This window comes from Pteronotus mesoamericanus, unplaced genomic scaffold (assembly GCF_021234165.1).
Source record: "Pteronotus mesoamericanus isolate MK-2021 breed Mesoamerican mustached bat unplaced genomic scaffold, CSHL_Meso_final contig_33, whole genome shotgun sequence".
Lineage (NCBI taxonomy): Eukaryota > Metazoa > Chordata > Mammalia > Chiroptera > Mormoopidae > Pteronotus > Pteronotus mesoamericanus.
In genome coordinates this window covers 9,484,011-9,628,189 of record NW_026555135.1, presented here as the reverse complement: position 1 = coordinate 9,628,189, position 144,179 = coordinate 9,484,011, and the positions used below count along the sequence as shown (strand labels likewise).

General features: G+C 40.2%; 1 protein-coding gene and 1 pseudogene across 2 annotated transcripts; both read left to right on the top strand.

Moving 5' to 3' along the window:
* Positions 1-20,227: 20,227 nt before the first annotated feature.
* Positions 20,228-21,843, top strand: LOC129072702 (ornithine decarboxylase-like; annotated as a pseudogene).
* Positions 21,844-36,542: 14,699 nt separating this feature from the next.
* PRCP (prolylcarboxypeptidase) lies at positions 36,543-112,967 on the top strand. 2 transcript variants are annotated; one of them, XM_054576342.1, is made up of 10 exons: positions 36,543-36,621; positions 37,771-37,950; positions 82,232-82,372; positions 85,397-85,498; positions 88,144-88,325; positions 88,565-88,722; positions 89,457-89,629; positions 102,467-102,631; positions 104,327-104,514; positions 112,229-112,967. In XM_054576342.1, exons 2-10 carry the CDS (start codon positions 37,783-37,785, stop codon positions 112,443-112,445), a joined length of 1,494 nt encoding a protein of 497 aa, XP_054432317.1. In that variant the 5' UTR covers positions 36,543-36,621; positions 37,771-37,782; the 3' UTR covers positions 112,446-112,967. The 2 variants fall into 2 exon arrangements, with proteins under 2 accessions (XP_054432317.1, XP_054432318.1); XM_054576343.1 differs by lacking the exon at positions 36,543-36,621 and adding an exon at positions 36,668-36,735.
* Positions 112,968-144,179: the final 31,212 nt, after the last annotated feature.

Here is a 144,179-nt window from a genome sequence, read left to right as displayed (position 1 = left end):
AGGACAAATGAAAGGGAAAAATCTTGTCTTCTGTACAATCAATAATATTATTTTATATATGGTAAAAATATAAACAATTATGTCAAACATTTTTTCAGGATCATGTGATCTGGGAAAATGTTTGATGTTAAACTTGATTTAAGTTTGGTTAATATCTTTTAAAGTTATTAACATAAATACTAAAACATTAGAAGCAAGAACATAAATTTAATGTTGTTAATCAATTTCTTATTCTTTATTAGAAGTCATAAAATAGATGTGCTGATCTAAAAAACGCTAATTGCCCTGCCCGGTGTGGCTCAGTGGATTGAGCGCGGGCCTGCGAACCAAAGGGTCACCAGTTTGATTCCCGGTCAGGGCGCATGCCTGGGTTGCTGGCCGGGTCCCCGGTAAGGGGCATGCAAGATGCAACCACACATTGGTGTTTCTCTGCCCATTTCTCCCTCCCTTCCCCTCTGTCTAAAAGTAAATAAAATCTTTAAAAATTAAAAATAAAATGCTAATTGATCACTTTTAATTGCCATTGAAAATGAAGGTTTTTAAAAATTAAGAATTCTAATAAAGTTAGAAAATTGTACGGTGTGGTAATGGAAGGTATGAAGTACAAAAACACTTGTTGAAGAAATAGAAGAAAATAGTTTGTTCTAAAATTGGTTGTTTCTGAATGAGTTAAAAAGAAACATGCTAAAAGGGACTGCACAAGTTGCAGAGGGTTTGTGTATGTTGCAGAGAGTCTATGCAAATTGAAGTTTTGTGAAGCAAAATCTTAAGAGGAAATTAAATACAGGAGCTGAATAATAAATTTAATTAGGTAAGTGAATCTAAATGTCCAAAGTAAACTAATACAGAATTTGGTTCAATATGATGAATGGAAAAAAGTTTCCCTGTATCTGACTAAAAAGCAAGGATTCTGTTTTATTAAAATAATTATATGTCACCCCCGCTGGTGTGGTTCAGCGGATTGAGTGCCGGGTTGTGAACCAAAGGGCTGCCAGTCGATTCCCACTCAGGACACAGGCCTGGGTTGTGGGCTGGGCCCCAGCGGGAGGGGGCGCACTAGAGGCAACCACGCACTGATGTTTCTCTCAGTCTCTTTCTCCCTCCCTCCCCACTCTCTACAAATTAATAAATAAAATCTTAAAAAAATAATTATGTCATGTTGTGTTAATCAAATACTTGGTTAACTTTCAAAAAAGTCATCTCTCTTAATCCTAACAACTGAAGTTTTGTCAGCTTATGTTAATGTTTGATACCTTTAATTATCATCTGAAATAATCAAATAGTCATAATATAGTAATCCTTAGGTTGAATATATTTGAGAAGCTTTCCAGGGTTTAAATTTTAGACTTTTTCTTAACCTAGAAATGACTTTGGGGTATTTAATGGGCTCCTGAAGTATCTCAAGGGTTTATTCTTACTGCTTACAAAAGAGAAATTTTGGACTAATTGGGCTTGTCTAATATCCTTAAAATATATGGTAAGCTTTAGCAAGTAAAAAAATAATAACTATATTCTATTTGTACACACATTTTTATTATTAAAATGGATGTTCAAGAAATTATATAAAAATGTCCAAAAGGCTACCAAGTTCTAATATATTTTAATTTATAATTCTAATGGTTATTTTAAAATGTTGTGTCTTACAGAATGGTTTCCTATCAATTATATTTTAATCAGATCTGTGATTGGGTCATTTTGTTTTTAAAAAAATTTGTGGTCATTTAAAGATAGTTGCTGTTTTGTTCTAGTACATTTACAAACACGTTTCATCTTAAAAATCTGTAGGAAGAACTCTGAGCTATTCTAAGTTACAAATTTCTAAAAGTAAATTTTCATATCATACCTTTAACAGGTACTGGAAATCTCATAATGGGTTGTCAGCTGTACTGACCACGTGAAACAGAGACAAAATGGGCAACACAAAAAACATTCCCTGAAATCCGCACCCTCCCTCCCCTTCTCCTTAACAACCAGTCCACCTTTAAGGGCAACTTTGAAAAGAGAAAATGTCTCATTTTCCTTTGCAATGTTGCCTGGACTCAATACAAACTAGGAGTTGGGGAGGTCTGGCCTATAAATGGGTCTTTGAATTATAACACTGTTTTCCAGTTAGATTTGTTTCGCAGAAATGAAGGCAAATAGAGTAAGATACCTTATATTCAGATGCTCACGGCCTTTTACGGAAATAAGAATTTAAGGAAAACTTCTAGAGTGTGTGTTGTGTCAGGTGAGTTAGGGGATAGCTTCCTCCCAGCTCCAGCAAGATGCTGGCCTATCTCTAGAGGATAAAACAAAACCCACCCCAAGGGCGGAACAGCCTGCTTCCCGGTGCACTCCCCTGCTGCCTCCCAAACAGCAGCTGCCACTGTTGAATCCCTCATCCGCCCAAAATTGCTGGCACTAGACACCCCTGCTTGTAGACCAGCCACCAGCAGAAGCAGAACGCTAACGTCACCCCTGAGGGAAGTAGCAAGTAGCGAGCCTGGTGAAGGAATTATTTGGGTCCATGTTCTCTTCCCTATATCTGGCCTGACCCTTTGCAAAGAAAAACTCGATGGGTTTTCAGAAATCCTAGCAAGCCCTGTCTAGTGTGGCTCAGTGGATTGAGCACTGGCCTGCGAACCAAAGGGTCACTGGTTCGATTCCCAGTCAGGGCACGTACCTGGGTTGTGGGCCAGGTCTTCAGTGAGGGGCATGTGAGAGGCAACCATATGTGGATGCTTCTTTCCCTCTCTCTAAAAATAAATAAATAAAATCTTAAATAAAAAGCAGCATGTAATAGGGGATGCTAGGGCTTATGCTAATGAGTTAGCCAGTTATGCTCAACATCACATATATCAGCCAGGGGGAGATGCGATCCCCGATCAGGGCCCTAACTGGGTCTGTGAAACTGGGACAAAGGAAGGACCAGAGGGAAGGAATCGCTGGGCACATATGATTGAGAACTTGTCTCATGGAGGGGATGCAAAAATGCCATAAGCCTGTTAATTATGACAAAATAAAAGAGGTTACTCAGGAAAAGGATAAAAATCCTGCCCTTGTTCGGGGACAATTACCCGAGCCTTTATAAAAGTACAGAAACATTGACCCTGAGTCTGCTGAGGGACAAGCACTTCTAGGGGTGCATTTTACCCAACAGGCAACCCAGACAACAGGAGAAAGTTACAAAAGTTAGCCTTGGAAGGGACCTGACCTCCACTGAGCAACTAGTGAAGATTAGTTTCCAGTGTTTTTAACAATGGAGAGAGGGCAGGGAAGAGCAAAAAGCTGCCCAATGGAAACTTGTTAGCAACAGCTTTAAGTCCTAGGCCACCTTAAGGCCACCCAGCCCCGGGACTACAACGAACAACAAAGGGGCAATGCTATTGTAGCGGACAAAGAGGACATTGGAAAAGGGAGTGTCCACAGCAAGATCAGGCCCAAATACCTCCAGGCCCATGCCTCCTCTGCTATAGGAAAGGCCATTGGAAAAATGAGTGTCCTAGGATTTGAAGCGAATCTGGTGCCTCCACATCGATGATGATCAAGACACCTGAGAACTGAGGGGGCCCGAAGCCTCCCATTGATCATCTAATTATCACACCAGAGGACCCTTGGGTGATCCTTGACGTCACAGGTAAGCCGATTACATTTTATTAGATACAGGGACTGCCTACCTGCTCTATTCCGACCCACTCACCGAGGTTCTTTCTTCCAAAACCTGTTAAATCACGGGAGTAAATGGGCATCTTCAATGCTACCATTTCATTCAACCCCTTGGCTGCAGCCTTGGAAATCTCACTTTTAACTCTGCAGAAGTAGTGGTAAAAAAAAAATACAGTGTAGGACATGTGTATCTGAGAGATATATTCATTACTGGCATGTGCTGAAATGCAACAACAACCAAAAAAAACCCAAATTAAAAACACTGCAAATTTGCATTTATTATGTTTAAAAATATTTATTTATGTTTACTTACAATCTAGAAATTATGAAACAAAGAAACATTAAAACATAAAGAATACAAATTTTCCTTTTCAAATAATGGAAACACATATCTTTAGAAAATACAACCAAAAAAAGTCTCTAAATGCAGGCAACATTTCGTCTACTGTTACATTCTTTCTGTCCCACAAAGTAACATAACTTACAATTTTCTATAAATGCTGAGGAAATGTCTCTCAAAGATACTAATTTGCCCACTTTTGAGCATTTTAAGTAGGTAAGTTTGTCAACAAACCTGATACGCTATGAATAAATCTAAATCTCCGTAAAGATATCATGTTCAATCCCACTACCATCTGTAGCCCCAAAGTCCTGCAAATTGAGCAGATTGCTGCAATATAAATCAGCAAAATGAGGCCTAAAAATGCGTTTAATTCGGCTTTGTCTATTTGTTTAGCCTTCTTTCTCATGAAAACTGGCACATGATAGAATTGACGTATTTATTTGCATATAATATGATTAGATCTAAAATATCATTTGTGATAAAGCAGTTCCAAGTTTCAAGTTCTGTCTTGGCATTTTTTTGCGTTTGGCCAAACTAACAGAAGTTAGCACAAAAATATTCTGCAACTGTTTTCTAATTTGTCTCTTATTGGGTTTTTCATCCATTTTGATTCTCTATCCTTTCCAAAAAAAGCCAAAACAAAACAGAACTCTTCATTCATGCCTAATTCACCTTCACTAGAAACATCTTGCTCAGTAACTGAATCTTTTGAATAAACTTCCACATAACCTGCATCTTCTAAATCACCTTCATTTTCACATTTGATTCTATCATTCTCATCATTGCACTCTAGCATTCGCTGAAGTTCTTCAACATATCTCTTCAATTATCAAATTGATATATTTTTCCAGACATCGCTGAAGTTCTTCAACATATCTCTTCAATTATCAAATTGATATATTTTTCCAGACATTTTCAGTGGTAAATGGAAAACAACCCCACAACACTGACTTCGAAGTTCATGGAAAAAAAGAATGAACATACATACACGACACCACCAACACCGACTTTGGAGTTCGGAGTTCGAAATTGTATCTCTTTGATACGTTTTACTATAGATTATCATCCACCCTTTCAAAATATGTATGATAATCAAATGGACTTAAACGTTATATCTTAACAATAGTCATGAACAAATGTACAGCTAGTCATGACCTTGAACCTTGCAGCCGATATACGTAACAATATTTAAGTCTATAACTCTCAGGTCAGCCGTGACCTCAGCAGGGTTAATCATACCTTTCTCATAGGTCAGAGGCGCCCCATTCCCTTATTAGAAAGGGACATCCTGTCTAACCTAGAAACTACCATACCTCCCAGAGTCACCTTCCTCCTTCTCTTGTCACCAATATGACACCAAGACACCTACTCTGGGGAAGACTGGCAAATTAATTTCACTCAATGTTCCCTAAAGCTGGAATTAAATATCTGCTAATATTTACAGACACTTTCATTGGATGAGTTGAACCCTTTCCTGCCAGAACAGAGAAGGCCACTGAGGTAGCCAAGTACGTACTAAACGAAACCTTACCTCGGTTTAGACTTACATCAACTCTTCAAGCCAAATAGAGGAAGACATAGAAAAAAAAAAAAATCTGTGACCAGGCAGCCAGGCTCCATAACTACTGCCAGTTCAATCTGGAACACTGTAAAGCCTGCTTTCCCTTCCATCACCTCATTTTCACCCCTCTTGGACCCTTAAGTTTTAGTTCTTCTCCTCATCTTTGGACCACGTCTTTTTAAAGTTCTCGTCAAATTTGTCACTTCTAGAATACAACAATTCCATATCAAGATGTTGATGGCTTCAGGGATTCTGTCCCATCTCCACTCTGGAAAAATCAGCCAACGGCCTCTCTGTTCCAGTCTCAAATCCCATTCCCTTGTCTACTTAGAGCAGGCAGGGAGAGATGGCCATACCCTACGCAGGAAGGGACCGTGACCCTAAATGCCCATGACCATGTTTGTGAGCCTAAAGCAATTACTGAAGATGAATGGTCCTCCCTCATCAACCCTAAAAAACTTAAGGGATGGAAGTCTTGGAGAGGGGAATAAGGCAGGATAGTAAGAAGCTAGGAAAATTCCTGGTGAAGTGGAATGGGGAAACTGAGACCAGAAAAGAAAACTAGACCAAGCAATTTGAGCAACTTATAGCCAGCTGGCGAACTGCAAGAACTTACTTCCCCAAACCAAGAACACTTGAATGTGAATGGCTTATACCTGTCTTACCTAAACAAAGAATACAGAGTTTAAATCTCTGGCCTGGGAAAGAGAGACCAGAGACCCAATTAATGTCATTTGTGCCAGCTAACCCCAAGGACAGATGAAGTGAGGGGAACAAGTAACTAAAACCCCATTAAAAGCCAGACAGATCTAAGTTAAAAGTAAAACATAACGAACCAAAGAATATTCCCCCAACCCCCTACGTGCTCATTTTGACACATCAGTGTATTTTTTAAAAATGCACTTGGGAAAACAGTGAATATTTTGCTAAAACCTTCCTCTAAAATTCTCCCAGATAGCCCAGAAATCCCACATGGTGCGATGACATTGGCAGACACTCCACGCAAGAGGGGCCTCAGTAGCCTGACTCCGCCTGGTAGAATAGGGGTTACTCTTGCGCCTACACTGCACTATCCTGGGTCACTAGCTGACCCAGGAGCCCCGGTGGTCACCGAACCTTAGCAATGTGCAGGGTTGTATATCTGCCGGGGCAGGCAGAAGATCTGCAAGTTCCACCTCCTCCTGAGAGTCGAGTCGTGCTTGCACAAGAGTCGATTGTGGACCTCGGTAGTAACGTAGGCGGCGCCAGCAGAGCCCCGGGGCCCTGCACCTAGGGAGGCTGCGTCGCAGGAGTGAGAGTGGCAGAGTTGTGGGCCTCTGAGTCGTAAGCATTCGTTGACCCGGAGTCCGCGGTAAGGCACGTGTCCACAGTGGCGGCGTCCGAGGGGTAGGGGTCCTCCGAAGAGGTTGGTGGAGGCTTCACCCAGGACGGTGTCATGGGTGTCTGCCATCACAGCGGCTGTGTTGGCACTTCTATCGGTCACAATGGAGTCCAGGTCATCCGCTGCCGGATCAGAGTTGGGGGCGGGAACGTATGCGGGTTGGATGGCCTGGCTGGTGCGATGGCAGGGGCTGGGGTGAGATTTGCTCCTTTTATAACAAGAGAAAATAAGTTTGCTCTTTGTCCAGAAAAGAATTTCTCAAGTCGGTTCACTGAAAATACAACGTCGATCAATGATCTAAGGAAAGAGATTTCAGGACATCGCATTTTTGGTGTACTTACCAACAATGTACCAGACAGAGCTGGGACTAGTGTAGGCAAGTGAGGCATTAGGATGCAAAATTTCAGGAGGCATTTACTCTCTGTGTCACGCAAGAACAGGGGCAGCACTTTTGTAAAGCTGAGAGTTGGTGCCTCCCTAAATTTTGTCTTACTTCACCCTAGTCCTGGGACTAGTGCCTGGATACCCGGGATACAGATTGTCTCTCAAAGCACAAGTATCTAAGGGCAGAGATGACCTTTAATAATGTCATAGAAGTCAAAGGAAAAATTTCATCTTTAGAAAGAGAACTGTAGACATACTTTCACCTATAATGAAGTAACTGGTACTAGATGTGCCCTCCTGGAATAAATAATAATAAAATCATACAAAATATATTTCAAAAAAATGTTTTAGGGATTAAATAATAGCCAGAACAGGGTTGTGATCCCGCAACAAAAAACAACAATACAATTTTCCAACCTACTGTGTTGACACTATTTCTAGATTGCATAGCAGAGAGGAGAATCCTATGGGCAGAGCTGCATTATTAACGAGGAGTCAGCGATCAGAGTTCAGGGAGGTTGAACTCTGACCTCTGTCTCTTCAGAGTGCAGAGAAAAGAGGCCAGGCAAAGAGAGAGCACCAGAAATCGACGTAGGGATCCTCTTGAACTGGTTGAGGTCCCACAAAGTACTGATGGGAGCTATAAGCTGGACAGTTCTTAGAGCTCACACAGAACTGAAAAGCACTAGAGTTCTACCTAGTGAGAGTGGAGACTTGTTTTTTTAATAGAGAGCCCAGAAAGATTATGACAGTAATAGGGCTAAACTAGCATTAACAGTAAAGGCTACCTGGACTTGCTCTATACCTGGTGGAAAGAGCCTTAAAAAAAAAAGGTAAAACAAAACATGACAGTCTTCTTTGACAAACAAAATCCAAGACAATGTTACCAGCAGACATGCACAACAGGAAATGTTAGTTTCTTCAGGTACAAGGGCAGTGGCACCAGATAGAAATATGGATCTACACAAAGGAATAAAGAGTACTAGAAAATCACAGTGTGGGTACTTTTTAAAAAGCTATTTATTTTTTACTTTTAAAATGTCTTTAAAAGATAATTGGCTGTTTAAAGGAAAGATAATGACTATATATCAATATACCAGATAGAACTAAGTGTATTATAAAAATAGTACACAAAATGGGAATTGAAGCATCTCATTTGTAATGTTCTCATGTTAGTCATAAAGTATTGCAATATTGGTTGTCTCCAGGTAGAATGGGACAAATTAGAGATGCATATTGTAAATCCCAGAGCAACCACTAAAGGAAGGAAACAGAAAGGTGTAATCAACATGTTAATATTAAAGATAAAATAACAAAAATATGCAAATTAAGCCAAAAGAAGTCAGGCAAAGGAGAAAGCAAGAAACAAATAACTAATTCTCAATAAATAGCACAATGATAAATGTAAAACCTAACCATATCAGTGGCCTAAATGTGTGGTGTCCAATATAGTGGCTACTGGCCACATGTGGCTTTGAGTTTCTGAAATGTGGTTAGTACAACTGAGGAACTAAATTTTAAAATTTTATTTATTTTAATTAATTTAAATGTCAAAACTGATACCCTAATTATTGGAAATCTTTCAAGTATGCTTAAAACAACTTGGGTATGTGAATCTACTCTTTCAACTATAAATTTTATGGAATCTAAATACAAGTCAATTATTTCTGAAAAATATTTAGTTCTAAATTGAGACGTGCTGTAAGTATAAATGCATCCTGGATTTTGAAAACTTGATCTAAAAATGATGTAAATTATATTGTTAATAAATTTTAAAATAATATATTGTACAGAAACACATTGTTAATATTAATTTCCAATGCTTATTTTATTTTTGAATGTAGATACTATATAGGTTAAAATTATGTACATACCTTACATTCTATTTCAATTGGGAAATGCTGACCCAAACAAGCTAGTTAAAAGGCAGAAATCACTTGACTAGATAAACATAAAATTTCTAAATATGCATATGCTTTACAACAGAAAACAAAATAAATAGAGCACAAGGACAAAACAGAAAAGGAGAAATAGACAAACACACAATTTATATTTTAAAAACCCAACACTCCTTTCTTAGTAATTACTGAAAGAAGTAGACAGGAAAATTGGAAAGGATCCGGAAGGCTTCCATAATACAATCAACCAATTTGACCTAACAGATGGTACAGAACATTCCACCCAACAACGTAATACAGATTAAAAAAAAAAAATTATTGATTTTGTTGGGGTGTTGAGGGAGAGGGAGAGAGGGAGACATGTTGAATTTGTTATTCCACTTAGTTGTGCATTCATTGGTTGTGCTTCTTGTATGTGCCCTGACTGGGAATTGAACCAGCAACCTTGGCATGTCAGGATGATGCTCTAACCAACGGAGCTACCCACCAAGGCACAAATGCTTTAAAAGTGCACACGATACATTTACTAAGATAGACCAGATGCTGGGCAAGAAAACAAGTCTCAGTAGACTTAAAAGAAATAAAAGAACAGAAAATTTGGTTTTTTGACCACAGTGGGATTAAACTAGAAATATCCTAAATATTTCAAAATATCTGGATATTAATTAATACATTTATAAATAACCCATGGATCCAAGAAGAAATAACAAGGAATATTAGAAAATATTTGAAGTGAATAATAAAATTACCATATATTACAATTTATTAAATACAGCTAAAGCAGTCTCTAGAGGAAATTCTATTTTTATATTTTTTCACTTTATTTTGAATTGGGTTCAAAGACTTTTAGATGAGACTAAAAAATACAAATAGTGTATTTTATTCACTTTATTTTGAGTTGAATTAGAAGGTTTTTTTAATGATAGATTAAAATCTTTTAAAAAAATTTGATTTGAGAGGGTGGGGTTGTGGGGGGAGATGGAGACTGATTTGTTGTCCCACTTATTTGTGCATTAAGTGGTTGGTGCTTGTATGTACCCCGATCAGGGATCGAACCTGCAACCTTGGTATATTGGGACAGTGCTCAGTTGGTTAAATTGAGCTAGCTACCTGGCTAGGGCTTCATGAAATTTTTAAATGATAATTGTGGATATTGGAGAGAATTGGTCAGCTACTGTGGAATAGTCTAATTTGTTCATGAACTTATCCAATATGGAAGGTTGTGATAACCCCAATGTTAAAGTATTTTTTTAACATTCAATATTATTTTATGTTAGTTTCAGGTGTACAGCATAGTGAGTGGTTAGACATTTATATAAGTTACGAAGTGATCAGCCCGATAAATCTAATATTCATCTCACACCTAAATAGTTATTATAATTTCATTGACTATATTCCCTATGCTGTACTTTACATTCCTGTGACTATTTTGTAACTACCAATTTGTATTTTTAAATCCCTTTATCTTTTTCACTCATCCATCTAACTGCCCCCCGGCCTTCCCATCTGGTAAACATCAGTTTGTTCTCTATATCTATGGGTCTGTTTCTGTTTTACTAGTTCGGTTATTTTGTTCTTTAGATTTCACATATAAGTAAAATCATATGGTATTTGTGTTTCTCTATCTGACTTATTTCACTTAGTATAATACCCTTCTAGAGAGAAATTTAGAGTATTAAATGTTCAAATGCTTATATTACAAAAGAAGTCAAAGACCAACCACTTAAGAAGCCTCTACCTCAAGAAACTAGCAAAAGAAGAGCAAATTAAACACAAAGGAAGAAGGATATAATTAAAATTAAGAGCAAAGTCAATGAAAAATGATTAGCAAACAAGAAAAAATTATGTGAAATCAAAAGATATTTCCTTGAAAGGATTAATAACATTGATAATTTTCTAGGTGGATTGATCAAGTAAGAAATATAAAACAGCCCTGGCTCGTGTGGCTCAGTGGATTGAGCACTGGCCTGTGAACTGAAGGGCTGCCAGTTCGATTTCCAGTCAGGGCACATGCCTGGGTTGCCGGTTGGGTCCCCAGTAGAGGGCGTGCGAGAGGCAACCGCACATTGATGTTTCCCTCTTTTTCTCCCTCCTTTTCCCCCTCTCTAAAAATAAATAAATAAAATCTTAAAAAAAAAAAAAAGATAAACACACAAAATTCCTATATCTGGAGAGGGCATTACTACAGATCCTTTAGACATTAAGAGTAATAAGAAAATTTTTTAAACAATTCTATGCCAAATTAAGAAGTTCAAAATACAGGGTTTATTTTTAAGATATAGCAAGAAGCGAAGGGCAAGAAACGATTCAGATGAACACACTTAGGAGAGTTTGCAAGCATACTATGTAAATCCTGCATTAAGCAGTGTTCATATGTCCTGTTTGTCTCTGCCTCATCAGTGTTTTTTGCTGATTGTGTGGTTTTAAAGACTAAAGTGATCTTGGGCAGGGCGGCTCAGCAATGTGTGACCTGGACGAACACGGCTACCTGCAGGGCAAGGATACCTAGCATAGTTGTAGCTCTTTGCTGGCCTAATGATCAGCTATACATGTTACCCCTATTTCTTGGGCAAAATGTGTATTACCCACGAGTGTTCAATTTAAGGCCTCATAAGCAAGTGCTTCATATGCCTCAGGCATAATCAGTGTGTATCATAAATATTTGGTCCTTCTACTACTTTTCCATCCTTTTCTATCTTCCTCCTCCTTCTGCTGTAACATTAATAATAAGAACAACCTTTTACTGAATGCCTTTGTGTTGGTGCAAGGCAAGAATGCCTTATATAAATTATTTCTTTTATTCCACACAGAAGTACTATAAATAAAGTATTATTTTTCATATTTTATGGTTGAGGTATTTGAATCTCACTGATGTGACTTTGCCTGAGCAGACCCGACCATTTATTGATTTTGATCTTTTTCCTAAGCAGAAAGGTGAAGGACTGATACCTCTGAGAAGGGATATTTGTGTATTAAAAAAAAGAATACCTTTACCTGTTTTTGTACCATTTTACGCATAACCCAGCGAGAACAGCAATGAGAAAGAGCATCCCGCTATAACTGTGATGAGTGATGTACTGATGAACTCAGCACCTGAAATACAGATATGCCCCAGTCAGTTCCCCTGAAAAGAGTTGTTCCCACACATTCACTTCTTGTTCAGTGAACCCCCAATCATATTCCCTCTAAGAGTAATGCATTGTGGATCCTCCCTTTATCTCCATTTCCCTTTCAAACTATGCTTAATTAGTAAGTTCAAGCCTCCATTCATATATTACCTTAATTAACTTGCTCAGAAAATAAATTTAAGCAAGTCAATTCATTTCTTTCATGGAAGAATGGCAACGTAACAGTATGTAACAGAATTGAGAGTACTGACAAAGAGTAGGTCATGTCAGGGAATCAACCATGGATTTCAGACAGGGCTGAAGCTGGTAGCCTGGGATGGTATGAAAAAAATAAGGGGATCAGAGGTCTCTATGAAGCTGAAAAGCCTGTATAAAAAGAGATAAAGTATAAAGTTGGAAGAATTGGAGAGGATAATCAGACTTAATGTTTTTGAATGTAAACTTTTTCACTTTTGGATCAAGCCCAAGGTCTGACAACAGGAGCAGGTGACTGAAGTGAAGTGGAGCACTTCCCTGTCCCTGGAGCATTGATTGCCTTTCCCTTTGCCATTTTTACTGGCCGACTTCTACTCAGTCTTCAGTCCCAGGTGCACTGTTATCTCAAGGAAGCCTCTCTTGGGAAAAGGGCCTAAAATAACAAATAAGGCAAAAACGAATTCTGTATCTTTTCAATGTCATGCAAAAACATCTAATAAATTTATCTAAGGACCATCTGACTAAGGATCAATGGCTGGGTCATTGAAGCAATACTAGAGGCAGGTACAGCCTTACATTGTATCAGGCAGTTCCCAGGGACAATAAGTCCTGGAAAAGGAATGCATTAAATCCTATGAAACTTAACTTTGCTAAGAATGCCTTCGAGTTAATGAGTACTGATGTTTGGGGTCCAAGCATAGAATGTGATCAGTTTCCCAGGTTTCAGGGCCGAATGGGTGCCACCCTGCCTACCACACCCTGACCTGAGGCAAATCTCTGTGTTCCTTCAATATAGCCTTGGACATTGATAGATTAGCTTTGCACACACACTGTATAGCCCTGTGCATATTGTTCTCATTAAAGCCACTTCAAGAGAAGGGCTTGGGGCATTCTCCAAAAGAGGGAATTGCCACCCCTTTTTCATGGCTGACAGAGAAGTGTCTGGAATGATTTATTTTATTTTCCTCCTACTGTTGCAACCCGGGGGGGACTCTGTGGGAACAGGGTACCCCCATCACTACCTGTTGCGACAACATGGATGGAACTGGAGAATATTATGCTAAGTGAAATAAGCCAGTTGGTGAAAGACAAACACCATATGATCTCACCTATAATCTAATCAACATAATAAATTAATGAACAAAATAAACCACAGGCGTGGAAACATGGAGCAGACTGAAAGTGACTAGGGGGGAAGGGCAAGGAAGGCAATGATGGAAAGAGGAGGAAGGGGCTAGACAAAGAGCATGTATGAATGACCCATGGGCATGGACAACAGAGTGGGAACTGACTGTGGGAGAGCGGGGTGGGGTGGGATGGGTGGAGGAGGGCAAATGGGGAAAAACTGAGACAACTGTAATAGAATAAACATGATTAAAAAAATAAAAAATAAAACAGAAAAAAAATAGAATGGGAGGGCAGAGAAAGTGCTCCCCAGATAAGGTCAAGTTTATCATCACCAAGCTCTTATTATATGACATGTTGAAGGGACTTATCTGAGAAAAAGAACAAAACTATGAACAGTAAAATGACAACAAACTCAAAACCATCAAAAACTGAACCTAAATAAAACAAAAACTAACCAACAACTAGAACAAGAACAGGATCACAGAAATGAAGATCAGAGGGGAGGGGCAGAGGGGAGAATTGGGGAAAAGGTACAGGTAATAGGAAACATAAATAGAAGGTACAAAATAGACAGGGGGAGGTTAAGAATAGTATAGGAAATAGAGAAGCCAAAGAACTTGTATGTACGACCCATAGACATCAACTAAGGGGGGAAACGCTGGTGGGAGGAGGGGTGCAGGGTAGAGGGGAATAAAGGGAAGAAAAAAAATGGGACAACTAAAATAGCATAATCAATAAAAATATATATATTAAAAAGTAAAAATATGCAAAAAATAAAATATATGAGAGTATTGTCCTGGAAGACACATAGTTTTCCTTGCAATTCTATTTTAACCTCTAAGGACTACAATTACTAAAGGAAAGGCCTTTAGTTTAGTAGAGGCTTTGAAGGGTCTGGATAGGCAAATTTGGCAGTAGGAGTCAAAGATAGTTAAGTTTTCCTTTACAATAGAAGTAAATCAGCGCGTGTGTTTGTGTGGTGTGTGGAAGTCCAGGGAAGAAGGGATGGAGCAATGAAGAGTGAATATGGAAAGAGGGAGACTGGGGCTAAGGATATATCAGGATTTTGGTGTGGCCCCTCCTTATCACTCTCTTACATTGTAAATAAATCCTACTAAGAAGAAAGCCAGAATAAAGTGGTCCAGCCAGAGTAGGCAGCAAGTGCCGAAGGCCCAATGTAAGAAAAAGCTTGGTGCCTTTGAAGAAATAACTGGTCAAAGGCAGTGTGCCCAGAGCTTGGTGAGAGAGAGAAAGGTAGACTGGGATAAACTTTGGGAACTAGAGAAGGAAAATTTCATAGATCTTCACTTTGACTCCACTTTTCTCCACTTGCTCTCATGGCCACTTCTGCACTTGTCATCACCCACAACTGCTCACATCTGACTTAAATTCAAACTTTAAGATTTCCTATATGAATACGTTAGGAACCATCCCGCCTGGTTTCAGGGACTGTAGCCTCACCAACAGGCGAGAGCGCCACAACACTGGAGCTGAGCAAGGAGGCGTTGGGAAAATAGGCCACTGAGGAGATAAAACCTGTCCCCCTTGGCTCCACCACATCACCCTGCTTGGCCCCAGAGGATGGCTGGTTAGTCAATGATGGGTAAGACCCCTCAATGGCAGGGGCAACCTAAGGCAGGCACAGTTGCATAGGGACCATCAGGGAAGGACTTGGGAGACACGGAGAAGGGATAAAAGACCCTTACCCCTTGGCTTTGATATGGCCAGGGTCCTCATTCTATCTCAAAGAAGTCTCTTTATCTCTTGGCTGCTCTGCTCCCCCCATCTGACTCAGGTTTGAAACAATACTAGAGGCAGTTTCAGCCCTAAATTGGATCAGGTGGTTCCTGGGGGGCAATTAGGCCTGGAAAAGGAATGCATTAAATCCTATGAAACCTACTTTGCTAAGAATGCCATCAAGAGTTAAGGAGACATGGTGTTTGGGGTCCGAGCATAGGATGAGATTATTTTCCTGGGTTTCAGGGCGGAATGGGCATCACTCTGTTTACCTGACCTTGACTCAAAGACTCTTGTAATCCCTTTACTGTTACCCTTGAACCGTATCTCCTTCCTTTAATCAGTACTCTTTCACATTGATTGATGAGCTTTATGCACATACTCTGCATCCCTGTAGGAGTTAAATTCCGTAAAAGCCACTTCAAGAGAAGTGCTTGGGGCATGCTCCACTGGAGGGAATCGCTACCCCGTTACTGACAGGCAAATCATGTCTGATACAGTTTCTTCCTTCATCTGTGGCAACTGGGGAGACTCTGCAGGACAGAGCCTCCCTCAGATATAGCTGCGTAAGTTAGTGTGTTCATTTTCTTTTCTTGGAAATAAAATACCAGCAAAAAAAAAAAAAAGAACAAAATAAAAAAAACTGTAAACACATGACTTGAAGTGTAAAGGCTGCTAAAAGCAGCTATGACCACATAGAAACCATGTGGAAGAAAGTGAGGTGTGAAGAGAGGTGAAAAGATCAGGCAATGGCAAATATCAGAAAGCACTAGCAAAAATATACTTAATTGAAGATGAGGACATACCTTGATGAACAAAAGCTATGTGCTTGTTTGTAACAAATGGTTCAGGAACTGAGGTGTACATCCTAGACCTACATTTGTTTAGTGAGGTAGAGGGTGTGGGATATTCAAACATACACACACACGAGCCATATTTATAGGAAGAAGCCCGTCTCTGTGTCAGCAGTTCGGGTGCGAGGATCAGCTATTCTGGAAGTCTATGCTAGGCTCACTGCCTTATAAGAAACTTGTGGAAATAACTGGCCCAAAGAAAATTCAATGCATGTAATGAGTAAGATAACACACTGGCATAGCAACTATACAAAGATTATATATGGAAAATGGGGAAGATAATCAATATTTACTATAAAAATACTGTCATGTGATAGATGAATACTATAGTCAGACATTTAACTATGAATTTAAAAACTATTAATGAATAATAGACTAGAGGAATGAATTCCACAAAGCAGAAATACAATAATTTAAGAAAGCCGTAGCTGGTGTGGGTCAGTGGATTGAATGCCAGCCTGTGAACTAAAGTGTTGTTGGTTTGATTCCCAGTCAGGGCACATGCCTGGGTTGTGGGCCAGGCAGCCAGTGGGAGGTGGGAGAGAGAAAATCATACATCGATGTTTCTCTCTCTCTCCTTCTCCCTCCCTTCATCTCTCTAAAAATAAAGTTTTTAAAAAAAATTAAGAAAAATGTTGCAACATGACCTGTCAGATTTTATATATATATGTCATAACTGCATGTCAACAGGAAATTGATCTGCATTTAGGCTCAGAATATTTTGGCAACAGGACATCTAAGTAGAGGGAGAATCCAGCAACAACAACAACAACAACAAAAGGAAAGGAATAAAGGCTGAGGAGAAACACTGTAATATAAGGAGACATTGGCTCATTGAAAAGCTAGTAAGGAGAAAGTCTGAAAGTGGTGTTTGGTGAAGAGTGCTATGGTTTGAACATTTGTGTCCCCTCAAAATTCATGTGTTGAAATCCCAGGGCTCAACATGAAGTCCTAAGCTTATGAATGGAATTACTGTCCTTCTGAGAGACCACGCCTCTCCCGCCTTGAGCTTCCTAGCCCCTTCTACCAGCAACCTGGAAGAGGGCTTCTTCCAGAACCTGACTGTGGGGGCACCTTGACTTGAACTTCCAGCCTCCAGAACTGTGAGAAATAAATTTCTGTTTCTTATAAGCCATCTAGTCTGTGGTACTTTGTCATACCAGCTTGAATGGACTAAGACAAGAAGATGTAATTCCATTGAGAGGTGAAGACTGGAAAATTTGGTCAGGAAAGGATGGCAGAAGGTAGAAAGAACAGAAGGGAAGCTGGGTCCTGGCAGCAAGACTGGTGAAGGTATGAGGAACAGAACCGACCAAGTGTACATGTTAGAGCTGCCACCACCAAGGAGTGTGAGCGTCAAAACCCATTTTGTGAGGCACAGTAAGGGGAGCAAGAAAACCGACCCGTTGTGGAGAACTGTCTTTTCTTTTTCTGATTCAGTACTGGGTCCCAGAGAGAACATGTCAGATTATTCTTTGAAGGTTCTCTGAGTAACAGTGATATTCTTACATGGAACAAGCCACTTTTCTCCTGGGTGTGAGTCTCAGACTGGAATTTCTCCTCCCTCAGAGTCTATCCACCGGGTCCTTGCCTGAGGAAACCAGCCCTCTGACTTGCACTCTAATCGTATTTGTCCATCCTCCATGACTTCTTGTGGAAATCAGGATTTGAGCCAAGGGGTAGGAAGAGGAAGAGGGAGAAGTCAGGCCCTAAGCTCATTTTCCTTCTCACATATCCCTCCCCAACTTGTGAAGTTTTTCCTGCTGACTAGACTTCAATGTACAGAACAGGAAACTGAGGCTTTGAAGAAGTCTTGGCAAAAAAGGACTGGGACCTAGACTCCTGAGCTATAGAGGAGTCCAACACAATCTAAAACAAGTGGCCCCTGCCTATTTCTTGAATCCCACCATGAGTTATTTATTATATTTTATGTAGCCCCCAGCAGGGAATGGGGTGAGTAGAAGTAATGGCCATCTTCCCATCTTCCTTTCTCCTATGGCTTCTTTGTATTTCCTGAGAAAATTGGATCAGAAAAAAGAGCCTGTCCCAGAATAAACTCATGCCTGTCGGGAGTTAAGGGGATAAATGTCGGTCATTACCTGACACTGTCATCTCGATCACTGTATGACTGTAGAAGGAGCCGTTTTGGAATGCAAAGCAATACTGCCCATTGTCAGAGGGTCGGACATTGAAGATTTTCAGGGTCACAATTCCAGCATGCATGTTATTTCTCACAAGCTCTGTCCTCCCTGAATAGTCCTCCATGGCTTTCTCAGGCTTGTCCTTCCCATCCTCGTACAGGTGTACCACCTGGGAGGGTAGGTATCTGGTCACCCTTATTTGCATATTTTCAACATTTTGAGAAGGCGAGAAGGAGTAGGACAGCTCAGCTGTATCACCTCGCTTGACCTCCAAAGGTTTCTGGGACCGCTGGACTGGGGATGCTCCTAAAAAAGAGAACAGAGATGGAGTCAGGTGGGCTGGGGGCAGGATTTGGGCAGATAAAGGGGGATTGATTACACACAGGTTTGGTTATTTCCATCCTAACAAAGTTCTGGGACAAGGCCTGGAAATAGTTGCTGGATCTTTGGGGTGGTGGGTTGGGTCTCTTTTCTGACCTGATTATACGCACAGAACTAAAAGGAAGTTGGAGATGGTGGAAGTAAGAAGCGTAGGCCCCACTAAGGTGAGGCAAGCAAAGGACTTGGGGGATGAATTTTAAGGAGGCACTCACTTTTGTGATACAGGTGCAGGGTTGACAAGAGCCAGTGCCTCTTTAAAATTTGGGCCCTGGGCCCCTCACTTAACTCACCCTGTGGGGAGGGACCTGAGGAGTGGGCTGCAGAAGATAAAAAAATAGACCTGTTGACTTTTCAGGTCAGGTGCTGTCCCTCTCCTTAGGAGGGAGGTGTTGATTGGGAACTCAGATGGCTCTGGAATGGACACCTGAAGAACTGTGTTGGAAAAGAATCTGAAGCATCTCTGTGGTAAAGATGTTTGAAAATCATAAATACTGTTTGCCATAGCATGGGATGAGAAAATGGGGGCATGCAAGCTATTTCGTTTTGCAAATTTTATTTTACATTATCTTAAGGTTCTAAGAAAGTATGTTTCTTTATTACCATTTAGGCTCTTTCGCTGTCTGTCAATCTGTTTCCCACCTCATACACACTTGTACTCAGGTACACACGTGTGTGCATGCGTGCACCCATCCCCCCCCAAGCAGTGTGGTTGAGATGAGTAAAAATGCCTAGTACAGTCACAGCCTGGGACTAAGTAAGCAGAATAAAGTTAAAATTCTTTACTTTCCTAGAATTTCATAGCATTTGTATTTTGTCAAACTTTTTCTTCCAGCTTCTCTCCCTTTTACATTTCCCTTCCTCCTACATATCAGGGAATCAGAGGTTCATATAAGGATTTCTACCTGCAATCTGGAGGCAGAGGTAGAGTAAGATGATCCTGCCATAAATTGTAATGACTCGCTGTCTTCTCCGGAGACTGAAGCAGGGTGATCCCAAGGCTTTGTGCTGATGACACATTGGAAAAGGAGGAAAATGCTGTAATGAGGAGAGAGAGAAAAAGAAACTGAGACTTAAGTCAAGGGGCAGAGAAAGAAAGAAATGCAGGAACCTCATTCCTGGGCATATCTTATCTATGGGACTAAGGTGAAGGGCAGAGTAAGGTTCTTGCTCCCTTTTCTACATGTTTTGAAACTTTTAATCTTCAGGACTACTCAGGACACTCATGAGTCCAGCTACCTTCTATATACTGATGACTCACTCACTCCCAAATGTACATCTTCTGTACATATTGTCTGGTGATGCTGTGGCAGGACCCTGCTTCTCAAGGGACCAGGAGCACACAGGCCCCTCTGTCTTAGACCAATATAAAGAGCAGGTGGCTTCTATCATTTCCTGTCTTACCCTCTTTCCCTCTGGCAGCACTCTGGTGCCACTTAGGCTGGCCTTCCTCCATGGGAGGGAATGACTTGGTGGCCAGGAAGGAGGCTCAAGTGGGTGCCCGGAGGTCCTGTGGGCTCCCAAAGGCTGAGGCATGTCTGTGTGGTTGGCTTTAGGTGCCCCTGTGCTCTGAGGACATTTCCACGGCAGTACCAAGAGAACATCCATCTTCTGTGGGACCTAAAATTCCTGGAGAACTGCCTTTGTTAAAAGCTGGCAATAATGTCTTTAAATTCCATCTTAGTTTTCCTTTTTGTTGAATTTCAGACAAACATCCAGAACCATGAATCGCTTTAGTGATAGAGTTTGGCTGCCATTTACCCAATGAAGGCTTTAGTCCCAAGGACATTCTGGATGGAAAAATTAATGAAGTTTCTTCTTCCAATGACAAGGATGTCTTTTATGTTGCAGACCTGGGAGATATTCAAAGAAACATCTGAAATGGTTAAAAGCTCTTCCTTGGGTCACTCTTTTATGCAGTTAAATGCAATGACTGCAGAGCCATAGTGAAGACCCACGTGGCCACTAGGACTGGAATTGACTGTGCCAGCAAGACTGAAATGCAATTGGTGCAGAGTCTTGGGGTACCTCCAGAGAGGATTATCTAGGCAAATCCTTGTAAACAAGCGTCTCAGATTAAATATGCTGCCAATAATAGTCCAGATGATGATTTTCGATAGTAAAGTCGAACTGATGAAAGTTGCCAGGGCACATCCAAAGGCAAAGTTGGTTTTGCGGATCGCCACAGATGATTCCAAAGCAGTCTGCTATCTAAGTGTTAAATTTGGTGCCACTCTCAAAACCAGTAGGCTTCTTTTGGAATGAAAGAAATGCTAAATATCGACGTCAGTGCTGTCAGTTCCACCTGGGAAGTGGCTGTACTGATCCTGAGACCTTTGTGTAAGCCATCTCCGATGCCTGCTGTGTCTCTGACATGTGAGCTGAGGTTGGTTTCAACATGTATCTGCTTGATATTGGTGATGGCTCTCCTGGATCTGAGGATATGAAGCTTAAATTTGAAGAGATCGCCTGTGTCATCCAACTTGGGAGTGACACTCAGAGTGGAGCCAGGCAGATACTATGCGGCACTTGTTTTCACAACTGGCAGTTAATATCACTGTCAAAGAACTCAGATTAAAGAAACAGAGAGGCTCTGATGAAGATGTGTCGAGTGAAAAAACCTTTATGTATTATGTGAATGATGGAGTATACGGATCATTTAATTGCATACTCTGTGGTCACGTGCACGAGAAGCCCCTTCAGCAGAAGGAGCCAAACCAAGTGAGAAGTATTACTCATCCAGTATATGGGGACCAGCATGTAATGGCCTCGATCATACTGCAGAGTGCTTTGGATTGCCCAAGGTGCATGCGGGGGACTGGATGCTCTTTGAGAAAACGGTTCTTACACCTACTTTCTGCTGCTTCTATTCGCAATGGATTCCAGGGCGCTAACCATTTACTGTGTGATGTCAGGCCCAACAAGTCATCTCTGGCAGCAAATCCAGAACCAGGGCTTTCCACCTCAAGTGGAAGAGCAGGACGTCAGCACTCTGCCTGTGTCCTGTGCCTGGGACAATGGGATGAAGAGCCACCCAGCAGCCCGTGATTCAGCTCATACTAAGGAGTAGATGTCTCTGTTGTAGCTGTTACTGTTAGGACAGTGTGAATTAAGGGATTGGAGGGGACCACTTAGCTTCATTGTTGCTAGTTTTGAAATGTCTTTGTAAGTAGGGCTGGCAGAGATGGAACAGTATGAAAGACTAGGAGATGGGGTCACACTTATCTGCGTTCCTATGGATACTATTTGAATATTTGTTTATATGAATTTTTACTCAATTTTCTAACACTACTAAAAGGTACCTAAACAAACATTTGTAGCTTATACATTGGCAGAATGGGCCAGAAGCTTAGTGTTGTGACCTGTTTTAAAAATATAGTACCTTGAAAATGAAAAAAAAGCCCAATTGAATTTTTCTCATCCAATGTTTCGAAGTAAGGAATGTTACTTTTCAGAATGTGCATGCAATGTTAAGGTAATCACTTTGCAGTTAGTTTGCATATAACAACTGCAAACTGACAAAGTATACCTGATGTGAGGACGCAGTTGGAGTGCTGCTGCTTCGAGCTCCACCAGGAATCCCCACCTGGCTTCTCTGTTCCTCCAATCCACTCCAGGTGGGGCCACATTTGGGCTCCTTGAGCACCTGCATTTTGAACTGTTCCTGTTGCTCTATGGTAACCTTTTCCTGAAGGGCAGCAGCATCCAGTGCAGTTGGCTGAAGACTAAATCTAGGTAGTTGATCAAGCAGATCTGTGGTTGCTGTCACGAAAGAGAGGTTGTCAGAAGTTGCTGTTTTCATTTGTTGCTCACCTTGCAAAGCCATCTGAAGGACCCAACTGGTGGGGAAAAAACTGTAAGATGTGTTTAGGGGTGGAACATTAAGTTCTACTGGTATCTGTACTAGAATATCAAATCTTTAACTAAGTGGAGGTTCTTTTCCAAATCTCTTGAAAGCATAGGAAATGACAGGTTAGGGACAAATTTTATGGCAACTATCTCACTTACACAAGAGAAACTTAGCTGGTTTCCTCCCACTCATCCACGGGACAGAACCAGCTCCCCACCAATGGCAGGGAGGGGACACTGTGGAAACAATGCAGGGACCTAAGAAGCTGTTGAGAAGGCTGACAGAGAAAAGTGTAAAGGATCCTAGCAACGAGTTTGAGGCTAGTAGTACCAAGCTCTTCAAATAGCCAAGTGTTGACCAAAATGCCTTTATAGAAACTCACTGCAAAATTAAAATGCTCAATATAATTTCTCCAATAGTTCCTTTGTACTTCTTCCATACCACACATGACATATTTAGGTGGAACCCAAAGAAAATGGTTTTGAAAAAAGAAAAGCAGGAGTAAGACTTATTAGGATAATGTGGTAGATTGGGTGGGGTGCTCTCAGGCAACTCTCAAGTAGCAGCACACAAGTTCTAGTTTGACGTCTTACTTTCTAAGAGGAGGGATTTAGACACTTTCCAGCTGTCAGTCATACTTTGCTGGATCAGACTGATGTTCTTGGTAAATTCCCTTAGGGAATTCACTTGGTCCACCATGGCTCATTCCTCAGCCTATGCTGAAATCACCAACTAGAGGTTTCATTTTAGTCTCTCCTGCTGCCTTTTCAGTATTTGCAAGTTTCTTTTCAGAAAGTGAGAATCCTGGCTCTTGATCCTTAATATATTTATTTTTGATCAATCCTCTGTATGAAGCCAATTTCTCACCTCTGTTTCAACCCCTTCTCCTACATGAACATCCTGCTCAATCCTCTCCAACACCATGCTGGGCATTCCTTCCACATGGAGCCTCCTTACCTTGTTGGGCTCTGGCAGGACCTAACCCATTCCTCATGTGCTCTGGCTCTGATACTCATCAGAGAGCTCCCGCCCCGCAGGGGCTTTCACCTCCCCTATGCCCGGCTGCCTCCATGGGCTGGTATCCCTTCACTGCTTGGGCTCTGACCCCTTGCTGTGGGCCACCTCAGTTCCCCTTCTACTCCCTGTCCTACTGCACTGCCAGCACAGACGTTGACTTTGCTCTGCCTTACCCGAACGCTTTAAAACTGGTTGCTTCAGGAAGGGAAAGAATGGGAAGGAAAAACAAATAATGGGTAAGGAGGGAAAGTCTATCCCTTGCTTTTTAAAATAAAGGCATTTGTGAGAGACGGCATGGGAAATGAGCCTCTCCAACCAATTTAAGAAAAAGTACATATGGGGTTTGAGGGTAGGAATATTCACCTTGTTAACATTACCTGAGCACTCTTGAAGAGTCTTTTCACACCCTGAGGTGTATACACACACTATTTAGAAGACCACTGATCTAGGTGTTAAAGTAAGAGAACACTGGCAAATAGGCTCCCAAGTCTTTTAATTACCGTAACTATTGTACCCTAACCTCTACAGTTCTAGCCCCACCTTCCCTCCTTCTGTTCTCTTTCATCCCACTTTCCTGTCAAGAAGCACAGCTCTCCATCCACTCCTCCTCTTTGCAGTAGAACCTTCCACAGAACACTAATTTGGTCCTTTATTCAAACTGCCTCCTCCAATGTTAGGACTGACTCCTGTCACAGGCGGGATCTCCAGAATTACCTTTGCCTCTGCTGTGTGGTGGGTATTAATAATCTGTGGTAGCTCTTTGCTTCTGTTTTCACCCTTATGGGGAATACAAGGGAGTATTACAGCTTTGGATCATTTAATCTACCAACGTGGTGATATAGTATTGACTAGAATGTGGCAGACATCCTGGGATTTTTAATTCCAGTTTTCTACAACACAATACCACTAAAAAACTATAGTGACCAAAACAGTGTGGTACTGGCATAAAAACCGACCTATAGGTCAACAGAAGAGAATGGAGAACCCAAAAAATGAACCTGCATAAGTGGTGCTGAGAACGCTGGAGAGCCAAAGGCAAAATGACACTAAAAGCAATCGAAAAACCAAACAATTTTTCACACCAAATACTTCCTCCTCTGTGCCCTTGAAGGATCAGTGTGACCCTGCCCCCACAGTCATAAGTCTTCGCAGACAGGAAACTTCTGCTCACCTTTTCCTCTGTTGGCAGTACCTCTGGGGGCTAATATGAGGTCAGGTGGGCTCAGATGTGGTCCCAGAGTTTCTCCAAAGCCGCAGCAGTATTATGATGAACGAAGTTTCTTCAAAAACAGAGGCGACAATGTGTCCTGAAGCGGAAACAAGGACCGGAACTGGAACTGGTGCACTCGTGAACCCGCTCCCCAGCTTGTGTTCATGAAAAGTGGTCCCACAAAAAGTGCTCATTAGTCCCCCAAAAAAGGGTCCCCAGCAAACTTCTTTGAAAGAAATAAACACAAAAATTGTTTCTACCAAAAGCTCATTTAAATCGGGAAATTAGGAAGTTAGCCGTGGAAACTGGTGTACAGGAAATGTTCAGGAGAACAGAGTGTTCACAGCACACCAACTGGCTGAATTGCACCCCAAACCCTGAGGCCCCCTCTGCTCCTCAAACACTAGCTAAAGCTGGAAGAGAGAATTTGCATCCAGGTTTCTCCAGAACCCTCAACAGAGGACCAGCCCCACCCACATACAACAGTGCAAAGGCATGTGCAAAACAACACTAAACATTAACTGAAAAACCGATCATTTTCCCCACCAAGTCCTTCCATTGTTGGCCTCTGGAGACTGAAAACCACTCAGCAGTCATTGCACACAGGAAATATCCTTTCACCTTTTCCTCCCTTGGTGGTGCATTCCAGGAACTTGCTGAGGAAAAACAAGTTCTCTCAGACCAGAAGCCAACAAATGTCTGCAAGTGGCAGCAGAATGACTCACGTGCTTCTCTTGCTCTGCACTCAGGAAAACTGGGAATGTAAGTAGTATGCTCCCAACTCTGGTCCGGAGGCAGTGCCCACAAAAAAGGTGGTACCATAGGAAGTACTCAATTTAGGCCAGAAGGATGTGTCCTCGAAAAACCACTCCTAAAACTGTGCTCACAAAAAGTGGACACACTGAAGTTCTCACTTAAATTTTGGCCAAAAAAATCTTTCCTCTTCATGAGGACGTATTCAAGAAATGTTGTCCAAGCAGAAATGCTCCCTTGAATTGGGCTGGGAGGACATTTCCCAGAGGAAACTGGTCCAGAGAAAATTGCTCACTTGAGCTCTGGATAGTATGGCTCAGTGGATTGAGTGCCGGCCTGTGAACCAAAGGGTCCTGGCAGATTCCTAGTCAGGGCACATGCCTGCATTGAGGGCCAGGTCCCCAGTTGGAGATGCATGAAAGGCAACAACATACTGATGTTTCTCTCTCTTTCTCTTTCCCTCTCTCTAAAAATAAATAAAATCTTAAAAAAAAAAAAAAGATACATTAAAAAAAAAATGCTCACTTGAAAACACAGTGGAGAAAGTGCTCACAGAACTCCAGCTGGCTGAAGTGCACCGCTTACTCCAGGCATCGCCTCTGATCCTCAAACACAGGCTGGACACAGGCTGGAGACCGGGTGGAGAAAGCACCTCCAAGCTGTACCTTGCTTATTACCCAAGACACCCCCACTACCTCTCACAAGCTGGCTGCACTGGATGGAGAACTTGCATTTAGGTCTCTCATCACCATTTCCCCCTAGCAGCCCGGCTCCACTGTCCATCACTGGCAAGGCTAAATCTGAGATGAAGAATATGTCTCCAGCTCTCTCCTCAACCCTGACTCCAGGATGCCCCCTGCCCATCACATACTTGGCGGAGCCAGGAGGAAAAAAAAACACTAGGCCTCTAAATAATCAGCTCTAGGCCTCTCTTCACCTGTTTCTCCACACACCCCTCAGGATGAACTATTCATCTTCAGGTCTTGCCCCTTTCACCTGGCAACTCCTTTGGCTCACACAAGCTGGCTATAGCCGAGGTGCAGAATTCAGCTCAAGGCCTCTCTGGGCCCAATGACCCCAAGACACCTCTGCTTTTCACACCCTGGCTGGAGGCAGGAGAGAACTTGCCTCCAGGTGTCTCCTTGTCTGCCTACCCAGAACTCCCTCAGCCCCCTACAAGCTGTATGGAGAGGGGATAAATAATTCACCTCTGGTTCTCTCCTCATCCCTTACCTGACCACCCACTCTGCCCTCACACATTTGACTGGAACCAGACGGTGATCCTCCCCCAGGTCTCTACTACCTCCTTATCCACATACGCCCTCAGCCACTAACGTTGACAGGAGCGTAGGTGGAGCAGTATCGTAGCATCCAGGTCTGCCCTAGCCCTGTCCCCCAGGCACCCACTCTGTCGCCCACACAATGGACTTGAACCAGGATGGAGATTTTGTTGCCTGGTCTCTACTACCTCATTCGCCAGGCATGTCTTCTGCTCCTCAATACTGGTTGGGGCTCCCATAAACCCTTACCCCAGGTAGGACACCGTGTGCAATTCACATACTAGATAACAGATATGTGGATCATTAAAAAAAAAAAAAAAAAAAAAAAAAGATACCTACAAATAAAGGCTCCTGGTGGATATCTAGGGTCAAATTTTTAAAAACAGCCCTGGCTGGGTGGCTCACTTGGGTGGAACATAGTCCCATACACCAGAGACTTGCAGGTTTGATTCCCAGTCAGGGCACATGCCTAGGTTGTGGGTTTGATTCCTGGTTCAGGCATGTACAGGAGGCAAGTGATCAATGTTTCTCTTTCTCGTTTCCTCTCTCTCTAAAATTCAGTAACAAATATATTCTCAGATAAGGATTAAAACAATTCCCCCCCACTCCTTAAAACAGAGTCTAATAGCCATTTCTACATGGGCTTCTCACACAAACAGCACTTTCGGGAGTAGCCTGCACTGATCCGCATACTTCTTCCTGCTTTGAACTGACCGATAAAGACATCTAGACGGAACTGAGTAAAGAAGAAATGACAAAACCAGAGCAGAGCTTGTGGAGCAGAGCAGAGCACAGCTGAGGTGTCTCCCAGGACTGCCTCATCCCCGGGGCTTCCTCACAGCCATGATGCTTCACTACTGAGAAATAGCACTACTGCGCTGTTCTACAGCCGTGCTGCTTCATAATTCTCCTATAATGATATTGAGCTTTTCAGCAGTTGTGCTGTTCTCATAGCCATGCTGAATCACAGTTGAACTATCTGCATGAAATACAGTCTCCTTGTTCACTGCATCCCAATTTGGAAACTCCTATTGGTGTTGAATTGGAGACAATGACTGCTGGTTGACAGATACCAGACTTCAGAGACAGGCTGGACCCTGGACACAGACCCTGGATTGCGAAGCCTGGACAGTGGACCCTGAACCAAAACCTGGACCCCAAACTCAAAGGCAGGCAATGGACCCCGAATGCCGGACACCAGATTCCATACACCAGATCCTAGAGCCAGAGCTGCACACGGACCCGACGCATGAACCCAGGACAGAAAGCAACACCCAAAGAGACCCCAGACTCCAGGCACACAGCTGAATACAGACTTCACACCAGACCACAGAGCCTGGAGACAGAACTGAGATCTGTCACCACGACCCCACAGCCAGACTCTGAAGCTGGAGCCAACACTGGACCCCAGTTGCCAGATGCAGAAGCTGAACCAGATTCTCACAATGTAAACTGACCCATGACTCAGTAAAGAAAACTCGTGACTCTCTACGTCCAAGCAGCTAGCTTCACAAATATTTTTTCATGACAATGTAAATGTAGAAGAGAGGAAAATAACTCACAGCACTTCTAAATTCCATCAAATGCTGCAAAAATAGACCAGGAAGGTGCAGAGAGTGAACAAAAATAATGTTCACCTTTGCTGGCAGATGTGTATGATAATAGTTTCTAGAAGTTAGAAGTTAGCAGTGTCCTAGCCATTAATTTCATATGGTGGGCTCATCAAAACTATGGGGATATAAAAATTAATTATTTTCCTCACACCTTGTAAGTTCTAACAGCTGGGCTAGTAATCAAATAATGTAATTAGATTAACAGATGAAATTCAAAGTTTAATATATGTGAAGGTGAATTTACATACAAATGACCAGAAAGACAATGAGGTAACACTGGGTATATGTAACATTTTGGAAAATGGGAGAAATGAATCTTAGACTTTAGAGGTGAAATGGGTGTCATGCAGGTAATTATTTTTCATCCTCTTCCAAGGACATATTTTTATTGCTTTTAGAGAGGAAGGGAGAGATTGAAACAGCAAAATGAGAGAGAAGCATCGACTGGTTGCCTCCTGTACATCCCCGGATCAGGGATGGCATGAGTCCTTATCGGGAAATGAACACGGAACCTTTCAGTTACGGGACGGCGTTCCAACCAACTGTGCCATACCGGCCAGGGCACATCACAGGTTACTTTTTGTTAGGCAACCCCTAAAACAATAGGATACTGGAATGAGGGTATGAGTAAGGTGAGTGGGTCAGCAAAGTCCTGCTTGGAGTCTGAATTTCTAAAGCTAAGGTAATTATGCTAAAGTTTTCTTCCAGGGTTCTCCAACTAAATAACTTAGGAAGGTATGGTTTGAGAATTATAGGTTCTTTCTCCGTCTTTTGTTTCTTAGCAATCAGCATAAAATCAACTGCTAAGTGCAAGACTTGGACCCTCTCCATTCCCACCTTTGAAACTTTAAATAAATAAAGGTTTCATAACCCTGGCTGGTGTGGCTCACTGGATTGAGTGGCAGCCTGCAAATGAAAAGGTCACCAGTTCGATTACTATTCAGGACACATGCCTGGGCTGTGGGTCAGGTCCATAGTTGGGGATGTGCGTGAGGCAACGAACCAGTGAATCTCTCATACATCAATGTTTCTCTCCCTCTCTTTCTCCGTCCCTTCTCCTCTCTAAAAATAAATGTTAAAAAATAGTTTTATATCTACAAGCTAATTAGCAGGTTGTTCCATATATCATTGGCATAATCACTCAGTTCTGAGAATAAGTTAGTTTAAATTGTTAATTCTTTATTTCAGGAAATGGTGACATTGATGTACGCCCCAAATTCACCTCCTATTAAATGTCTGATTACTTGCTTAGGTGGGGAAAAAAATAAACTTCTCTCTAACTCAAGGTTCTATTGCCTGTTCTAATCATTATAGAGATATGGGAAAGATTAGCAATAGAAAATAACCAAATTGAAGACATACTTATGCATGGGAACGACATATATGAGAGTCAGAGACACCATATGCAGGAGAGAATCAAAGACAGAAAGGAAGCACAGGTATATAGGACATTCTGGAGGGATGTTGCAGTATCCAATAGGAAAGTGCCTGCTGCAGGCAAGTTAGAAAGTGCGAAATGCAGTCTGTGGATTGCTGGAGTATTGTGGTGTGTGCATATTTTATTTTTTTAGCCGGTGTTTTGAATAAGAGGTGTCCAAGCTCAGAGGCTGAAGGCAAGATGGCCAAGTGCAAGATGGTCAAACTCGTGGCCCCTGCATTATGTCGGCCACCGGCACAAAGTTAGCAGCACAGAGCCACAACACAGATGGACTCAGGGGTGTTAGAGGCTGGCTTTAGGGCATGGCCAGTCTATACACTTTCCTGAGAACTAAATTGGTGCCTTCCCCTCATGGGAGAGCCTAGGAATGTCCTCCTGGTTTCCAGTAGACCCCAATTCTGGGCTATGGAGGTCCCACCCACTATCCTGCTAGAAGATTCACCTTGCCGAGTTCAGGGAAGACTCAGATGTGTAGTGTGGGGACAACAGAACACACCCTCTATCTCTCCTGAAGTCTGAATGAGATCTCTCACAGGAGATCCAGGGGGTCCCACCCTCCCGATTACACCAGAAGCCCTCTCAGAAACTGATGGGTCGGCGGCAAGACTAAGACTAAAGGTGGAACCACACGCAGAGGCAGGTGGAGGCGGTTCCTGCAGTGCCTTCAGTCTTTAGTTGACCCACCCTGGACCCTGTCCTGATAAAAGGACAGATTCACAGTGCAGCAATGCCCATCCCGGATGCAGCAAAGTCCAAAGGAATCAGCCACAAACTGGATTGCTTGTAGCTTTGAACAGGGTGCCTAGAGCTACGCGTGGACAGCATTTGACATTGGCTTGCACCAGCTTCAGACATCAGAGTTTTATTCACAGGGAGAACCCAGCAGGCAAGCACTAAACTCTGCTTAGAAGATTTCCACATCGTTGTGTTTCATTATTTTTACTTTTGTATAGCTTTTTATAATTTTTCCTTTTCCTGCAATTTTTTCCTCTATTTTTTAAAATCAAACCTCATTTTTTACTCTTCCCTTTTCTTACTCCATTTTACCTTCTTTCTTTCCATTCTTGTTTTTTAAAATTTTATTTTTTTTCATTCTTTGTACTGTTGTGATGATTCCCTGTTTCTATTCCTTTCTCTTATGGGTTCTCCTACCTCTGTCCTCTCATAATAATTTTCTTTCCTTTGGTCTTATCATATTCTTGTTTGTCTTATAGTATTCTACTTCTCTTTCCACTTCTATTATTCTATGCTCTCTTATAGCTGGTTTTGCTGTTGTTGTTGGGTTTCTTTCTTTATTTGCTCATGTTGTTGTTGGGTTTCTTTCTTTATTTGCGTGGGTTTTGTTTTCTGTGTTGTTTTGCTTTGTTCTGTCAGCACCGTTACAATAGTGTACAAGATGTGCCTCTCCACATCTTGTCAATCAGCTCCAGGGGAGAACCCACCAATGAACAGGTCAACAACAATCAAGACCCAGATAAAACGAGAGCTTACATAAATGGCACAAGGGGCATTCCTAGAGCACCAGCTCAGGAGATCAAGGAGACTGCACCACTGAGTCCCACAGGACTCCTACCACATACGGCCACCTCATGGAGACATGTAGTCAAACCAGACCTAACTAATAAGTAGAAACAAATAAAAAGAACAACTAAAATGAGGAGATAAAGAAACAACTCCAAAAATGAAAGAAAAGGAAGAATCACAGAAAAAGAGCTAACTGAAACTGAGGCAAGCAATTTATCAGAGATAGAGTTCAAAGAAATGGTTACAAGGATTCTAAAGGAACTTAGGCGGAACTTATATCAGCATGAAAAAGGATGTAGAAACAATGAATGAAAACCAGTTGGAAATGAAAAATAGTAGAAAATAAAAGCTGGGTAGACGAAGCAGAGGATTGAATTAGCAATCTGGAACACAAGGTAGGGAAAAAAACAACCCAATCAGAGCAAGAAAAGGAAAAAAGACTTAAAAAGAATGAGGATGGTTTAAGGGAACTTTGGAACAATATGAAATGTAACAATATCCGCATATTAGGGATACCAGGAGGAGAAGAAAGTGAGCAAGGGATAGAGAACTTGTTTGAAGAAATAATGACAGAAAACTTCCATAACTTGGTGAAGAAAAAAAGTCACACAAGTTCAGGAAACACTGAGAGTCCCAATCAAGCAGAACCCCAAAAGACCCATACCAAAACACATAATAATTAAAATGGCAAAGTTTAAAAGACAAAGAGAGAACCTTAAAGGCAGCAAAGAAGAAACAGTTACCTATAAGGGAGCTCAGAAAAGACTGTCAGCATCAGGCCAGAAGGGATTGGCATGAAATATTCAAGGTAATGAAAACTAAGGATCTGCAACCAAGACTACTCTATCCAACAAGACTATCATTTAAAATTGAAGGTGAAATAAAGAGATTTACAGACAAAAAAGGTAAAGGAACCAAGCACCAAACATCATTAACACCAAACCAGCACTGCGAGAGGTATTAAAGGGGCTACTTTAAGAAGTAATAGCCTTGGCTGGTGTGGCTCAGTGGATTGAGTGCTGGCCTGCGAACCAAGGAGTCACTGGTTGTTTCTGGGTCAAGGCACGTGCCTTGGTTGCAGGAAGGGTCTCCAGTTGGGGACGTGTGGGAGGCAACCTGTCGATGTATCTCTCACATGTTGATGTTTCTCTTTCTTTCTCCTCCCTTCCCCAACTCTCTAAAAATGGATAGGTAAAATCTTTAAAAAAAAAAAAAAAAAAAAAGTGAGAGGGAGAGAGGAAGAGAGAAACACAGGTGAGTGCTGGCCTGTGAACCAAAGGGTCCAATCCCCAGTCTAGGGCACAATGCCTGGGTTGCAGGCCAGGTACCCAGCAAGAGGTGCAGGAGACACAAAAACATACATTACTGTTTCTCTCCCTCTTTCTTCTTCCCTTTCCCTCTCTAAATAAGAAAATAAAATCTTAAAAAATTAAAAATGACCCATGTATGCTATCCATAAGAGGGCCACCTCAGAACAAAAGATTTACACAGGCTAAAAGTGAAGTGATTGGAAAAAAAAAAATCCAAATAGAGACCAAAAAAAAAAAAAAAAAAAGCAAAGCTAGGTAGCTACACTTATATCTGATAAAATACACTTCAAAACAAAGGCAATAAAGAGAGAAAAACAAGGCCACTACATAATACTAAAGGGAACAATCCAACAAGAGGATATAACCCTTATAAATATATACACACCCACCCAATACAGGAGCACCTAAATATATAAAGAAAATCCTGGTGGACTTTAAGAAAGAAATTGATAGCAATACGGTCATTGTAGAGAATTAAAAAAATTTTTTTTTTTTATTTTTAGAGAAGGGGGAAAGTAGTAAGGCAGGGAGAGAAACATCAATGTGTGACTGCCTTTCACGTGTCCCCCACTGGGGACGCGGTCCACAACCCTAGGCATGTGTCCTGACTGGGAATTGAACCGGTGACACCTTGGTTTGCAGGCCGGCACTCAATTGACTGAACCACAAAAGCCAGGGCAATTCACCATTTTTGCTGTTTTTTTTTTTTTTTTAAATGCATGCTGCTATGACAGCTGTCACTGTACAGTCTTAACAAAATTGTTGAGTGAAATTAAAGACAACTAAATGCTACTAGAGCTATTGTACAGAAAAAACTAAACCAACCTTCTGGCCAATCCAATAAGAATCCAATAGAATAAGAGGCACAGAAACAAGGAACAGACTTGTAGCTGTAAGAGGGGAGGGGGTACGTTGGATTGCTTGAAAGAAGGTGAGGGCACTAAACAAGGAATACATATGCATCACTCATGGACAAGAACAATGGTGTGAAGATTGTGGGATGAGGGAAGCTGGGGGGTGAGGGGCAAAGGACGAAAAGTGGGGATGACCGTAATAGCATAAGTAATAAGAAAATTTTTTAAAATTAAAAAGACATTCTGAGTTAGGAGTGATGCAAGCAAGGTGCCTTCAAAGTGTTCTTGCAAAATGGTAGCAGCAGATGCTTAGTAAATAGGTGCTACTCCCCAGAAGTACACTAGATGGCAGCAGAACATTTCCTGGCAGTGTGCATCTTAGTGTATGGCGGTCTCCTGCTTTGAGAGTGTAGAGGGTCGGCCACATCAGCTCTGGATTCTGAGCGTTGGGAGGGGTCCCACCTGAGTTAGAAGTTCTGTCATGTCAGCTCTGAGTCCTACGAGTGTGGGGTGAGGTCCATCAAGAAAGAGTTGGAGATCCTTACACATCATCTCTGTGTTTATTTAGTGTGGGATGTGAATTTATTTGAGAGAATAGGCGGTGTCCTTTGACATCATATCTGGATTTTGTGAATGTGGGGATGAGTTTTGCCTGAGAAAATAGGGGATCCTGTGACATTAACCTTGAGTCCTGTGAGTGTAAAGAGTCATACATGATAGTGGGGTGTCCAGTCACTACAGCTCTTGATCCTGTTGAGTGTTGCAGGCAGCCTCGCCCTGTAAGAGTAGGGTGTCCAATCACATCAACTATTCTCTATGAGTGTGAGGAAAGGTCTGGCCTTGAGAGATTTGGGGGTCTTATCACCTCTGGTTCTTGTGAGTGAGGGGAGGGGTCCCTCCATGAAATAGCAGGGGGGTCCGGTCATATCAGTTTTAAGTTCTGTGAGTATGGAAAGTGTTCCCTTCCTGAGTAGGGGGTCCTGTCACATCAGCTTTGTGTCCTGTGAGTGTGGATATCAGCCCTTTCCTGAAAGAGTTGGGGGTTGTGTTACATCAGCTCTGGGAGAGTAATAAGTCCAGTAGTTTCACAAATAATGATTTACAACTATTTTCAAAGGTGATCAGGAGAGAAATTACATAAAAAGTGTTTTATATAATAAATACCTAACCTATGGAATACAAACAGGAACTGAAGTGTTATGTAGTGGTCTTCTTCAAGGGCACATACTTTGTCTAATTTTCCTAAAGGCAAATTAGGAATCACTTTTCTGAGAAGTGATTTACTAACATTATGTGAAAATTCTATAAAGGGAAGAGAGTGGCAGGCAGAAGACAGAAAATTAAATAACGAAAAACCAAAGAGACAAAACTTTTGTCTGGAGAATTATTGGTGAAAAATATTTTTGAAACATTACCCAGGAAAATCTTAGTGAATACAACACACAGTTTGTCCACTGCATTTATGATAGGTAAAGTACTATTCTAGGGATGCAGAAGGTGACAGGGTTACAGGCAGAAAAAACATGCTCTTTTGTTCAAGGAATTCATAATCTATTGGCTAAGGCAATGCATAATTGTCAATGAAGCGGCACAAGGTACAAGCTCCTGACTTCCATATCTCAACTGGTTACCTGAGAGCCAACTGTATTTGGATGTATCACAGAAATCGCAAGGTTTAATAGGTAAAACCCTGAATTTTTAGTTTCCTCTCAAACCTCTTTCCTTGTACTTTTCTCCATTTCAGTAAATGGCACTACTCTCCATCAGTTACTCAGGCCAGATACCTAGGAATCATCCTTCATTCCTGTTTTCTTCAAGTCCCACATTACACCCTTTGGTAAATGGTTGAGTCTATTTTCATAACTAAAAACCATCATTCACCCTCCAACCCATATTCTGCTACCATCTTAACGTAAACCATCACTATGTCCTGCTTATGTTGCTGCTTGAGCCTCCTAAGTGGTTTGGTCCCTTCCAATCTCTCCAGATTTCATCTCATACAATTGTACTTTCTGAATATATTTCAGAAACACTGGTCTTTGCTTAGGTTCTTGAACATGAAGGTAACTCCAGGCCTTTGCACAACCCATTCACTCTGGAATGTTTTTCCTCTCTCCTGTTGAATGGCTGGATCACTCTCATCTCTTAGGCCTCAATATAAGTGTTGGCTTTTCATATAGGCCTTCCCAGACCAATCTAATTCAAACAGGTTCCCCTTTTCGCTCATATAAGTCCATCTCTAAAAGGTTTAAGTCCTATTAGGACAGGAATCTATCTTGTTAACTATTGTAATCCCAGTACCTAGTGATAGGACAAAGCCTGTGCCATTTGCTATTGTGGCACCATTTGCCTAGCAGTCCTAGGACCTTGTGAAACATGGCTGCCATTTTACTCTTCTGGGTTTACGTCCTGGGGACTGGAAATTCCCCGAAGGGGGAACACAAAGTGAGCCAGCTGAAAATTTATCTGTGAGCACCTAAAAAACTGGAGTATTACCTTTCCCTTTTCTGCATTCCAGTTCCTGACTCATCCCTGTGCAGCTCGAGTACAGTAAATGATCAATAAACCCTGGCTGAGCGATTACAACAGGACCGTCTAAAATCAAAACGCTTGTCTTAGTCTCAACTTTCGCTTATCAGCGCCGTCTTATAGAAAAGCTAACTCCTGAAAAAAAACAAAGATGCTCTGAGTCTCATTCATAATGACGCTAAGGTCTTCGTGAGGAGGCTCCGGCCCTCCCCGAGAACATCTTTCTGTAGGTACTCACCGGAGCCGGAGGTCTGGGAACCTACTCTTAGAACGCTCAGTAACTCCGGCGGGCAGGCAGGAGTCAGAGCTTTCCAATCGAATCTCCCGCGTCCTTTTCCGCCAGAAGTGACGCTTAGGCCGTGGTTTGTCAGAGCCAATCAGAAGAAGGCACCGCCAAGGGCGGAGATTAACCTGGCTTTCCCGTGAACACTTGAGAACAACCATTTTCGTCAAACTGGCTTTAGAGGCAGGTTAGACGGAAGTTGCAGGTTTGACGGAAGTTTCTCACGATCGGTGCAGTAGTCTGTAAAACTGGTTTTGGAACGGCACCGGGCCAGCTGGGCGCAGGGATTCCGCGGGAAGGGGTGGGAGCGCAGTTCCTACTGAGGTTGGGCGGGGTGACTGAAGGAGAATGAAAGCCCGCAGAAAAGGGTTGGCGGAGCCGTGAAGACGGAAGGGGGTTCTCTGCTTGAGAGGAGATGGCACTGCCCGGGGACGGGGGGACCAAGTGGGTGGTCTCGGGCGGAGAACAGGAAGGAGAGAGAAGGAGCCTGAAGCGGGCTACGTGTAAGACGGAGGGGGCGTAATCAGAAGAAGGGACAAGGACCAAGCGGGATTCGGAGGCTACGTGGGCCGCGGGCGACCTCCCTTAAGTATAGGTTGCGTGGGCAACACGGAAGTTCGGGTTGACCCTCGGACAGAGTACCGTAGGAGGTGGTTAGACTTAATAGAGGTGCAGTCCAGGAGCTAGACGGAGCATTCTGAGAAGCTGTGCTCCGCTTATCCGATCTGAGTGACCCAGTGCAAGCCCCGCCCCTGAGTTTACTCTTCTGCAAATGGGAATAACAATCATACGCAGGCACAAGATTTCTGAGACGGTTGAGTTAGAGGAGATGATAGGTGTGCCATTACGCCCAGTGTTACAGTGACATGTAGTGGACAATCAATAAATTGTCCCAGTAACTATTATTACCATTACATGGGATTTATGGAGAGCAAGAGATGTGGCAATGAGAGTAAGACAGGGTAGGGTTCGGAGGTGACGATGAAGGTGTGAATATAGGGTGACCACGCGGAAAGGGGGCGGTTTAGTTAAGGATTTGACTTGGCGGTCAGGTAGTATGGGGCCCAAGGATGATGAGTGCAGATTTGGCGTGTGACCAGAATGAGGGTGAACTCAAGTAGGGACAGTACCGGAGGGAAATGAAATGTGGTGGCGTCCTCTGGGACAGGGGTGGGAGCGGTGTGGTTTGGGTGACCTGGGTTTAGGCAAAGTTGCTAAGGTACCGGGTGACTTTGGGTTTCCCGCGGGAGGAGCCTGTTTGAGTCGGGCGGAGCTGCGGGCTGGGCGCGGCTCTGGCTGCGCGCAGCTGCGGGTCCACCTCTCTTTCTCACTGCAGCCAGCCTGAGCCATGGGGCGCCCGGTCCTCCTGCCTCTATTCTTGGCTTTCCTGATGCCGGTGGTTGCCATCCCCGTACCGCCAGCCCTAAGGTCTCTCAGCAACCTGCATTTGTCAACCAGCCTGAAGTCCCGCCCCGCTGTAGTCATGAAGTACTCGATTCACTACATAGAACAGAAGGTAAGGCAGGATGGGGTTTGGGAGGAAAAGATTGAGGCTTCGTAGTTTCCCGCCCAACCTACAGGACCTCAGGCACCATAAGCCACCCGGAATTTCAGTGCTAGTGCCTAGAACTTGTCCGACTTCGGATCACATCTTCCAGAGGGCAGCCCTACGTCCTAGTTCTTTTTACAATCTCTTGCCCCGTTACCAATAAGTTACTATCAATCCTGGCTTCACACTTTTCTGTAATTGGCCACAACAATCACTTCAAGTTCTTCTGTTCTCAGAGGATGCTCTAATTCAAATTCCCTTGACCTCCCTGCCAATGCAAATTATTTAACACCAACTCTGGCCTCTACTCTGCGTTAACAGTCACTCTTTGTCCCAAAGCTGCCCTTAAATAAAAGTTTCCACTATTATTAGGTGATATTTAATATTCTGCTCAAACGCCAGCTTGTCATCTCATGCTCAACTTGGTTTTGTAGCCCTTTTATTAAGAATGTTTAACCTTGCCTATTCTCCTAAGACTGAACATTTATGCAACCTCAGCCTGTAAAGGAATTTGAAGCATGTCAAGCTTTGGGAATGAGGTGAGGGTGAGGGTTAGCATCTCTGTGGTTCTGAAGCTTGAATTTGGAAATTAAGGGAGGCTTGATGACTTTGTGCTTGGCTGAAGCATGAGGTATCATTCTCCAACTAGCCTGGATGGAAATATACATCCCTTGGGAAATGATGGGGTCCTGTACAGCTCTGGATTTCTGGGTGCCTGTGTAAAGACAGACAAGATTTGGGGAAGGCTGGGATTAGAAAGAATGCAAGAATCTGAAGTTTGGCTTTTAGAGTCATAGAGACTAGGTTTCTACTCTGCTAACTCTGTGACTTTGGGAAAGTTACAGGTACTTCCCTTTTTGAGCCCAATTTATTGATCTTCTGGGTATTTGGCAATGGTTGAATGAGAGCAGATGACACGTCCCTAGCAGAGTATCTGTCCTCTAGTAGGCACTTATTAAATTCATGATTACCTATGTAAGTTTTGAATAGGAATTTTGGGTAGAAGGGTGGCATGAACTTGTAGGATAGTTTAAAAGAAATGTTTTTTAACCCAGAAATTTAGAGTTTATGAGGAAGAGAAAGCATTTTAATTTTAGCACAGATGCCAGAAAAGAGCAGTCTTTTTCTCAGGCAAGTCAAATTAATTATCTAGACTGGAGTTTCCTCATTTTTAAATTTAGAGTTTTGGAGAAGGACCAAGCTGTTTCACATTTCACTGAGGAAAGATAAGGGCTCTATGGGGAGGTATCTCAGAGGGTCGGTGGGTGAAGACCCAAGTGGAGGCTGAGTTAAGGTGCCACAGTACTTCCTTTCACCCTGACCTCTTTCAACCTGAGCTTTACGCTTTCATCTGTTTTATATACTGATTTTGTATGACTATTTGTAGCACTCTATTGCTAAAGTAAAATTGAAGGGCAACTGTTGGAGTTAAGGATCTCTAGAATCCTTTTAGGAATGATGAAAAAGAACCATCAGCAGAAAAGGAGAATGAAAGGGTAGAAAAGACCGAGTGATCTGTTAGCTTCTAGTTAATATTTCTATAGAGTAGATTCCTTTATTGACCACTTCATTCTTTAGAAATTAATTTAAGGTTAGTTATTTTTCCATTTTGGTAATCTGGAAAATCTGTTTAGCTTTACTCAGCCACCCCTTTCCCTCTGGCCCAAATATAAAATTTAGTTCATATTTTAGGACACAGATTCCACACATATCTTTTTTATCATAGTAATAATTTTCTTTGCATCAACTCCAATTGAATTTTATTTAATTTTTTTTTGAGAAAAACTTCCACATGTGTATTTACTGCATAATAGTTATGGTAGATGCCAGTTTCTGGACCATAGATTTTTAGTTGTGGCTAACTATATCCATGCAAAATCAACCTTATTGTTTTTTTAGTTAGAGCACAAGAAATACTTCTATGCCTTTTAATAATAAACATTATTGTTATAACTATAAGGCTCAGTTTTTAGTCAATTTTAATTTTTACCAAACTTTCTAATGATTTTCTTTATCTGTGCCCATATCTGACCAAGCTATTTCCCCGCTGTCCTTATATGCATACGAGCTCCATGAATGGTTTCAGTAAAAAGGCCAGCCCATGATGACCCTGTCCCACTCCTGCTTAAAAATCCTTCATAACTCTGATTGTTTGCAAGGTAAAGGTCAAACTCCTTGGCGTTGTTCCTCACCATATAAGCAACCCCAGCTGGCCTTTCTAGTTTCATATCCTACCATAAGCCTCTGTACCCCCCAACACACACATATAGTTTTAGCAACATAGAACATAGATTCAATGGAATTTTACTGTGTCGGAAATTCTGTCTGGAATACCATCCCTCTTCTCCACTTAAACTTATACTTCTGTCTGAGCTGAAATGTCATCTATTTTGTGAAACCTTCTTTGCTTTAGGGCAACTTTAGTTGGTCTGTTTTTCACTCTGCACACTTAGTATTTTGTATGTGTCCTCGTCCACCCCATAGGTAGCACTCTATAGTATCCAGAAGGGCTCTTAAAAAAAAAAAAGTACAAAATAAATATTTGTTGAGGGAGTGAGTGAATGACTAACCAAAGAAAGCCTAAACAAAGCAAAGTGACACAAATAATTTTTAATTTTCTTTCTTTATCTTTTACTTCCATTTTTTTGTGCATGTGTGTGTTATATGCTGCTGAGTTGGCTCTGAATTCTGGAAACTCTGAATGAGTGATGTCCAGAATGTCCTGTCCTCACCAGCGCTGCTTAGCTCCTGAAGACTTGTGCTCATGGCTTCTTTTATGGGATCAATCTATCACATATTTGGTCCTCCTCTTTTCCTGCTGCCTTCTATTTTTCTCAGCATAATTGTCTTTCCTCTGCCCTCTCACGATGTGAGGAAGTAGGACAGCTTCAGTTTTGTCATTTTTTCCTCCAGTGATATTTTAGGTTTAATTTGCTCTAGGATCTACTTATTTGTCTCTCTGGCAGTTCAGGGTATTTATAGCTCCTCCAATACTATATTTCAAGTGAATCAAATTTTTCCTATCTGTGTATTTTCTTCACTGTCCAACTTTTGGCATCTGTACATATAATTGGGAATATGAGATGTGGATGACCTTAACTTCAGTCTCTAAGGACACATCTTTGCAATTGGCAATCTTTCGTAATTCTCCCATTGCTGGTGCCCTTTTGAGTCTTATCCTTCTCTTGATTTTTTGGCTGCAGTCTCCATTTGAATTGATGATTGAACCAAGTTCAGCAAAATCTTTACTAATCACTTTTCCTTTCAAAGACTTCAAATGTTATTTATTTGGTAGGAATATTTTATTTCTTTTATCCAAAATAACTGAATCAGGACTTCTGACCAAGATGGAGGCGTAGGTAGATATACTTTGCCTCCTTGCACAACCAAAAGAAGGGCAAATTTAAAAACAAAAAACAACCAGAACTGCCAGAAAATCAAACTATATGGAAGTCTGATGACTAAGGAGTTAAAGAAGAAACATTCATCCAGACCTGTAGGAGGGGCAGAAATGGATAGCTGGGCAGGAAAGGACATGAGGTGAGGAAGCGGCTGGTGGACTGGGAAGAACATAAACCAGGAAGAACATCTGGGGAACGAGACAGACCACATAATCCAGGGAGGAAATAGAAAGCCTCCAAACCTTTGGATATAAAACCCTGTGGGCATTGTGGCAGCAGGAGAAACTCCTAGCCTACAGGAGAGTTTGTTGGAGAGATCCATGGAGTCCTAGAACATACAAAAACCCACCCACCTGGGAATCATCACTAGAAGGGCCCAATTTTCTTGTGGATAGCAAGGGAAGTGACTGAAAGCCAGTGGAGAGCCAAGCAAGCAACATTGTTCCCTCTCAGACCCCTCCCCCACATACAGCATTACAACACAACTACCTGGGTTGCCCCGCCCTGGCAAATACATAAGGCTCCACCTCTCCAAACGTAGCAGGCATGCTGAGACAAAGAAATATGGCCCAAATGAAAGAAAAGATCAAAGCTCCGAAAATAGAACTAAGCAATGAAGTGATAGCGAACCTCTCAAATACACCGTTCAAAACACTGGTCATCTGGATGTTCGCTGAATTGGTTGAGTATGGTCACAAAATGGAGGAAAACATGAAGGCTATGCAAAGTGAAATAAAGAAAACTATACAGGGAACCAACAGTAAAGGGAAGGAAACTGGAACTCAAACCAACATTAGGAGCAGAAGGAAGAGATAAACATTTAACTAGAACAGAATGAAGAAACAAGAATTCAAAAAAATGAGGAGAGGCTTAGGAACCTCTGGGACAACTTTTAAATGATCCAACATCTGAATCATAGTGGTGCCAGAAGTAGAAGAGGAAGAGCAAGAAATTGAAAACTTATTTGAAAAAATAATGAAGAGAACTTCTCCAATCTGGCGAAGGAAGAAGACTTTTAGGAGGTCCAGGAAGTTCAGAGAGTTCCAAAGAAGTTGGACCCAAGGAAGGGCACACTAAGGCACATCATAATTGCATTACCCAAGATTAAAGATAAGGAGAGAACCTTAAAAGCAGCAAGAGAAAAGGAGATAGTTACCTACAAAGGAGTTCCTGTAAGACTATCAGTTGATTTTTCAAAAGAAACCTTGCAGGCAAGAAGGGGCTAGCAAGGACCTCCATCCCAGATTACTCTATCCAGCAAAGCTATCATTTAGAATGGAAAGTGCTTCCCAGATTAGGTCAAGTTAAAGGAGTTCACCATCACCAAGCCCTTACCATATGAAATATTAAAGGGACTTATCTAAGAAATAGAAGAAGATCAAATCTATGAACAGTAAAATGGCAAAAAAAAAAAAACCCCTCACAACTATCAACAACTGAACCTAAAACAAAAACAAACATAAAAACAACCTAGGGAAACAACTAGAACAGGAACAGAATCACAAAAATGGAAATCACAGGGGAGGAGGAGGAGGGAGAATGGGCGAAAAGGTACAGGGGATAAGAAGCGTAAATAGTAGGTAGAAAACAGACAGGAGGAGATTAAGAATAGTATAGGAAATGGAGAAGGCAAAGAACTTATATGTATGGCCCAGGGACATGAACTAAGTGGGGGAGAAATCTGGTAGGAGGGGAGTGCAGTGTGGAGGGGAATAAAAGGGAGAAAAAAAATATGGAACAACAGTAATAGTATAATCAATAAAGTATATATTAAAATGAGAAAGACCCCAAAATAGCTGAATCAAGAAACCAGACAAAGGATAGTACATCACTTGGGCATATTTAGGCTCTGGGTACATGTGTGATCCTAGTGTTGTAAAGGACTCCTTGGGATGTATGGCTTGTGATTACAAGGTTTCCCTGTTTCTTACTACCCTTCACCTCTGACGCTAGCCCTGTGGGGAAAGAGAATGGCTTCTTTCAGGCTGTCATTTTTCTGAAACAGCAATATCTACAGTATTAGGGTTCTCTAGAGAAACAGAACCAATTTGTGCGTGTGTGTGTGTGTGTGAGTGCGCACGTGAGCATATGTATATCTCGACAAAGACAGATTAATTTATTTTAAGAAATTGGCTCATATGATTGTTGAGGCTTGGCAAGTCTAAAGTGTGCAGGATAGGCAGACAGTCTGGAGACCAGGGAAGAGTTAGAGTTTGAGTCCAAAGTCAGTAAGCTTGTAGAGTTCCTTTTTGCTCAGTACAGGTCAGTCTTTTGTGATATTTAGATTTTTATCTGATTGGATGAGTCCCACCTGCATCATGGAGGATAACTCTGCTTTACTTAAAGTCCACTGATTGAAATATTAATCCTCTCCAGAAAACACCTTCACAGAAACATCCAGAATAATGTTTGACCAAATACCTGGACACCGTGGCCTAACCAAATTGATGCATAAAATTAACCATTACATTTACCAGTGTTGTGAGGGTTAAGTATGGTAGGACATGAAAGCACATGCACAGTGCCTGGGACATGGTATGAACTTACAGAACTTAATAGAGAAGTGCTGGTTCCTTCCCTTTCTGTCGTAAAAGAACACTCCATAGTATTAATATGTTTCAGATTGATTCAGATGCATGACCGTTGTGAGTTGTGGAAATGCTTCTAGAAACCTAGTGGTCAGTCATCTATACTCAACTATTCCTATTTAACTACCAATGAGTGTTGATGTTAGAACTCTACATGGTGCCCCAGCATTGAGCTGATGGCCACTGACTGCTGCAGGCCTCTCAACAGCTCCTTCCTCATCTGTGAGGTGGGATCAGTGGGCTAAGCTATTTCTATTTATCTACATTCCTTACAGTTCTACTTTCAATTCCTATTTTTGGTTCCCCTTTCTCACTCCTGTCACAGTGGCCCTGATGGCTAGTAAAATGTATCTATGTCTGGCCCCTTGGACCTTGAGAAGACCCTATTGCTCTTTCCCTCTTCTTAATTTTTCCTCTCTTTTCCTCTTATTGGTTTGTCTATTGATGGCCTCTCCTTGTACCTGGAGTATTCTGTCACATATGTTAATTCTGAACTGATTTCTGTTTTTGCTCACAGAATCATTGTTAGAAGGAGTCTTAGAGATTTTGTGGTGTACCCCTTAGAAATGATGAATTGACCTTGATTTAAATTACAGAGGGTCAGGAATTTGATAGAGCTTGAATACCATATAGGTTTGAGAGCAAATTCTATTTTTACCTCACTAACTGAGTTCCTCCCTCCCTCCCTCCTTCCCTCTCTCCCTCCCTCCCTCTGTCTCTTCCTTCCTTCCTGTTCTCACTTGAGGATATGTTGTTTATTGATTTCAGAAAAAGGAAGCAGGGGGAGAGGGAGAGGGAGAGGGAGGGAGGGGGGGAGAGAGAGAGAGAGAGAGAGAGAGAGAGAGAGATTTGACAGAGAAACAGATTGGTTGTCTTTCATATGCTCCCTGAATGGGGATCAAACCTGCAACCTTTTGGTGTATGGGACAATGCTCCAATCAACTGAACCACCTGGCCAGGGCTACCTGAGTAACTTCAGACAAATTACTCCGAGCTTCCATTTTTATAATCAGCAAAATGGAGATAATTATACTACCCATTCTACCCATTTGTTTTGAAATGAGCTTCTATGTATAAAGTGCTTATTTAGCACAGTTTATATTAGTAAACACAATGACTGTTAAATATTATTTTATTTTATCTTGTAACCTTATTTTTTATTTTAGAGAGAGGGAGAGAGAAACATCGATTTGTTGTTCCAGTTATTTATGCATTTATTGGTTGATTCTTGTATGTGCCCTGACCAGGGATCAAACCCACAACCTTGGCATATCAGGATGACATTCTAACCAACTAGCTACCAGTTAAGAAACTACAAGAAGCTATCTTATAGTTTCTTAATGTACATGGCTTTAATGTATGTGGCTCCCTGTCTACTCAGAATAAAATATTTAAATAATTCCTTATCATTACCTAAAATAGTTATTCTGAAAATCTGTATGAACTCTTTTCTGTCACAAATACAGTACTTATGTGTCTTTTTTTATCAGTAGGATATAATTTAATACATTTGTAAATAAGGCATAGAAATTGACTTTTTCCTTTGCTTCAAATCATTTTCTTCACACGACTTAAACCATAAAAGAAAGGTATATGAAAATATTTCTATTTTTTTCTTTGCTATTTTGAGTTTGGCAAATTGTGGGGTAGAAAATAATGTATCCTTTTAGGTTTTTGCAGGTACGTTCTCAATTATACTAAATCTAACACTGTCTCTCTTGATATCTGATTTTTGAATAATTTACCGGTTAATGATAAAATGCAATTTCAGTAAAAATTAATTTTAGGTTTTGCATTGTCACTTTTGTATCCCTCTGTCAGCATATGGCAAGGACTTTGTGCCTTAGGCACTTAAAGCATTTTCAAAGTGATACTAATCAGCTCATGTTATGACCTTGGACAAGTTGCTTAACTCTAGATCTCATGTTACTAATATATAAGGTAAGAGGATTGGATTTGGCAATCTCTGATGTAATTCTATTCACCAGAGTGCCTCTCATCTATAGAGCACTGTATTAGGAGCAGTGGGGATGTAGGCTTAAGTCTATTTCTTGCCCTATCATTAGTTCCCTTTGGTAAATCAGACCAAAAGAATTTTGCCATCTCAATTTTGAATAAAACATGTTAAGTGTTTTTTTAAATCAAATATCAGCTCTGTCATTGACACAATATTTATAACATGGAATGTAGTAGTTATGTTTATGATTTTAAAAGTTTCCTAGTTATGAGTGGATTAGAGAAGAAAGAAAAATTATAGGTAAGAAGAATTGATGATGTGTCTTCTCTTTTGTCTTCGTTCCTAATGCCTTACATGGTGCTCTCTACACAGGAGTTCTTAAACATTTTTTTGAATGGAAACTATTGGTTATAAATTAAAATGAAAAAAGGATAAGAAATAGGAGAATAAAGTGAAATATATAATGCATATGTGTCTCATGCATGGTTATTAATAATCTGCCACCATTTATTGAAAGCTTTATATGCCCTAAGTACTCTGCTAAGTACTTAATAGACATTCACTTCTTTAATCGCTATAGCTCTTTTATGAGGTAGATACGATTATTGTCTTACTTTATATGTGAGAGAACTACAGTCAAACCTCAGTTCTCAAACAATTCGGTTCTCAACCAAGTTCACGGGAAAAATGCCTTGATGTCTCGGTAACAGAACAAAATTTCAGTTCTTGACCTGACAGCCCTTTCATGCTGATACCTGTGTGATCAGTCACACTTCTCTCAGGCGACAAATAAAGGGAATTCTGTTTTCAAACAAATTGCTTCTTCAACAGCCTTCTGGAATGAATTAAGTTCCAGAACCAAGATTCCACTGTATCACATAGGGAGATTAATTTACATGTTCAAGATAAATTGGTAAACTACCATTTTGTTTTTCTGAGAATAAACTTGGACAACTTTCTAGTTCTAAAATGTCACTGCCTTTTTTGATGTGTAAGTCAGGCTAGGCTAGGTTATGTTGCTGTAACAAAATTCCAAAAATTGTTATGATTTAACCCAACAAAAATTTATGATGCATTTTATATTTCCATTGGGATGAGCATTCTTTTGGAGACTGAGGTACTGATGGAAGCTTTTTCTCAATATATGCTCTCATAATCATTGTACCAGTGGAAAAAGAGTCTGGAAGGATTGTGCCAGCAAGTCCTGAAAATGACACATCTCCTCTTTTCATAATTCATTGGCCAGACAGGTTTTATCGCTGCATTTAACCACAGGGTGGGGAGACAAAAAGAAGTGACTTTGGAGTGGCAAGAAGGAGCTGACATACTCAAGTAGTAATTTACCCACGCACCTGTCCACCTACACAGAATTCATCCAATTCCTTTTATATGTTAGGTAGTGGAGTAGGTCTTAGGGAGGCGGAGATAATTATATCCTGGAAGACCTTATTTTGTATATATTGATCACTCCAGTAGCACATACTCAAACCTGTATTTGAAAAATGTGGAAAAACACTGATAAATTGGCATGTATATGGTAGGAACTCCAAGATTGCTTCAAAGAATGTTAATGTTTGCTCTTATAATCATAGTTCACTGACCTGATGTATGTGTACATTGAAACACATGATAATAAAGGAATTTATTCATACTGTTCATTCAGTAATTAAGGATAATTGTTTTGCTTGTCTTTTTTTCCTTCTCTTTTTCTCCCTCTCTCTCTCGAATCAATAAAAGAAAAATAAATAAATAAAAATAAAATTGTCAGCAAGAAAGTCAAGAGCTGTCTTTTTTTTTTAATCCTTAGGCAAGGATATATTTATTGATTTTAGAGAGAGGCAGAGAGAAACATTGATGTGAGAGAGAAACATTGATGTGAGAGAGAAACATTGATCAGTTGCCTCTTGTATGCTCCTGGGCTGGGGATCGAACCCGCAACCTAGGTATGTGCCCTGACTGGGAATGGAACATCCCTTTTGGTGTATGGGGTGATGCTCCAACCAAATGAGCCACTTGGCAAGGGCTTGCCTTTCTTATTTATAAAAAAAGATACAAAATTGATACAGACTTTTATAAAAAACCTTAAGTATGCGTTGTAAGTATTGGTTAATTGTTCATCAAAAAGGCAAATTCTGCATTGGCAATCTATATATGATTGGGGGATTTATAAAAATTTTTCTTCTTGTGGTTCACAATTTAAAGAAAGTCCTAGCCCTGGCTGGGGTGGTTCAGTGGGTTGGGTGTCGTTCCATGAACTGGAAGGTCTCCAGTTTGATTCCCTGTCAGGGCGCATGCCTGGGTTGTGGGCCAGGTCCACAGTTGGGGGTGTGCCAGAGGCAGCTGATCTGTGTTTCTATCACATATTGATGTTTTTCTCCCCCTTTTTCCCTCCTTCCCCCCTCTCTAAAAATAAGTAGAATACTTAAAGGAAAAAAAGAAAAGAAAAATCCCTGTAGTTTAGAAGCAGTGAATGAATGAACATTTATTGGTTTTCTAATCTGGGCCAGTTATTATGCTAAGCCCTTTACATATCTGTTTACAATGATCATAATCACTTAAAAAATAGATGTTATAATTGAGGGTCATAGCGATTGTCTTGATCAAGTCATTAAGGGACAGTATTGTGAGTTACATTTTAATCTATGATCCTTCTTTCAATTGACATCTAAGCAGTGGTAACAAAACTGATGTCTCTGTACCTACTTATATGACACAGTCTATGAAAATCCTGTGAGGTAGATATATCATCATTTTAGGAGGTGAAGCTACTGAGGTTTAGAAAGATCCAAGGAAGAAAAACATCCAAAATTTTCCTCTCGTATATGTCCTTATTTCTCATTCCCAGATTGTGGATGATTTGTAGTATATCCTTAAAATGGAATACTGTTATATTAGCACACTAAAAATGATGGACTTGAATTATATCTGACAGTGTGGGGAAATGTTCATGAATTGTTGATAAATGAAAAAGCAAAATGAAAACAATATACAGTGGGTTTCCAAATTCATTTACTAGTTTTTATTAATTGTCTCTTGTGTGCTAGGCACTGTTTTAGGCACTGGGAGAAAAGCATTCAAAGCATGAAGAAGAGCAGGTAAAGAAAACCCTGAGGTGGGTGTGTACTAGGCCTGAGCAACTTCAAGGATGTTAGTATGGCTGGAGGTCATGCCCAAGGGATAGAGTTGGAGGGGATGAGGATAGTGAGGAAGAAAGAGCATGTAAAAACTGTAGCAGAGAAGCAAAGTAAATGGACTAGGGAAAGAGTTTGCAAGTCTACTTTGAAGTCTTATGCAAGTTACTAAGACCACTTGGCATGGCTGTATGTTTCTCTAGCTACATTCAATTTCTTGGATATCGGTGTGGACTTGGTGGAGATTCTTTTTAACCAGGAGTGCCCTTTTGCCAAATGACTACCATCAAGTGAGAAACAGACGTGGGGACTGAGGGTGTATGCAAGGGAATGATTATGCTCATGGACCATGGAATTTAAGCCAAGTAAAGAGGGGCATGAGGCGAGCGGAGGGACAGTGAAAAGGTGGATTATATGAGGTTGAAGGATTTGAGGAATCATAGTAGCAGAGGGAATGAGGGGAAAAGATATGAAGAAGAAGTAGAATGTTTGAAATTGAGTCTATGGTGGGATTGCAGTTACCGGGAGTGACAAGATCTAGAGTTCGATTGTGGTTTAGTGACTTAGGTAGGTTGAAGACAAGGTCATTGGAGGAGAGGATAAAAAGGAACTAAGGGCCTAGGATATGGAAATCATTAAGAATTTTAAAGCTGTTATGTTGGAGTGACTGTGAACATGAAACTAAAATCTTTAGGGAGCGACGGAAAGTGAACCAAATGAAGGGATGTAGATGATCGTAACAAGAGGGGTAGAAGAGTAGTATAGTCTTATGACATAATATTTAAAGGCAGTGAGTTAGGGAAGAGGGCTGGGGGGAGAGTTAGGAACATGGAGAATAACCAATTCTCACTTCCAGGTCCAGTGGTGGGAGAGGTTTGAAAGGGAAAAATCAGCCACCACTTGAGAGGGTCAAATTATGTTTAAAAGTATATTTTTTTAGCTGCACAGAGAAAGAGTAGATGAAAATATACTAAAATATTAACTGGGTGATGTTTTACTCTTTGTATTATTCTGCATTTTTCAAATTATGTATAATGAACCTACATCATTTTATAATCCATTTTTTAAAAAGTGTTATTGAAGCAGTTGACGTTCCTGGCTCACGTAGGCAGTATGTGGCAGAATTTAGACGTGGGCCTTCATACTCTGAACTGTCCATCACTTAGTGCCATGACTCTTGGTAAACACTTGGACTACTCTTGTTCCTCTTTTGCTTCCTAGCCATGGCTGCTTGGCATCTTTTTATTAATTATTTTATATCATTGTGTCCGTACACAGCTGGGAACAAAAAGGCAGAACTGCTTTGAGTGGAGATAGAGGAGAAAAAAGGACAATGTTCTTTTCTACCTCATTTCAACGTAAGATATTACTGGATGAGAGAGAAGAGGGGGAGAGGAAGTAAAAGAAAGGTTTCCAGAGGCACTGGTATGAAAGCAAGGGGGAAGAATTAGGGTCACCTAAACAGGACCAGAGCACGTATTTTTCTAAGTCTCCAACCACTCCTGTCTATCCGCTTTTCATAGGAGTTCATGGTTCCTTTCAGGGCAGCTTTGCAGATCATTTCCAAATCCATAGATGCAGACTTTTCTCTCATGTACTTTGACACATTTCTGTAGGAATAATCATAATAGTAATAATTAATATTTATTGAGCTGTTCTTGTTTACTAGGCAGTGTTCTACATTCTTTACACCTATTAGCTCATTAATTCTCACAGTGACCTTATGAACTTATGGTTCTGCTATCCCCGATTTATAGATGGAAAAACTGAGGCACCAAGTGTTATGTGTTTTAATCATGACCTCATTTTGCCTCCTGATATTTTTGTTTGGAGGTTTTGTACGTCTGACTCAGAAGCAGACTCATCTGATTAGGTGATGACTTGGTCCAACTTTCTCCCATTGGCACTGTTATCATTAAACAATATTAAGGGTCTTTATATATGCCAGGCATGGTAGTGGAGACAACAGGTGGACTGCTCATGTAGAGCTTATTTTCTTTTTCATTTATTTATTTTTAGAGAGAGGGGAAAGGAGGGAGAAAGAGGGAGAGAAACATCAATGTGTGGTTGCCTCTTGTGGACCCCCTACTGGGGACCAGACTGGCAACCCAGGCATGTGCCCTGACTGGGAATTGAACCAATGACCCTTTGGTTCACAGGCTGGCACTCAATCCATTGAGCCACAGTGGGGCATTATTTTCTGATTAGGAAATAAGTAGGTAATAAGCAAATAAACTAATAAGTTATAATGATTGTGTTGAAGGGAATAAGCAAGGTGATGTGTGTGTACATATGGGATACAGTAGATGAGAAAAGGCTTTATCTCAGGAAGGTTTCTGAGGTATCTGAGGTATCTGAAGGTATCTGAGGAAGGGACACTGCATCAGAGAGGGAACAAAAACTATATAGTCCCTAAACTTTGAAATATCAGTTATTTTTAGCTCTTATGTCTTCCATACTCCTTGTAATTACCGAGTTGGATTGATTCCATCCTCAGAATGTATGTATTATTTTCACTTGTGCGACCCTCACCTTTGTTGTGACCTCTATTACTGCCTCCTTGAACTCAGAGTCTTTTAATTGGTCCTTTTTGCTACCTGCAGTTCCTCCTTCACTATAGTCTCCACAAATCACAGTAATCAGCTCTCCTCTAGTCAAAAGATTCTTCAGCCCAGAATCTGCAATGATTCCTTATTGTTTGCTATATTATGAACAAAGTCCTTTAGCATTCAAAACTTTCCACCCTATGGCCCCAACCCACTTCTTCAATTTGCTCATCTAGCCTGTTCACATGTCCCTTCCTTTGTTTGTTCCCCCGCCCCCTGCCCCCATGCTTTAGCACACATTATTCCCTTTGCCTGGAATGCTTCTCCTATGCCCTTCTCTTCTTTATCAATCTCATCTTAGACACTGCCTCCCAGAGCCATTTCTTTATCTTTTGGATAGTGAGAGATTGGGGGTGCAGAGCATGGGTCCATTGAAAGTAGGGGAACAATCCCAGCAGTCCTGCCTACAGGCAGGATTGGGGGAGAGGAAGAGCAAAAGGTACAGCATTTAGGCATCTTACCTAACAAAAGGAAGATTAACAGCTTTGCCTTCCTATAAGGAAGATCTTGGAATCTGCAGAATTGTGTATGTGACTGTGAGAATGTGCTCAGGCAAAGTGGCTCATGTCATGGCAGAGGTAGGGAGAAGCTCATAAGGTACCTCAGATGTCTGTACGTTGCTGGGAACTCTTGCCCTGACTAAAGATGGCAGCCAAAAGAGGGTGAAGACATTGGGGACTGGCAAAAATGACAGACAGTAAGACACCATAGGAAGGCCAGATATAAGGTCACATAGGAAGTTCCGAGCCAAGCATTTAAATTAGGGTGGGCTGGAGGTCAGAGGAGAGGTCTGCAGAGAGGTTTGCGAGAAGGCAGCCACGATGAGGTCTGCCTGAAGAAGACAGCAACAGAGCTGATGGAGCTGCGGGGACCTGCCTTGCCACCCAGACACGTGAAAGATGCCTGGAACTGAACTGTTACCAGGAATACAGACCTGCAGACTTCTGCATCTCTGAAAAACATACACGAAGTCACTGTCTTGGTATGGAGACTCTTGGTACAGGACTTTAGAGCTTGGTGTAAGCCTTCAGAGTTTTTGGCATTTTGACGTTCTGAGTTTCTGGCCCTGCTTCCCACATGGATAGGAATGATTGTGGGACTAGGAGATATACAGGACCCACCAGGGGTTTGGATCCCACAGAGGATGGGAGCCCACTCTTGGAGACAGGGTCCCACACATAGTTGTGTGCCTCCGTAGGCTCCATCCTTTGGGACAGTGTAACATACTACATGGTTTCCTGAACTGACACATGGAGGCTGAGAACAGCGCACCCCTGATCCTGAAGACGAGACCTGCTGTGAGAGGATGGCAGCTCTGAGACCCACCAATGCTCATTCCAGAGAGGATGGATATCTCTTTGTGTGACTGGCTGATGGACAGATAAGGATATGGGGAACTTCTGGGTATGGTTTTGGCTTCTAGCCTTCGGGAAGCAAGGGAAGTTCTGGATCTCATAGAAGACGAGGGCTCTGAGCATGAGTGCTCTCAGCCCCCCAAGGTTGGAACCCTGTTAATAAACACCGATTTCCTTCAACACTAATTTTTGAGTCATGTAGATTTAAGGCATTAAGTGGCTGAGCCCCAGTTTGCTCAGATACATTGTGGCAAGGGTCTTACTTTAGCTTTATGTTAAAATTTTTTATATCCTTTTTTTAAAAAATATCTTTTTTATTTCTTATTTTATATCATTTAAAAAAATTTTTTTTTTAAAGCAGGAACCCTGTCTTGTAAGTATCCATACTCTTCCACAGCATATTGCACATATTACTTAAGCCTGAGGTAATTGTGGCCGATCTAAAAGATATAAACAAACTCTTTAAAATATTGTTACATATATTGGGTGCATAGGTTCAAGATCATGACTAGCTGCACATTTGTACATGACTAATGTTAAGCCATAATGTTTAATGTCACTTTGGTTATAACACGTGTTTTGTAAGGGTGTGTGATATTCAATAGTAAATTGCATCTGAGAGACACCACAAACTCCAAAGTCAGTGTTGGTGTAGTTGTTTTTTTTTTTTTAACTCTGAAGTCAGTATTTTTTTTTTTCATTTACTGTCGAAATGGCTGGAAAAATATATTGAATCAATAATCCAAGAGCTGTTGAAGAACTACAGTGAATGCTACTGAGTCTGATGATGAGAATGATAGAGTTGAATGTGAAAATGAGAGTGATTTAGAATGTCAACGGAAGAGATATTTGAACCTGTAGAGAATTTTTGGTAAATTTATTTGAGCTAAATTGACAATTACTAGGAAGCAAAATCTCAACAGGTTGAGAAATGTTCTGGAGAATGGCAGTTTAGTGCCTTATTTTATACATTACAATGAAAGGAGACATAAGGGGTTAGATGAAATCCATTGGTGATAAATTAGGGAGCGTGGAGAAAGAAAATCAGGGAAATTTCTGGGATTAGATAAAAGGTAAAATGATAGACACATACTTCTTTTACATAGGTGGGTACAGGATTTTTAACAGTCAATAATTTAACATAACAATGAGGGGATTTGTGGGTCTCAGCTCTGGTGCTGTGGTTGTGCCCAAGGGGTTCAGAAAAAAAAAGGGAAGTTACCTTGATATCACAAAGGTATGTTATCAGAGAGGCACAAAAACAATAGACAGGCTCAGTTAAGGTAAAGATTGACATTTGTTAGGGAATAAAGTACTGACCTGGGACGTGCCATGTCTACCACCCTGAACTGCTTTTAGTTAGTAAGTTTTAATCTCAGACCATCCTTTGTGGTTTGTTTAGGTCTCTGAGTTTGTAAGGCTGCCTTACAGACTCTCCTGAGCTTGTCAGGTTAATATGTGGGCCCCTCTTTCACACGAAGATGAAGATGATGTGGAAGTTGTTCAGAAGATTTGGATATTACACAAGATAGTTCTAGCGAAGAAAGTGAGGATGAATTAGACATGAATGAAGAACATTTTTTTGGAAAGGATAAAGAAAATGAAAGAAAAATCTAATAAGACAAATTAGAAAACAGCTGCAGTTCAAAATAATGCAGTTCATTATTTTGTGTCAGCCTCTGTTTGGCCAAATAAAAAATGCCAAGACAGAATTTGAAACTTGGAACTAGTGTATAGTAAATGATATTTTAGATCTCATCTTATTATATACCAATACATACATGGATTCTATCTCCAGCCGGTTTTTATGAGAAAGAGATGCTAAATGAATAGACAAAACTGAATTGAAAGCATTTTTTAGGCATTTTATATCTAGCTGGTCTATATTGCAGCAATGAGATAAATTTACAGGATTTATAGGCTATAGATATGGCTCCCTTGGTAAGCAGAAGAAAAAGATGTGTTAGGTGCTCTGCATCCAAAATGATTTGCCTTATCCAAATATTTTTGCAAGTGTTGTGAAAGGTATGTATGCCTTAAGCATAGCAATATTGTTTGTGATGACTGTTACAAATGTTTTGCAAAGCCAACTATTGAAGATTGTTTCTTTTTCCTGCATTTCAGTTTCTTTTTAAAAATTTTATTTATTTTTAGAGAGAGGGGAAAGAAGGGAGAGAGTCAAGTAGAGAAACGTCAATGTGTGGTTTCCTCTCGTGCGCCCCCTACCTGGGATCTGGCCCACAACTCAGGCATGTGTCCTGACTGGGAATCGAATCAGGGACGATTTGGTTCACAGGCTGGCACTCAGTCTGCTGAGCCACACCAGCCAGGGCTGAAGATTCTGATTAATTAATATTAAAGACTTTTTTTATTGTATTTTTCAGCAATATCCATGTTTCTGTTGTTTAAAAACAAAATTTTTTATTATGTTTTTCTATTTCTCTGTTTAATAATTTCTATATTGTAACTGAAAATAAAATATTATATACTTTGTTATATAAATATAATAATGGAAGTTTTCTGTGTTGTAAAAGTACTTTCTTACATTTTAGCACATAATAGTAATGAATATCTCTAGGATACACCTGACCTATACTGTAATTTTTTTGACTGCAACCTCCTCAGGGTTAAGGGTATCGACTTCACAAGTATTTGTTGAATCTATATCTTTTCCCTCATCCTTTCTCTGTCTCCCTATACGTTGAGGTAAGGAAGAGGTGTGTGTGTGTAGGGAGGAGAAGAATATGAAAATTTGATTCCCAACTGACAAAAATCCTTTAGGGAACAAAGTAGATTGTCACATAAGTGAAAATAGCCCTGCTTGTTTTCATTCTCTTATTTTAATGATGTGGGAGCTGTGACTACTTGTCTGTGCTTTACAGAGAAAGAGTCATGGGACAGAGTGCAACAGTTCCTGTTTTCTTTTGTTTTGTGCATGAGTGAGGGCTAAGGGAAGGCGAAGAATGAATATATTAGTAAAATGTCTTCTTAAAGGCTACTTCTGTGGTAATTATGTACTCTCCATATTTGTTAGAGAGCTAAAGTAAAGGCAGTTGTTTTTGTGATTTTGGTTTTTCATTCATACAGGACAATTAACTACAAATATTTGTACATCTTTACAATCTATTATGTATGTGTCAGTTCCAAGTTGCCCTGCAGCCCTGCAACTGGCGAGGCCATGATATTCTCTTTTATGCTCCTCATCTTGTGAGAACTACTCATATGGGTTAGTAAAATGCAGACTATTTAGATTTCTTCAGGAGATTTCTCAGAGCTGTTCTGCAATTTGGTTATATGATAAAATGAAATATCACTCCATTATAGCAGATATGGTATCTTACATTTATATAGTAATGGAACATGGTTACATATTTATTCAACAAATATTTATCAGACTCTTCCTATGTGCTGTACACTGTGTTAATAGCTTGGGATAAGTGGAAAACAAAGACCACATGAAGGTTACAGTTCAGTGGGAAAGAGGAAAGTGACAAGTAGTTACACATGTGACATGCTGTAGGGAAGTAGCTTGTTGTGGGTTCTACAGTGGAGTGCTCAGTTTTGGGTATTAGGTAATCTGCTAGGTAGCAATGGTGTTAAAGCAGAAACCAGAAAACTGAGTAGGAATTAGCTAGGAGAAGGGAGATGATTGAAATTTCTGTGCAGGTAGAGGGTATATCAGGTACAAGATCCTAAGTTAGGAAAGAGCAGGTTATGTTGGAGGAAGTGAAAGGAGGTCAGCAAGACTGAGACAGTGAGCAAGATGAGGAGGCATGAGGTGGGCCCTCAACACTGAGGTCCATGTTGTCACCTTTTCCATTTACACACCTGTGTGTGGGTATTCCTTCTCTGAAGACTTCATTGACTTTAAGAACATAACTTGGTGTTGAAGTAGTGTGGGGAAGAGCATGCTCTGGTGACCGAGTAGATACATTCACTTCATGACAGGTACTGTATCAGTGCTCTTAATATATTTATCTTTCATTTTCCAGGGAGATACATCTTTTTTATAGAGGGATAAAGGCTCAGAGGCTAAGTATTATATTTATGATCATAACTGATAGTGGCAGTAATACCACCAGGATTTAAAAAGAGTTCTGTTGATATCAGAGCCCTTGCTCTATGTTGCCTCTGTACTAGCTATGTTTTTGGGATGGACAGAAGTTTTGTAATTCATGGTCTGATTTTGAGATAGCTGTGGAAGTCACATTTTTTAAGGAAATTCAGATTAGACAAATATAAAGTTGAGGAATCTCAATTCTCTTTCTAACACCAGGTTGGGTAATTTTGGAGGGCAAAAAAAAAAAAGTAATGGAGGTTTCAAAAACACAGAACTGTGTTCTACCTTTGGCTTTGTGCTATGGAAAGAAGAGCTTTAAATGAATGGCAACTCTGTTAGCAGTCAAAAGGAACTATGACACCTCCTGAGATAAAACAGACTATGAGATATTTTGGGGTGGCTCTGTACATTCTAGAGTAAAAGATGTTAAGAGGCCTCCACTGATAATCACAAAGAGGCACTCTCCAAGGGAATAAAGGAGGAGACTAAGTTGGTGAGGGGGGAGTGACGTTAGTACTTTAGAACTTTGTCCCCTTAAGCCTGGTGCTCAGGATAGTTTACTTTAATTCTGTTATACTGTTCAGAAAGCTTAAGATAAAGGATGCACTGTGTACAAAACTTGTCTTGGAATAAATTAAATAGAAGTTCATGTAAATGTCCCTAATCTCTGCTCCATGGTCTAGTCACTGCTGTGTGTTCATCTTTCACTTCACTTGCAGGCTCCTGTTCAATAATTCAAAGGGACAGAGGTGACCTGTTTGGCACTCTGCTTTTGAAAGTCTACTAGCCTCTGGATTAGGGAATCAAGTCCAGTTGACTGTGTCTAGGTATTTTGTTTTCTTTTAAGAGTCAGGATACTGGTCTCATCATTTAACAACATGTTTCAAATAATTATACTAGTCATCTGTTTAATAAAGTGTTATCAGTTTAAAGGACATTAGGCTGAAAATTTAAGCTAACCACTTTAACTCCTTGGCTGAGAAACTGGTGTTGAACCATGATTGTAAACACATTATTCTGCCATCTGAAAGAAAATAATTAGTCCCTTGAGATGTGGATATATAATCTTCAGCATATGAAGTGATCAAAGTGTTATCACAGATTATTTTAAAATTCTTCAAAATATAAGCTATCCAAAGCAATCATGTTTTATTTCTGCAATATGTACCTTTCCTCACAGCTATGTAATCTATACAGCGATGAATGTGGACTAAAGGTATATTGCACTATCACAGCACTGGTGACTGGTAACTGGACAGAAAGTCAAAGCAAAGGCATATCACATACCAGACCACATCGTATCTGGTATGTAAGAGGCCCTCACTGTCACGAAGTCACTGCGCTGTTGTTGGTTCCAAGATAACTGCATTTTTTTTAAAATTTTGACTTTACAATGTCATGGCTTTTTGAGTGAACATTCAGAACAAATTGTTGAAAGTTTGTTGTTGTAATTTCTTTCTCATTAGTGGGAATACTAAACATACCTTTATGGTATATGGTTATATGAATGGCAGTGGTTTCAGACTTGGGAGGTGCATGCTCATCATATACTACAAAAATATATTAATAATACATCAAGCCCTCACTTCCAGACCTTGCTGGGTACTCAACTTGTTGTCCAAGTTCATCATCACAAAACCCCTCTGGAATAGTTGTTATTTCTTCATTGTATGTATAAGAAAATAAGCCAAAGACATGAAGTAACTTGCTCAAGTTTAAAGAGCTCTAATAGATGGCAGAATTGGCACTCAAACTCAGATCTATCTTCAGTACCCTTCTCTTTTCACTGTATCACAGAGCATTTGTGGTTTTCAGGAGGAAAAAAACAAAGTTTTTGGTACTGGTTAAATTTTATTTCAAAAGTGTGTGTGTGTGTGTGTGTGTGTGTGTGTGTGTGTGTATTTAAACCTTGACATAATTTGCATTTTGGTAAGTTCTCCTGATGGTCTATAACTAGTATGTTGGGCCAGCATCATTGTGATTTAATAACCTAATTTAAACAAGGAACTACAATGCAAACAATGGCTCTGGTTCAGCAGAGTTGAAAGTGAGGAAGTACTTATTATTATTTGTCAGTGAATTTTTATTTTTATGCAGTTTGAACCATGGGTCACACTGCAGACATTGTCTGTTAAAACTGTCGGAAACCTCTGTCACTTCCTGAGTACTGATGGCTTTTTCCTTTAAGGGAGCAGCTCATACAATAATTTTGGAAAGCCGTGGTGATGACTCTTTGGCATCTGATGCTTCCTTTCCCTTGAACAATTTGCTTTGATGACAATGACCAGCGCAGCCCCTACAAACCAAGACAGGCTTTTTGTTTGCCTTTTTATGTAGTCTAATTTCTAGAAAATGACCAGACTTTAAAGAGAAGAAATTCATATTTGCCAAGCACCTTTCTGGTCTCCTCAAGGACAGCAACTGTGGGTCTCATTCATCTGTGGATCTGGGAGGCCAGAGCACCAAGCTCTGTACCTTTGGAGCTGAGATGATGGAGTGACACTGCATGCCATGTCCTGTCTTATCACAAAGATTAAATGCAAAGAGCCTATTGCTTTTGCTTATATACTCCCTGTGCTTTAGTCCCCCTCTGAAGAAAGGGATTATGACGTGTTGAAGTGGATATTGGCTGAGATGCCAGCAGAGTTACTTGCAACAAAAATATGGACCATGGTTTTTAAAGATTTCCAGAAGGGCTTTTTGCAATCAAATTCTATAACTTTATTAATATATATTAATACAAATTTATAGTCATTCTCTGTAGGTTCTGTTTCCAGGTGACCTTATTTCTCCACTTCACATCCCAGCCAAATATATACATCTATTTGCTCTTTCCTCTTGATCTTCCTGCAAAGATTTACTCTTTAAATACTTCTTTAATCTTCAAGGTGTCTGGCCCATTTAGTGCTTGCTTGTTCCCTTGTTTTAAGAAATCTCCTCCTCCACCTGAAAACTATATAATTTTATTAGCTAATGGCGCCTCAATAAATTCAATAAAGTAAAGAAAAAGAAATGTCCCCCTCCAGGAAGTCCTTTTTCATTAATTGAAAAAGTAGTGAGGTTCTGTTGTTCTTTTGCTTCTACTTTGCACTTCATTTAATTCACTGTCTTTGCTTATAAACTCCATCTTTGCTTACATACATCCAACAAGTGCAGGCAACTCTAATTAATTTTCAGATTCCATGTGCTTGCTTTTTAAATTCTAAACTGACTGATTCCATGCTTCCCAGTGTATCTAGACGACCCCACCCCTTGCTCAGCTAGTTTAGTCTTAGTGCAAATGAATTTTAAGATCAACCTTTAAAGACATAATCAGAGAATTGAGTCTGCTAGAAATATCTAATGTTTATTACATATTGTTATAATACACACAGGCATTATACATTTGTCACGTCATTGCTTTGTACACACTATACTGGGATGTGGCTTATACAGTGCTGGTATCTCTCTGCTTGATGCTTTGTCTTTCTCCTTTCTCTGCCTGGCAAACTTCTGCTCATCCTTTACTGCTCAAGGCTTGTTTCACCTTCTCTGTGAAACTTTTTGGGACTTCTTTGCTTCTTTCCCACAGACTGGTTAATTGACTTCTATCCCCTTTGTGCCTCTCATTGCGCTTTATAGAAACTTCTGTGCTCTTACCCTGGCTTTCAATGATTCGTTTATATGTTGGTATGCCTATTAGACTGTGGGTAGCCCAAGTGCTGGGACCACACCCATCAGTGTAAACCCCCAACAACTGTTTGAATAACTGGCTCAAGCTGAAGTGATTACTCCCTCTTTGGATGCTGTAGCACTTGCTTTTACTATATTTTTGCCTAATACTACTGTTATGGCATAGATACTACCCGGTCAGAACAGAAGCTGGTTATAGAGCTGAGGCCTCCTGCTGCACCATGGGTTAGTTCTTTAGGTCTGGGGGTCTGGAGAAGGGACTGGGACAGTGAGGCAGGTGGGCATATAGAGGGGGCAGGCATCACTCAAGGTGCTAAGGTAAGTATTTGCCAGCTGGTATGGAAGTGTTTTAAGAACTGTCTGAGTATCAGCCTTGGTTCTTCCAGGTAGTAGTGCCTTAGGAATAAGCTGCTTTTACTGCTTATGATTCCTCATGTAGATAGCTACTCAGCTGCATATAAATGCAACTCAGAGGTATAGGTGTTCAAAGCAAGTTGAACTTTTATAACAAATATTGTTATTATATAACACTCCCTTCTAAAACTCTTCTGATTTTTTCACATTACTGTGTGGTCTCTAAGAAACATGATATCTACTAAGAAGAGCTCCTGGTGACTGACTAGGTTCAAATTTATATATAAATAAATATATTTATTTATTTAGATATTGAATCCACAAACTTCACATTTCAGGATGATGATCTAGCCAACTGAGCTACCTGGCCAGGGCAGTACTGTTACATTATAAAATCACTGTATAGTTTTTTATTATTGAGACACACATTAATTTATTCATTTTACTGCCTACTAAAGAGTACTTATGTTTCTATATTTTAATTTTGAAATAGTCCCAAAAGCATTCCTGTGCATACAGCTTCTTATGTTTTTATAATAAATGCCTTTGGGTTTGACATTATATATATATTAAGAATTTGTGACTATGAAAAGTTTCCTAAAATCCAGGGAGACAAAATATTTATTATTGCCACATTTTTAATTGTTGTTCAGTACAGTTGTCTTCATTTTCCTCCTACTATTCCCCGCTCCCTGCCACCCATCTCTGCCTCGCACCCTTGATCCTACCCCCTTTGGCTTTGGGAATGCAGACTGGTGTAGCCACTGTGGAAAACAGTATGCAGTTTCCTCAGAAAACTAAAAATGGAACTGCCTTTTGGCCCAACAATTCCACTGCCGGGATTATACCCTAAGAATCTTGAGGCACCAATTCAAAAGAACCTATGCACCTCAATGTTCACAGTAGCACTATTTATAATAGTCAAGTGCTGGAAGCAACCTAAATGCCCGTCAGTAAATGAGATGATCAAAAAACTATGATACATTAACACAGTGGAATACTACACAGCAGAAAGAAAGAAGGAGCTTCTACCCTTCGCAACAGCATGGATGGAACTGGGGAGCATTATGCTAAGTAAAATAAGTCAGGCAGTGAAAGACAAATACCATATGATCTCACCTGTAAGGGGAACCTAATCAACAAAACAGACAAGCAAGCAAAATATAATCAGAGACAAGGAAATAAGGAACAAACTGACAGTAACCAAAGGGATGTGGAGAGGGATTATTGGGGTAAAATTGGGGAGGGGCTGGCAGGTACACCTATAACTAGGTTCAAATTTAAAAGCAGAGTCTAGCAGTCATTTCTAAACAGCTTCTCACACAAACTGCACTTCAAGGAGAAGCCTGCACTGAATTGCCTACCTACACTGTATTCCTGCCATCTAAGCCAACTCATAAAAGAGTTCCTGGAATTTTATTTCAACCAATTAGACTGACTTTCTTCTTTATCTAATCGGAGCTGTGCAGCTATATCCCCATCAGCAGCTTCACTGACCAATTAGAGAAGCAACATTTTGACCAATCAGGACAGTGCCTTTTGGACCAATCAAACTGCGAAGATTCGGAGTCCTCATTTGCATGAGGATGGACCAGTCAGGGGTCAAATGGGGACTTTCTATATAAGCCAGCTCACCTCTGGCTTGAGGTGTGCACTTTCCCTTTTCACTGTTTCTTCTGCTGGGGCTGAAACAGTGAAAATGTCTCACTAGAGAAGACTATTGTAGGACAGAGGGAAACAGAGGAAGCAGAGCAGAGTAGAGCCATCTAGGCAGAGAGAGGCCTTGCCCCAGGGCTGTATAAAAATTGAGCTATTTGACCTGACTAAAGTTTCTCTCTCCACACCCCATATTGAGATTCCTGTTGGCACTGAATTGGTGCCAACGACCGTCACCGGACAACTGGTAATGTCACTATCCTTCCCTGGTTACCCAGGATAGAGTACTTTGGAATTATCTGATTTCCTCACCTTTACCTCTATACCAAATCCTATCATTCACCAAGACTTTTTCATGATTCCTTCCTAGTTTCTCTGTCCCTTCTTTTATATTCCTGGTGTACCACTTTGTACAGGCTCATGTAATTCCAAGTTAAACTATTTCATTAACCTCTTCAGTGTCTTTTTTCTCTCAGCCTCAGTCCAGACCCACTGGTACAATGGTTTTTCCTCCTCTCCTCTTTTTCAGTCCAGGCTTTAGTGGGCCCTGCTTAAACTCCACCTTTTCAGGGAAACCTTTCCCACTCACCCAGCCTTGCATGAACTATACCTCTCTGAGCTCCCCTAGTATTTATAGTCTGTAGCATTGATTTGCCTACATTGTGCTCTGCTTTGTGAAGTGGTTCTTGCTGCCTGAACTGTAATTATATCTTGCTATGTGATTTAACAGGTAGTTATCCCTCAGGTAGAAAGCATATATGCTCTAGAATTAATATACCCACGGGCATGTGATTCGGGATGTTTAGATTCTTAAAATTTCCTGATGGACATAATTTAAACTTTGTAGCTAGGTTGGTGAATGATGAATTTAGTTTATAACCCACAGATGGATCGCTACCTCCATATATAAACACTATTCTTGAATATATGGGCCATATAAAGATGACTTTTTCTCCTGTAAAGGAGTGGTAAAGGCTAGAAGCAAAACTACTATAGGGTGGTTTGTAAAGTATTGCAGGAGAGGTATATAGCATGAGAGTCCAGAGGAGGGAGAATTGCATGGTGCAAACTACTTCCTGTTGTAGAAAGATGATTCTTTTTGGGGGAGAAGGGACTTGGGTAGCTCTTAGCAGTAACAGATTTTCCACTGATAGTTAAGTCATTCATTTCTGAGGGTTTTTTGTTTGTTGTTTTGGCAAGGGCAGGTGAGAATAATATATATCTATTTTCTCTTTAATTTTGTCACTGTTTTCTTTTTCTTCTTGGTGTTTGTGTGCTTGCAATAATAGCAAGGCTTGTAATTGAGTTTTCCTGACTTGGATTGTATTTCTAAACACTAATGAGCAAAACAGGATGTTGTAAGGGAGAAGATTTATTTCTCCTTTAATACTCATCCATTTTTGGGATGAACAAAAAAAAACTATTTTAGAAATAGGGACCTCTAAGAGGTACTATGCTATGGCATAAAAACATCACTTGTGAATAGTTGTAATTACTGACTCATTGTAGGCTGCCTGGATTATAGTATTAAAGTGAGGCAATATCCTATATAGTTAGTAATGTTGACAAACAATTATTTTTTAATTACTATTTTATTTTTCAATTACTGTCGATATACAATATTAGGGCAGACTATTATTATTACTCTTGAATAATTTTCCTTAGAATGTGCTGTTTATTTTTCATTGATTTAAAAAAAATTTATTTTTAAATGAAATGAGCCTTTGAAACAAAGCTTTTCTTGGTTACATTCTTTGTGGCAGCTCATTTCCTTTATAGAAGATCCTTTATATAACGGCTGTCTTATCTTATTTTTACTGTCTTAATGAGAACAGTATTGTACCTGGGGGAAGATTTATCATCAAACTGTTCTGTTAGGTTCCCTAGGATCATATGCCAAATGGTGTGAAAATATCCATATAGTTGCAATGTACTTTTGTGTGTATGTGGTTTAATACCACAAGATAAAATTACTGATCATCATCAGAGCTTATTTGGTATAATTCAATAAATTTTGAGCATTTACTGTGGTCAGGGATTTGTACTCATACTACCATGAATTCCTGCAACCTTGTAAGGAAAATGTTAGTAATTCCTTTTTACAGATGAGGCAACTGAAGTTCAGAGATGTGAAAAAATTTGCTTGAATTCACCTAACTTGAAAGCGGCACAATCTGAATTTTAATTTTGAGCTTGCAGGCTACGAAGCTGGGATTTTCTACTGGAGAAGAAGCACGTTCCTCTGGACTTGGGATTGTTTTTGAAAGCTTTACTGAAGGCACAGTGCTCGAGTGAACACTTGGATGGATGGAGGATGACGTAGGAATATCCTGTAATGACATGAGGGAGGAGGATATTCTAGGAAGGGGGAAATTCATATGCAGCAGCCTGGAGACTTGAAAAAGCATATTATGTCCTGAAGCTGTCTGAATTATGAAGCAGGAGAGGAGCAAGTGGTAGTAGATGAGGTTGGAAAACAGGTGGGAAGGGCCCTGGTATAGCATTACTAGCTCCTCTGAGTTTGCCTTCACTGCAGCCTCCCGTATCAGCACTCAGTGGGGTTACATCTTCTCTTTGCTCCATAGTGAACACCTTGTGCTCACCTGCATTCACAGTGTGCATCCTTTGTGTGGAAATAGTTTCTTTGCTTGCTTGCTTCTGCTAGACTGTGGCCTCTTTGAGAGCAAAGACTGTGCCTTTTAGCCTTGTATCCATTGTAGCCAGGCACATGCATTTGGCACTTGAGAAGAGATGGGAGGATGAAAGGGCCTTGTCTTTGCTAAGGAGAATCAATATTAACCATAGTTGCCTATTTAGCGACATTCAACTGGTGTGCCACAAGAATTTTTAAAACGTGCAATACCTGACTAGTTAGGGGCACTGACCTCTTTTCCTTAGATTGCCAAATTAAAAAAATGACAACAGCCAACACAACATAGTCATACATTGTGAATGAAAAAAAATATATACCTTTTTTTTTGTCAGATTGGCAAAAAATATATTTTGGGTGTGCCACAGAATTTTAGTAATTAGTTTATATGTGCCATGAGATGAAAAAGGTTGAAAATCTATGTGTTTACCACTCTTCTACCCTTTTAATGTTGAGTTGGATTTTAACTTGATAATTTTAGGATCTGTTCATATTTTCTGAGGTCAATGAACAGGTGGAAAGATAAGAGTCTCATTGGCGTCATATTACACTTCTTACTTTTACTTAATCCAATTCAAAAGTCTGATGGTACATGTCCTGGGCCCATTGTACTTTGTGTCGTGGGGGTTCAGACGTGAACAAGAAAAAGGGGACTGTATGGCATGGTGGGTAAAATGCAGCCTCTCCACTTCAGTAGGGTTCCTGTGAAAACAGAGGAGGGACTGTGCGTTTATAGCCCTTAAGGCAGCACTTACAATATTCACAGGGGCAGGTGGGAATAATGCGCATAGTTTGATCAATGGATTCTAACGTATGGGGTAACTTTAGTGTTGTAGTTTATAATAGTATAGCAGGTATACTATATGTATATAGATAACTAGTGCAAGGCTATGCATGGTGGGACAAAAGTACATTTACAGTTGCTTGTTTGGAAAACAATACAATAATAAATAATAATACAAGAATAAACTGTGTTTTGCATACCCCCAACTATAAATCTACTTTTGCTCCACCCTGTATTTAAAAATCACTATAATAGAACTAAAATTACTATGGAAGTACAAAGAAGGTAGAAAGGCCCAGGAATGCTTCATGTAGGAAGTGGCGTTGAGTAACATCCTTTGGCTCTTTACGCAGGTGATGTACCTAACTAGAAGGCTGTGTAGAGCAAAGGCTTAGTTATGTGTCTACCTCTGTTATTCTCTGTCAGATTCATACCTGCAAATTACAGTTTCTAAGTGTTTATTTGTGTATTTGCTTGCTTGTTGTCTGTTTCTTTTGTTAGACTATTGCACTGTGAGGACAGTGACCATATCTAGCTTGTCCACTGTTGTATATCTGGCGTTTATCCCAAGGTAGTCACTGAAAAAAATACACAAATAAATGAATGAATGACTATAATCCCCAACTGTCTTTTCTCTGTACATCCTATTAACTCTTGGCAGTTGCTATACAGGATGGTGACGCGGTGGCAAATACACCTGAAAGTAATCAAAGAAGCAACTTGATCGTGTTTGAACTTGCTGTCATTGTTCTGAGCTTTTTGGTTTTAGCTAAGGATATCCTTTTCCCTTCCTTTATCTTTTTTACTTTGGCCTTATCATTCAGACCGGATGAATGTTGAAAACAATGAGTGGCCTATAGAGCATATTTTTAAGTTGATGATAAGAAGTCTCTAGAGGCCATTGTATAGTGAAACCGTTACTGGAAGTTTGATGTTGGAGTTCCCCAAGAGAAAAAAGCTTAGGCAGCTACTTTTTTTTCAGTTGCTTCCTTTTGTGGATACCCTTCATATGGGGATTTTGTTAAGTTTAATTTTTCAGATCCTGAAAGCCTCTAAAATCATGTACTAGACAATAATCTCTAAAGAGAATAATGTAGGTTTTGTTTCAGTGGTTTTCACAGTGTGATTCACAGAAAATCCTCCATGTGAAATGAGATGCAGTTTAACATTATGTTGTAATATCTTCTTTGTATATAATTTTTAAAGTAAACTTTATAAATTTAACAATGGTAACTAGGTGAATTTGTGATGGTGATGTCTTATCTCATCAGAGGGAAACAGACACTATAAAGTTGAGAACTATTAGATTCTCACTTTGTACAGTTTCTTTAAATAATATTGGAAGAAAAAGGGTGGAAATAGAATCTATCTTGTTAACTTTCATTAAATGCTGGGAGTACCTGATGGTATTGGAACTCTTTTCACCAGTTTAGTGGGGCTGTTACTCTTGAAATGTTCACAGCGACAGTGCAGAATCCATCATAAAAAGGTGGCACTTGCAACTGTTAAAAAGGCTTATTTTTGTTAATTGCTATTATTTGATAACTGCTGATATCATACAGTGGATCCTTTGTCATTGTGATCTTTCCAGGGGGTATTGTGATTTTGGAAAGTAAACATTGTTTATGTGTTACAAATGGAGCAGTTGAAGAGAGACTTGGGTTTGAAAGCGGGCTTACCGGTTTAGCCATCCTCTCTCACCGGGACCTTTCAGTAGCCTTCTGTTTCCTCTTTCTCCCTTTCCTTATCACCTCTCTCCCCAGGTCATCCTCCACAGACCAGCCAGAGTGGTCTCTTAAAACATAAATGAGAATAACTTTTAAAACTCTTTGAAAGCTTCCCATTTCTCTAAATATTAGATTCACACTCCCTGCCGTGGCCTACTCAGCCCTGAGCTTCATCCCATACCATCACCCCCTTGTTCTCCTCGCTCCAGACTCTGTTCTCCTTTCCGTTTCTACGACATTCCACGTGCTTTCTGGCCTCTGGGCCTTCGTATTTCTGTTCCTTCTTTCTAGAGCTCTGCCCCTTGCTGGCTCCTCCTTCAGGCTTTACCCCCAGTGCCGCCCCCATGGAGAGGCCTTCTGTGTTGGTTTCTTAGGGCTGTTGTAACAAAGTGCCACAAATTGGGAGGCTTAATAAAATAGCAATTTATTTTCTCACAGTTCTGGAGGCCAGAAGTCCAAAATGAAAGTGTAGGCAAGATTGGTTCCTTCTCAGGGGCCCAGAGGGCGAATCTGTTCCATGGCCCGCTTCTAGCTTCTGGGGGTTGCGGGCAGTCCTTGGCTTGCAGCTGCATAATTCCAGTGTCTCCTTCTGTCATCACACAGCCATCTTTTCTTTGTGCATCTGTATTTTCACATGGCATTCTCCTCTCTGAATGTGTCTTTGTGCCTCTTCTCTTCTTATAAGGACACTAGTTATAATGGATTAAGGGCTCATTCTACTCCAGCATGACCTCATCTTAACTAATTGTATGTGCAATGACCTGATTTCCAAATAAAGTCACATTCTGAGGGACACTGTTTAACCCAGTATGCCTTCCCTGACTCTCAGTTTAAAGTAGGCTGCAGTAGTGGAGCTGCATCTATAAATAGTCACAAGTTAGTTATTTCTGGGCATTGGTAAGCAAGGCACTTCATTGGAGAACATTTCATGCAGCATACTCAGTTCTGGGCACACAGTCCATGAAAGGGAATGTGATTTAACTAGGTTGTGAACAGGGTTATAAGGATAATAGAAGCAGTTGGGTAAGAACTGGGGTTGCTCAGTTGGAGAAGAGATTGGGGAAGTCATTAGAGCCTTCTGTAGGACAACTGTCCCTTCAGAAGAGGGTAGTATGGAAGATTGGATTATAAGTTACATGCATTCAGGGATATACTCCTCTATGTGAGAAACACGATTTTGCCTCTTTGGGGATGAGGGTGGGGTCTATTACATTATACCAGATACTGTTACTGGACAGGGACTGGCCCAGAGCGGGTCTGCCTCAGGCCGGCCTGTAGTATGTGGATTCTTGACTTCGTATATGAAAGATTTCACAACACGAGTCCATTTACTAAAGTATGTTTATTAAAGCTGGGGACAGTGAAACAAAGGAAGGACTTAGGGTAGAAGAAGTAACAGGAGAGCCTGGGCCAGGCTCTGCTTTGGCTCCCTAGAAATGTTCTAGGAAAGGAGTGAGCCAAGGCAGGGCTGCTGTTAACTCACTGGGAAGTGAAGGTCACAGTGACAGAAGTGAGCTAAGGCGGGGCTGCTTTTAACTCACTGGAAAGTTAGAGAAAAAGGGGGCCCTGGAGACAGGGTCCGGGGGTAAGGCCCGCATGAGCTGCTGCTGCCCACCGCTCCCCTGGCGGCAAGTCTCCTTGGGGCCCTTAAGAGTTTAGGAGGAAGTAAAAAGTTCACGCCCAAGAAGGGGCATGGGTGTGCTCTAGAGTGAGTCTGCACCAAGACTTTGTCTTGACAGTTTCTCTCTCTCTTCTGTTGGGTAGAATCTGGGAGTGTTTCAGCAGAATATTCATTAGCTACCCAGGTGTGGTTTTAATATGCTGATACATCACAATGAGCATATAGAGGAGACTGGGGTTGTTCTTCAGTTTGCTTTACTCTTTCACTTTTATCCTGGGCCTGTCTGGCTCTCCTGGGGTTCTGTTATTTATTCCTCCTACCTCATCTGTCCTTGGGTGTAGCCGGCACAAATGGCATTAACTGGGTCTCTGTTCTCTAGTTCCCAGATGAGGGTGATTTAAGCTGTGTATTCTCTGGTTAGGGAGGAGAGGTATGAACTCCTTGGTTAGGGAAGACAAGGTCTTGTGATTCATCAGCTGGCTGTAAGTTGTTAAATTGTTTGGCCTTGTTTAATTTTCATGTCTCAGTTCCCCTTTTCCACTTGCCCAGGACTTTTCTTAGCTTCTTACTATCCTGTCACGATACCACCTTCCATCTCAGAAAATCTGGCATGATCTATGATTGCAGTAGTGCTGCTAGGAGAATATATTGCATGTACATAAGCATTCAGCAATAGCATATAAAGAAAGAGAAACAATAGTAATACATCATATTATATTGAACAACAGAATGTAAACTTGTAAAGCTTTGTTTGGTAATACACAGCATTATATAACTTTTATAAGATTATCACTGAAATGGTTACATGTTGTCTGTATGGGTTCTGGGAACATTTTTCACTCCTTACAATGGAATAACTGTACCATAGTTTAGATTCCCTTGCAAGTGAGCAAGCAGAGTTTGGCAGCGTTTGTCTGAGCCGCAGAGGACCCCGTTGGTCTGGGTGTTCAGGGTTATTTGGGGATCCGCAAGGACCTCAGTCCTCTTGCCCCTGTCCTTCTGTCACGGCCTCTTTATGGAATTTCCATCCTCGTTTGATCCGGCCATGAAAGTTCTCTACTTGTAGCCCTGGGCTGTGGATTTCTGCTGAAGCAAACCGGCAGCCTGGCAGCTTGTTGTGCCTGCAAATTCAGCCTTAAACTTCAGAGATCCTCTGGAGATTTAAGCATCAGTTCTTTTTTCCATGCCATACTTTTCCCTCTGTCTTCAAATCATTGCCCCACTGTGCTGTTTTACTGTTTTTATAGGTTGTCTTGCTCCCAACTCCACTGATTAAAAAACTAAGATGTCGTGTGAGAGGCATTTTAGTAGAATCCCTTCATGTCCCCCCTTTCCGTTTAGAAATGTACTTCCTTCTGCACCAATCTGTCTTCCAGTGGAGGAGGGGTTTCTCTCCTGTCCATGTCAATTTCCTCCACCTGTGCGGTGGACCCTGTTCCCTCCTGCCACCTCGGGATCTCTCTGCCTCATGAAATCCCCCCTCAGGTACAGCCTTAACTAATCCCTGTAATCACATATTGCCCTTGGGCATTATACCTTTCCCCTGTTCCTTCCTTCCTCATAAAATTCTGTTGTTGAAAAAATGTATTTCACATGTTGATCAAATCAATGTTTGCAGCACATTTAGGTTTATTGAACTTGAGCGTGCTGCTGAATGAACTGTTACAGTATGCATTTTACAGGAGGCTGTCATTTAAGAAAATAACTGCACTGGCTGAGAGCCACAGCTTTAAGTCCTTTACAGCCCTAAAAACTGTGACTGTAATCTGTTATAATATCAAGGGTATTTCAGCTTATGCAGTTCAGTAAAATGCTGATTAGTCCTTTCCTGACACACCAGCAAGATTTTGGCCTCTTGTCTATATTAATTTGTAATTATTTTTCTCCTTTTTACTTCCAGAAGAGGGCGTGCAGTTCCTGCTTCCACTGCAGGCTAATTAAGGCTAAATTTTATGAACTGGTCTTAGATTTTATGCTTGGGTTCTACCTTAGGCATGTGATTTATCACTGGGAAAAAGGTTCCTCCAACTGTAGCATTCAGCAGCTCTGCCAAAGCCAATAATAGATCCACAAAATACAAGAACCAGCACAAACTTAATCTTGGGAATTTTGCTGTCCATTCTTCTTGCTTTGGGTCATGTTGTTCTTTGACACTGGGTTTGGTCTGTTTTGAATCCAATTGCAGGGCTCCGATGGATGCATACATTCCGTCATCCTCTACATATTCACTGATCTGCTATTTGCTAGACATTATTCTTGTTTTGGGGATTTAGCAATGGACAAAACACACTGGTCTTTGCCTCATTAAGACTGATTTCATTCACTGCTGATTTAGAGAGGCAATTTCTGATTTTTGTTAGGTTTTCTTTGTAGGAAGATTTTTATATCTGCATCTAGTGGCGGCCTGATGAATCTAATCTTTCCCTCATAAACTAAATACCTCCTACCATAAAACAACAACAGTTCCTGAATGTTTGCTCTGCACAGCTCATCATGCTCCCTTTGCTTGAAATGCTCTACTGTGTCTTCTGTACCTGAAAAAATTCTTGTTACTCAACAGGGTTCAGCTCTGATGTTACCTCCTTGCTACTGCCTTCTATGATTTCCCCATAAGGATGGTAACCTCCTCTACTGAACTCCCCAGCACTTTGTATATAGAACCTAGCCACACCGTCATGTTTATTAGTACATTCACCACTTTTGTTAGAGTTAACTCTTGAGGGATGGAACTGGATCTTACTCAGTTCTCTTTTCTTAATGCCTGTCACTTAAGAGTACTCAATACATATATTTAAATGAAAGAAACATTTAATATACATGTGATTTGGTGCAATATAATTTACAAATGACCATACTGAAATAGAAATGTAAACACAATATGGACATTATACAATAAATTTTAAAATATAAAAATATATTAGAGGCAATATTAAATGTGAACAAAGCTATTTGTTAATTATCCTATTATATACATATAGAAAAATGCAGTATCCTAACTCCAGGATCCCCTTATTTTTATTTAGAGTCACTTTTCTCCTGCAGGGGTAACCACTATTCTGACTTGTAACAGCATAAATTTTAATTCCTGACTTTAAAAGGATGATGAATGCCATATTTTAATTACATGAATATATATATTTATTTTGAAAAGTGAAGATTTAATAATTGGGATTTTGGATCTCAGTTATTTTATTTAAGAGTTTAGACTGGAGATCTAAGTTCCCTTCTTGCCCTAATATTTTATGAATGTTTAAACGGTCATGGTCCTTCCCACTTATGCTACAGCGCCCTCTGATGGTGAAACATTTATGATGTAAAATTTATGTATTTTTATAATCACATCAGCTCGTTATCTCTAAGTTGTTTAGCCAGCAGATGGTGCCAGAATCTTTATCTGATGAAACTTAACTCCTGTTTGTCAAACGTTATTTCTTGATTTACTGGAACGTTTTGGTGTTTAGGTGCAAGATATCTCCACTTCTGCTGTAACAGTAGAGCAGAGAGTATTTTGATTTCATAGAATTGTGTAAATTAGAATGTGATTCCCACCATCCTGGTCAGAGCTTAGGGGGTTAGTGAGCAGTGCACAGCTATTGGATGGGGTGTTTGTATCCATTTTCCTACAAAGTACATTTTAAATGTACTTTGATTCTGTCGTATGGTATTAATTTATACCAGTATTGAATCTATGTGCATGTGTATACACACATTGTATATATATATATGTGTGTGTGTATATGTGTGTATATGTGTATACATGAGAAATAAATGCTTCTCATTTATTTTCTTAAGCACTGGCTATTAAAATAGAACACATCTGTGAAAATTTTAACATAAGAAATTTGGGGAACCACTGATTTAGAAGATTTGAACTGCATTTATGTAATAATTATTTATATAAAGTACCTGTCTTTGTATAGGAGCACCATGGTAGCTATTGTGTTCTTGTCTTTCTAATTATCCATTTATTAGTATAGGAAGATAGACTTAGCCAACTTTCTCCATGGTGAACTCTCCCAAGTCTCTCGTTTTCTTTTTTCCCCCTTAATCATTTCTCTTTAAATAAGAGTCTCCTTTTCAAGATTAGGGGCAGGTTACCAAAAAAAAAAAAAAAAAAAAAAAAAAGAATGGAAGGAGGAAATACTGTTGTTTCTCCTGGTTAATATGGACAGAAGATGTGTGTGTGAAATGTGTGAAGATCAGTCTTATTACATAGAACAATGATTTCATTTCAAGAGTCTGTCTGAGGAAACTCTCACCTACCTTGTCAAAATGGAAGCTAGGCCTGCTAAGGTTGCCGATGAGGAGAGCACCCCTGTGGGGAGGGAAGGACAACTCTGTTTTTCATACTCACCTTCCTTTTAGAGGGTCTTGGGATCATTTCCCTTGTTACCACACACTTTCCTCACGGAATATGGTTTTCCTTTAATTCTGTAAGTCAAATTGAGTCTCCAGTTCTTTCTGGCATCTTCATAGTGGAGATGAACAAAGATGGAATATTTAAGCAGGACTCTTAAGTGGCCAGACATAAATGAGGTGGAAATAAATGGAAGTCACCCATGATCCAGCTCCTAAGATATGGCTTACTCTCCCATCTTGTCCTAGCTCTGGGCTACTATTGTGTGAGAGATAACTTAACTTTGTAGGACTCCACTTGTAGACGTTTATCCTGCTTGAACTCCTGACAAAGGCTTACCTAAACCTAACCTTTCAGGTTTTGGTTCCTTCTTTGAGAACTTGCGTCTTTCCAACATGAAGGTGTTCACTATTTCAGGAGAAATCAAGCTTATGCAGAAATGGTGTCAGTTTCTATTTAGGAACTCTAACAGTATAATGCCAGAATTCCATAATTAATATAGGACACACATCAAATGGAAGAAAAGTGTCTTATTTCATTTTAGCATCTCTAGATTAGAACTGGAAACCAGAGCGCTCTCCTTCAAGGTGCTTTGGTTTATTGGAGGTGTGAGTTCATTTTTTTGCCCAGTAAAATCTCTTGAGTATACTTTTCTGTCTTTAGTAAAGTATCAGTTAGCAATTATCATATATCTGGGTGCATGAATAAAACCTACTGTATACTGAATTTTCTAAAACTAAGGGCGTATGAGTAAGAATCGATGTGATATACTTTTTTTTCTAAATCAGTGACCCAATTAAAGAAGTTACTAATAGTAGTATAGTAACAGTTATTGAGTCAGGTCTGTGAAAATACCAATATTCCACATATTTTTCAGTGTAACTGTTAGTAAATGACTGGAGTATACCCTCATGTCCCTGTCTTCTGAACTTTGAACTTGGAATTTTTTACAAATTTGAACTTTGTAGTCAGCCCCTATCTGCAATAGTAAAGTGTACTGACAAAAGCAGCCTGGGTTTTATGGGAGGTGGGATTAGGTAGGGGACAAAAGCATATGAGAAAGAATTGTATTTGACTTTTATTCATTCGTTAGGTCACCTTGGGCAAGTTATCTGACCTCTTCGAGCTTTAACATCCTTATTGTAATACTGGTGTAATGAAGGTGCCCCAGAGGTTGAGTGGCAGGATGATGAAATGACCTGTGGAAAGCACCAGCACAGTGCCAGGCACATCGCAATCACTCTGCCCTGCCCTCCTGCTGCTCCCAAATCGCCACCAAATTGTGTCTACCAGATCTAATGTTCTAATAGGCTTTTCTTTTTCTTTTTCTTTTTAAATCATGTTTATTCTATTACAGTTGTCTCAATTTTCCCCCCTTTGCCCTCCTCCACCCATCGCACCCCTCCCCCCTCCCACAGTCAGTCCCCACTCTGTTGTCCATGCCCGTGGGTCATTCATACATGTTCTTTGTCTAGCCCCTTCTCCTTTCCACCATTGTCCTCCTTCCCCAACCCCTCTGGTCATTTTCATTCTGCTCCATGTTTCCATGTCACAGGCTTTTCTTGATGTGAACTTCATTTTCAAGTTTTAAAGTTCAAGTTGTTTTTTTTGTCGCAGTAATACATGGATCTCTTTCTTCTCTACATGGTGAAGGAGGGAGCATGTCTTAAAATTTCTTGGACCACATTCTAGAAAGGACTACTGTCTGTGATGAGTGGTGTTTTGTTTTGTTTTGTTTTGTTTTGTTTTTTGAGATCATGCCTGTGTTGCTTTTATAGAACTACTATTTATTTCAGTTAAGCCTGTGAACCAACTTACAAAAATAATGAGAAGTTCCAGCTCTGCTTCTGACCCTTGTGACCAAGTCCGTTGACCTTGGAGCCTAGTTTCTTCAGCAGAACAACACAGATCAAATAGTTTCTAAGGCCCTTGTGTCCTTTCATGTCGTGATTTATTAAAAAACAAAACAAAGACTTCCAGAGTGCAGAGGTTGAAGTGGCATGTAGGTCCAAGTTGTCAACAGCAGAGGGCACCATGCCCCTAGTGTGCTAAGCCATTACGTATTGGCAATAACACATTTGTAGTTGGAGGTTTATATCCTTGTGACAGGAAGGAGCCAAGAAAATTCTGTAAATTAATGTTTTCAAATGAGATTTCACTGCCTGTTTCTATCAGGTTTATATTAGGTGAAGCACTAAAAAAATAGAAGGTTTTGACATTCTAAAAATATTCCTATTGCCTTGACTGTTATGGTTGGGTTGGTTGGGTGTTGTCCTGCAAAGCAAAAGTTCAGCTGGTTTTGATTCCTGGTCTGGGCACATCCGTAGGTTGCCAGTTTGGTTCCTGGTTAGGGCATGTAGTATGAAAGGCAACCGATTGGTCTTTCTCTCTCCAACTGATATTTTTCTTCCTCTCTTTCTCCCTCCTTAACCTTTCTCTAAAAATAAATAAATAAATAAATAGGTACATATTTAGAAAATAAAAATATTCCCTCTTAATTCTGTGATGATCTTTATCATCTCTCCACCTCACTTACCCCATCTAAGTACTCTATGTTTAGGATAGGTATGCAAATGGGATGGAGAGGAGAACTAACATTTATTGAGCAGTAATTATATATTAGGAACTATGCTGAGTACTATAGGTACATGTTGTTCTAATCATCAAAGCAATCCTTTAAATTATGCGTTTGAGTCCTTATTTTATATAGGAAGATACCAGGGCCCTGAGGTTAGTTCCATCTTTTAACACACAGATCTGCTTTCTTTCTACCATGTCAGGGTCCCTACCCTCTTTCCTCAATCTAAACACTTAGGGGTGATTGCTAGGAGCAGGAGTACCTGAGAGTGGACACAGAAAGGAGTGTCACTTTCTCTGGTTCTGAACTTTTGTGGCCTCTGTTTTTTCTAGATGGAAGCTTTTCCTCTGGCAAGAATTTTTTGGCATTTACATTTAACATGATACATACAAACACATACACTTGTTTTTATATTTGTAATCTGGATTATTGAATTGTGTGGGCTGCTTGTAAGGATACAACCATATCTCATTTTACAAGAAGGCTAGATTCTAAAGTCAGTGGGTAAGATGAAAATCACTATGGCAAAATTATCTTTGAAAATCGCACAGGAAGGCATCCTGTTAGACAGCCATGTACTTCCTTTCTTTAAATCCAGCACAGCCAGTCTTTCTTCCTTTGTAGAGAAGATCATGATTTTTCCTGTTGAACTTTAAATGGTGTAGGTGGCTTGTATTTGGGGGAAACGTTGGGTGGTAATTCACATCTTTAAACAACAGAGTCTCATTCAGCATGGTGAAATGCTTACAGTATGAGAGGGATTTTAAAACCTTGACTGATACAAGAAGTAGCAGATTCATATCTTATTTTGGAGCTTATGCTCACACGGTGGTTTTCAGAATTGTAGCCGTACATCAGTATTACTTAGAGGGCTTTAAAAATACAGATTCTTGGGTCCTACTCACATAGTTTTTGCTTCAGTAGGTCTGGGATTCAGACAGAGGATTTGCATTTCTAACAGGTTCCCAGGTGATGCTGTTCTTCCAGGGACCTCACCTGGAGAACCACTGTACTCATTGCCTGGAAGCAGGTGGAAGCACTGTCTGTCTGTCCCTCTTGCTCTCTTTTATTTTTAGGCTGAGTGGGTGTAGTTGAATTAGTTTAAGTTAAGTGAGGGGGTTGCGGCTCAGCCATCTCTTTTTAAAATATTTATGTATTCATTATTTATTCATTCATTCATTTATTTATTTATTTAATAAGCCAACTCTTTATCCTGTTGCTCACCTTACTACTTGACCCAGAACAAGTAGTTGGCCCATTCAATACATGTTTGTTGAGTGAATGACTTATGAATTAACATATATAAAGGGAGGGATTTTTAGCACATGGACAACATTATTGTATGTACCTGTCCTATATGAGATGCTTATTTTCCTGAAGGCAGGCAATCTTTACATTAGAATAGGACCATATATGACAATGATCATGGACATCGAGAAGTATGCAGTTAGGTGCATTTTGAGAAACTTGCATTTTGGGACCCATACTATGAATGTGGTGTGTGTGTATAAACGTAGCTGGGTGCTGGAGTCCCATCTGATTTAGAATGGCCTACGAACTCTTGCAGGTTGTGGATTAGGTCAGAACCAACTCCTGCCCCAGGCAAGCTTGAGTGGCACTTGGATCAGTTCATGTCTGCTCCAGACCAGACACTGCTTCTCACTCCTTTCCCCAAAGCACTGGGGAATTCAACCCCCATGATCCTAAAGGCTCTGTGGAGCTCTGTACTGTAGGGTAACTGTAAATGTAGGTAGTTGTACAGGAATCTTATCATGTTAGGTGATTTGTGCTTTGTATTGTACCATATGAAGAGATACATTACCCTGGCCTACCTCACTATTAGTGATGCTAACTCACATTGATCAGTAGATTAAGGTGATGACAGTTTGACCCTTCTGTCGTGAAGTTACAGTTTCCCTTTGTGAAAAGAGAGTAGTCTCTATGATACTACTTTGGCACTAATATGAATGTTCAGTTCCCTGTCATCCATTCTCCTAATGCTGTTTTGTAATTTTTACCTGAATCAGTAACTTCATTAGGGTTTATAAAACTATCATTTTTCTAATTCTAGGATTTGATCATTATATTTTAAATGGTGAATTTATTAAGCAGAGGGGAAATAAATCAAAAAATATATTCAAACTTCAATTTAAGCTTAACATTGTTGTCATTTTTATCATTTTTGACATATTTTTATTATCTCTCTTGGGAAGTCTCAATATCCAGTGTTTTTGTTCTCTCAGTAGAGATGAACTTTTTAAATTCATTTTACTTCTTTTGCTGAAATTTTTTCAAGTAAATGTATACACAACATGACATTCTATCTCTAAATTCTTCTATGTACAGCTGTAAAAATAAATTTTTCTTATGTAGCAAGTCCTTTCTATCATTTAATACCTAATCGATATTCACATTAACCTGATCGTCCCTAAATTGTCACTCATACCTCTTTGTTCAAATCAGGATACAATCTGGAATCATACATTGTATCTGGTTACTATGTTCCTTAAAATTTATTTAATCCAAACAGTCCTCTTTTTTAAAAGTGCTTAAAAAGAATTTATTCTTTTAAGTAGTTTAAACACTTCCCTTGCAATCTTGCTTAGAAGGTTTAGGTATAGCAGCCTAGCTCTACCTAAATGATCATCAAATATGAATTAGTGACAACTGAGCTACTAAGGTTTAATTCCAACACGTTGAGGCCAGTAAGCCTGAGGATAATACTTTGAGGAAGTGGGCAGAGTAAATTCCTCCTTTCCTCTTTAGTTGTTAGTCACAGTTGCAGGGGCTTAGCGTTAGTTGCTCAGTCCTATGTAAAGAAGAGAAAAGCTCATTCACCAGGGAACAATACTAGCCATCATTCTAGCCCCACTCAGTGGTCTAATGCCAGTTTCCGCGGAGGCAATAAAAATGAGCAAATCTACCTTTTGGATAATTTCACTGGCATCAAACAATCCCCAGTGGGCAAAAATATAGAAGATACTGTAATTTGATTGCAGTTACCTTTATCAATTATAGATGATCAATTTAAGTGGCAACAAAGTGAGTCATTTGGTGGAGTGATTCTGTATTTCACAGAGCTTTATCCTTCAACCTTCCCTGGGTCACTCAGCTAAAGATAGTCTGTTTCCTTCAGTGGATTGTACATTCTCTTTCTCTTTTAAATTTTATTTTTATTTCTTATATGTTTTAAATTTTATTTTTCAGTTGCAGTTTACTTTCAACACTGTTTTGTATGTTTCAGTTGTATAGCATAATGGCCAATCATATACTTTTTATAGTAATCTTCTGATTTTTTATGTGGTGCCATATAGAGTTATTACAATATTACTTATCTTACTTCCCATGCTGTACTCAACATTCCTGTGACTGTTTTTTAACTACCAGTTAGTATTTTTTAGCCCTTTCACCTTTTTCACCCAGCAGCACTATCCCTCTACTTTTTCTTCCTTCTAGTTATGAGTCTGTTTCTATAATATTCGTTAATTTTGTTCTTTAGATTCCACATATAAGTGAAATCGTATGGTATTTGTCTTTCTCTCTGACTTATTTCAGTTAGCATAATACTGTCTAAATACATCCATGCTGTTGCAAATGGTAAAATTTCTTATTTTTTTGGCTGAATAATATTTCATTGTACTTATATACCACCACTTTTTATCCACTTGTCTATTGATGAGTGCTGGGGTTGCTTCTGTATTTTGACTATTGTAAATAACGGTGTGCTGAACATATTTTTTGAATTAAACAGCCCTCTTTTCATGACATTGCCTTGCCATTTTCTTGTATAATGTCCCACCTTAGGATTTTACTGATTGCCTCTTAAGAGTATCTTCAATTTGTTCTTCTACCCTGTGTATTTCCTGGAAACTGGAAATTAGATCTAAAGGCTGAACTAAAATACAGTTGAACCTTTTTGTCAAGAATTCAGCCCTGGGTGGTGTGACTCAGTGGGTTGAGCACTGGACTGTGAAGCAAAGTGTTGCTGGTTCGATTCCCAGTGAGGGCGCATGCCTGGGTTGCAGGCTGGATCCCCTGTAGGGGGCATGCAAGAGGCAACCACACATTGATGTTTCTCTCCTTCTCTTTCTCACTCTCTTCCCCTCTCTCTAAAAATAAATAAATAAAATCTTAAAAAAAAGAAAAAAAGAATTCATCTTAGGTGATTCGTGCTTTGTATTGTACCATATGAAGAGATACATTACCCTGGCCTACCTCACTATTAGTGATGCTAACTCACATTGATCAGTAGATTAAGGTGATGACAGTTTGACTCTTCTGTCGTGAAATTACAGTTTCCCTTTGCAAAAAGAGAGTACTTTCAATGATACAACTTTGGCACTAATATGAATGTTCAGTTCCCCGTCATTCATTCTCCTAATCCTGTTTTGTAATTTTTACCTGAATCAGTAACTTCATTAGGGTTTATAAAACTATCATTTTTCTAATTCTGTCATTCCTTCTACAGTAGCTGGCATTTGATTAAACAAAACTCCTTTTCATCAACTGGGACGATTTGGTACCGTGAAATAAAATTCTGCTGCAAAGAAAGGTTAAATGTTAAATTCTTTACTTTTTTTATTCCCAATTTCAAAGGAGTTCCCAATTTATTCCCAATTTCAATTTCCTTGCTTTCTCTTTTTTGATATCCTTATGGACTAATGGATTTTCATGAATTGAATATATTAATCAATTACAATTATTCTTATTTGCACTCAATTTGTTTTCTATTCAGTTCATTACAACTGTACTCAATGATAATCTCTTGTAGTTGGTTCCTATGTCTGTTAGACTAACTCCATTAAATTTTGAGCACTTCCTTACTTCCTTGAACAGCAAGATACATAGCTTTATTTCATAGCTTCCTTGTCCCAAATGTCAGTCAGACATGTTGCAAACGAGCCCTAGTTTCTTTTAGTGGGCAATGGTATTAGACACCAGAATGCTGGCCCTTAAAATGTCAACTGTTACTGGAGTGACAATATTTATAGACCTCATCAATGTTCTGTTTAGTTTTTCAATTTTGATATTGATGGTTTGAATGATGAAAATTCATATGTTATGGGGTAGCTGTGTTTTAAAAATTGGTTCACAAAATAGAATCAGACTCATAGATACAGAAAACAGACTGATAATTTTGAAGGGCTGGGTGAAAAAGGTGAGGAATTAAGCAAAAAAAAAAAACAAACACACACAACAAAACAGGCAAAACAACAACCCAAAACTCAGACACAGATAACATATGGTGGTTATTAGAGGGAAGGGGGTCAGGGGGTTGTAAAAAAGGGTAAAAGGGAGATAAATGGAGATCGAAGGAGACTTGACTTTGGGTGGTAACCACACAATATAGTATGCAGATGGTATAGAATTGTGCACTTGAAGTCTATATAATTATTAACTGATGTCACTCCAATAAATTCAATAAAAATTTTATGAAATTAATACGTTCACATCAGTTTTTTCCATTCAGTTTTAACATTATTGTGTTTTAAAGTAGCAAACTGAATTTATAGTTGTGTCTTTACTGTTATACTGAAAATTTTGACCACCAATAACATTACTTTATGTTGTAATATAAAGAAAATAACAGTATTGATATGCTACAAATAAAATCAATTGAAGTTTAATTTTTTGTAATTTTGCAGCATAGTTTGATTTTAATGGAAGAATAAATTTAATTACTTTTTTGTTGATCTTATTTAATAACTTTCCTTTGTAATATGTGTTTTTTCTGTTTTGTTTTTGTCGTAGGTTGATCATTTTGGATTTAAGACTGATAAAACTTTTAAACAGCGTTACCTAATAGCTGATAAACACTGGAAGAAAGAGGGTGGGTCCATACTTTTCTACACTGGTAATGAAGGGGACATTATCTGGTTTTGCAACAATACGGTATGTGAAGTTCTTTAAAAAATAACAGGAAAATAAACTCAATAGAAGAACAGAAAAATAATATGAATAGGCAGTTGACAAAAGAGTAAATACAGATATCCAATAAAACTGCATGTTCAGCCTTAAAGAATTACATATGAACAGAATGAAATACTATATTTGGACAACTGAATTTTAAAAGGTTTTTATAAATTCCAACTTTTTCTAGAGTGAACAAGGATATGAGGGGAATGGGAACAGAAATATTATGTCACATAGTTATTTTATTTTTATTATGGTCTCTGGAATGTAAATACAAAGGAACAAATTTTTCTGTCCTTTTTGAGTATTTTATGCTCAGAGTCCAGGACTGCTAGGCACATAGTAGGTGCTCAATAAATATTTGTTTAATGAATGAATGAATAAAACCCAATTAAAGCCGATGCAAATGAAAAAAAAATACAAGTTTAATTGTCAAATAAGAATAGATGAAGGTAAAGTTGTAGCTATGTTTTAATTTAGCTTTACTGTTTTACCATTTTTTGTGTATTTATGAGAGTGAAGAAAGGTATAGCTGTTAGCTTGCTTTCTTTACCATATTGTCTATTATCTTTTATAATAATACTTAAATTCATTAACAAAACTTAATTAAGAAGGACATATGAAATCTGTCAGAGCTATGCAATGTGACTGTTGTACTAAAAACCTAGATGTGAATTACCTTAAAGTGGGGACTGAATCCTACTTTTCCACTGCCAATGTCTGATGTCATATCTGGTACTCAGGGTGTCTCAGTAAATGCTCAACTGAACTAAACTGAAAGCAAAGGTATGAACCCAATTATACGGTGTTTTCACCTGCCACCTTTCTGATTATTTCCTCAGGAATGTTAAGGGTCTAAATATGTTACTTGGTAATAGAATAATTCCCTGAGCAATGAGATGCTGGGATGTCTATCCTCTTAGATCAGAGACGGAGGAAGTCAGAACTCATCTTCTGTGAGATTCCTGCGCTGGCATTCTGTGAATCAGCTGGGCCTGCGCTGTCTCCCTTTCTCTTTCTTCTGTGACTTCCCTTTTATGCCAAGGTCACAGGGCAGCTTCTCCAGCCCAGTTGTTTTCCCAGCTCCTGTTCTTCCGTGTCAGAGGCAGGGAGCTGTCCCTGGCGCCTCCGGCCCCCGCTGCTGTCACGGGCACTGCAGTGTAACTGCAGGCTTGCCCGGGAGTGTGGCCTCAGAAGTGGTAGAAGGGAATAGACAGTGTAGGAGGAGCAGTTCCAGAGAACTGAGCAGATAGAGCCAGACCCTAGCATGACAGGTCCTAGTCCTTCCCCATCATACACACTGTTCTTTACTTACTAAAAAGTTCCAGTTGCGTATTCACATGTTCTAAACATTCATTTATTGAGAGGCAATATATCATAGCAGTCGACAGTGAAGACTCCAGCTGATTGACAAGGTTTGAATTTTTCTTTTGCCATTATGCTGTGTGACTCTGGGTGAGTTTCTTATTCGGTGCCTCAGTTTTCTCATCTGCTATGTGAGTATGATAATAATGTCTAGCTTACAGAGTTATTGTGAGGACTGAATAAGAATCAGGCGCTTAGAACAATGCAGGCAATCATGTTACCAAATATTAATATATTATGTGGACCTCGTATGAAAAATAAAATGCCCCTGAAGTTGAGGCAAATAGTCATTTACTACAATGTGAATCAGTTCAATTAAATTGCTTCCCCTCAACACCTGGGGTCAAGTCCACAGAGGTCTGGCTGTTGTGACGGATGGTCCTTTCCTTTAAGGAGCTCATAGTCTGGTAGGATAAGAGGCACGTGTAAGGAAACACTGCAGTGCGGTAACAGAGGTCTATCCCTAGCACAGGGGTGTTGAGAGGAGGGCGCGATCACCGCCACGGCGAGGCAGGCAGAGGGTGGGAGCTTGAGCTGGGTGTTACAGGGTCCACAGGCAAATGGCAGGGAATGAGCAGGGTGTTAAGGGGAGGAGTGAAGTTACTGAGATCATCACAGACATCAGGTTAAATTCTCCATATTCACATGCATACAGCTCTTTCAATTGTCATTACTGATCAAAACAAAAACTTTTAGAAGTTCCTAGCCTTTGTTAGAGAGCAGCAGTACATTAAAAAGCAAAACTCTGCAATAGGGATGACAAATAGTTTTCATGTGTGCTAACTCTAAATCTAATCGATGGATGCTGGCTGCCTAGAATGCTTGCTTGAGAACATCCTGAGGACGCCTCTGATAAGAGTGAAAAATTGCAGTGACTGATTAATGACCGGCATTATGTGTGGAAATAGGAATGTCTTACAACACTGGGTGATTGTGCTCTGGAGACAGACAGCCCATGTGTGAATTTTGATGCTGCTACTTTCTAGCTGTCTGACCATGACAGGTTATTTACATTCTTGTGCCTCAGTGACCTTGTCTGTAAAATGGGAATAATCAAAATGCATAGCTCTTAGATTGTTGTGAAAATTAAGTGAATTGATACTATATATAAAGTGTTTACAGCGGTGCCTGACACATTGTAAGCACTCAATTAATATTACCTGTTTCTAGTTACTATTTTTTTCAAGTAAATAAGATTAGTATAAAAACCATGTGAGTCCAGTATGCTTATTTGTACTGTTTTCTCTTTTAAGTTGTAAATGTCTAAGAGTAGACAGTGAACTTAGATATCCTCAGCTTTTTCTTAGACTATATTGCACACAGTGCAATTTGAATACTATTTTAAACAAAATGTTCATTCATGGCTAGAGCATGAGAATAAGGAGGGTTGGAATGAATCGTGGGTAAGCAACTTGAGCTGATTTTTAATTGTTTCACTTTAATACAGTGTATTAAGTGCCACTGATTGATGTGCCACAGTGAAACAGCAATCGGTTCATTTATCTGTGGAATAAGTATAAGTTATGCAGTTCTTAGCTCTTTTTGGTTTGATTTAACATCTGTTTCATATGAGTTGCAAAAGGTAATGACTTTTTCCATATCCTGATTTTATCCTCTAAATTTGTAAATTGTTCCTAGGGGTTCATGTGGGATGTGGCTGAGGAACTGAAAGCTATGTTGGTGTTTGCTGAACATAGATACTATGGAAAGTCTCTACCCTTTGGTGCCAATTCATTCAAGGTAAATATCCTGTTTACTTTTAAGTTTAAAGGGTTTTAAAAAATTTTTAGAGCATTTTCTAATTGCAGCCCCACTGTAACAAAGAAATAATAGCTTTAACTTGAACTGCCTGAAATTTCAATAATTTGTATTTTTCTTTCACTTTTATTTACAATTTGAACAGATTGAGACTTTTTAAAACCATATTCTTATCATTTCTAATGTTGACCAGCCTTTAAGATAGTGCGATGAGGCCAGCCTTCCTAGGTGAATCTTAACCTATGGCTGCAGAGACTGTCGGGGGAGCTTTCCATTGTTTCAAAAATGTTGGTAAATTATACACCTAAAATTATTGTGCTACCCCTAGGAAATATATGAGAACTGAAATGTTTGTTTAATAAGGTGTTTTCAGTAAAATAAGGACAATCTCTATGATTCAGTAAGGCCAACTGGCCACTTGGATTCCCTTTTGGCCTTTCCTGTTCTCACAGGGAGCTTTCGCCTGGGCCATAGGCTGTATACCTAAAAGACCTTTTCCTCAACTGAGTCATTTCTGTAATATCCTTGTGATTCTGGCTATAAGATTTTGCCATCCGTACTACTATTTACTTAAATTTTCCCTTAAGCAGCTCACTTTTCAAACCTAACACCATCTTAACAAGGGTTTTATGTACCAGTTATTTTTTCTGAATTATATTAAAACACATATTAAATTAAAAATGTATACCTAAGATAATTATATATACCACCAGTATACAGATACTATGTGTCTGGGAAACTCTGAGTTAGAAGATCTTGGGGTCAACTATTTTTCTTAGCCGTCTATTTTAAAAATTTTTAAATTTTTGTTCTCTGAAGCTTTATTATCTTGTATTATAAATAAATAAAAAGTTCTTATGTTATCAATGAAAAGCAGAACAACTTAATATTTGTTGGGCTACATGGCAAAATCTATGGTTTAGCTTATTGTTTTGCATAATTATCTGATTGCGGGGAGATGACAGGTCCTAAAACCATTGGGAAGTAGTCAGCTTGTTGCAGCTGGAAACATAACCTCCTCTCTTTGGTTCCTATGGAGCATACTTTCTAGCAAAGTGGAGCTAAATACTCTATTTGATAAGCTTCTCTTTGTGTACTGACAGAATTCATCAGTTACCTGGGGGGATATTACCAATACTATGCCAGAATTGGAAAAAAATTTTCACTCACATATACGTGGTGCCATGAAAACAAAGTAAAGAATAGTGACAGACAATGAGAGGGGAGGTGAGGAGTCAGAAGGTAAAGGCATAGGTGATGTGCATAGGTGACGTACATAGGAACAATGGGAACCGTGTGATCCTGAATGTGCCAAATGGTGGGAAGAGTCAAACAGAGCGGTGAGACCAAAGCATGAAGGTCCAGTAGGCTAGCCTAATATAGGTATACAGCTGTATCAGTTATCTATCACTGTACCTATTTCCTCAAGCCTTAGTGGCTTAAAACAACAACAAACATTTATTACCTCACAGGAATTAAGAGTGGCTCAGTTAGGTGGTTCTGTTTCAGGGGCTCCCATGAAATTAAGATGTTATTTGGTGCTGCAGTCATCCGAAGGCGTGACTGTGGCAAGAGGTCCCTCTCCTCTCATGGAGGGTCCACATGAGTGACAAATTGCTACTGGATGTTAGTGAGAGGCTCAGCTTGTCTCCCTCTGCAGCAGGTTTCTACAAAGACTTGCTTGAGTGGCCTTATGACATGGCAACTAGCTTCCCTCAAATTTGACAATGCAAAGAGCAAGGTGAAACAACAGAGCTTTTTATGACCTAACATTGGAAGTCACATATCATTTCTGTCACATTCTATTTGTTAGAAACAAGTCACTAAGTACAGTCCATGTTCAAAAATAGAGGAATTAGACTTCCCCTTATGAAGGGAGATACCTCATTAATCTCCCTAGCTTAGCGAGACTGTGTTTAAGCTTCACTTCTCTACATTACAGTGGGAAAACTGTCCTTGGGCAGAGAGCTAGATGATCATGGAACTTACTTTATGATTATCCTTCGCTGAGCTATCAGTGACTTGTGTTGCTGTTTTACAATGCCCGAAAATAGTTATTCCATAGGTTGTTTTTTTCTTTGTGTTTACTCTAAATTTATAGTTATTTACAACAGGTATCCTAATTTGTTTCAGTTGTTGGTATATCAGACATAATAATTTTTCTGATAAAGAAGAGTCAATTTTATTTCTGCTAATGATTCTTTCTTCAGTTTCCCACAGGATGTAGCTTACCTTTGCCTATGTGGTAGATATTTTAAATTTTTGAAGATTTGAAATAAATTTTAATATAGCAGTTGCATATGAGGCTTAGCATTATATTCTATTACATTTGCTGTTAAATGTTATTTACAGTTTATTGTTTCTACAGTCTCAACACGGTCTTTGGTAAATAGCATTTAATAGAAATTATATTTCGATGCAAAATACATTATATTCTTTGCGCAAACTTAAAATCATTTTAAATCAGCATTGCTATGGCTTTGACCAGGCATTTTAACACAATTGCCTAAAAGTCTATTTGGAGAAAAGCTTATCTGACTCTGTTTTTTTTTCCTGGATCTATACTATGCCTAAACTGCTATTATGCGCACACTCATACCAATGTTCTTTGTTATTTATTTTTTTAGGATTCCAGACACTTGAATTTTCTGACATCAGAACAAGCTCTGGCTGATTTTGCAGAGTTAATCAAACACTTGAAAAGGACAATCCCAGGAGCTGAAAATCAACCTGTCATTGCCCTGGGGGGCTCTTATGGAGGCATGCTTGCAGCCTGGTTCAGGATGAAATATCCCCACATGGTGGCTGGGTAAATGCATTTATTTGGACATGAGAACTTCTAAATGGTTGTCAAGGCAAACTTAGAGATTTGTTTTGGGTAAAACATGTTCCATTCTATTATACTGAGATTTCTAGTTTCTATCTCATTAACAGGGATTATTTTTTCTCACCATTTTTGTTCAATATCAGTGTTAATTTTAAAACTTGAATTTGATGAGTTACTTTTTTTTTTCTCCTGTTTTCTTTCCTTGTTTTATTATCATTTAGAGCTCTTGCAGCCTCTGCCCCCATCTGGCAGTTTGAAGATATGGTACCTTGTGGTGCATTTATGGAAATTGTAACTACAGATTTTAGGAAAAGTGGCCCAAATTGTTCAAAGAGCATCCGCAGTTCCTGGGATGCCATTAACCGACTTGCAGTAACAGGTGAGCTTTAATTGAAAGAATAGAATCATGACTTTGTCAACCTTTCATTGTCAGATTCAACATTTCCCACTTTTTCTATAAATGTTTTATTCAAGTATAACTTACATATTTAAATATAACATAGGAAACTACACAAATCAAAATGCACAGTTTGATGAATTTTCACAAAACAAATATGTAGTGTAATCAGCATCTAGATCAAGAAATCCCCTTGTGCCCTTTCCAGTCACTTCCTCAGCATTTCCCAGGCTAACCACTATCCTGACTTCTAAAACCATAGATTAATTTTGCTTGCTCTTGAATTTTTTAGTCATTGAAATTGCATAGTATGTATTTTTGTGTATGCTGTCTTTCGCTCATTGTGTGTTTGTCAGAAACATCCATTTGTTTTGTTCAGTTGTAGTTTGTGCCTTCTCATTGCTCTATAGTGTTCTACTTTATCTATCTATCTATCTATCTATCTATCTATCTATCTATCTATCTATCTATCTATTTCAATAGTATGTAGAAAACAGGAATAATTCAGAATATGAATTCTGGTAAGCTCCACAAGGATAGGCAGCTTGTGTATCAAGGATTATCCAGTTGCTCTAAAATATCTTACTGATGTTGAAAAAGTATTCTGGGAGAAATGGTATAGGAGATTGAATTTTCTAAAACCTCAGGTGAAGAATCTATAAAACCTTATGTCGAGCAGTGCTTTATAGATTTCAACATTGTGATTTTATTTTCAGGTACTGGCTTGCATTGGCTTTCTGAAGCCCTTCACTTATGCACCCCATTAAAAAGTTCTCAGGATGTTCAGCATTTGAAAGATTGGATCTCTGAAACCTGGGTAAATCTGGCCATGGTGGACTACCCTTACGAGTCTGACTTTTTACAGCCTTTGCCTGCTTGGCCAATCAAGGTAACAGGAAAATGTTTTTTAATCAATTTTAATAACATACTTTTAATTTGTGTGTGTGCGCATTCTGTGCCTTTCAACGTCGGATGAAATCCCAGTGACAAAGAGTCAAATCTAGGCAGCAATCCTGGCTTCTATCACCTTCTGCTTACCCAAACTTGGACGTGTTATGTAACTTTTCCAAACCTCAGTTTCTTTGTTTAAGTAATGGAGATAAAAATGCATAGGTTATAATTATATGAATTAGAAATAAGATAAATAGTTGCTGTTAAATGGAATAGTAGTATGTGTCAAGTTCTGTGTTATGCACTTTGCATATCCAATTTATTTAATATTTGTGAGACACATAGAGTTATGTAATATACGGTCAGTGTTTAACGAATGGCAGCTGCTGTCATAGCACTATTAGAATACTAAGTGCTACATACATCATGAAAGGGTGATCCACCTACAGCAGGGTGGAGTGGAAAGAGTATGTGACTCTGGATCCTTTTACTGTCTACCAGCTTAGCTGTGTGATCTTGGGCAAGGCTGTCTTCTTCCAGAGCCTCCATGGCTTCTGTTGCTGAACAGAATAATGATACTTAAACTCCCCATGGGTTTGTGCTGAGGATTGGATAAAATATTGGATGTGAAAACACTCTGGAAAGTATAAAGACACATTATACCATAAATTGTAGGGCTTTCTTCTTTAAAACTGATTTTAGAGAAGAAGGAAGAGAAAGAAGGAAACATTGATGTTCCATTTTTTTATGCATTCATTGGTTGATTATTTTTTAAATTATATTTTATTAATTATGCTATTACAGTTGTCCCAATTTTTTCCTCTTTGCCCCCCTCAACCCAGCACCCCCCACCCCTTAAGGCAACTCCCACACCATTATTCATGTCCAAGAGTCACATGTATAAGCTCCTTGGCTACTCCATTTCCTGTACTGCACTTTACATCCCCATGGCTATTCTGTTACTACCTATTTGTACTTCTTAATCCCCTCACCTCTTTATCCGTTCGCCTACAACCCTCTCCCACCTGGCAATCATCAAAACCCTCTCCATGTCCATGATTCTGTTTCTGTTCTTATTTGCTTAGTTTGTTTTTTAGATTCAATTGTTGATAGATATGTATTTATTGCCATTTTATTGTTCATAGTTTTGATCTCATTTTTCTTAAATAAGTCCCTTTAACATTTCACTTAATAATGGTTAGGTGGTCATGAGCTCCAGTATGTGCTCTGACCAGGGTTCAGACCACAATCTTGTCATATCAGTTCAATGCTCTAACCAACTGAGCTTCCTGACCAGGGCTAGGGTTCTTTTACACCAAAATTTGCTATTGCTTGTGCTCTTTTTAAAACATTTCTTTGTAAAGAACATTACTTTTAGTTTTAAAAACAAAGGTTGGCCAACTTGATGGTTATTAAGTTTAGAGAATATAACTGACTCTACAGCTAGAATGAGTGCTGGAAATGTAAATAGAATTGGTAATACAGAACCAGGTTTCAAAAGCACTTTAAATATAATGTCCCTTTGAACTATTGAACGCACACCTTGCTTAAAATTTTGTAACCCAAGCGGAACAGGGTCATTTGCTATTAGAGATATTTTTTCTTCATCTAAAAAGTAGAATGACTAGTTGGTGTCCTGCACATTGCAGGCCAGAGGTCAATCTGTCTTAAATTAAATTGCATTTTGACAATACAAAGTTATTTAAAAGAGCAGATCTTTCTCATCGTAAGAAAACCTGAATCAAAATAATGAGAAAAACTAAATCTGAACCAATTTTTCTTTATATATGTCTATGTGCTAATAATGCATTATCCTTTTATATTATTTTACTAATTACAAAGCAGTGTCATAGACACTATCTCATTTAATCCCCCCTAAAATACTGTGAGAAAGGAGGTATTATCTCAGTTTTATGGAGAGGAAATTTAAGCTCAACAAAGAGGTGGTGGATGTGGGATTGGAACTCAGGCCTGCCATTGTTCTGAGCCTATGATGTATGTACCACATAGCCTTGGAGCAGGACAAGATTTCGCTAAAGGTTTCAGTGGATTGCTGGCCCCAGTGTGACAGCTATCAGATTTAATTCTGCCCTCTGTAAACAAAGTGAGAATTACATCTGCGTCTTTGCCCACCTGAGAACAAATGAATTGTCAGATGGTAAAAACATGGGGAACTCTTGTTTTTTGGAACAGGATTTGGCAAACTCTCTATAAAGGACTAGACAGTAAATATTGTAGGCCTTATGGGCCATATGGTTTGTGTACAGATACTGAAGTCTGCAGTATAGTAAGAAAGTAGCTGTAAACAATATATAAATGAATGCGGATGACTGTGTTCTGATAATAAAATTATAAAATGGACAGTGGGCTGGATTTGGCCTAGAAGCTGTAGTTTGCCAACCCTGATTTAGAAAAAAGTCTAGAAGAATACAGTTTTTCAGTGTTTGTTTGTTTATGACTTGGAACAGTGAAGAGACTAACTATGATTTTCTCCCCACTTCTTTAATGTTCCTTTTAAGATATTTTTATGTTGAATTTTAAACGTAAATAAATATTCCTTTTTTTGGCTCTCTTAAATAATCACTCAAAATGAATGGCGTATATTTCAAATATTTTGTCTTCTGTTTTTGATTTAGCACAATCCATCTTTTACCCTTTGTATTTATACATTATAAAAGTTCATTTTTAAGGCAAGATAATTGTGTCTGCCCCGCAGTCACCTTTTACTTTTTTTATCCAGGACTAGTTCTTGTCATTTTCTTCAATTATTTCTTACTGATTTTATCCTTCCTTTGACATATTACAGAATTTTTGATTGCTTATAATATAGTTATGATTCTGTTTCTTATCTGTACCGCACCAATAATTACCTTCTTTCTCTCCCTCTTGCTTAAGAAATGTTGATTGGCCAGAGCATTCTTCAGTTTCATCCTATCTGATTTAAGAATTTTTCCTCTATGTATCTCTTTCCCAGACTTCTAGGCTCAGACCACTGTCTTTAACTGTTCATTCTATTTCTCCTTTCTTGACCCCCATTTTGTTTTCTTAACCAACTAATCCCTAGGAACACTACCCAGTTGGGGACCTCCCTTTCACTTGGATAGTTAATTTAATCAGGACTCCTCTTCCCTCTGATACATTTCCTCCTTTTTAAAGGGCTGACAAACAGCCATTCTTTTCTTTTTTTATTTTAAAACTTCCATTTTATTTTATATTAAATTTATTGGGGTAACATTGATTAATATGATTATATAGGCGTCAAGTATACATTTCTGTGATGCTTGATTTGTGTATTGCATTGTGTGCCCACCACCTGAAGTCAAATCATCTTCCATCACTATATGTTTGGCCCCCTTTACTCGTTACTACACCCCTGACCCTTCCGTCTGGTAACTGCCATACTGTTGTCTGTGTCCATGAGTTTGAGTCTGAGATCCCTCTCAGACTTAGGATTGTGAGATAATAAACAACAGTTGGGTTATGGTAGAAAGCAGTTGATTTCCAGTTCTGTTCAGACCTTGTAAAGTTCTGAAGGATCCATAGGCAGCGACTGAATGCCATTTTCCGTGTCAACTCAACTATCATTCTTTTTGATTTGTCTTTGGACTTTGCACACTGAGACTCCATTTGCTTTGTGTACTGTTAACAGCAGCTGCAACATTCATGCAGAAATAATCATGAACTTGGCTGATAGAACACACGGAAGAAGAGAAGAGTGAAATAGAAAACGCCTCCGTCAGTGGACTGCTCTGTTAGCGTAAAACTACTAGGCCTCTTCTGAGGTAAAAGAGCAGTTTTAAAGGATATTGTAGAGTTTGTTTATTTAGGAATCTTTTTTTTTTTTTTTTTTTTTTTTTAGCTGATAACTCACCCAACCTTTTAGCTTCGCCTTCTGAGCATGCAGATAGATGTGAAATAATAAGATATGAAGTGGAAAAGCTCTTCCGTTTGTCTTGGTTTGATAATGTATGCGACCTCTCTGGGTGGTTTTAAGCGGTTTAGGTGCATTCTATGAAAAGGGAGCTTTTAATGACAAAACTAATGTGATTATCTGAGTGAGTGTGAGAGGGGTATTGAAGCCTTAGAGAATGAAAATCTGTTAGAAAAGCTGAATGTATCTGCTTAATCCTTTCTCTCATGTGGCTGGACCATTCTGAGAGAAGGTTGGTTTTCTTTTTTTTGTTTGTTTTTTTAATTCAATCTTTATTGTATTTTTTTTACATTACCTTTTAGTCCCCTTATACCCCCTCTCCCCAGCAATCATACACTTTTGTCCATGTCCATGGGTCCTTTTTCTTTTTGCTCAATCTGTCCACCCACTAACCTCCCCTGCCACTAGCTGTCATCCTGCTTTCCATCTATGAGTCTGTCCACATTTTCTTTACTGGTTCAGTTTGTTTACTAGATTCCACATACGAGTGAAATCATATGGTATTTTTCTTTCTAATATATGTTTTAAAAATTGTTGTTCTATTGCAGTCCCAATTTCCCCCCATTTCTCTCCTTGGCCCACCACTCCCACTCTCAGAATCAATCCCCATCTATTGTCCATGTCCATGGGTCATTTATACCTGTTCTTTGACTAGTCCCTTCTCCTTTCTCCCATCCTGTGGTCACTGTCAGTCTGTTCCTTCTTCTCATGCCTCTGGTTCTGTTTTGTTTGTTTGTTTGTTTGTTTTGTTCATTAGGTTCCTCTCATAGGTGAGATCATATGGTATTTGTCTTTCACTGTCTGGCTTATGTCACTTAGCATAATGCTCCCCAGTTCTACCCATGCTGTTGTGAAATGTAGGAATTCCTTCTTTCTGTCTGCTCTATAGTATTCTGCTATGTGAAATGTACCACAGTTTTTTGATCCACTCATTTACTGATGGGCACTTAGGCTGTTTCTAGCACTTGGCCATTGTAAATAAGGCTGCTGTGAACATAAGGGTGCATGGGTTCTTTCGAACTGGTGTTTCAGGATTCTTAGGGTATAATTCCAGAAGTGAAATTGCTGGGTCAAAAGGCAGTTCCTTTTTTAGCTTTTTGAGGAAATTCCATACTGTTTTCCACAGTGGCTGCACCAGTCTGCATTCCTACCAACAGTGTACTAGGGTTCCCTTTTCTCCTCAACCTTGCAGCACTTGTTTGTTGAGTTGTTAATGATGGCCATCCTGACTTGTATGAGGTGGTATCTCATTATGGTTTTAACTTGTATCTCTCTTATGGCTAATGATGTTGATAATCCTTTCATATGCCTATGGGCCCTCTGTGTGTCCTCCTTGGAGAAGTGTCTGTTCAGGTCCTATGCCCATGGTCTTTTTTTAAAACCTATCTTCTTTCCTTCCTCTTTTAAAAAACATTCGTTACTCCATTTTTCTTTCTGTTATTCAAATGCGTATCCTTATATGTGGGAGACACTTAAAGGTTTTAAAGAAATCATTATCTTTATTTTCTCTGGTGTTCTTGTTCTCAAGAGGCAGAACCTAAGTATTTGGGTGCAGAGCTGATTAGTTTGGTGCTAAGCTTAGAATGTTCTATTATCTGCAGTATTGTGTACCCTTAAAAACCACAATTACTATGTCCAAAATGGACATCTAATACTCTTTTTCAGTTTTTCCTGAATGTTTACCTTTGTTCTGGGAAATAAGTGATTTAAGTCTATTCATTTCATGCTATTCTTGAGTCTCACATTAATGTTTTACAGCTCTTTGTTTATTATAGCATAATAAAAAAGTTTTATAATTTTATAGTGCCACAGAATGCTTTCTAAGTTTTTACCTAAAATAATAAACTTAGAAAAATATAAAGACTATATAAGAATAAAAGAAATTTATTAAAAAATTAAGCATGACAGTAGTCACAGAAATGTAAATATAGCATAGGAAATATTGTCAATAACATAGTAGTAACTCTGTATGGTGCTGGTGGATACTAGACTTACTGGGGAATTCACTTCCTACGTTCGTAAACATCTAACCACTATGCTGTACATCTGAAACTAATATAAAATAATATTGAATGTTGACTGTAATTGGCAAATAAAAATAAATATCATTAAACATGAGATTGCAGGGATATTTAGGCACTGTTTGTGTTGTTATTTGTCCCATAACCTGTACCTTCAAACTTGAGTATGTGTAGTGTACTGGTTTACAAATGGGAGCTTCAGAGTGAGTCTTATTTCAATTTCAGCTCTGCCACTTCCTGGCTACGTGACTTTGGGCAAATCTTTTTTTAAATTTTTAAAAAAGATTTTATTTATTTATTTTTAGGAGAGAGGGGAAGGGAAGGAGAAAGAGAGGGAGAGAAACATCACTGCGTGGTTGCCTCTTGCGCACCCCCTACTGGGGACCTGGCCTGCAACCCAGGCATTTGTCCTGACTGAGAATCAAACCGACAACCCTTTGGTTTGCAGGCCGGCAGTCTATTCACTGAGCCATACCAGCCAGGGCAACTTTGGGCAAATCTTTTAAGCACTATTTATTTTACTTTCCTCATCTGAAAAATGGGGATAATAGTAATTGTAATGCTTATTAGGGTCATTATGAGAATTTACTAGGACCAAGTATATACGAAGCACTAAATCAATGCTCACCTATAGTTAGTATATATATGGGACACAGGTTTTTATACCAGGACTTTATGGCCAAAGTCTCTGTTCCAAACCTATATTCACAATTTTTAAATTCTGAGCTTGTTGCTTCCTCTGTGAAATGGAGGCTGTCATTGTATGTTTCTCCCTGGATCATTGTAGAGAAAGTACCTGACCTCAAAGAACATTCAATAGTTGTACTAGAAGCCTCAGTCCCAGCTGTCCCCATATCATTGAGTATATGTATGGCCTTATGCAGTGCCTTATGTAGGAACTGTTTAGAAGATGCTGTAAGTATCCCCAAAATGAATAGAAAATATAGTATAGGGGCTACCTTCGTGTTGAGTATTTTGGATGGAAGTGGTTGCCGGGGACTGTTTCCTTGTTGTCTGATTAGATCACAGTCCCCAAGTAAACAATCAGCAGACTAAGTGCTTGTCCTCATCAAGTGTATAATGTCTGCAAATTATCAGGCTTAAGCTGAAGTATTATATGACCTTAAACCAAATATGCCAATATTTGACTGTGTTTGACTTATAAACATGGCAATTTCATAGGGTTCAACTTAACATTTACATAAGTTTTATACATCCTACAGATCTTTAATGAAAGTATATGAATATCTCCTTTTGAATTACTAGTCTTTGAATCAATCTGGGAATAGTGCTGAGGTTTTGTTGGTTTGACTTCAACATTTTTTGAAAGGTTTATTTACTCTTTGCTAACAAAATTGTTAAGGAAGTATATAGAGAAATGTAGAGAGTGTGTTTTCTATACTAGAAGATGACACTTGGACTTACAGTCTGTGTGTTAGGAAAAAAATTTATAAACCACCTACGATAACAAAATTTTCTTAGTAAATTTGTAAATATTTTGCAAAAAAATTTTAAATGATATTTTTCTGGATTTCTACATAGTATATTGGTAGAATTATAAATGGGTACTTCCTTTCTATAACGTAATGTTTTAAATATGTTATTGTTTATGCTATTATAATTGTCCCAATTTTCCCCCTTCTCTCCCCTCTGCCCAGCCCAACCACTATAAGGTAAGGCAGTTTGATGAGATGTTGCAAAGACCTTCAATGTTTTTTATTTCCATTGAACTAATACTTCCTCTAAGAATTTGTTTCAAGAAAAAAATTTAGGGTAATTGTAAATATTTATTTATTATTATTATTATTTTTATTTTACATTTTATTGCTCTTTTAGTTAAGTATGTTTAATTGATTATGCTATTACAGTGGTCCCATTTTTCTCTCTCCTTTATTCCCCTCTGCCCTGCACCCCCCCTACCAGCATTCCCATCCCTTAGTTCATGTCCAGGAGACGTACATATAAGCTCTTTGGCTTCTCCATCTCCTATACTATTCTTAACCTCCCCCTGCCTATTTTGTACCTACCAATTATGCTACTTATTCCCTGTACCTTTTTGCCTATTCTCCACCCTCCCCCTCCCTGCTGATAACCCTCCATGTGATCTCCATTTTTGTGATTCTGTTCCTGTTCTAGTTGTTTACTTTGTGGTTTGTTTGGGTTTTTTTTTTTTAGGTTCAGGTGTTGATAGTAGTGAGTTTGTTGTCATTTTACTGTTCATAGTTTTGATCTTCTTTTTCTTAAGTAAGTCCCTTTAACATTTCATATAATAAGGGCCTAGTGATGATGAACTCCTTTAACTTGACCTGATCTGGGAAGCACTTTCTCTGCCCTTCCATTCTAAAGGATAGCTTTGCTGGATAGAGTAATCTTGGATGTAGGTCCTTGCCTTTCATGACTTGGAATACTTCTTCCCAGCCCCTTCTTTCCTTCAAGGTTTCTTTTGAGAAATCAGTTGATAGTCTTATGGGAACTCCTTTGTAGGTAACTGTCTCCTTTTCTCTTGTTGCTTTTAAGGTCCTCTCCTTTTCTTTAATCTTGGGTAATATAATTATGATGTGCTTTGGTGTGTGCTTCCTTGGGTCCAACCTCTTTGGAACTCTCTGAGCTTCTTGGACTTCCTAGAAGTCTCTTTCCTTCACCAGATTGGGGAAGTTCTCCTTCATTGTTTTTTCAGATTAGTTCTCAATTTCTTGCTCTTCCTCTTTTCCTCTGGCACCCCTATGATTCAGATGTTCAAACATTTAAAGTTGTCCAAGAGGTTCTTAAGCCTCTCCTCATTTTTTTGAATTCTGTTTCTTCATTCTGTTCTGGTTGAATATTTATTTCTTCCTTCGACTCCAAATCATTGATTTGAATCCCAATTTCCTTCACTTCACTGTTGGTTCCCTGTATATTTTTCTTTATTTCAGTTTGCATAGCCTTCAGTTTTTCCTCTATTTTGTGACCATACTCAGCAATTTCTGTGAGCATCCTGATTACCAGTGTTTTGAACTCTGCATCTGGTAGGTTAGCACTCTCTTCATCACTTAGTTCTATTTTGGGGGTTTTGATCTGTCTTTTCATTGGGCCATATTGCTTTGTCTCAGTGTACCTGTTAGGTTGTAAGGGATGGAGCTTTAGGTATTTACCAGGGCAGGGCAACTCACATCTCTGTGTTGTGACGCTGTATGTGGGAGAGGGGTCAGAGAGGGAACAATAAAGTCTGCTGGGCTCTCACCGTTTTCAGTCTCTTCCCTTGCTATCCAGAAGCAAATTGGGCACTTCTAGTGCTGATTCCCCAGTGGGTAGGTTTGTATATGATAGGACCCTCTGGGTCTCTCCAACAGACTCTCCTGTGAGGCTGGTAATTTCTCCCGCTGCTGCAAGTACCACAGGTGTTTACAGCCAGCGGTTATGAGGCTTCCTTTTCCCACTTTGGCATCCTGGGTTGCGTGGTCTGCCTTGCTCCCCAGCTGTTCCTCCTGGTTTATCCACATGTAAATGTGGCACTGCCAGCCACTGTCTGAGCACCCACCTGCCTTGGTCCTCCAGCCGCTACCTTGTCATGAGTCCTCTCTGCCCGGCTGCCCACCTTCATCCTTCCAACCAGTCTGGATGAATGTTTCTTCTTTTACTCCTTGGTTGTCGGACTTCAATACAGTTTGATTTTCTGGCAGCTCTGGTTGTTTTTTGTTTTTAAATTTGTTGTCCTTCTTTTGGTTGTGTGAGGAGGCAAAGTATATATACCTATGGCTGGAAGTGTCTTTTTTTGTAAATATTTAGCCTTAAGTATATTGATTGTCATCTTGTAATAATGAAAGATTGAGAATGATACCAATGACCACTTGTAGGGTTTCTTCAACTATTCCTCAAAATCCTATCCTGGTCGCTCCCCTCTGGATTTTCTCATGGTGGTCAGTGTCCTTCTTTAAGTGTGGTGGTCAGAACTGGGCCCAGTACTCCTAGGGTGCTCTGACCTCACAGAGGACAGCGGGCCCAGGATTGCCCTTAATCTGGACATGGAAGTTCTGTCATCAGAAGGCAAGTTTCTGAGCCTCATCTTCTTTCTCTTTGTGTAACTGAGGCTGCCAAAACCCAAGTATTGTCAACCGGTGCTGGTCCCCAGCCATGCTTGTGTCTTTTAAGGAATGACAGTAACTGCTGTTTTCAGATGTTATTCATGGGGTCTCCTTTACTTTGCCTGACAGAGGCCTAGTGTTCTAGTGCTGAGAGGGTATCTGATGCCAACATGTGAGTCACACTCACTTGCTACTGTTCTTTTCCAGAGTTTGTTTCCCTTGTTGCTACAAGTCAGCACTCTCTGTTCTCCCTGCCCAGATTGCATAGTCTCCCTGCCTCATCTCCCATGCTGTGCTTGAATATATGATCTTCTCTGCATTCTATGTATCTACTCTGTAGTTTTGTGCTGCATTTCGAAAGAGCTGAATCCATTGTTTGTGTCTGCATATAGGAAAGATTGCTAATTAACTGTTGGAAATATTTAATTTAATAAAATCTGTGATTGGTTCTTGATTTTCACATTCTCTTGGGTATTTCTCATTGGCATATTCTTAGAGACATTTTCTGAAAAAAGTGCTTTGCCATTAGGTGTTTTTTGAATTACCATTTTCAAATTGCTTTAGGTTTGGTAGGTTTACGAAGCTCTCAGTTTAACACAATTCCGTTTCTCTTTGTGCACCCTAAACCCTGGTGTGTGGCTTCATAGCTACATTTTTAAAGTGCAGAATATCTAATTATTTACACATCTTAATCTCTGACTTTTCTCACACTCAATATTCCCAAAAACTTATACGAAATAATGCATGCTCCATTTTACTTTTGGAAAGTCACATTGTAGTTGAGTATGTTAAAGGCTCTTAAAAATCCTACAGTCAAGAAGGACTGTTCACATTTGCTAATACATTTCCTAAAACTGACTATGAAACAAACCTTTTTTTTCATGAAATATCATTTAACATTATGTGGAAATATACATTTGGGGAGAGGCATTTAATTTTTTCTATGATTCCTTTTCTTTGTCTTTTCAAGTTTCCCTTTTTTCCAGGAAAGTGTTGCTGGAAGCTGGTCCTAGGCAGAACTGTGCTGAGAGGCTGTGTTTGGTTGTGGCCACTTACCTCCTTTTTCAGTATCCTCCTTTCATGATGGGAGCACATCTCCAGCCCAGGCCTGGTTGCTCCTGCTGCTCACAATCTCTTTCTAAAGTAGGGTAACTCAGTTCTTTTTTTCCAGGCTTCTTTTCTGGATGCATCTCTTTTTTGTCAGAATTTGCCTATATTATATATGCCTTTTCCATATGAAACGAGAAAAAATTGGATCACTAAATTCATATGACGGTGTTAATAGAGGATGGAAACTTAATGTGTTTTCCTTGCCATTGGGCTACATATAGTTTTACATGGGGATACAGCCTAAACTGTGTAGCATGATGGATCAGATGTATATTTCATGACCAGAGAGACTGGTGTTAAATCTAAGTCCTACCATTTACTAGCTGGATGGCCTTCAGTGAAGTGAGAATCAGTTTCTTCATGTAAAATAGTGGAGGACAATGCATCTGATAGGGTTGTTTGAGGATTACATGATGTAATGGTTGTAAACCAAGGGGTCAGTAATCTATAGCTCTTGTTATTGTTATTCAGCTATGATTCCATTGCCTGTGATTTCCCCACGTTTTACTGAGAAAAATTTTAAACACAGAAAAATTGAATAAGTTTAACCGGGAACATTCAAAAACTTACCACCTAAATTCAATAAATAATATTTTGCTATATTCGATATATCATATGTATATATATATATATTCACCTATTGATCTTTTTATCTATTCTTCCATCTTATTAAATGAAGTTCAAAGTAAGTTGCAGACATCAATACATTTTTTACATCAGCTCTAATTTCATTGATGAGAGTTCAATATTTGCTTATGATTTTTTAGTAACATTTTAATACAGTAAAATGTACAAATTGTAAGTGTACTGTGTGTTGTATAATGCAGACCCTTCTAAGGATATGGAATATTTACCTAACCTCCAAAATTTTCCATGTCCCTGTCTAGTCAGTCCCTGCCTTCACTCTTAATCGTGAGGATTGCCTTTGGTTTTTATACTGGAATTCAGGTTCTGATTTTAGTCCAGTGATGGGAGTATTTGGGAGCTGCGGAGCTGCCTGATCTGCTCATCACTCTACAGACAATGGAGCTTGGTGTAGTTTTCCCACAAGAAATTTTATGAATTTTGTATTTTTATAAAAATGTAGCCATTCATCCAACACACATTTAGTTGATAGATATATTGCTGAGTAAATGGTGAGGGAGACATTCTGGAATCAAACGAGTGCTGTACAGCATTACAGAGCCTCTGAGAAAAAAATAGGCACAGAGTATGGTGGAGGAATCCAGAAAGGAGTGATTTACTTCTCCCTGACTTGAGGGCATAGGCAGTGACTGCCTCATAGGGAAGGTGATACTTAAGCTAAGGACTATGGAAGATGAGTTGGTGTTTGCCAGGCATTAGTGGAGTGAGAGAGTGGGAAAAGGGCATTTCAGGTGAGCAAAGGCAAAGAGGAGGGAAAGAGCTTGGCGGGGTGGAGATGGTTTGCTAGGCTGCAGCAAAGGCTGCAGGAGATGAAGCTAGAGTGGTAGGTGGGGAGGACTTCGCATGTTATGCAACTAACTTTGGTTTTGTTTTATAATTTGACATATCATTTAAAAGATTTACTCATTTGTAAAAGGGGTTATACTCAAAAGAGAAAAATTGTCAAGTAGTACAAGTTGAATGCTCAAGATTGGTTTATGATCAAATCAAAGTCATATATCTTTTTTGTTTTACTGCACTACAATTTTATACTTCTGATTACCTCCTTTCTCTCTGTAAAATGACAGGTGGTGTGCCAGTATTTGAAAAATCCCCATGTTTCGGATACACAGTTGCTGCAGAATGTTTTCCAGGCTCTGAATGTATATTACAATTATTCAGGCCAGGCGAGGTGCCTGAATATGTCTGAGATATCAACGAGCAGTCTGGGAATCCTGGGTTGGAGCTATCAGGTAAATATGTATGTATAATTCCCCCAGGTGGAACTTACTGTTCACTGATATGGTTGTGTTGTAACAGAGAGTCTACAGATTTTGTCACCTAATCTGAATCTCAATTCAGTCTCACCGAGAGACCATGGATAAATTTCCTCATTCATTCTTACGTGTATTTAATCATCACCAAATATATTCTGAGTACTTACTATTGATCAATCACTCTTCTAGGCTTCAAAGATACAAAGATAAGTAAGACATGATCTTACCATCAAATATAGCTTGTTGAAAAAGAAGTGTAACTAATATTACAATAGATCTTGATAAGTTTTCTAAAGGAAGCTTTTTATGGACACATATGAGGTGTATCCAGGAAAAGTCCAACCATTATTAATATAATGTGAATGGTTTGTGTGCCATCGGTGTAATGTGGCAGCCAAGGAGCAGGGACTGGAATCGCGCATATGTGAACAATGACAACTTCACTGTACCAGTCTGTAGGGGCAGTAGATGCAATTGAGTGAGCATGTGTATTGTGAGGCTGTCACATGCAAAATAATTGAGCCAGCAGAGCAATGAATCTGCATCAGATTTTGTTCCCTGGGTGGTGTGGCTCAGTGGATTGGACACCAGCCTGTGAACCGAAGAGCTGCCCGTTTGATTCCTAGTCAGGGCACGTGCCTGGGTTGTGGGCCAGGTCCCTGGCAGGTGTGCGAGAGTCAACCATACATTGTGTTTCTCTCCCTCTTTTCCCTTCTCTCTAAAAATAAATAAATAATATCTTTACAAAAATGTTTCATGTTTGGCTTGAACATTTCTCTGTGGAAACTATTTGATGATTCAAAAAGCCGTAAGAGTGAGGAGTGCTGCTCTGACAGGAGGATCGGCGTCTGGGGTTAGGCCCCTAGCGCAGCCCGCTTTGCAGTCTGTCTTACTATTTTGATTGGCAGTTTCATTATGACAGTGTGCCCATTCATGCATCATGTCTCATGCAGAGTTTTTTTGCAAAACGTCAAAGCACCCAGGTGACTCAGCACCCACACAGCCCAGATTTGGTGCCCTGTGACTTCTGGCTTTTCCCAAAACTAAAATCACCTTTGAAAGGGAAGAGATTTCAGAACATTGATGAGATTCAGGAAAATATGACTGGACAGCTGATGGCGTTTGGGAGAGCTGTGTGATGTCTCAAGGTGCCTACTTTGAAGGGGACTGAGATGGCGTTGTCCTTATGTACAATGTTTCTTGTATCTTATTTCTTCAATAAATGTCTCTAATTCAATAAATAAATAAGTAAGTAAGTAAGTAAGTAAATGCCATATTACATGGCTAGATACCTCTGGACTGACCTCATAAAAGAAGAGGAATCTAACTTGCCTGTCTCTGAGGCTTTGTATCTTCATCTGTACAATGAGAATAAGAAGAATAAGAACACTTTCCTTCCAGAATTGTTTTGAGGATTCAGTATGATAATAGGTGTGAAAGAAAGCAGTTTACAAGGAAGGACTATATAGCTCTAACTTCTGTGACTTCTCAGCCGAGCCTTCCCAGGAGCAGTGAGGTGACATGGCAGAGAGGGCAGAAGCAGGAGCCCTGAAGCCTGCCTGCCTGAGGTCAGATCCTGGCTTTGCTGCTTCCTAGCCGTGTGACCTTGGACAATTTATTCACTTCTTTGTGCCTTCTTTTTCACTTGATTCTTCTGGTTTGCTTTTTCAGGCCTGCACAGAAATGGTTATGCCGTTTTGTACAAATGGGATTGATGACATGTTTGAACCTCACCCATGGGACTTGAAGGAATTTTCAGATGATTGTTTTAAACAGTGGGGTGTGAAACCAAGGCCTTCCTGGATCACTACTGTGTATGGAGGCAAAAACATCAGTTCCCATACGAATATCATTTTCAGGTGAGTTTTTGCTGGTCCAAAGAAAAACTTTGGTTGATGGAGACATTTGTAGAATAGCTGAGAAAATAGAACCCGGAAAAATATTGGACAATAAACAACATAGAATACACCCACTGGCATCCTGTTTCCCTATTTTTTGAAAGATAGAGGATGCTGAGAAGAGATAGGATTTTATACTTTATTACTAACATGCTTAAAGGCTTCAAAACAATACAGCACCGAAATTAAAATACTTAAAAAACTCCTCAGCACAAAATGAAGCATCATCTGTTCTCAATGTGTCTTACTTTTGTTATTATTGTTATTAATGGTAATAAAAGCTTTTTAGTATCTATTCAACAAACATTTTTGAAGTTCCCAACCTTTTCAGTTCTAGGCACTATATGAAACACTTTAAATATATTATCTAAAATTGAACGCTGTGAAGTAGTTGTTATAATTTTTTTTATTTAACTGAGGCGGAAAGTGAGGGTCACCGTGTTCAGTCATTTGCCAAAGTCTCATTCAGCTTTGTTTTAGTTACTAATAAAGCCAGATTTGACCCTTGGCCTGTTTGACCACAGAAATCCTATTTGTTCTCCTTTGTTACACTGCTCCTGTAGTGACATAGTTGGTATTGCTTCACATCAGAGTTACTTGAGTAGGCTCTGTGTGTGTCTGATTGTGACTTCAAAATTTCCATGTTTCGGCTTGTGTATTAGACTGTCAGCTAGTAAGAATAGCAACCAGTTAATAAAAAAATTTCCCAAGTCTATATGGAAATAGTAGAGATACCCATTCATAGCTCTTAACCTGGAGCTATTGTTTAAACTGTATTGAATACATGCCATTCTTTTACGAGCTCTTATAGATAAGGCTCAAACTGGGCCTTGGCGCCGTGCTCAGTAGCTTAAGAGTGAGGAGTGCTGCTCTGACAGGAGGGTCGCCGTCTGGGGTTAGGCCCCCAGCGCAGCCCGCTCTGCAGTCTGTCTTACTGGGCTGATGCTCTTTTCTCCCCCAGTGGGGCACCTGCCCAAAATAAAAGGTAAACACTTTAATGGAAAATAGAGATTCATTTTGTTTATTTCCTTAAATTGTGTTCCTTGTTCTCAATAGGATTCTTGACAACAGTAGTCTTCAGCTCAGCTTGAAAAAAGCTGATAGTTGAACAAATAAATCTATTTAGGGATTTTAGGGAAACTGGACTAAATTTGGGTGTTTTAAGTTAGGGGCTAATCTCTATGTAGTATTTATATGGAATGTTCTAGTATGCTCATCCTTCCTCCCTGACCTTATAAAGCTGAAGTTCAAGTTGAATTATAAAGTGAAGTCTTTAAATCCTTGCATGAAGATTTTAATATGTGAGTTTTGATCACATACAGTGTCCTTTTGAAATTGGATGCAGCCATTACAGGTATTTATTTTAGTTATCCACTTGTCTTCTTATTTTCCTCAGGCCATCAACAATCATCATCATCATCATCATCATCACTGGGAGGGGGACAGATTTTGTGAGAAAATTTGGGGAATAAAACTGAATCCTGTAGATGGAAATTATAGCTCAGTGTTAAAAACTTTTCATTCGGTATAAGAAAGGACTTTCTAAAAAAAAAAAAAATGAAAGGACTTTCTAACAGAGCTGTGCAAGGGTAGAATGAGCTGTCTTAAATGAAATTACTTAGCTCTCTTTGATGCTCAGTTTTCTCTTCTGAAAAAATGAGGATAATAATACCATGCACCCTATAAAGTTGTGATGCTTAAAAGAGTTAACTCAGTAAAGTACTCATCCCAGAACTCAGATATATAGGCTCAAAAAATATGTGTTGAATGAATACATGGAAGTACTCTCTGCCTTGTATTTTACATTGAAGCCACAGGGAACTGTTTATTTGTCCCTGAATGCCGTTCCCTTTCCTCTTTTCTCCCTTTCTTAAGACACAGGCGTCCTCCGAGAAGCCTTCCCTGACTGCCTCAGGGAGGTTGGGTTTCCACACCCCCTTGGCTCCCAGGGCCTGTGACTAGCACTAGCACCCTGTGTAGAAGTTATCTGTCTATGTTTCTATCTACCCCCATGAGGTTGTGGACTTCTTAATGGCAGGGACGGTCTTAATCATCTCTGTGCCTCTGGCGCCTGCTACAGTGACTGGCACATAATGCACAATAAATGTGTGTGCTGATAAGGATGAGGAAGGAAATACAAAGCTCAGAAAGGCTTCAGGTGCATGTGAAAGGTTAAAGGCAAGGCTACGTGAAGATGCTGGTTTATCTTTCTGCAGTGGCAAGTCTACTTTTAAAAAGAAATGTTCCTAGGTAAAAAAAAAAATCCAATGTAAAAAATTTTAAGTTTGTTAAAAATTCAGAAACATCCAGCTTTTCTAAAGAAAACATGTTCCCAAAGTAAAGGAGCTGCCTCAGGTGTCCCTGTTCTATGTACTTAGTGGCTCCCAGCTAGAAAGCATTTCTGGTTGATGAGTGAGTAAATGTCCAAGGAACCATGTGGAAATATCTTTATGTTCATGATTCTCTCCTAGTTGCCTCCCATAAATGCATGACTGCTTTTCTGATAGGAAAGTTCAGTCTGTAATTGGAGATTTGCCAGTTAAGGACTTGGGCTTTGAAGTCAGAGAGACCAGGGAGCTGTTCTGCTTCTTCACTGGGTAAGCTGTGTGGCCTCAGGCAGATTGCCAACCTATGTAAATCAGAAGTAACGACCGCCTGACAGGGTCATCTCAGGGAGTAGGCAGACTGTTACGGAAGGGAGCGCCATGAGTGCAGAGATTCTGTGTGTTGCTCGCGGCTGAGCGCCCTGTGCCCGGTCAGTGCCTGGCGCAGAGTAGGCACTCGGTAAACATTTGTTGAATGAATGAGGATTGTAAAAACAGTAGCTATTGATAGTGCCACTTCAGCATTTGAAAAAAATTTCATAGTGGTTTTGTTGGAAGGATTAATTTTTCCCTGACCCCAATTGATAAGGTCTTATCTTACTTACTTCAATGGTCATTCTCAATGACTTAAATGTAAATCTGAAAGGCAATTGCTGAGAAGCTGATTAGTTTAATATCATTTTTTAGAAACATTGTTGCCAACAATTAAGGGAGATTCACTGTTGGGAATTTTATCTGGGTATCTAGATTATCTCATGAAAGTCATCATTACTACTTTTTAAAAATTTCCCAGTGACTTGTAGGAAGTTTCACAATGTCTAGGACCAAGAAATTCAAGTACATGTGCATCTTAGGTCTCCCAGCAACTCCAGACACTCTTTGTCACTTGGCTGATTCAGATGACCTTTTAAATCAAGTGCAGTTTACTTACTGTATGGCTGTTGGATATCTTTTTGGTTTTGCAAATAATGGACTGTTTTGTATCTGGTTTGATCATATCAAATGGGAATAATGATAAAGACTATTTGTTCACTTAAGAGAATCCAACCTGTGTGCAGTTTACTTTAGAAACATATCTGGTAGTTGAAAACTAAGAAGATCCTATTTGCACATGAGTTTCCCCTTAAAATTTTTTTTTTTTTATTGATTTTAGAGAGTGAAAAACATTGACTTTTTTTGTTGTTGTTCCTCTTATTGTTGCATTCATTGGTTGATTCTTGTATGTGCATTGATTGGGGATCAAAACCACAACCTTGGTGTATCGGAACAATGCTCTAACCAACTGAGCTACCTGGCCAGGGCTCCTTTTTGTTTTTTATAAAACCAAAAAAGTACATTTTTGGATTGATTTTTTTTTTTCCAAGGATGATGTTATTATGTTGCAATTGGATTTTTTTTTTTTAAATAAGACTGTGGTGAGAATTTGTGGTTGAAATTTAACCTGCATTTCAAACATATATATATTTAATGTACCTAAATGCATATTTTGTCATTTAATTTGTACATTTGCCTAGAAAAAAATTGATTGCATTAGTTTCTGATCGAATTTCTATGAGAAATGCTTTCACATTCTTTTTCATGATTCATTAGCTTCTCAGAATTATTAATGTAACAGAGTGGTCAGGCTGAATCTCCCCGAGAAAGCAAGGGGCAAAGGGAAATAACTTCACAGCGGAACTGAAGGTTAGAAGCCATTTGCCTTCCCTGAAAAGGGAAGGTCCTCCATAGAAGGGAGATTGTTTGAGGCAAAACTATAAACAAAGCCAGCATGCATCATTCCAGAAACCAAGCAATCCAGGCCTTCCCAGCAGGGTGGGGCTGCAGGAGAAGACTACTGCCTCAGGTAGTGTCACTGGAAGTATTGCTAGATTACTGACCTCTTATGCCACATGGTGGCTGGAAGAGGGGAAAAGGCAAACATGACCAATATTACCCTCATTGGTTGAAAAGCAGGACACTTCCACTGGCCACTGGAACACATGGTATTTTGGGACAGGACTTTTAAACAGAAGAGGGGCAGAAGCTTGCTCTCTTGACCACTTGGCATTCTGGCTTTTTGGGCTCTTTTTGCTTCCCCCCGCCGCAAGGACTGCTTCAAGCTTAGGCCTCGCATGGTTAGAAGTGAGCTCTGGGAGGCAGGGTCCCACGCTGGGCTGTGTGCCTCACTGGCACCAGCCCTTGGGGATGCTACGACCCTGTGCAGCACGGCACACAGGCCCTGCACTGCTTCCACTCTCACCCTGAGACAGCGCACAGAGACTGAGAGCAGCACTGGGAGGCATGGGGTGGGAAGTTCCCTCTGAATGGAGCTTCCCCTGCACGGCTGTTTGGAGTGTTCTGGCAGCCAACCCTGACCCTGAGAGAGAGAGAGAGGGGCTGCAAGGCAATGGCAACTCTGGCAAGGAGGAGAGAGAGGGCCTGGAGCTGGAGAGATGAAGACTCATTTGAAAAACCACGTTGGGCTGCAAATAAACAATAATGGGAAACTTCTGGTAATGGATTTGGACTTCAATCTCCCTGGAGGTGCCTAATTTTCTGTACTTTGTGGGAGAGGTCAGCTCGCAACAGGAATGCTCCCAGCTGCCTCACATTGGGAACCATGTTAATAAAAACCTATTCTTTCCCCACAAATTTTTGTGTTATGCATATATATGGCGACAAGTGGCCAGACCCCATGCAGCCATTACATTAACCCTTTTCATGCTTATAGAATATGCTAATAATTATTACAATACTGCACATTTATATTGTACTTTATAGTTTGTACCTTTCACATATATTATTTAACTTAAACACTGCGCTATCTCTGTGAGAAAGGGGCATTACCCTTAAAATTTGGGAGCATGATACATGTGGGAATTGAGGGTCAGAGAGGTCAGGTTACTTACCCAAAATCATGTGGCTAGAAAGGCTTCAAAACTCAGATCTGCTACTTAGTTAATTGTTCTTGCCACTACTACACACCATGGAGTGTCAGTCCCTGTGTATTTATATTAATCATTTATATGAACCCTGCTTTTTCATATAAAAATACTGAAGTGATTTATATGTACCTGACCTTGCATACATGTATTTATGGACCTCTTCTGGGTAGGGCATATGATATCAGGACAAAGACAACTAGACATTTACATTCTTTTATTTTTCTTTTATTAAATATTTGTATTTATTAAATACAAATACCATGTGCCAGGTGTTAAAGGTACCATAATAAAGCAGACAAAAGTCCCTGCCCTTGGGAAGTTACAGTTTGAGAAATAGATAATAAACAACATAGCACCTGTAAATATATTAGGACATAAGTGCTAGGGAGAAAAAAGATAACCAGGGAAGAGGGCTATAGAATGTCGAGGTGAGTGGGAGAATGGCAGGGTTGAAATTTTGGAAGAGAGTGACCAAGGAGGACTTCACCAAGGGGTGGCTTTTGAAAATGATCTGGAGGGAGGACTTCAGACAGGTATGAGTTTGGTGGGATAAAAACGCTTCACACAGAAGAGGAAGCAAGGGCCAAGACCTTGAGAGTAAATGTCCCAGCATGTTCTCCTCCAGATCCCATAAGGAGGTGAGTATGGCTGCAGTAGGTGATGAGGAAGAGAGTAGCAAGGGTTGAAATCGAAAGTCAGCAGAGAGCCCAGATCATGTAGAGACCTGCAGGTCCTAGTAAGGCCTTTGGTTTTTAATTTGAAAGAAATGGGAAAACTTGGAGTGTTTTGAGCGGAGGTGTGATGCAGTCTGATTCAGGGTTTAATAGGATTCAGTTGCTCCTCTAGTGATAGTATGGAGGTAAGAGTAGAGGAGGAAGGTCAGGAAAGCGCTATTCAGTCTAGAGATAACGGTGAGTTGGATCAGAGTGGTGGCAGTGGCTATGCGGAGAAATGTCCAAATTCTGGTACTTGAGTATATAGTTGATGAGATTTGTTGACAGATTGGGTGAGAAAGAAACAGAGGATTAAAGAGTGACACCAGACGTTTTAGCCCAAGTAACTAGAAGGACAGGGTTGCCATTAACAGAGATTGAGAAAATAGAAGGAGGGCCAGGTTGGGATTTGGGCCGTATCAAGAGCTCTGTTCTGGACCTGGTATTTGAGAATTCTGATTTGACTTCCATATGAAAATATCAAGTAGATGGTAGAATTTTGGATCTGAAGTTTAGGGGTGAGGTCCTGGCTAGAGACACTATTGGATGGTCATCTATGTATAGATTGTACTTAAAGATGAGGGCTTTTTGATGATTATGCAAATTATGGTAATAGTTTCATATATCTGATAATACAACCTTGAAGAGTTGTTATGTCAGGCTTTGTAACAAAAGCAGCGAGATGGAATGTGCATTAAAGAAATGTCAGAACATAACGTAAAATGGAGATTATGGGCTGCCAGTGAGTATGGGTGTCTTTTTGGGGTGATGAAAATGTTCTAAAATTGCAGTGTAGTTTACAAAACACTGAATATACTAAAAAGCATTGAATTGTACATTTTAAATGAGTGAATTTTGCAGTGAATTATATCTCAACAAGGCTGCTGAATATTATTAGGGATGCTGTCTGTGGTTATAATAGATTTTTACTCAGCTAATCTAGGTAGTCTGTTTCAGTGACTGATCCTGTTGATGTCATTCTGAAACGTGTTGTGTGAACCATCCAGCCAAGACTAATAACCTAATAGCATTTCCTTAACTTTAAAGCCAATATAATTTGGGGATCTTTGAGTAATTACCATATTTTTTTATTGAGATTTAGAGAAATTTTCTTTAGTTCTACCACCCCATTTCCCCAAATACTATACTACAAGGAAAGTGTTGCGTGAAAAATGAAGGTTTGGTTTTTTTTTTAAAGAGCTAAGAGCTAATTACCATTTTCAAATATTGGAGTTTTTCTTTATCACTTTGATAGCTGGGTCCTAGGAAGAAGGAAACTGGCATTAATTGAGGGACTGCTATGTGCCTGACACTTGTGCTTATTAAATACATGTATCGTCTGGTTAAACCCATGCAACAGCCTTATGAGGTCGGCCTTGTTATCTCTGTTTTTCAGAGGAGGAACGTCATCTGGCTTTTGGGTGATGAAGCTGGGAGTAGAATTTAGGTTTCTAAATTCCAATTTTTGGTATAATCATTACTGGTTCAAGGGCACCTCATTCACTCCTTGGTCCTCTTTCTTGTATTTGTTTTCAGAAAAATGTAAAACTCATGGGAATCATCTTTCTATATAACAGATTAGGTCCTCAGATCAAATCCCCAGGTTATAGGCTTGTGATTTTAGATGTTATGCATAAAATCGATTTCTCCTATCTTATCTGGGTATAGATGTGAACAACTAACAATCTTATTTTTTCTTCTTTCCCTCACTTAGCAATGGCGACCTAGACCCCTGGTCAGGGGGTGGAGTAACCAAGAACATCACAGACGCCTTGGTTGCCATCACCATCGCAGAAGGGGCCCATCATCTGGATCTTCGCGCCAACAATGCCCTTGATCCCGCGACCGTGCTCGTAGCCCGCTCCTTGGAAGTTAAATACATGAAGCAGTGGGTCAGAGATTTCTATGCCAGCCTGCGAAAGACACGCTGAGCAACTTCTGCTCATTTTCAGTTTCTTCTTTTATGTTCATTCCACCCACGTTCCCATCCGCTTTGGTTTTCTGTACAAAATTACTTTCCCTTGTTCATCCTTGGATTCGGTGGAGCAAAGGCTGAGACAGGAGAGAGGGTGATGGTGGTGGCAGCAGCCACCCACACCGCACGCCCTTGCCCTCTTGGCACCACTTCGGGGAGGAATCCCTGCGGCGGGCCCCCCGCCCCCCCAGGGCCCTCAGAGCTGCGGCAGGGCTCCTGCCTTTCCCACGGGGGGCCTGTTCCTTTGTGTCCCAGCGAGCAGGGCTTTCTTCTGGTTTTCAGACTGAAGTCTCTCTGGCCCGTCTGTCATTCCCCACCCTTGTCCTCCCAAAAGGAAAAGCAGAAGGTAGATAAAGATGATGTGATTGCAGCTGATGGGAAGGATGTCCGATGCCGATCCAGGAAAAAGGAGTCATTTCATTTGTACTTGATTTAAAGACTTGGAACTGTGCTTCCCAATTTCTAAATAAAGAGTAAGGCTGGACCTTGTACCTGTGTGTTGCCCCTGAAGTGCTCACTCCAGCAGTTGGGATCGCTGTGTGCACTGGGCTTGGCTGTTGTAGGAAAATCTTTTAATTTTCTCTCTTCTACTTGCCAGCTTTTCTTAGTTCTGGGATGTTTGCCACTGTGGTACTGCCAGTAAGAAATCTGGCCCCTTTTTGCTCCATTTCTCTTTGTTTCTAAGGTCAGTTTTGTTTCTAAGGTCATTTTTGTGGTAATTTGGTTACATTCTGTCATTTTGGGAAAATGACTCTGTTTTGCTTTTCCTTTTACATCGCAGCAAGCTTTTATATGCTGTGGCCACTGATGATACTTTCCTAAGAAACCTTTAAAAATTGATGAACCAACTATTCAGAAGGTAGGATGTAGTTATGTTCAGCTTTTTTAAAATTTTTATTTCCTTGTGGTTGGTCCTGTGTCATTAAAGCCAGAAGTAAGGACATTAAGAGGCAGGTGTACGAGAACTTCTCTGTTTGGCTTCCAAATGACAAGGTAATTCCTGCAGGCAGCATATTTGACATCAATAAATGACTGAGCCGTTGCTATTTCCAAAGGGTTGGCTGCTTTCAAACCGTTCTTACGCTGAGACCTTTCTTCAGAAGAGCTTTTCTAGGAAAACAAATAGGGTTGGATCAAAACCTTTCAGGGACACAGAGACTAAGAGTTTCTACCTCGTTGAAAGATTTCTTCCCCTTTGTCTTTCTGCTTTTTAAAAAGTGTACCTTGATCTCCATAATTTCTAGAGTACTTATTTTTTTTTAAAGTCCATATATAATTTTAATTCTTAGGTAAGAGACTGAAATATTTCCCTTATTTTCCCTGTCATCTGGGAGGCACAGAAAAATCTTTGTCTGGTCTCAGAAGCCTCCAGTTCTCATTGTAATGACTTGTCTGTCAAAGCACTTGGTCACTACTATCATTTCAACATCAGAGAAAAGTCTGTTGAGGTGGGAATTTAAGGGTCAAAACAATACTAATTTGTAGTTTTTATTCACCATCAACTAAGAAGTTATATAATACAGGGTTTATGGGCTTAATAGAGGATATTCTTACTATTTATTTTATGATACTATTGATTTTGGGATATTTTCCTTGAACCCTTTTTACTTGTATAAAATGTTTAAAACATTTTGCCACTTCATTTAACATTAACTTTTGGCTCGGGCAGGTGTGGTTCAGTGGATTGAATGTTGGCCTATGAACCAAGAGGTCACTGGTTTGATTCCTGGTAGGGACACATGCCTGGGTTGCAGGCTGGGTCCCCTATGGCGGTCTGCAAGGGGCAACCAGTTGAGGATTCTATCACGCATCAATGTTTCTCTCCCTCTCTCCTCCCTTTCTCCCTCTCTCCCCTCTCTCTAAATAGATGCAGAAATAAAATCTTAAAAAGAAATTAATTCTTTGGATGAATTGCATTTTGGGAAGAGAATAACAGCCCAAAATGACTATTTTCCTACAAGTATAATTTAGTCTTATGTTTTTCTTTATGCACATTTTATGACAGATGGCAACCTTAATTAAAGTTAGCCTAATTATAATTTTCTTAAATTTATTTTTAAATTGAAAAAGAATTAGAACATCAAATAAACCCTATTTAAAGCATCCATCTAATTAATAGATGATGCTTTTGAAAGACCAGGAAAGAGAAACAAAGAGAATTGGGGTGATTTTTATCTTCTGTTTTTGTTGCTTTAACTACCTAGAGTCAATGAGTAAAACTAAAGAAAATTAGGGACCTTTGTTAAGGGTTCTGTAGAGTCAAGAGATTATCCAGAAAAGCTGCTGTCTAGTCTAGCATGTTAGAAACTAAAGGCACCTCAGATACCCAGGCCGACCCCATCATCTGTGGGTGGATAGCATTATGGCACAGAGAGATGGAACATGTGTAAGGCCTCACTCACAGCTCATTTCTGGCTGAACCAGGCCTTGATTCCAGGTTTGTTGTTGTTTTCATTTGCTGGTGTAGCTTAGTTTTTGTTTGGATTCAAGAAACAAAACCTCACCAAACCAGTTTAAAGCAAAAGAAGGAATTTATTGAAACTGCAGGAATAGCTCCAGGATTAGATAACCAGGAGTTATGAGGGAATAGAACTGAGGTCTAGAAGGTCATTAAAAGTCAAGACTACTACTTCTCTTTTCTCTCATTTGGACAGAGGTTGTCAGCCTGTGGGGGAGATTTGTTTCTGAGATGTTTATAGCTTGGCCAGCAGTCGAACATGTGCATGCCCATCAAAATTACCTGAAGGGCTCCTTAAAACATTGATTGCCAAGGCCCATCCCAGAGATTGTAATAATGACGTCTTAGGGCGGACCTTTGGAAGTTGTAACTCTAACAATTTCCCAGGTGATGCTGGGGGGTCACACTTTGAAAACTACTAGTTGAAAGAATTCAGAATTTCCGTTTCTTCAGACAGGGCATGTTCCTTAGTTCACCTCACACCTGTTGTCCCGTCTGATCCTGTCTGAGTTTGGGAGCCCTGCCTAGCATTCCTCTTCCCATTGCTGCTTCCTTCTCTCTAGACCAATTTGCTCTTCTTTGCTTGCACAGGGCCCATGGCGACTTCTCAATATGGTGTCCTCATGCCCCGGAGGCTGCACCAGCTCATAAACCCACAACTCTGAGGTGGTTCGCAGAGGACATATTATAAAAACATGACATTAGAGGTACACTATTTGGGATGAAGTGGGGCCATTCTGGTAATTCAGCATGGAACTAGCACACTCTTTCAGCGAACACACGTGTCTTAACAAAATGCTGATGACTTATGTAGTAGGAAGTTCTATAGATAAGCAACTTTGGAAAATAATGGGTTAAACAGAGTTAAATAGTTGCAGTTTTTAAATCTGTAAATATGAATTATAACTATCCAAAATGGTAATTGAGAATGTAATTTTTCTACTTTTTCTTAGGTAGAGAAAGAGAGAGAAAGAAACATTACTTTGTTGCTCCACTTCTTTATACACTCATTGGTTGCCCTGACCAGAGATAGAAACTGCAACCTTGGCATATTGGGACAGCACTAATGAACTGAGCTACCCAGCCAGGGCTACTGTTCCTGCTCTTACAGAGCTACAAGCATACATCATTGTTCTGGAACCTGGAAAATAAAATGGTAAAGAAGAAAACACAGTATCTGTCCTAATAAGATTTACATTCCTCTAGGAAAAGATACGGAATGTCAAATTATTCAATGAGTTAATATAAGTGCTATGAAGAGTGGTGGCTCTTCAGGCATTTACTAAGGAATCTAAGTCTGTGGGAATAAGACTCCTTGTTTGCGGTGAGACATTTTATCAAAATGATGAGTGTAGCTGTCCTAGGAAGAGGAAGGGAAAAACAGCATGTGCAAAACCCTGAGTGCAGCATGTTCAAGGAATTGAAAGAAAGCCACCATAATGGAACAGGAGACAACCAGAGGGCAAGTGACATAAGGTGAATTTGGACATGTGACAGGAAAAAGCTCATTCATGTAGACATGGTAAGTAGTCATTGTGAGGAATGAGAATACATTGAATGTCCTTAATCAGGGGAGTGACACGAACAGATTTTTGTTGAAAAAGGTCACTCTAGAAAATGACTGTTAGGCTCTCTGCCCATTTTTTCATTGGATTGTTTTTGTTTTTGATTTGGACTTTTGATGTTTAATTGTCTGAATTCTCATATATTTGTTTATCTGGCTTAATCTAGAAATCGATTTTACTGTCTGGAGGGAGATTGTAGCCAAAATTTTGACAGAGATAGTTTACTTGCTGTAGTAGATAGTTGAACACAGAGGGAAGGAATGGTGTTTTTTGACATAAATGAAGTAATTTCATAAAAATAAGCTCAGACACCTGAACTCACTATCACTCACTACTTGGCTCAGGAGTGAACTATTGGACCAGCTGTGGCTCACCTGGTTCTGCTATGTGGCTGCAAAGCAGAGACGGAGTCAGGTGCTTTGACCACAAAGATGTTTGCATCTGTTACCAAACTTCCTCTCTGGCTTTGGGGGAGTGGTTTTAACCATTTATTTTATTTTGTTTCTTAACACCTGAAGTCTGAGGTAAATAACCAAAGAAAGATTTACAGCAAACCAGCAACCAATAACCCAAGATATCAAACTCCAAATGAAACTGTTTGCTCAGGCGACCTGCAGAGCGCTCTGACATTGGAAGTACACCACCAGCACTTTTGAATAAGTGAAATACAGTGAAGTAGCTGGATGATTTCATAAATGGCTTCCTTCTCTCATCATCAAAAGTCATTGAATTATTCTGGTTTCAGAAATCTCCCCTATGGCTGACAGAAGACATTTCATATGTTACCATGATGTCAATTCACTGGGTCAGTGTCTCTAACTTCAGAATGGATGGTACAATGTAAACTAGTACAGTATCCATCCACTTTGTATTTAAGGTACTCATGGGCAGATTTCCACCATCTTTCTTGCCTCCTTTTTCTGGTGTCACAAAACCTTCACCTGCAGGAGTTTACTCTTTAAGTAACGCAGTGGTTTTCAGCTGGCAGCCCTTTTGCCCTGCAGAAGACATGTGGCAATGTCTGGAGATACTTGTCACAACTCTGGGTAGCAGGGAGTTGCTGCTCGCTCTAAGGAGTAGACAACAAAGATGCCGCTAAACATCCCATAATGCAAAGGACAAACTCCCATAACAATGTTTTATGTGGCCCCAAATAGCAACAGGGTTGATGTCTCACCTAAATCTCTATCATAATTTAAGGCCCCCCTTTCAAGTTTTATCTAGCAAATGAGATGAAAAATTTGATTGCTAATTCAGTTATTCCAATAGCCTTACACTCTAAAAAACACAATAGCGCAATGTTTAGAATGTACCATCTAAACATTAAATACAGACACCCTCTTCTCTAACATTGAATAACTTTTGTTTTGGAGACTGGTTCTCAATCGATTCCTGAGCTTTCTTTCCCCTGGGTCAAATATTTCCAGTTCTGTGGATTGCTTGTTCATTCACCATTCAATCATTCAAATATTTTTTGAATGGTCACTCTATGCAGGTACATTGTAACATCATAATAAGAAAAAGGCAAAGCTCAGTTCTTTTTCAGAAGGTAACTTTTAAGGAGTAGAAACATTCACAATGTCAGATTAAATATCTTGGGTGAAGAATCTGTGTGCAATTCAGGATGTTATGTTAGCACGAAAGCAGAAGTGATGAATTTGTCCTGAAGGTCTGAGGAAGGCTTTCGAGGAGAAGCAGCATGTGAACTGAGACTTGAAGGACGAGAGTGTGCTGGGTGGATGGGTCTTAGTGAGAAAAGCAATAAAAGCAGTATTCATCAAAACAAAAATTGTTAAGTGCCCATTATGAACCAGGGGTTAGGCACCAATCATGTTACTGTGAAAACACAGACATAGCTCCTATCATTTGTGGGTCATAAAAAGAGGCAAAGGAAACCTCCTCTCTAATGCTTATAACATACTTGATAGACCTCAGAACTCTGCTGTCTGCGTTTTCTCATTTGAGGCCCTCAGCAACCCCGGGGGGGCGGGGGGAGGCAAGGCACATAATGATAGTACCTCCATATCATAAATAAAGTAGGACCAAGAGGCCAAGAGAAATGAAGTAACTCTCCTCCACCCCAGCCATGGCCACTGATCTAGCTCGTGACAGTTGTCTGATCCCAAATCCTGAGCCGTTCTACTCTTCCTTGGATCCAGACAGTTTCCTGTGGCAGAGAGGCAAGCCCACTTCCTTCTGCCGGCTCCCTGCCCTGGGGTCATCTCTGTGTTGTTTTCTGTGGCCGATGCTGAAGGAGTGTTCCAGTCCTCCCAGTTCCAGCTGCTGAGGAAAAGGAGAGAGAATTACTGTCCACCTGCACACTCGTTTCTACCTCAATTCCCTAAACTTTTTAAAGAGTAAGGAAAACTGGGATGTGGAACAGAAAATTCTTTTGTTTGTAGTGCTGTTGGATAATGTATGCAACCTCTCTGGGTGGTTTAAGCGGCTTAGGTACTTTCTATAAAAGGGATCTTTTAATGACAAAACTAATGTGATTATCTGAGTGGGTGTGAGAGGCATATTCAAGGCTTACAGCAAATCTGTTAGAATAGCTGACTGTATCTGCTTAATCCTTTCTCTAAGGGGGCTGAACAATGCTCTGGGAAGCCATTGGTTCTTCCTTCAACTGAATGCCTGTCTCCAGAGATAGGGACTGTTTGTAGCTTTTGATACCCCTGCTTCATCTTCTCAGCTGCAGGAAAGCACAGGAAAAACCGGGAGGAGCCCCAAGTGCTCACAGAAACCGATGCCTCCTCTGAATGCTGCGGGCAGAACATACAGCGCATGTGAGCTTCCTCCACTGCATGTGGAGGAGCCGGGGCTGCCGTCACCAGAGGGAAAGGTGTCTCGAAGAAGGGCCCCATTCCCAGTGCTCGATTTCATCGGGTGCTGGGCGAGAGGTCACCTGTGGAAGCTTAAAATCACACCTGAGCTGTAAGAGTGGCTAAGCTACTCCTTTTATGCGGGGCGGGCACGAAGGGGAAGGGAGACGTTAAAAGGGGAGAAAAGTGATACTGATTTGGGTTCTGCAACTTGTTCTGTGACTTTGGGCCAAAATGAAATCCTTCTGAATCTGTTCTCTCATATGTGAACTCGGGATAAACTTAACTATGAGAACCAACTTACTATGAACTTACTATGAGAACCAAAGTGAAAATGTGAACATGAACGTGAAACTGTCACAGCCAATCTAGGACAACTGATAACATGTTGCACACTTTTTAATTTATCTTACTTTCTTAAAGTATTATTTTTCATTTTTGTTTTAAAAAAATAGTCTCGTTTTCTAAATATATGACTCAATTTCACTCAACAAAACATTTGTTAGCTGTTTACGCTGTGCAGAGCCTCACGCCTAGTCCTGGGGGTACTGGTAGGGGTAAGTCTCTGATCTTTAAGGAGGTCACAGTCTCGTCAGGGAGCCTGGCATGGAACATTCAGCTTGATAAACATGTATCACAAGTGATTAGTTCTAACTTGGGTGCACTACCACTAATGGCTAATCCTTGTACTGTGTTCATTACCTGCCGTGAGCTGAGCCATATGCTCTGCATGTGTTGTTACCTCATTCAATCCTTAGAGCCCTATGAGGTAGGAGCCATCATGCCCTTTTAACGGGTGAGGAGGCTGAGGCTCGGTCTGGTCAGTTACCTCGCCTTTCCACAGAACCACAGTGGTAAGTGGTGGGCCAAATTAGAGTCCCAGATTGGTCTGGCATTGCCGTCTCAACTCTTTGTCATTGTGCTGTGCTGCATCTCAACTCAAGGAAGACTTCCCAGAGGAAGTGACCATAGCTGGGTTTCCAGACAGAATTAGAAGTGAGCCAGGGGTACAGAGGAGAAGGGTGTTTCAGGCAGATGCAACAACATAGGTAAAGGCACACTGGCTAGAAAGTGTGAAGAGAGGAACTAGAAGCAGCTTGTGGTTAGTGGTGGAGAGGGGAAGTTGGAGAAGTAACTAGGGGCCAGATCATCTCTCACCCTGCACCTTTGTGCACTCTAGTGAAAAAAGTAGGCAAATTATTTATTTTAATTATCTGTCAAAAAGATTTTGTAGCAAAGAGAACTATTGCCACCTTTATTTGCAGAATCACAAAATACACTTCAAATTTTAGAATCAGAAAACTTTCAGGATGGAAAGCACTTAAGATGAACTTATCCTATGCAAGAGCAAATCAAGGCTGAATGCATTAAATTTCTTAATCAAGGTTATAAATTAGTTTAATCAGCTGAGCCAGGAATGTTTGTTTGTTATTTTTGGATGAATTATGGAGGTAAAGTGAACATGAAATGAGAGTTACAGGATTACTGTCAGGTGCACCTATGGAAATTGGTGAATGAAAAAGAGGCAGAGATGTATAATTCCAAGGAACTAAAGCCCTTAGCTGAAGCTGTAAGTTCCCTGCTGGGAGCCTTTGGGACAGCTCTCTTGGGAGGGTGGTGTTGATGGGTAAGTGAGTTAGCTGAGCTGACACCAGGAATCAGGTTTACCTGGAAGGTAGAGTTAGGGGATAACTCCCTCTGTCTGTGTATTAATTTTCATTGGCTACTTTTAATGGGCGCCTGCTCTTGTTCTCACGGAGTTCACAATCCAAAGGACAGGAAAGGGAAGAAAACAGGTAACTGCCACAGACTGGAATCAGTCCTGTAATAAGGAATAGGATGCTATGGCCGCGCTGAGGGGACATGAGTAAACCCACTATGTTCTGGATGGGTGAGCAAAAGCTTTGCGGGGGCAGTGACAGCTAAGACGAGCTCTGAAAGGTGACTGAGAGAGTGGAGAAGGGGGGCGCAAAGAGTGCTCTAGACAAAAAGAAGAGCTGCTGCAATGCTGCAAGGACAGACACCACTGCATTTGGGAAAATTACCCTGAAAGTGCTAGTCCCATTTGGTGTAGCTCCAGGGCAGTGTGGGAGGTGGGAGTGATGAGATTTTTTGAGACCTGCCTTTCTCCAATATGCAAGGCTCCATGGAGAGTCCGTTCACTAGAGAGTGTCCCAAGTCAGACAGGAAGCTTGAAATACATTTGAGAGTGTCACAGAGAGGAGGTGCTGATGTGCTGGGTGCAAAACAAAAGCTCCCATATCCCCCTCCCCAGGTCAGTACAGCCATAGCCATCGCAGTGACCTGAGAACTGGTCTCCTTAAAGGGGCTACTTCTCACCTCTAGGAAGGAAAACAGAGAGGCATGAATTCAATGCTCTGAATGTAAACAAGATAAATGTCAGTGCAGCAGGAGGGGAGAGCAATAAAGGGAGCAGGCCTGAGTGATGGTGGTAACCTGCTGAATTCGCAGGTCCCACAGTAATATACTGACCGGTCCTTGGCCATGAGGTAATTATGCAGACAACCCTTATTCTGCTGTGAAGCCTCCTGCTGTTTATGTTATTAACACCAGCAGCACCCCCCAGGTGTTGGTGGGAGCAGAGAAGAGCAAGTAGGGTCCCCAGGCTGCTGAGTGCGTGGGGAGGCATCTGCCAGGGCCTTTTCAGCTGGACCTCACCCAGAAAACCAACCAGCTCCAGAATTCAACCTTTAGCCCCGCTGTTGCATGGTCCCCAGGCAGAGGCCCCCAAGGATGGCCGAGGGCCTGAGCGCAGGAAGAAGACATCCAACTCCTGGTCTGACCAGCTTATGTCAAAGGACCTCTGCCATGGTTCCCCTTAGAGCTGACTGGAAAGTGATTATGAGGCCTCCCTAGGATGACTTAAATTAACGTCCATGGAGCAGTGTCAAACGCTCCTCTTTGACGTGGCGTGGGAATTAGACTTCGCTGCACTCACGTGGGGCCAGGGCAAGTGGTGGTGTCTGTTCTAGTGTTTAATGGTGTGGGAGCTTGACCTCAGGTAACCCTGAAGGGGTTTCAGGGGGCAATTGGTGTGCGAATGGGGCTCTCTTATGCCATATTCCTCTTGTAAATATGATACCATATGTGAATTTCCCTCTAGGCAGTGGTTCTCATCCAGACGTAAGCCTGCTTTCCAGAGAACATTGCCAATATCTGGAGCGACATTTTTGGATGTTGTAATTGGGGAGGGGAGTGCTACTGGAACTTAGTGGGTAGGGGCCAAGGACACCTCTAAACATCTTGCGAAGCTCAGGACAGCCCTCACAACAAAGAATTATCCAGTTCAAATATGAGTGCTGTGGCTGAGAAAACCTGCTGCAGGAAGGAGATTTTGCATGCTGCAGCCACAGTGATCCTTTCAAATGCAAATCTTAAGTCATTTTCTTGCATAAAAAAGTCCCAGATGGTTTAGTCAGCATCATCATAGATGCGTTCCTAGTTATCACTCAGTGTGTTTGGAGCCCGTGTCCTGTGGTAGGGTCTGTGTGAGACTGCAGAGATCCATCTGCGTAGATGCTGCCCTTGAACTGACGATTACAAGACACTGACTTTCTGTCGTCTCCAGGGTAAAGTCCAATGAACTGAGGGTAAAAAGAGGATGTAGGGCCCAGGAAAATGTGAACCTGGTTTTGGGCCATGAGGAATGATTCTGCTGTGTGATATCGAAGTAGATTGAGCCGAAAGAGCAAGAATTAGCAGCCTAGATGTGGCAGAACTTTCTACATCCATAGGTATGTGGGTGAGGTATTGGTTTTTGTTTGAGTAAATAGAACTTCCAGCTCCTCACGTCCCAAGCCAGAAACCCAGGTTTCATTTTTGACCATTCTCTTTCAGGCTTTCTATTCAAGTCTTATGTCTTTCAAGAAAGTGTTATGTCCCAGTGTTTAAAGATCTATTGTATATAATGAATTATCTTTTTTTTCATTGCATCCAGAAATGATCCTAGTTATGTACAATCCTTAAAAAATTTTGTTTTAAAAATTTATTCACAGTATTTTCTGTGGGATTCAACTTTGTCACGGGATTCTTCTTGAGAGTGGTTGAAGGCATCATATCTCTGTGGCTTGTGTTTTAATTGACCTCTTAATATTATGATCTTTAAGTGTTTTCTCTTTTATTAAAAAATGTGTTTTTAGGTGTTTTGCCCATTTTTAAGTTGAGTTGTGTTTCGCTGCTCAGTTATAGGAGTTTCTTATGTATTTTCATTATTAACCCTATATTAGTCCTCTGATTTGCACATATTTTCTTTCATTCCATAGGTTGTCTTTTCAATTTTGTTGACTGTTTCTTTTGATGTGCAGAAGCTTTTAAGTTTGATGTAGTCCCATTTGTTTATGTTTGCTTTTATAACTTTGCATTTGGTGTTATATTGAAGAATTCATTACCAAGGCCAATGTCAAGAAACACTTGTCCTAAATTTTCTCTAGGTGCTCTATAGTCTCAGGCCTTACTTTTAAGTCCCTAATCTTTTTGAGCTGTTTTTTGTGTATGGTGTAAAATAGGGATTCAGTCCTGACTGGTGTGGCTCAGTTGGTTGGGCATTATCCTGCAAAGCAAAAGGTCACATTTGATTTCCTGTAGGGCACGTGCGTGAGCTACTGAGGGTTTGGTCCCTGGTGGGGACATAAGAGACCCTGATCAATGTTTCTTGCACATTGATGTTTCTCTCCCTGTCTTTCTTGCTCCCTTCCCCTCACTCTAAAAACAAATAAATAAAATCTTTAAATTAAAAAAATAATAAAAAATAAAGTAGGGATCCAATTTTATTCTTTTGCATGTGGATATCCACTTGTCCCAGCACTGTTTATTGAGACTGTCCTTTCCCCATTGTGTATTCATGGCAACCTTATTGAAGATCATTTTTACCATAAATGTGTGGGTTTATTCCTGGGCTCTTTATTCTGTTCCACCAGGCAACATATTTGTTTTATGCCAGCACCATAGTGTTATTTTTGTTTGTGTGTTTGTTTTGTAAATAAAGTTTTATTTTAACACAGGTATGTGTGGGTCTCTTTTGATTTATTTTATTTGTTGGTCTCTGGGCTTCCTGGATCTGGCTGGCTGTTTCTTTTCCCATTATTTCTTTGAATAGGCTTTCTGCCTCTTTCTGGTTCTCTTCTCCTTCCAAGATCTCTACAATGTGTATCATGGTCTGTTTAATGATGTCCCATAAGTTCTTTAAGCTAGCTTTACCCTTCATTCTTTTTTTTCTTTTTGCTCCTATAATAGAATGGATTTCATTGCACTGTCTTTAAGTTTGCTGATCCCACCTTCTACTTGATTGAGTCACTCCAATGAAATTTCAGTCAGTTATATTCTTCAGCTCTGTGATTTCTGTCTCATACTTTCCTATATTTTCCATCACTTTTTGGGGAATTCTCACCTTTTTTCATGCATTTTTCTTTTGACTTCGTGATAATTTTTATTACCATTATTTTGAACTCTATTAGGTTAATCCCATCTCCATTTCATCCAGAATTTTATTTTATTCTTTTGTTTGAAACATAGTCTTATATTTTTTCATTTTTCATTTTTTTCTTCACTGTCTGTGTTGGTTCTTGTCCACTAGATAAAACAGCCACCTTTCCCAGTCATGATGAAATGGTTTTGTGTAGGAGATGATCTTTATTATTTAGCCTGGCCCCTAGTTATTTGTTGTCTCTCAAACCTTTGTGATTGTCCAAGTTTCCTTCTTTGTTCTTAGTGGTTACCTAGTAATAGGTGTGCCAGGACTGGTCAGTGTCTTAAAGGGGAGGAATGCATTTAGCACTAATATGCAGGCTCATTGGATGGCAGATTCTCATGCAGCAGGTGGAAAAAGCATGTAATTAAGCTCCTTCTAGATGGAAACTGGTAAATGGGCATTTTTGCCAGTTTTCCTTTGGCCTGAGTATGTAACAACAGGGATGTGTTCCCATACCTGTTAAGAACCGATTCCTTATTTGCCACAGTCCCATGAGACTTGTGAATGCAAGCTGCATTGGCTATCAGAGACGGGCCACGTAGCAGCCATCCATTGGTCAGCTGTGGCAGAACTAGGGTACCAGATGTGTGTGGAAGCTTCTCCTAGTCAGATACTGGCAAGTTTGAGCTGCCTAGAGGGAGAAAGAAGGGGAGGTGCCTGTTGGATTCCTTGGTCCCTGAGGTGGATCACACTCAGCACCTACATGTGTGCTAAATTAGAAGGCTTACCTTCAGGTAGTATGTTTTAAAGTATGTGGATGAACCTCTTTGAGGTAAACAGTAGGCAATGCTTATATTTGCTTGTTGCTTTGTGCTTAGCCCTGGGGGGATAGCTGGATGAGAACTGCTTCTTTGTTTGCATCAGTCCAGTGAAACTCTGGAATAGAAGTCTCATTGGCTGCCAGAGCCAGGCAATCTGGTGCAGTGACTGCAAAAGTTGGGATGCAGACATGTGTACACACACCTTCCAGGAAAATGCTGGTGACTTGGAGCAGGTTAGAAGGAGAAGTCTGGGGAAGTATTGGCTGGCTTCTTTGATCTCCTGGGAGGATGGCAGCCAGCCCCTAGGTGTGTGCTAAACTAGAAGCCTCACCCCCAGGCAGCAGCTTTCCAAGTATGCAGGCGGACTTGTCCCAGGGAAAGACAGGGAGGGGGACTCATATTTTCTGCTCCATCTGCACTGAGACCTGGGGTAGCCTGCTGCAGCCAGTGCTTGCACAGCTATGAAGAACTTCTTTTCTTTACTACAGTTCTGTGAGCCTTATGAACATAAGCCCCATTGGCTTTCAGAACTAGGTGCTTTGGGGCCCATTGCTCAGGTGGCAGTGTTATAAGTGAGAGCACCAAATGTGAGGCCCAAACCCTCAGCACCTCAAGGAGAAGCTGGGAGCTGGGAGTTTCCTCCTGCATGAATGGCACTCTGCTGCGGGATGAAGTCTATCATGAGAGTGTGTCCTAGCCTTTCCTATCTGTTTTAATGTTGGTGTTTCTCATGTGCTGAAGGTGTTCAAGTTGCTCAGCTAGTACCTGCATTTCTTTCTGAGGGAATTGCTCTGTGTGTAGTGGTGTATTCAGTGCATCCATGGGGAGAGAGAGGGTCCAGGAGTGAACTATATTGTCATCTTGATTGACCTCCTGAGTGTCCTGAGGGTTTTTTAAATAAATAAAAGTAGGGCAAGGTGTTTAGGAAACAGATGTGTTTATTTTGATTGTAGTGTGAAGTGGCATGTGTTTGCATGTGTTAGCAGAAGGGGAAGGTGGTGAGTAATATAATAACCTTTTCACTTAGAGAATAAAACATGTTTTTACAGTTCTTTGAGATCTTTTAAGTGCTATAGACATGTGGCCACTGTTATTGTATGTATCTGGAACAATAGAATACAGGCTCCTAGAGATGGCCCAGCATGGGGACAAGCACCAGGATTTTCTCCTCTAACCCCTTCCAGCTGGGCTTCCCCTGCCCTGCCTTCACAGGGCTTGTCCTGGGCCTAGGAGCAGATGTGGAGTGCAGAGCCTACTCCATCAGTCCCTGCAAAGACCCATTGGAAAGGGAGGCAGAGGGGCTTCCTCCAGCACCATGGCTGGGTACCACCTGCCTCCTCACTGGCCTTCTCCTCGCAGCAGGAAGGGAGGACTCTGGAGAGTCTCATCGTAGCTTGTGTTTGGCTCAAACTGACCTGCGCCACGTTGACTCCAGCAACATAGGTGCTGCCAAAGGACTGTGCCCAGCATCCAGGCAGTGAACTGCAAGACGAGGACCTGCTTATTCAGATCTTGGGGTTTGAACCTCATATTTGGCGCTCCAAGTTATTCAGTGTAGGGACTTTATTGTCTCCAGAGGGATCTTGACAGTGAACATTAGTCTGGGGGTAGGAGACCTATGTCCAGATCCAAGCTTTGCCGTTCACAAGCTGTGTGACAGCGCTTTCCTCTCTTTGGGACTCAGTTTTGTTAACAATGAAATTAGGGAATAAGATTTAGGTTACAAGCGCAAACACAAATTAAAAATTAATGGATCTCTAGAATCAATATATACTTAGATGTATATATGAGAAACAATTTATGACAGAGGAACCAAGGATACACAATAAAGAAAGGATAGTCTCTTCAATAAATTTCGTTGGGAAAATTGAGTAGCCACACGCAGAAGAATGACACTGGACCACTATTTTACACCAAACACAAAACTGACCTGAAATCATAAATCTCCTAGAAGAAAATGTAACTGATAATCTCCTTGACTATAATTTTTGAGTCTGACAACAAAGACAAAAGCACCAAAAACAAAAATATAGAAATAGTTTCTACATTAAACTCAAAAATCTTCTGAAAAGCAAAGGAAACCATCAAAAAAATGAAAAGGGCATTTAATGAGAGGAAATATTTGTAAAAATCATGTCTGACAAGGGGATAATATAAAAAGATATATAGAGAAATCTTACAACTCAACAGCAATAATAATTCAATTACAAATGGGCAGAAGATCTGAATAGCCCCCTTTTTTTTCCTAACGAAGACATACATTTGGCCAAGAGGTGCACGAAATGATGCTCTAGATCATTAATCATTAGGGAAACACAAATGAAAACCTCAGTGAGATATCTCCTCATACCTGTTAAATGGCTATTATCAAAAAGACTAAAAGTAGCAAAAGTTGCTGAGAAAAGGGAACCCTTGTACATTGTTGGTAGAAATGTAAATTGCTGCAGCCACTATGGAAAACAGTATGGAGGGCTCTCAAAAATTTTTAAATAGAACTATCATATGACCCAGCAATTCCATCTCTGGGTATTTACTTAAAGAAAACAGAGAAAAGGATCATGAAAATATTTGTGCTCCCATGTTCATTTCAGCATTATTTACAAGAGCCAAGATACGGAAAAAACCTAAGGATGTATTTATCGAAGGAAATGGATAAAGAAATTCTGGTTTATACAAGGTGGGAGAAAAGAAGGTTGACAGTTGTGAATATGTGAAACAGAGTTTACTCTTGTACTATTATTTACTAACTATTACATTATTTTCCACATGAACAACTGTAAACCTACTTTGGCTACACCCTTTATAGAATGGAATATTATTCAGCCATAAATATAATGAAATCTTGCCATTTGCAACAACATAGACGGACCTCAAAGGCATTATACTAAGTGAAGTATATCACGCAGAGAAAGATAAATGCCATATGATCTCTCTTATGTGTGGAATCTAAAAATATAATAAAATAAACTAGAACTAAGCTCATAGATACAGAGAAGAGATTTGTGGTTGCCCAGGTAGGTTGGATCTAGGAGGTGGGAGAAAAGGGTGAACTGTTTTTTTGTTTGTTTGTTTTTAATTTTAACATGTTGAATATAAAAAATAAAAGTCTTAGTTCTCTTTGTTGAGAGTAAGAGAAGAGACTTCTCCTCTTCCCGTTTGTTCGAGCATTTCCTTTAGAAAACAAATGTTTTCCCTGCCCCTTGGAGATGTATGTGTAAATATTTAAAAAGCACATTGAGAGCTTTTTACCCAGGAATGTTTTTCTCAAAAAATCTGGGAACCATCTTTCTCTTTTTTTTTTTTATTGTAGTAAAATATTATATGTATTAAAATGGTAAAAATTTACCATTTTAATCATTTTAAGGTGTACGGTTCAGGGCACTAAGTGCATCCACACTGTTGTACAAGGGCCCCCACCAGCCATCTTGTGAGCCATCTCTCTGAAAGGGAGCCATCAGGGCAGACAGCAGCCCCGTCTGTGGGAGGCGGGGAACCTCGCTTCAGGGTGCCTGGCTCCACGCTGTGAAACTACCTCCTCTATGACGACCTCAGAAGTTCATCTTTCCTTTGGTTAAAGCCAGTTAGACACACGGGTGGCCACCTCCATTACCAGGTGAATCTAGGATGAACTATTTGTGTCAAATGGTGCTGCCAAGTCCTCTAACCTGAGGACTAGTAATTGTTTTATTGAAAACATGTATGAAATGGATTACAACAGCTTGGCTCTTGGTTTGCGTGGGCTGCCATAACAAAATAACACAGATTTGGTGGCTTGAACAACAAATTTCTTTTTTCACAGTTCTGGAGGCTAGAAGTCTAAAATAAAAATGTCAGCAGGTTTAGTTTCTTCTGAGGCCTCCCCTTGGCTTGCGGGCAGCTGTCTTTTCACTATGTCTTCATATAGTTTTTCTTCTGTGCACACACATCCCTGGTAGCTTTTTGTGTGTCCAAATGTCCTTTTTTTGTATAAGGCTGCCAATCAGATTGGGTTAGGGCCCTCCTTAAAGGCCTTGCTTTAACTCAATCACCTCTTTAAGGACCTATCTCCAAATATAGTCACAGTCTGTGATGCTGGGGTATAATTTAAACATTACAATTTTGAAGGGAAAAAACTCAGCCCATGACAGCGATATAAAAGGGTGAGCGTTCTTTCTGTTTCTGTAATCTCTTAGGGATTGCCTGTGATATGCATCAAAGCATTCTGATGTAATGCTTATTCAATAATAAAATTGTTCTCTTTCTCTTCAACCTTTGTGGGGAAGTTTTTTGGGTTGGGCAGAGATTTTGTTTTAATTATGTTTCCCAAACAGTGTAAAAAGTACTGCAGTAGGAACCTGGGTCAAAGGTTTGAGGTCTGGCCCTTGTAGAAAAGAGCGGTATGAATCACTTCCTGTTTTTTCTTTTTTTTTTTTAAATGAAAGAATTGTATATTTATTATCTCTCCACAGAGAAGTTATAAAAATACCTGTAAATATATTGAAAAGACACTTTAAAATCCTGGAATAAGAAATCCTAAATTTTAAACTACATATATCTTCTGTGATTTACAAATAATAAAATTCTATATTGTAATTTCTAAATGATTTTCATAGAAATTCGCTAATAAGATCCAGAACACCAAACCTTCAAGATTTTCCATTTTCACCCCAATTGAGTATTTGAAAAGCTATAATTCTTTGGCAGGCAGAGTCTACGTTGGCACTTGCTGCTGCCACTGATAGAGTTAACCTGAAGGACAGAGACTTGTATGCTGGATGGGCCAGGCTCTTCCTGCAACTGATTCAAGTGCTCTTCCCCTATTTATTTCCTCATGTTTTAAGTAGAAAAAAATATATATAGTAAAAATTTAAATGGTACAGAAAGATTTAAAATAATAAACAGTCTTAGGAATAATTTACAAACTGGAGTCAACCTTGGAGTCTCTTTCTCTGAAAATAATCCTCAGGCCTCTGGAACCATGTTGATGTCTTACATATCTCCTCTGTTGCAGAGGAAAATCATGCAGTCTGCTCCTTCTTAAAAAAAAATTACAAAAGCAACAAGTACACTTTACTCAGAGACAGCAAGCTCAAGCAGCACCTTGGACTCCCTGGATATGGTTCTGGTTTCAGACAGAGTCCCTGGTATCCTCCATGGACCGGTGGCAGCCAGCTGAGCCTCGGATCCTTTGGGTGAGCTGCTCATCCTTTGAGAAGAGAGTAACGGACAGTGTGTATGGAGAGGAGACAGGTGTCCTCAAAGAGATGTATTAGAAATGCTTCTTCTTCCTCTTGTAGGGCCAGCAAGGCTCAGGGTTTGCCATTTGAAGTCCACACCAAGAGTGAATTTAACATCTATTTCTGTTGCCAGGCATTGAGGGGGTTCTTTCTACACAATAGGTGTGTGATTTTCTGAAGATTTGGGATGTCCTCAGAACCAGATGTCTCCGGTGACCAGATGCCTGGGGGAAGTGCCTGGGCAGAAGTGTTGGGTAACACAGGTGAGGTGCAGTGGTGGTGCCTCAAACCATCAAATTGCTAGACCCTCAGAGGATCCACAATAGCAGGGATTTCTGTCTATTTTTTCCCCTGTGTTATCTCCAGCCACTAAGGGGTGCCCTGATGGTAGGGGGATGGGGCAGGCTCAAGGTGCGCCTTCTTGGAATTTTGAACTTGAGGCCTTAAGGGTTGGGGTGGGGGGTCCTTGGTAAAGACTGGCATCCTGGGGAGGCCTAGGAGCACAGCCTGGGTTCAAATGGCCCTCAGAGTGGCCTCTTGCCTAGGGTCTTTATTTCTAAATCTTCATGGGCAAATGAAAGGCTGCTCGTCTTGGTATTCAAGTGATTTCTTCAAATTCTACATACTAGTGAAATAGAAACTCTCAATTCTGATTTTTTTTTTTTAAATGAATATGCCCTGGTGACAGTGGGTAAGGGAGAATGGGAGAGTGGGAAAGACCAGAGTGAAAGCAGCTTGTAGGAGCACGTTCTCCAAAAGACAGAGCCCTGGTTCGTGTGGCTCTGTGGTTTGACTGCCATCCTGTGAACCAAAGGGTCACTGGTTCGATTCCCAGCCTAGGGCACATGGCTGGGTTGTGAGCCAGGTCCCTAGCAGGGGGAGAGCAAGAGGCAACCACACATTAATGTTTTTCTACCTCTCTTTCTCCCTCCTTTCCCCTCTCTCTAGAAAAAAATAAAATAAAATAAAATGTTAATAGAAAAAAAAGACAGTGGCTCCAGTTGCCTCCAGACCCCTGTTTAAATACCTGAATAAATGAAACTCCTGTTATCAGCTTTCTCCAGGGACCGTAAGACATAGGCCATCACCCTGGGCCTGAGGCCTCACCAGCTGTGAGAGGGCAGCAGATTCATTTCTTCTAAATCAATTTACCAACTTCTCCCTTTTTTTTTGGCAGAGCACAAAGGGAAGCACCTTTTTTTGTCCTAAGTAGCCCTATTCTTCCTCTTTTAGTCTCCCTACTGGGTTAAATATTCATTAGTGCCTCTTTCATCTAGTGCTACATAGATCATGGAGGACATGAGATATAAAGAGGAGGCGTGCAATGCTGAGAAGCTGTATCACATAATGTTTAGCGAACACTTGGGTTCTGGAGCCAGACTGCCTGTGTTCAAATATGAACTCTGACAATTGGTGGTTGAGCGACATTGGGCAAATTACGAAATCTTTCTGAGCTTCTGTTTTCTCATTTAAGAAAATAGGGATGCTAGGACTTACCTGATGGTGTTATTATGAGGACTAAAAGAGTTAATTTATGTAACATACTTAGAACAGTGCCTGACACACAATAAGTGTATAAAATGTCTATAGTTCACTAAGAAAAAGATGAAGAATCAGGACATGCAATTTATAGATAAGGAAATCTAAGTTGCTATTGAATATTTGAGAAAATTATCAATATAGAGCTTCTGACCAAGATGGGGGTGTAGGTAGATATACTTTGCCTCCTCACACAACCAAAACAAGGACAAGAAATTTAAAAACAAAAAATTACTAGAACTGCCAGGAAATCAAACTATATAGAAGTCTGACAACCAAGGAGTTAAAGAAGAAATATTCATCCAGACTGGTAGGAGGGGCTGAGACGGTCACCTGGGATGGAGAGGATGTGCGGCAAGGTGGCAGCTGGAAGACCAGATGGGTGAAGCGGTAGCTGGTAAACTGGGCGATCCCACATTTGCATGCAGATAAACTGGAGGAACAACCGGGGAGAGAGACAGACCATGCAACCCAGGTTTTCAGTGCGGGAAAATAAAAAGCCTCAAAACCTTTGGAGCTAAAAACCTGGGGAGGTTGCAGTGGCAGGAGAAACTCCCAACCTGACAGGAGAGTTCATAGGAGAGACCCACGGTTTTGTAGAATGTACACAAACCCACCCACCTGGGAATCAGCACCAGAAGGGCCCAACTTGCTTGTGAGTAGCAGGGGAAGTGACTGAAAGCCAGCTGACAGCCGAACAAGTGGCATTGTTCCCTCTCAGACCCCTCTCCCACAGATAGTGTCACAATTCAGTGACCTGGGTTGCCCCACTCTGCTGAATACCTAGGCTCCACCCCTTCCAATGTAACAGGCATGCTAGACAAAGAAATATGGCCCAAATGAAAGAACAGATCAAAGTTCCAAAAATAGAACTAAGGGATGAACAGATATCCAATCAGATGCAGAGTTCAAAACACTGGTAATCTGGATGCTCACAGAATTGGTGGAGTAGGGTTGCAAAATGGAGGAAAAAGTGAAGGCTAAGCAAAGTGAAATAAAGAAAAATATGCAGGGAACCCAGGGTAAAGGAAAGGAAACCAGAACTCAAATCAATGATTGGGAACAGCAGGAAGAGATAAACATTCAACCAGAACAGAATGAAGAAACAAGAATTCAAAGAATGAGGAGAGGCCTTGGGATCTTTGGGACAACTTTAAACATTCCAATATCTGAATCATAGGGATGCCAGAAGGAGAAGAGGAAGAGCAAGGCATTGAAAATTTATTTGAAAAAATAATGAAGGAGAACTTCCCCAATCTGGTGAAGGAAATAGTCTTCCAGAAGATCCGGGAAGCTCAGAGAGTCCCAAGGAATTTGGACCCAAGGAAGCACACACCAAGGAACATCATAATTAAGTTACCCAAGATTAAACAAAAGGGAAGAGTCTTAAAAGCAACAAGAGAAAAGGAGACAGTTCCCTACAAAGGAGTTCCCATAAGACTATCAGCTGATTTCTTAAAAGAAACCTTGCAGGCAAGAATGGCCAGCAAGAAGTATTCAAAGGCATGAAAGGCAAAGACCTACAACCAAGATTACTGTATCCAGCAAAGCTATCATTCAGATTGGGAAGGCAGAGAAAGTGCTTCCCAGATCAGGTCAAGTTAAAGGAGTTCATCATCACCAGACCTTTATTATATGAAACATTAAAAGTACCTATCTAAGAAAAAGAAGATCAAAATCTATGAATAGTAAAACAGAGGGGAGGGGGAAGAATGGGGGAAAAGGTACAGGGAATAAGCAGCATAAATAGTAGGTACAAAATAAGCAGGGGAAGGTTAAGAATAGTAAAGGAAGTGGAGAAGCCAAAAAACTTATATGTACAACCTATGGACATGAACTAAGGGTAGGGGGAACCTGAGGGGTGGGGCAGTGTAGGATGAAGGAGAATAAAGGGGAGAAAAAAATGGGACAACTGTAATAGCATAATCAATAAAATATTAAAAGAAAAGAAAATTATCAACCTCACTCATAAGACGACACCTACCATATTGACAAAGAAGGAAATGTTTGATAACATTGCATTGGTAACGGTGAGGAAAATTTAATGCTTTCATAAATTGTTATTAGGAATGGAACTAGAGAGCTATTTAGCAATAATTGTAGAAAGTAAAAAGTCACATGTCTTCTTTTCATGAATTCTCATCTCTTATGACAGAATATTTAAAAAACCATTTTTGGGGGGTGGGTAATGGCAAAATGATGAAAAGGATGAAATCCTATCTTGACTAGTCTGGAACGATGTCCCAGATAAAGTGCTAAATGGAAAAAATAGGTGCAGAACTGTGCATATAGTATCATATCATTTATATAAATAAAAATAATACAAACAAGCTTTTTATTAGTGCAGAAAATATGTTTTCTTAAATATTGTCTTAAATATATATTCTGCACTAATAAAAGCTTGTTTGTATTGTTTTGTCTTAAATATATTTTTTAAAAAACACACAAGAAACTTGCAGTGACCTCTGCCAAGCGTAAATGGGGGTAGTTAACAGGCAGGTAGATTTGCTCTCCATTGTAACATTTCATACCTTTAGAATTTTTTTTTTTACCACATGCATGTATATACTAGTTAAAAAATAAGTACAAAAGGCAAATAAAAACTATTTTATAAAGTAATTTTTGTATATTAACTTCATATATACTTGTTGTTCCAAAATGATTTGACTTACTAGTTTCATATGTTTTCATGAAATTCAGTGACCTGAATCCCTGGAATTCAACGCAAACACCATCAGTTAAGTCAATTACCTTAATTAAAACAAACCTATAATTTCTCGGTAAACGGCTACTCATTCGTCCAGCGTCCTCATTTTTGGGCTCACAGGCAGTGTGCTCGCCTGCTTGTCAGGGCGGCTGGGGGACCGTGGGACGGGGGCTCCTACCGTGACTCAGAACGGTGACGGGGCTGCGGGGCGGGGCTGCTGTGACTCGAGGCTGGCAGGCCGGAGCTGGCCACGCCTCCTCCCTCCAAGTCGTCGCTGCCAGGAGCATATGAGCATCTAAATACCCTCTTGGTTTGGACTTCTGGATTCACTCGATCTGCTCTCTCACCTTTGCCTCGTTCCTTGTGAGACTGATTTGGGGCATCGTCAACTTTCTGCCAACCATCCCACCCCCCAGTCATCTTTGACTTCTTCTGCCCTCAACCCCATGTCCAATCTATCGCCAGCGTTAGCTGCTTTTGTCATCCTGATGCCTCTCCCGTCTGTTACTGAATTTCTGCGCGTGCTGCCCACAGTAGCAGCTTGATCTGGTTTCACCAGGCCCTCTCCTTGGATCATCCTCCCAGCTTCTTGGTCGATTGTTTCTCAATCTTTAACACTGAGGTTAAATTTGCCCTCCTTGAACATTACTATACTTTCCATACTATGCCTTATATTTACATTTTGTACCCAATATTTCATGCACACCTCTCGTAGCTTTTGGAATATCACAATGTGCAATCAATTTAATGTTTGTGTTTTACAACCTCAGTGTGTACGTTGAATTGCTCAGCCCCAAAGTGATGATATTAGGAGGTGGGCCCTTTGGGAGGTGATTAGGTCAAGAGTGTGGAGCCCTCCTGGATGAGGACACAGGGAGGCGCAGCCGTCTCTTCCCTGGAGGAGGGCCTTGCTGGGTTCTGACCATGCTGGCCTTGGACTTCCAGCCTCCACAACTGTGAGAAGGAAATTTGTGTTGTCTATGAGACACGCAGTCTATGCTAATTTGTTATACCAGCTAGAATTTATTGAGACAATAAAAACTTCCCTAATTTGGTGAAGGAAATAGACAGCAAGTCCAGGAAACACAGAATCCCAAACTAGATGGGCACGAACAGGCCCAGCTCAAGGCCCATCATAAGTAAAATGCTAAAGGTTAAAGAAAAAGAGGTAAGGGGGGTATAGGAGAATGGGTGAGAGATGACAGGATTAAGTACAAATAGGTAGTTACAGAAGAGCCATGGGGATGTAAAATACAACATAGGAAAGAAAGTAGCCAAAGAACTTAACATGCATGACCTGTGGACATGAACAAGGTTGGGGAGATTGCCTGAGGGAATGGGGGGTGTTGGGTGGAAGGAGCAAAGGAGGAAAAATCCAGACAACTGCAATAGCATAATCTTCAAAATATAATTAAAAAAAAGACAATGTAATTACTTGTTTTTCAAGTTCATTGTTCTCACTAGGCAGAAAGGCCTCCAGGAAGAGACTAAGTCACCACACCCTTTTAAACTATTATTGATTAACTTTTATGTGTCAAGTGGTCTCATTTTATCTCGTTTTATAGCTTCCTCAGCAATCTCTGTATAGATATCATAAATCCACTTCAGAGGAGAGAGTTTTCTTTTTCTGTAATCATTTATTTATTTTTAAATTTTTATTGTTCAATTACAGTTGTCCCCATTTCCCCCCGTTGTTCTCCCCTGCCCTGCTCACCACCCCCATCCAATCCTCCCGCATGTTGTCTTTGTCCTTGGGTCCTTTTACATGCTCCTTGACCATAGGAGAGGGTTCCAAGAGCAGAGTTTAAGTGACTTGCTCAGCTGTGATTTGAATCTTTCCTCACTATCTTCTGTTGCATCATCCAGCCCCATAACCAGGCACATGACAGATACTGAGGGCTGAATTACAACTAACATTATTGAGTGTGAACCCCAGTTTAGCCACCTGTGTTGAGGAATCTTCTGTGACCTGATGCTGCCTTTTTGGTGCACACAAACCCTGATCAGACCATTGTTGACACACTTTTTGTGCCAACTTGGGATCTTTCTCCACGCCTGTCCATTTTCCAAGCCTGTTGGGTGGGCTAGGCGGATGTGCTTGTTTCCAGGCAAGAGAGAGCAGACCAGGGTGGGAGGCGGGCCTGCTGAGCCAGCTCTGGGGTGAGTGCTCCCGGAGCACCCAGGGCTGAGGCAGTTAATTTGTCCCCATGCCGAGGAGGGAATTTCCTGCAAAAGCTAGCTCCCCCCAGAACAATGTGGCCTTTATTTTTTAGCTTTGGATTGGAGCCTAGCTGTCCGTGGAAACAAAGAGAGGAGAGAATCACTGAACCAGTCTCACACATAAAATCTGACCATGTCTGTCTTTGAAGTCTCCTTTATGTTGTTTAGAAAACTTTGGATTATAGGGGTGTTTTTCCCACCTTCTCTTCCTCAGTTCCTCGCCCCACCCCAATTTTTTTTTTTTTTATTTTCAGAGAAAAGAGAGAGCAGGGTGTAAGGGAACCTTTCTTTGAAACAGGGCAGAAGTCATTAATGGAGGCTCCATTCAGTCCTTCTGACACTTGCTCATCAATCAGCTTTCCTCCTAGCATTCTGATGACCCCGCTGACCCGGGGCCCTCCACACCGTCTGCCAGGCAGAACTGCAACTCGGACCACACACCAGGGGGAGGGAGTGGGCTCTGGCTCCGGGCTTCCTGAGACTGAGGGCCAACTGGCGGGTGGGCAGCTCTGCTGAGCTGAGGTGAAGATGAATAAAGAAGATATTTTCTCTGCAGAAGCGAGTGCTGCTCACTTCACTGAAACAGCCGTCTGCAGTTGCCCTGCTCTTTCTGCCTCAACCCAGGGCCAGCCATGGAGCGCGGGGCCCCCGCCAGCTGGGCCCGGGAAATGAGGCCAGGAGTTTCTGTCTGCCAACCAAGCACTGCTAAAAGAAGTTAATAGCGCTAAGCCTTCCCTCAGAAAAGTGCAGGGCGGTGTTCTGGAGATGACAGTGGCTTGTTGGGCCTGAGCTGTGGGACCTTTATTTCATCAGTCATTACTAACTTCTTCATTCAATAGCCATTTACCTGGCACTCACTGTGTAATAGGCGTTGTGTTGGGTCCTGAAGACAGAAGTGTGAATGAGGCAGGTGCAATCTCTTCCCTCATGGAGCTTACAGTCCAGCTGGGAATGTACCTGGGACTTTTCTTCAAGGAAAATTGGGTATTTAGGAGGATCAACTGTGGTCTCATGCAATTAAAATTCAGTGACTTTTTATTGATTTCCTTCCAAGTACCAGGCATAGTGCTAGAAGCCGGGAATATTGAAATGAAAAAGGAAAAACTACCCACAACCCATATCTTCAAGGGATTAACAGCGTAGGTAATAAGAATTGTTAAGCTAGGTCATTAGGACTCAGTATGATGTGTTGTTAAAATGGTACATAGAGAATTCAGAGAATATAGAGACTGGTTTATACACTAACACATTCTAAAAAGTTTGGAAGATAAATTTAATGTTCAAGGGAGAAAATAGAGATACTGGTTAGTAAGTTTATCGCAATAAACTAAGTTTGGTGTCTTGGACCAAGGAGGTGATGATGTGGGTATGAAGAGGCTGAATTTTAGGTATTCGGAAAATGCAGCCGGGAGAATTTGCTGGGGGATTTGAAGTCTAATATTAGAGAAGGAATCAGCGTTGACTCCAAAGTTTTTGACCTGAGAAGCTCAAAGTTTGGAGTTTTCATTAACTGAGACAGAAAAAAATAGTAGTTGAAGATGTTTTAAGCGAAATTCAGGAGTTTCACTTCAGATATGCTCAGGCAGAGATGCCTATTGAAGGCTTGGTGATTGCATTCAAAATCATCAGACTGGATGAGATCAGAAGGAGGTGAGTCGGTAGTCCCCTCACCTTATTCTTGGAGGAACACATTCAAGGCCCCCAGTGGGTGCCTGAAACCGCAGACAGTACTGAACCTATTATATATTATGTTTTTCTTAGCAAGCATACCCATGACAAAGTTTAATTTATAAATTACGCACAGTTAGAGATTAATAACAATAACTAATAAATAGAACAATTATAACAATATACTGTAATAAAAGTTATATGAGCATTATTAAGGAAGATAAGGGTTACTTGTACAGAAGCACTGCTATATTGTGACAGTTGATCCGATAACCAAAACAGATATTAAGTGACACATGGCAGGTAGCATATACAATGTGGATATGCTGGACAAGGGACTAATTCATGTCCTGGGTGGGTCAGGGCAGGTCGGTGCAAAATTTCATCCCACTACTGAAAGTGGAGCACAATTTAAAGCTTGTAAATTGTTTATTTCTGGATTTTCCATTTAATGTTTTTGGACTGTGATTGGACATGGGTAACAAAAACTGTGGGAACTGAAACCATGGATAAAGGGGTGCTGTTATACCCGAAGAAAAGACAGACCTAAGGACTAGATCCTCAGGTGTTTCCATGTTTAAGGGTTAAAAAGAAAAGGAGGAATCAGAAAATGAGACTCAGAAGTAGCTGTCAGTGAGGTTAAGAGGATTGTAATTTCCTGGATTCCAAGTAAACAAGATATGTAAAGAAAGGGGAACAGGGAACATATCAAATATTCCTGAATGGCAAATTAAACAATGACTAAAAATTAATCATTGAATTAGGTAATCATTGGATTACTAAAGACTTGTATAAGAGCATTATCAATGGGTTGGCAGTGGTGAATGCCTGCTTGAGGTGGATTCCCTAGAAAACAGAAAGACAGGAATTAGAGAAAATGAACATAGACAAATCTTTTCAAGAATTTTTCTACAAAGAGGAGCAGAAAAATAGGTTGTTAGTTGGAAGGGGATGTGGAATCTCAAGATTTCCTTTCTAATATGTGAAAGAATTCCAGGTGTTTTACACACATGGGGATGACTTTATAGAGATATAGTAATCAATAGTATAAAAGAGGGAGAAGAGAATTTCTGAGTGAGGCTCTTGATTAACAGAGAGGAGAAGGAATCCATTTGGATGAGACCTGTGATTTTTCAACTGGTTGCCGCAGCACACTGGTGTGCTGCAAGAAATTTAAAAACATGCAATACCTGACTATTTAGTCAGAGGCACTGACCTATTTTCCCTTAGAGTGTAAAATTAAAAAATGACAATAGCCAACACAATAGCTCTCTGGTGTGAATGAATAAAAATTATACCTATTATTATAATAGCTATTTTTGTCAGATCAGCAAAAAAAAAAAAAAATACATTTTCTGGTGCACCACAGAATCTTAGTAATTAGTTTCTGTGTGCCATTAGATAAAAAATGTTGAAAATCGCTGGATGGAGAAGTGGGCCTAGGCAGGAGTAGACCATCCATTCACGGTAACTAGAGAGAAAGCAGAGGATGTGGCCACTGATGCATGAATGAAGGTAAATGTGGTGAGGCCGCCTCTGGGAGTTCTCTGGGACTGTTTGTCTGGCCTCAGTGAAAGAGGAAGGAATGATGGAAGAGAGAATAAAGGTTTGGTTTTTGTTTTTGTTTTTTAAAGATTTTATTTATTCATTTTTAGAGAGAGGGAAAAGGATTGAGCAAGAGAAAGAAAACAACATCAATTGGTTGCCTCTCACATACCTACACCTGGGGACCTGGCCTGCAACCCAGGCATGTGCTCTGATTTAGAATTGAACCAGTGACTTTTCCGTTCTCAGGATGACTCTCAATCCACTGAGCTGCACCAGTCAAGGTGAGAGGATAAAATTTTGAAGAGAGTGAAATGAATGAAAAAGTTCTCTAAGAAAGTGGGAGAGTGAATAAATCACAGAGATGATTCCCGAGTGGTTCTAAGCATCTGCTCCAAGTTAGGAATAATAAACTTAAAATCAGGACAGTCAGCTTGGTTGGGTGTTTACGTCCAGTCAGGTTCAGCTGCTCAGGTCCAGGGTGGGAGAAGTGAAGAGCGAAATCTGAGTTTGGAGATTTTTAAAGAAGAGTAGAGTGAAGCAAGGAAGGGAAAAGACAGTTGAAAATGCATGTAAGGGAGAAATTATAATGATGGTTGTAGACTCCTATTTGTTAAAGAGGGCAGTGGAACCACAGCAAAGGCCTAAAGTGGGCAATAGTGAAAAAAAGTAGAATCAATAGGCTGTAGGTCTCTATAAGGTCAAAGACCTGCTGGAGTTGTGAATCTAAACCCGGAAAGATAAGAGGCGGCAGTATTCAGAAAGTGGCATGCTTAGAACTGAGATAAGGTAACAACTGCAATTATTGGTGGTAATAAGGTGTAGCTATGACTGTGAGAATAAGTAGCCAGGTTAGCATGTAGGACAATGTCACTGAAGAAGATGAGAGGTCTAAGTACACAGAAACCAGGATATGGAGGGAACAGCGATATGATTATTGAAATTATGTCTCAGTGAAGTTTTGAATTATAATTGAGAGTCAAAGTGAGATACGATCTCCAAAAATGAGCGGGTATGACTTAAAGGTCATTAGATGACAGCAATAAAGAGAGGGCAGTGGGTAGTATAATTTGGCAATATTCCCTAAAGCTGGGAGTTTTAGGAAAGAAGGGGTAAGAATGGTTAAGAGTCACCTTGATGGGCAAGAGAACATTTACCCCACCTGGGCTCTGTGGTACAAGGACTTTGGAGATAAAACAGCAGCCACTTCGTAGACTGCTAGGGAAGCAGTCTCCTTCCAGGAGGGTCAGATTTCTGTTAGAATGAGAAGACAAAAGTCAAGTAGAAGACTGAGGATATATGGGGTTTGCTAATGACTGGCTCTGACTTCCAGCGGGATATAGTGGAAGGGTTTCCTCAGACATCTGAGGTCAATGGCGTCAGAAAAGTGAATATGGAGAGACAAGGAGGGGATAAGAGCCCAGAGGGTGAGGGTGCCCTGATCGAAACGTGTGTGACTAACACAGGAATAAAGGGTATGTGAGATTAACCCTGATGGCCGCAAGGCAGATGGTGGTGTGAGGCTGTGGTGTTGGGAAGGGGAGAAGGGACAGATCAAGGTCCCATCAGAGCACAGATTCCTGACAGGTGGTCTTGTTTGGATCATCTCAGATTCCAAGGCAATCTTCTCATTTATACAGCCCAAGATCCTCTGAGACTTCTCCCTGTATCTCTTGGTGGATTTTTCTGGTGAAACTGGGCTGTTCTCACTTGTTTGAAATCATCTGTGGTAGCACCCGTGATAAATTGAAGTCATGGGAAGTGGCCTCGCTGACCCACCCCTAAATTTGGCTCTCAGAATAATGAATAACTCACCTTGGCCAAAGATAAACAGTGGATTAAAACAGACCCTTTGTCATAAACATAAGTCAGCCCCAAAACCTTTGATTCTAAGACATCTGGCTAAACACTAGGGAGTAGCAAGTCATTAAATGTTGGTGTGTTCCTTGGGCCAGGTCTGCTAGTGGTTTACATGTGTTTCTAAAAGATTCCTGGAGATAATAATTTTGAGGCAAGTGTGGTGAATTTTACTATAAGTCTTGTTGCCTTGTAAATTCTTAATGATACAATGTCATTCTCTTTCATTGGAAGGGCATCTGTCACTAGAGTGAAGTGTCCATCACTCAGCTTTCAGTTTCAGATCTGATTCTTTTTTTTTTTAAATTTTATTTTAATTTATTTTTTCAAATACATTTGTCTCTGCCAACCCCCCACCACTTTCCCTTGCCCCCTCCCACCCTCCCTCCCTCAGCTCTTCCCCTTTGGTTTTGTCCATGAGTCCTTGCTATTGTTCCTTGACTTTCCTCTTCCCTTCCTTGTCCCCGCCCCACCTTCCTCCTTCCCTCTTGTCTCTGTTGATTCCTTTTCCTTTCAGTGTTGCTGGTCTTATTTTCCTTGCATCTTTGTATTGTTGGTTAGGTTCCGCTTATAGGTGAGATCATATGGTATTTGTCTTTCGCCCCCTGGCTTATTTCACTTAGCATAATGCTCTCCAGTTTCATCCATGCTGTCGCGAAGTTTAGTAGTTCTTTTTTTTCTTTCTGCTGCGTAGTATTCCTTTATGTATATGTACCATAACTTTTTGATCCAATCATCTATTGATGGGCATTTAGGTTGCTTCCAACACTTGGCTATTGTAAATTGTGCTGCTATGAACATTGGGGTGCATAGGTTCTTTTGTATTGGCGTTTTGGTGTTCTTAGGGTATAGTCCCAGTAGGGGAATCACTGGATCATAAGGCCGTTCCATTTTCAGCTTTTTGAGGAAATTCCACACTGCTTTCCACAGTGGCTGCACCAGTCTGCATTCCCACCAGCCAAGTGGACTAGGGTTCCCTTTTCTCCACAGCCTCGCCAGCACCTGTTGTTTGTTGCAGATCTGATTCTTTAATGAATCATTCGGAAGACGATAGTTTTGACAGGCATGTTGGAGGGAAGATATTGATTTTTAAAGGTCTTAAACTACCTTTACATATCAAAAGAAAAATGTAGGTTTCTCAACATGAACATTTAATTTCATCCATTGGCTTTCAGGCTTTTGGACCACAGTCCATGGTAAGAAATACATTTTTTTCCTCACCGAACACACATTCACACTCACACACACACATGCACATATTTGTGTAAAACTAGAACCACAGTTTCAGAAATTATTCAAAATTCAGTCATCAAAAATTATTGCCTTTACTTCAGAGGATGCCCCCTAGTATTTTCTGTTGGGTTCAACTTTATTTTTATTTCATGTACAAAAACACTGGTCTTGACTCTCCAAATTAATTTTGCAACTCATTAATAACTTATAACATGTAATTTCTAAAAATTGCAATAGGATCACAGTGCAGGGAACAATCAGGATCTATAGGTAAAGGTCTTACTCATGAGACTGAAGAAATCCCATGGCAGAACTGAGTTAAGATAGACATAGGGGTCCTTATTTCTCACCTTTTTAGGGTATAATCTTCAGTTGTGGGTGTGAGAGGTAGTATGGAAATGCATGCATGCATATGTGTGTGTACCATAGACATCTTTAGATAGTTATGAGGGAACTTGAAAGCATTGGAAGCAGTGACCTGGGTCCAGGGCCTAGGGATGCTTCAAGATTCTGGAAGAAGTTGAGCATTTGGGTTAGCAAGAGTCTACACAAGAGTCAGGAGCTGTACCGTGTAGCAGTGGCTGGGAAGTAGCCTAGACAGATAATGTAAG

Excerpts from the sequence above, each read along its gene's own strand:
- PRCP (XM_054576342.1), top strand. The coding sequence starts at position 37,783 with ATGGGGCGCCCGGTCCTCCTGCCTCTATTCTTGGCTTTCCTGATGCCG. Across the intron at positions 82,373-85,396 it reads TCTGGTTTTGCAACAATACG|GGGTTCATGTGGGATGTGGC; the intron begins GTATGTGAAGTT and ends AATTGTTCCTAG. Across the intron at positions 102,632-104,326 it reads TCCTGGGTTGGAGCTATCAG|GCCTGCACAGAAATGGTTAT; the intron begins GTAAATATGTAT and ends TTGCTTTTTCAG.